Source organism: Zonotrichia leucophrys, chromosome 1A, assembly GCF_028769735.1.
Source record: "Zonotrichia leucophrys gambelii isolate GWCS_2022_RI chromosome 1A, RI_Zleu_2.0, whole genome shotgun sequence".
Classification (NCBI taxonomy): Eukaryota; Metazoa; Chordata; class Aves; order Passeriformes; family Passerellidae; genus Zonotrichia; species Zonotrichia leucophrys.
In genome coordinates, this window is record NC_088170.1 from 67,982,419 (window position 1) to 68,126,597 (window position 144,179).

A 144,179-nucleotide genomic window follows, 5' to 3' on the forward strand; every position below is an offset into this window, starting at 1 on the left:
GCACAGGTTGCCCAGAGAAGCTGTGGCTGCCCCCTGGAAGTGTTCAAGGTCAGGTTGGATGAGGCTTGAAGCACCCTGGGATAGTGGAGGTGTCCCTGCCCATGGCAGGGGGATTGGAATGAGATGATTTTTAAGGCCCCTTCCATCCCAAACCATTCTATGGTTCTGTGATCTTCCAAATAGCTAAATAGTTATCTTAAACACATCTGAATTGGAATCACTGTGACTTGGGTGCACAGGGCAAAACCATCCCATCTTGATGGCCCCCACAGAAGGGTACTTGTAGCCAAAATTTGCAGATGAGAGAAATCATTGACATAGAGAATCAAATGGAGCAGGATCTGCTTCTAAAGAACTTGGTAGGAAGATGTTTTTCCCAATTCTAATGGATACAAGGGTTTTGCAAAATAGATCCATGTGATCTGATTAACACAAGTAGATTAAGTCCTAATAAAGGTTAAGTGACTGCACAGCAATGGCTGCTTGAGCTTTGCCATGTTTGCTGTGGAACCTCCAGGTAGACTTAAAAACCACTCTAGACAGGATGGGCTTGTGGCACATGAAGTTTACATTCAGTAAATTTGGAAGACATTTCTCCACTGCAAGATTCAGCAAATTCAAGCATTTTCATCTGACCCTCTCACTGGCTCAGCTCAAGCCATTGGACAGGTCATGATTATATTCCCTAAACATCATCTCATGTATTAGAGAGCTATGACTCCTTCAGTGGAATCCTCAGCATGAAACCGATGAACATCCTTGCTTTGGGAAAGTTTTTTTTGGTTTTTTTCTTTTTTTTTTTGGTCAGAAATCCTGAAAACAAAAAATGCAGCATTTAGCCAGCCAAGACTGTGAGGGCTGGAGGGATGTGGTTCCTCCTGAGCTGTGGCACTGCAAATCCAGCAGATTTTAGAGAGTAGGTGGCACTGAGAGCCAGTGGTTGGGTCAGGTTATTAGATATCAAGGCAAAGTCCTGGATTTTGGGCTTGACTGAGCATCTGTCTTTGCAGAAAATATAGAGAACAACAGCATCACTTCATCCACAGCATCTTAATACGTGCCAGCTCCAAGCACCAATGCAGGCATTTCACAGCCCACAAGGCCCAGAGAAGGCAGCTATTGTACGAATTATGAGAGGCGTTTTTTGATGTCCCCAAAGTAATTTTAAGCAAGAAGCTGCTTCTCAGATAAACTCCACCAGATATCCCTGGAAGCAAAGAAGAACTAGTAGGAAAATAAGGTCTTAATGTGAGCTCAGCTCGGCTCCTTTAACAGAAAAGCTCAAAATCAGTGAAGGAAAAGAGAGTTGGTTTCATGTTGGAAAAGTTATTGGAAGAGGGTCAAGTAAAGCCTGCAAAGCCAAAGGATCTCTTTGGTTCTGGAGATGGTTTCCAGTTCCCAACTTCAATGAAAGCACGTTTTCAGCTGAGGAGCAGGTTCAAGGACAGTTCTGTCACTGGGGAAGCTCCCAATGGCTCTGTAGTTTTATCCAGCCCTTGTGAAGGGTGTTATTGTTATTTAAACCATGGGAAGGTCTGGGCTTCACAGGGCAGGAAACGTTATCCTCCTCCTGTGGATGGAAACTGGGACACGCTCTGATCCTGCACCTGAACACACCACAGCAGAGCTGAGAGCTGTGCCCAGCTTTCCTGGTAGCAAGACCAAGTTTTTCCCTTTGAATCCACGCAACGGTGACCATTTGGGCAAGAAAAACCCACAAGCAGAGGTGTATCCCTAAAAAGACAATTCTGACAGCATTTATCAAAAAGTGCTGTAAATGACAACTCAGTTAAAAATAAAACACTGCACACTATCTCCTGTCCCTATTTCCTAATAATTTATGTAAGAGGAAAAAAAATTATATTTTTTTTCTAAATCTGGATGCCAAATTTTAAAAAACCCATTGCAAACAGTGCCCAGTCCCACATCTGCAGAAGGATCACCTTGAAGGAAGGAGGATGAAGGTCACCTGTGCACAGTTAAGCAGCAGTGGCATTGGAGGCCCCAGGTGACACCAGGGCTGGTGACATGCCATCACACTTGTCATTAGTCCCACAGCAAGCAAATGACAGGCACTGCAAGATGCTGGCTTAGGGAGGAATTGACAGGAAAGACTTTGAAATTTGTAAACCAAATTCCTGCTCATGATAGGTGATGAAACCTAAATTTTTGTAAACATGTTCCAAGTCTACTTCTCTGTCATTCCCTTGTTTAGGCAATAAAATAATCAAGTTATTTTCTGTTTGGTTTTGTAAAGCTATTTTGTAGTCATTATGGGAGCATTCATATTGAAAACATAACAGGGAGTTGTGTTCACATGAAATTATTTTCTCATTGTGTTTTACAAATTGCATGGAAAATCTTCCACCTATCCCAGGTTTAGCTCATATTTTGTTTTCTGAAGGAAATTTGCCTTCTTGATCAAAGCTTGAGGCAGCAATCACTGAATAATAGAAAGGTTTGTGTTGGAAAGGATCATCTATTTAAAGATCACCTATTTCCAACCAATATTGCACCAAACCTCAACTATGACCATGTTTGGTGTCACCATTCTGGAATGGAGTCCCCACTTCTCAAGGCACCCAGTAGCTGCTGAGCTGTGTTGGCTTTGGCACCTGACACCTGAGTTAAGGGGCCAGGACTCTGGAGCAGACAAGGACTAGAAGGAAAATTTAAGGGGTGACTGCCAAGGGGGAACAGATGGTCTGGAAGCCCTCAGCTCTCCTCTGTCCATGTGAGGGGTATCACAGGATTTAAAGTCCTGGTGCAAAAGGTGACTCCATAAGCATCTTAGAATCATAGAACCCTATGGTCTATGGTTTAAGGTCCCTTCCAACCTATGGCTTAGATTGGAAGGGACCTTAAAAATCACCTCATTCCAACCCCTCTGCCATGTGCAGGGACACCTTCCAGTATACCAGGTTGCTCCAAGCCCTGTCCAACTTTGACATTCAAAGTTCCCAGGGATGGGGCATCTACCACCCCTCTGGGTAACCTGCTATAGTGTTTCACCACTATCACCATAAAAACTCTTTTCCTTGCACTTACTCTGAATGAACTTCCTTTTGTTTTGTCCTGCCACCACAGACCCTGTTAAATAAAACCTCTGACCCCCTCCTTCACCCACTGCAAACCTGGGAGAGGCTGAAGCAGCACCTTGGAGGGAAAGCACCCTTGGCTTGGCTGCCCCAGCTCACAGTTAATGGTTTCTGCTCACAAGAGCCAGATACAAGAGCTGTTTGCTGGCTGCAAATCTCCCGTTACAGCCTCCTCTGCCATCCAGCACACATGGATTAATAGCAGCTTTCTACTTTTGAGGTTACAGCTGATCCAAAAGTCCCCAGAAGAAAGGGCGAGTTTCCTAAGCGGCATGACTGACAAGATGGTGAAGAGGGAGTTTATTCAGAGCATTATCTAATTCATTCCCCAGTGAAGGAAACTCATCTACTTTTGAGACTTAAAACTTCTAAAGAAAACTGCTATGATCTAAAGAGATTGGCCATAAAACTATTTGTATTGAAAACTTAGCCAGCATGCCTTTAGTGAACTTCATTCATTAACATTCTTCCTGGCAAGGTTTCCATATCTCAGCGTTCATTTTATACTTTAATTTGGTTAGTAGGTCTTTGTTTAATCGTCCTATTGAAAGGAGAACAAAGAAGGTTTAGGTGATACAGTGAAGTAATACACTATATTTTATCTCTCTAAAGCCCAGACAAAGTCAGCAGGCTCTGATACCCTCCGATTTGGGTTTTTTTTTTAATTCCCTTTCTCTTCCAGGACATTTGGAATCACAAATCAGTTGCAGAGCATAAAGATCCTCACTGTACTTAGCTGTGGACACCTTTAGAAGAGAAACACCTTGTCAAGCAGAGAAATGATGCTCTGAGCACAACATACAGCACCAAAGGAAGATTATCTTGGGAAAAGGGCATTCCCATTACTATAGGGATGGATGCTCTGCTTTTATATCCATGTCCTCCAATAAAAATCAGCAGTCAAGATAGTTTCTTCCATTTCTGAATTTTGTGCTTACTGTCTCGATATCAGCTCTATGTTTTTTTCTGGATGCAAAACTCATTAACAAACTGCAATTTTGCCTAATGACTAACCTGCTTCACAGCCAGCACCCAGCATAGCAACCTACAGGCACTGGCTGCCCTGGATAAAAAAGATGAGAAGGATAAAAAGGATAAAAAGATGAAAAATCCTCCAAACAGAGCTGCTCCCCAGCCCCAACACCGGCCGTGCCAGTGGGCAGCTCCTGGGCTGCTGTAAACTGACACAGCTCCAACTGACTCCCAACTGACTCCAGATAAAAATCTGGCCCCAGAGTAACGGCAGGATTCAACAAGCTTTTCTCACGGAATAGTTTTTGTGCTCCTTTCTTGAATATTTACGACCCATCCTCACTGTCCTGCTTAAATCCACTACACACAGTGCATCTATAAAGGGGGAAAACTGTACCTGTCTACTCTTTAAGTGTAGCAGCTGGTGAGTTGTCTCCTCACTGAAAACTCTCTAATTCTTTACTTTCTAAACTTTACACCAGTTCTATTCCAACTCTCCACTGATGCTTCCCTTGATGAAGCTGCATTTCAAGGCAGGAAAACCATTCAGAGACGTGGATGTTCTTCCACGGCAAGCAAACCAACCTGCAGCCCACCCACTGTGCCCTCTTCTCACGGATGGTGGTGTCCAAAACACACCACCAAATCATAAAAGGACCCAAAATCCCAACCCCAAAATCAAGCAGTGACTCTAGGGAGCAGCCCCAACTGCTCCCTCATTTTCCATACACAAAGTTTATGGAGAAGACATCCAGCCTCTGAAGTTATCAGCAGCAAATACAAAAGTCTGGGGAAGGAGCTGGGCTTGCCCAGGGCTGGGTGGGACCAGGGGCTGTAAAGAAGGTCCAAGTCACACACACTGCTCAGGGATAACCATTTCTGAAATGATTATTCATTAATGCCACTGATTCCTGATCCACAGCAGCGTAAGTGAAAGGGAGGCAGGCTCAGCACCAAGCGTGGCTTCAAACTGATGACCCGGAGGTGAAGGGCCCCTTCTCCTGTTACTAATCCCCTCAGCCACACAAGCCTCCTGAAAATGATGCTTTGGTTTTATTGCCACAGGGGTCATTTATAAAATCATAAAAGCCAGGTTAAGAAACCAACCCAGCAGCAGCAAGGCCAAGCATGCAGAGAAAGAACTGAACAGCCATCCAACAGGGCAAGTTCAGCCCTCCCATGGCATCCTGAGTAATTCAGCTGATTACATGTGAGAAGTTCTGATTCATGAAGAGGAGGAGGAAATGCATAAACAACTTACCAAAAGCTAATTTCTTTATTATTGCAACCAGAAATGACCAAAGACAGCGTATTTTGTATGTCTGCACATTACATGTGGAAAAAACCAAAAATCAGCATTGCAACATCCAACAATTCAAAATAAAATAGAATAAAAAAAAATCAAATCCAAGAACTTTCTTGACTGGTAATTAACAGGGACGGAATAGAAACGAGATGGCATTGAACAAAGCAGGTAACAGTGCACTTTTAATAAACCAATTTCATCCATATCACCACTGATTTGCAATTTAACAGTTCTATCAGCAAAGCCTCATTTCCCTAACTAGACTGGTACTTTTAAAAACATGACTAATTCACTCTCATTAATATCAATTTGGATGCATTTAAAAAATAACTCTTAATATCTGCACAACAGGCTAAAGGGTCAAATTTCTCCAACATCAGACGTTCTCACTGCATTGGTTTAAAATACAAATATCCCCAAATTAACCAATGCAATCTAAAATTGATTAGAAAACAAAAGGCATGAATTGTTTTCAAGATTTATTCTTATTTAGCTCTGAGACCCATTGCACCACAATATCTAACACTGACTTTTATTTCACTTTCTCTGCACCTTCCCCTCACATTTTCAAGGGGGAATGTGTCTGGGATCCAGTTTACTGGTCTTTCCAAGGGGATACACAAAGCAGAGGAACACACCTGCATCTCCTCTACCTAAATACAATGCTTTTGGCAAACTCACTAACCACTTGTTTAAAAAAAAGGAGAAAAATGAAAAAAAAAAAAAAAAAGTCCATTCCAGCTACAGATTAACACGCTGTAGCTGCCACCAGAAGTGCAGAGCCCCCCTGGCCTAAGCTCCCAATTCAGAAGGCATTTAAGCACATGTATAACCAAGTGTGGGAACAGGCTGCTTGAAGGCAATAGGATTACTCACTTCTTAAGAAGTTACCACATGTTTAAGTATCTGAATCAAGGCCTAATTATGGTGCTGGCCACCTCCTCGTGCACACACAGCTGGGACAGAGCTCACCAATCCCTCACAGCCATGAGGACAGGCGTTTGTCACACGGGCTTTTAGTAGCTGCTAGGTTTGTATTCTCGGGCAAACGACAACAAAAATCCTCAAGCCCTAAAAAATAATTAAAAAAAATTATTTATAAATATCAGCTATTTACACGTGTGAAAATCTTTTAATGGGAAGTGTTTTTACACACTGATGAAATGTACAAGCAATGAAAAGTTACGTTGACAAAGACTTAAAAAAAAACCAAAAACAAAACAATAAACTAAAAATCAATGTATAAAATATATTACAGGTCCACCAAAAGAAATTCACACGGAAGAAACAAACTGACACAATAGAAACTTTTCTTTTTAAAAAATAGAAGATATATCACAAAAGCTTGAACATGTTTATTTTATGTTAGTACTAAAAATCAAGGAAAAAAGCTTCATATATTCTCATCACAAAAATATTTACCAGCCACTTTTTATTTCCACATTATGATTATCTGGCTCAGCAAGAGTCGAGGCTGAACTGTATCCAGACTACAGAAATCATTCCAGAAGGTTGTCTCAGTTTACAACTTACTGCAATTTACATTTTCTCCTCCTCTCAGCACCTTACTGCAAAGGTTTCAGAGGGATTAATAACAAATCGAGAAAGAATAGGACAGATATCTGTATTTACAACATTCATCTGCGTTGCTGCCGAGCCACAGGAGCGGAGCGGTCCCGGGAACCACCGAAGCCTTCACGGCGCTCTGTGCAAACTCCCCTTGCCAGGGGGAAGAAACAGCATCAGAATGTACCAAAATCCAATGCCCTGGGCTCGGACAGTCTGTGAAACCCAACAGCCCCTGAGCAAGGGCATCTCCTCGCCCCTGATTCACTGCAGGGACACAAACGACCCTGGCAGGGTGATCCCTCCTGCAGCCGAGTCGGGGCGGGAGGTGCCGCGGTGACCGCACGATTTCAGTCCCTGCCAAGCCTTCAGTGTGCCCTGTGCTTCCTCTTCTTGTGTTTTTTATCCTTCCTTTTGTTGGCACACTTGGAGCAGAACCACTGCATCTCTTCTGGGGGTGCAGCCGTAAGCCCAACGCAAGGCCTGTGAAGGACAGGAAAATATCACATCATCTCAGTGGGGTAACGTTGCTCTTGTGTCTTACTCCAAAAGATGCAACTTGCCAGTGGGAGACTGGATCTGGCTTCAAATTAATACAGCAATTATCTTAACAAACATAATGATCAAAACCTAAGAACTCTTGCTTTGAAACAAAAGCGAAGTATCAAAAGGATACTCAGATAAAAAGTGTTGTTTTAGTAGAAAATATAAGTGCACTTTCAGGTGTAATAGACTAGATTTAAAATAATTTCAAATGCCTCTTTAATGCATCTGCAAAAATCCCTTATGATTTTATGTAGCTTTTAAAAAAAATCGCCTAAAAAGTGATTAATTTCCCCTAACCTTTTTATAAGAGCTGACATTTATATTACTGTTCATACAATGCTTCATAATTTGAACTGTCTATCTGTATACACTGTGCTCATAATCCTGTAGTTCTCACAAAATTACCGGAATCAGCAATATTTCCCAGCAGTTTCAAAAACAACCGTTATCACCAATGCCCATTAATTAAAAAGTAACTCTCCTTCACAGCTTAAAATCTGCCTTTTCAAATTTCAGAGCAACAGAGATAAAAATATCTTCCAGATTATTAAATTGGACACAGTAAAGCTATTTAAATATTCCCAACGTCATGAACTATTAGAAAAAAAAAAAGGGTTTTTTAATAATATAGCCCCAATCTGCCAGGCACTGGCAGAGCAGGATGGATGAGAGGAACTTACCAGTGATACCAATCATCGCAGTCATCACAACCTATCATTGGACTGCCATCATCTGGCTTGTTACAGCCAGGACAGATCCAGATCTGGTTACCCCACTCGTCTCGGATCTGGTGCAAAGAAAAGCAAAGTTAGCTGGTTTTCAGGGCTAAGCAGGCAGGAAAATTGACATTAAAAAAAAAAAAAAAACCACCAAAAAAAATGTTTCTTGCTTATCTGGCTAAGCCATTCAGCAGCCCCTGTTGTTATGTGTGAATTCTCTGATCATGAGAGCTCAGTGTTACGTCTTAATTGATTTTCCTACACTGCTCATGACGACAAAATCATGTATTTTCCTGCATTGTCCTGTAAACCAGTAAAGCCAGTTACACCACCCAACCTAAGCACAGGCATTCACACACAGAGCCAGGGCTTAAGGACACAATTCCCTCTCTGTCTATACTTTTAAAATTCGACCCTGTTAATGGCAAGCAGGAGCCACGGCAGCCTCCTGCGTAAGATAACAGTTCTTATGTGCATGTAAAATATACAGCGCCGTGTGTATATATTGCTGCATTACTTATTAGCCAAAGTCTTCAACTCCAACGAGCTGATAAGATCAGGATATAAAAAAAGTTGTTACTGAGTAACTTTCCATTCCCCTTATGACATTTATGTCGCAGTACAATTTACTAAAGGGTAAATGAAACAAGAAAGGCAGATCATTTACAGTACTGGGCAGCTGCTCACCGGGTTCATCATATGCATTTTTTTTTAATGTTTATATCCTGGTCGACCCATTGTTTGTATTTTTAGATTTCCAGTGGTTCTTGAGCAGCTCTTTGCTAAAAACATACACGCAAAATGTCACAGAATCCACCTAAAGGAGTGCAATTAACAGCACAAAGTACAAAATGTCTGGGGCATTACCCTGACTCCATCACTCCTTTATGAAGATTTGCACATTATCGCTGAATCTCAAAAGCAGAAATTGTTTTGTTCTCAGCTTTTGTGCATTTACACATATCTCAGGCAATAACTTTGTGCTATCTGTACAGCTTACAAACACAATATTAAAAAGTAGCAGATGAAAAGCTCCAAATGTTCTTAGTAAAAAAAAAAAGCCACTACACGGTGGTCTGTACATCTTACACCACTTCCTGAAAAATCAATAGGAATGTACCAGAGCTGCAACCAACACATCACTCTTCCCTGATTCTTCTTAAAGCCTTGAATGTTTTTGTGGTTTAAAACTCAAAACTACAAGTCCCAGGAATACTAACCAGGGAACAATCCCCTTCCCAACAGAGATATGGAGTAGGCACCATCACAAAATTAACTCAATTTCCAAGCTGATTGATTGCAATAATCATTCCTATCTACCATCTAATCTCACATCTGCAAAGTCATTTTAAGTTGCTGGAGAAGCATCTGCTCCCCACATGAAGTGTCTGGCTCAGAGTGAAGAGCTGCAGAGGCATTTTGGTGGGATAACCCTGCTGGGAAGAGAGGGGATGCTGTGCCACAGCGCTGCAGAGAAGGGATGCTGTGGGATGTTGGGCTGAGGGCTACAAAACCTACCTGAACACCTGGCTGCACCCCCATCATCCCCCAGCACAGGCACCTCATTTCTGAGGCTGCCTGTTTTGGGTGTGGGCAGCACTGCCAGATGTTGCTCCATCAGAAAACAGACACCCTAACTTTTCCAAACTTAATTTTTCAGGTATTTTTTTTCCCCTGCAGGACGCCTGCCTCAGGCTCTCAGGGACTGGAGAGGGGCAGGGTGGTCTATAATCACAGAAACCTCTGCCTGTTTGTTAAACAAGAACTTGGGCTGCTGAATAAGGATATTAAAAATATTGCATAACTTCTCATTCCTTAATGAGCCAAGGGTCATGCAAGGAGGCACAGAGTGGGATTGCTGGTTGCTGTGTTAGTACAAACCACTGAGAGCTAATGAGCAGAGCACATGCACTGAGATGCTATCCAACAGGGAGATGTGTATCCTTTCTGGTTTGAACTATAAAATCACTCTCCTCTCCTCCCCTGCACAAGGGAGTTGGGCACCTCTGTCACACTGGCTCCACTCTTATCTCTAGAACAGCTTTCCCATGTGATCTGAGCAAAATGATTCTGTCTCCTGGATTTCCTTTATACAAGAGGCTAATAGTTATTAATCATTTTCTTCTTCCCCAACCTCTCTCTGAGCATTTTGATTTACAAATCTGTCACATCAGGTGTCTCCCTGCACGTGCCCATAGCTGGGTCCTAATGCAGTAAAGCCTCAGTTCCACCTATAATGTTGTAAAACATCATTTTTCACAAGGGCCTGGAGTGATTGGACAAGAGGGAATGGTCTTAAGTTGAAGGGAGGTAGGTTTAGATTGTGTATTAGGAAAAAAATATTTACAATAAGGGTGGTGAGGCACAGGTTGTCCAGAGAGGTGGTGGACTTCCTGTCCCTGAACTGTTCAAGGCCAGGCTGGATGGGGCTCTGAATGACCTGGTTGAGTGGAAGGTGTCCCTCCCTATGGCAGAGGGGTTGGGTCAAAATGGTCTTTAAGTCCTTCCAACCCAAACTATTCCGTGATGATCTATGGGTCTGTGAAAAGCAAAAATGACCTGGAGCCTCCATATCCTCTGAATTCTCCATAAAGGTGCTAAGTGTGTTACCACTGGAAGTACCCAGGCAAGTACTAGGTTTTTCTTTTTAAAACTAACATAATCTCTCAATTTCTTTTCACAATTACAGAAAAAAAATACTACATGGGATGTAGTTGAGCATTTAGGAAATGTTTTTCTCTTAAAGTAAATTTTGAAACCTTTGAGCACTACTGTAATAATATCAATGACAACAATACTAGTGACTGCAATAATAAGAGTGACTGTGGGCTTACACTGTGATACCAGAGGTGAGGCTGTGTCCTGCACCCTAAGGACATGCAGAGCCTGTGTGACGTTGTCCAGTGCTGTAACTAACTCAGGAGTGAAATGTAGCAGCTGTTTAAATAGAGAGCAGTAACATGATACAGCAGTTTAAGTCCAGCAGGGAAGCACCTTTCCATTAGAAATGCAGGGTGGATTTATATTAGAAATCAATATTAAATCAAGATTCATAAAAATAAAAAAAAAATCATGCATATGTTGCAATTCAAGCACGGCAAACTCTGTAATAAAAGTAAGCTTTAGGTGCTTTAAATGGTGAGATTTTTAAACTGCAGCTAAGCAAGGTGTCACCAATCAAGCTGGAATTCAGCCAGGACAGGGAGGATAACAACACTGCTACCCTTGTGCTGCTTTTCAAGCATCAGGAATGCTCGGGACTTCATTTCACACAGCACTTAAAGCAGAAATTCTCAGCAGCACAGCAAGCCTTGTCCTACCCAGACATATATCCACATTCTTTTAGGGAATGCAGTTCCTACACCATGTTACTCAAGAGACTTTTCTAAAAAAATGAAGAATGCTGCCAGACACAGGCCAAGCTCAGAGCACGTGTCAAACACACAAATGAAGTGCAGACTAATGAACAATCTACAGACTTCTGAGATGCACAAACATCTGCAATTTCTGTATGTCGAGGAAACCAGGAAAGAGATTAGTGGACTCTACACATTTCAAATGAGGGCTAAGTCAAGTTCTTGATGTTGTATGAGGGTTTTGTACTTTACCCGACTGACAGCAAAATCTATGGTGAGTCTGACATTTGAGGTTTCAATTCAGTACTTTTGAAAGCACTTATAAAAAACCTCTACCTCCAAAAAAAGTGCTCTAGCTCAGTTAGCAGAAAATATCATATGGGATATAGCTGGACTTGTTAGAAGAAACTTAAATTTGGAACTGGGAACCAATGAAAAATTCAGTCCAAGTTGTAGGGTTTCAATTAAATTGTAAAACCCTCAAAACATGTGTGTGGAAACAAGGGCTGGATAAACAGCAGTTTAACAGAGAGCAACATCAACTCTAGCTCAGTTAGCAGAAAATACCATATAGGATATTGTTGGTCTTGTTAGAAGGAACTTAAATTTGGAACTGGGAACCAACGAAAAATTCAGTCCAAGTTGTAGGGTTTCAATTAAATTATTAACCCCTCAAACGTGTGTGTGGAAACAAGGGCTGGATAAACAGCAGTTCAACAGAGAGCAACATCAGGACTCCAGTGTCATCAGTTTGAGACAATGAGCCACCCAGGAGCTCTCCAATTCCAGGGAGGAATGCCCCTGGCATGGGACAGAGCGTGGCATGTGTCACCTACCACGTAAGTACTGACGGTCTCGGTCACCACGCTCCGAACGGGAGCTTTGGAGCCCCCAGCTGCTGACACGGCCGGGGAGGGTGGTGGGATGAGGACAGGAGAGATGGTGGCCTGTGGAGGAGGAGGAGCTGGAGCTGGAGGAGGGGTGACATGAACAGGAGCTGGCACCGGTGACGGCACAGGCGGAGGCGTTTTGGGCCGTGCTGCCGGAGTGGAAGCTTTGGCCTCTGGAGCTGACACCACTTTGCTGATGACTCTGTAGGAGCAACACAGAGAATTGTTAGAGCTGAGGGGAGAGAAAGCAATGATCAATCACCCATTAGAGAGAAAGAAAATATAGAGCAGCTAATTCATGTCAGCCTGGAGTCACCAAAGAGGCTGTTTCAACCCCACACAAGCCCTGCTGTCATTGCTGCACCCATCCATTTACAGGATAAAGCACAGAGACATTACAGAGTGAATGCCAGGACACCCTGAGCCAGTCTGTACCTCACTGTCTTATAAATATTCTCTGTGCCTTTACTAAACCTTGTTTCGTTAAGTTTTATTGCATTCGCTCAATTTGTGGGAAATATTAGAAAGGAAAGTTAATCAGCTGTGAACAGCACTGATTTTAATCTTCAAACTGAGAGACCATATCATCCTGTTAAGGTCCTACATTAGGGGGTTCTGCAAATATTTGCTAGTTTGGTATTTCTTTGCCCAAATGTTTATGAAATCAGCAGTGGATCTAGTCAGGACAAATAAATGACGCACACTATACACTCAGCAGTTAAAATATTGCTACTTACTCGAGTAGCTGAAGTAGACAGGATGTAGCTCTAGTAAATACACTGTATAGAACAATCCTGCCCAGGAAGGGGGATACATAGAGGACCCAGCCTTTATTAATGACTGTTGATACACAGTGTTATTGATGTGCATGCAATTTCACAGACAAGCCAGAAAAAACTCTTACTACAAGGCTCTAGGTTAGAAACATAAAGAGAAGGAAAAGGATGTTTTAAAAAAAACAGAACAAAAACAACCCAAAAACCAACCAAAACCTCAAAGAAAACACAGGATAGGTTGATTTGTTTTACCACAGTTTGGTAAATGATTTAACTAATTTATTTATATTTGAATGGTAACTGTGGGAGTGTGATTGATTTGTGACAGGACTGTAAGAAGAGGGTGATTTAAAGAAAGGTTGGACATTCCAGGGACAAGGATCATTTAAGGAGGTAAAAAATTGAGACATCAGTAGAGAAACCATGACAAAAATCAAATTGCAGCGACTCCTGAGAACCAGGAATGTCTGGCTCCATTGTCAATGTGAATTCTGAGTTCAACTTTAGAGCTTATTACAACTCCAAAGGCAGTATCACTACGATTGGAGACATTGTCTGGATTTCAAGTCAATAAAATTCCAAGCCATAATTTGAGAAAGGCTTGGAATAATACAGTATGTAATGTCTGGCTGAGATAATGGTGTTTTTTCTCACAAGATATGACACTTGCACTACAAAATCAGAACTATGGTGAGTTACAGTAAAAACATACTTGGTAAAAGAAAAAAGAGCAATGAATTTGGTAGTCCTGCCTAACCCCCAGCTGCAGCATCACACCTTCTATGAGTGAACAGGAGAAGAAAATCAAAGAATGAAATCTAAAGGGTGATAGATGATTCTTCCATCAGCAACACTGAAGAAATTCACACTGCAAATGTCCCAGTGATTGCTTCAGGTACCCAGTGTGGGGCTCAGGCTCTGTATATGTGTCAGTGAGGTGCTAGACTGTGAGTCCAAGTACAAGAGTCTTGATTTATGTTGTGTGTGACTTGCAGAAGGAAGGAAATTCTACTATCAGGCCATCCTGGGAGCAACCTACGCATCAAAACCAGCCTCCTTCTCCTGTTGGTGGGGAACATCCAAAACCCCACTGTTATCTCTCACCAAGGAAGTTTTCTCTTTGGCTCATGATGTGTTTCTGGTTCAGTGAAAGTCTCCTGGGGCTCCTGCCAGACTTGCCATACCCAAGTCAAATGCTTCTTCTGTGTCTTCCCCATTCCAGAGACAGCCCTGGCTCCCAGTGCTGAATGCCTAAGACCGTGGTTGGTGCCAGTGCTCCCCTGGTTTCAAATTTATCCTCACAACTGGAGAGCCATCTCTCAATAAACAAACTCCTAGCTATAATAAAAGCGAGGATAGGGACTGAGAGAAAAATATTGGCACAGCAAAAGCCATTTGGATGATTTCAAACATCATTGCCCCTTCTTTCCATGCCTCCCTCTCCTACATCCTGCAAGTAAACAAAATCCTGCAAGGAGTTCTCCAGGGAGTCAACCCTCCCCAAGTCTAGACTAGGAGATGTATTAGCTAATAGGGCTTTAAACACAACTTTGCACACAGCGTAAACAGTTTGAAAGAAGTATTAGCTAATACAATTTGAATAAGAGTGACCATGCCCAGCTAACACATGAAATTAAATTACAGAGTTTCTTGGTCTAAAGCCAGGTTCTCCTCCTGCACAGGGTCTTCGAAGCCACTCTGCTCGGAACTGCAGAAGCAGCAAGGAACACCACATGTGAAAGCTTCCAAAAGTACAAATATTCATTAGCGAGCGACACACGCTCATGGATTGGCTGGCGTGCCTCAAGTGTGCAATTAGGACATGTTCAGTATATAGGGCAGCTTGTTTATCTTGATTTTAGAGCTCACTTATCAAAACAGGAGATCGGCATTTCGGAGCACGCTTGGGCCTACCACTCCCTTGGGCTAATGGAGTTCAGAGACTTTAGACTCCAGAGTGGAGAAATGAATGGTTTTGTGCTGCACCATCAGAGGTGATGGAGTAATCCCAGCGAGGGTGGTTTAGCCTGTCCTGAAGAAGGGGCTGCACACACGGAATATGGAGGTGGGGAGAAATCAAAGGGAAATAGCAGTCCCACGACTAATAATTACAGTTACTTCAGACTTGGAGAGAAACCTGATATCAAAACACTATGTAAATGATGGCAAGATTTATGAGCTCTGTTTTATAGACAGGAAAATTGAGGTACAGAGCTCACTGCAAGTAGGCGGCTCTCACTGCAGCAGAGCCTTGATCCTCTTGGTACCTGAGTCCTGCTGGGATTTAAAATTCAAACTCTTCCTTGGGACATCACCACACACATATTGTTACCTTCTTTCCCAAATGTGTTTTCATGTGTCAAAAATCATCACTTAGTCTGCAAGTACAATATTACATAAAACAAACTTTCATCTCCTTCTCCATACCAATCCAAGAACTCTAAAACTGAGGCTGAATGAGTATTTTTTGCAGAAATCAAACACAAATGAACATCAACCATCACCACCACAATCAGAGTTGTGAGACAAGAACTGAATTTCTCTGCAGACTGCTTGCCTATCAATGTACCACAAACAGATTCTACAGTGAAAGATAAAAGGTCACTTAAAAGTTGTTTTTGAATCAAAACAGTTCCTCCAGAATAAAGGTGTGAGAAAACCTTTGGAATAGATGTGGTTATAAGAGGCTTCATAAATTGTGACTACAGGTTACCACCCCCCTTGAAAAAAAAGCCAGAACTGTGTGTTTGGTTGTGTCCAACCTAAATTCACTTTGGATTTCTTTTTGAATGCCAGCAGGAGCTGTCCTGCTGACAGGACCTCAGTGTATTTATCATTGAACACATGCACTGATTTGTCACAGAGTGCCTGGTAGTAACCAAGAAAACATCTAAACGTAATGAAAAGGGGAAAAACCTAAGGGATGTGAAATTTAAAGTGGAAGGACAGAGAAATCCTCAAATACCATGATTGCCAATTATTTTTCCATGTTGTTTTTTTATAACCCCTTTGCTGAAAGAGCAGAGCATAAAGCTTCCTGACAAAGGCATTTTGAAGTTATTTTTCTTTCTCACAATCTCTTCCAGTGCAAACAGCATGTCAACCCAATATCAGAACTTAATGAGATCTTCCATTGTCATTTCTGCTCAACTACATCAAGGCTGTGTTAGGGCCAAGATAATAGTGTGTAATATCTGAATCTCAGCTGAGGAGCCAGATCTCATGGAATCAAAGGATGGACTGGCTTGGAAGGGACCTTAAAGGTCTTCCATTCCCAACCCCTGTGCCATGGGCAGGGATATCTTCCTCTAGACCAGGTTTTTCAGAGCCCCATCCAAGCTGATCTTGAACACTTCCAGGGATAGGGAGGCCACCACCTCCCTGGGCAGCCTGTGCCAGTGTCTCACCACCCTCACAGCAAAGAATCAATGCTTATCCACTGGTTTAAAACTGTGTCCAACACTGCTCCAAGGGGAAGGAAGAAAAGAAAACTTCAGTGTAGTTTTTCTGCTTCTCAGGAGGGTAGAGTGAATAAAAACCCTTTTTAATCATCACTCCAGGGCAATCATCCTGTTCACAGTTATAGTTCCAAACCCAAAGAGGATGAACACCAAGTGTCAGCTTGCAGGCAAAGGGCAAATCCTACCAAGATTTGAAGTGTTGCAACAGGTCAGTTGGTTTCTAATCAGCTCTAAGTGGCAGGAGCTGTAACATGCTACATCTGCAGCAAAATGAAGCTCCAAGGTGTGAAATGGTTTCCTATCTTTGGAAGTAATTTATTTGATTTAATTTTGATCCTTACGGCTGAAAGCCCCATTGACTGCTTCACCTAAACACAGGGGGAAGATGTGCACCAAAAGGAAATGGTTTTTCAAAAACAGGACATGGGCCACAGGGCAGAATGATTGCTACGGGCAATGAGCTCCAAAACATGCTGTATCAGAACTTTGAAAGGTCTAGTAAAAAAATCACAGTAATCTTTGTTTCTCAGAGGCAGAGCTCCCAAGAAGCTGTTTCTCTGCCCAGAGGGAAAAACTAACATTTGAAAAGTCCTAATTCTTTTCTGAACCCATGACCCATTTTTAAGCAAGGAGAAGGAGCTAAATGGGTCTCTGTGTCTAGGAAAATGACACAACTGCACTGACAAAACTGAAACTGGTGCAATTCACTTGGCTTATCAATCATCATATAATCTATTAGATTTGATATTCCCTTATTGATATAAATTCCTGGATGGTTTGATATTCCCTTATTGATATAAATTCCTTCATGTAACTATTTTGTTACTGAAAAATCTCACATCTGGAACTGAGATTGCTACACCAGAAAAAACCTAAACCCTCTAAGACCTATGGGTAAGAATGTAAAAAACACCTAAGGAAATCAGGAAATTTCCATATGGTTTAGATTCTTCAGAGATAAGAGGTGATTCTGAAAATTTTATTCCAGCCCTGGAGGAGAATCAGTGTGATTTAAGCTCTGTAATGTAGGCTAATTCCCATATTACTTTTACAAAGGGAAATTTATTTGCTGTTTCATGCCCTGCTGAATATTTTATTTTGTGCAAACAAGTCATATTGGCAAACAGAAGCTCCACAAGCACACGCTGTGACCAACCTGTGAGTTTGTGGAGTGCCAGAATGCACCAAACCTCCAAGGAAGCCCCAAGCAATTTTGCAAGTGAAAAGACCTCAGCACTTTAACATCACCTGCCATGTGGTATCCTTCTCTATCAAGGAAAATGAACTTTGAGCACTTTTTCAAGATAACATCCACTTTTTTTGGGTGCCTGCCTCTCCCAGGTAAAGTGTGTTGACCTTCAGTGGTGCATATGGAGATCAACAGCTCATTCTCGATTTCAATGGAGCTGGGGAAGGATTTGGAGCACCAGGAGCAGCTGAGGGAGCTGGGGATGCTCAGCCTGGAGAAAAGGAGGCTCAGGGGGGACTTTATTACCTTCTAGAACTCCCTGACAGGAGGTACAGCCAGGTGGGGGTTGGTCTTTTCTGCCAAGTAACAAGTGAAAGGACAAGAGGAAATGGCCTCTTGTTGAGCCAGAGGAGGTCCAGATTGGATATTAGGGAAAATGATTTCATGAAAAGGGTTGGGAAGGCTGGAACATGCTGCCCATGGCAGTGGTGGAGTCACCCATCCCTGGAGGGATTTAAAAGACGTAGAAGTGGCACTTGTCACACAGTTCAGTGATGGACTTTGCAGTGCTGGGTGCTTGATGATCTAAGATATCTTTTACAACCTGAATTATTCTATGATTCCACTATTCTAACATTGTGGCAAAGCCCCACAAACACCTGGACATTCAGTCCAGCTGACATTTCCAGCCAACTCCTTTGCTTTATGGACACATGCACTGTTGAAATTGAATTACAGGTTTTCTACTGTTTATTTTCCCATTACTTTAAGCGAAACAGATTTCTGCCCTTGGCCTTCAGCCTCTGTATCTGTTACACCCAGAGTATTTCTCCCAACAACCACAAGCACCTTTCAGTTGATGACTCCTAAATCTCCCTCCCATTTTCTCACCATTCTGACTTACACCTCTGGATGGTTCATTGCCAGTCTGACAAAACAAAACTGAGCTGGTAGCGTGGCGTCTTGGTATCTTTCATCTTATTTTTTCCCTTATCATCAATAACAAACATCTTCAATGTTAAAACCACCTGGCACCAAACCCTTCTGCTGAGTTCTCAAGAGCAAAACCAGAACCTGGTAAAACATGTTTGTGTCAATGAGCTCTTTGCAAACTTTCTCTTCTCTGTTCTCAGCAAACTGCTTTTATTGTCATTTGTTTTGGGAAATGTTATGGGATGCATGATCTAGGAGTTTGTCCATAAACCAGTCCTATATCCACCCTTTTTGGTGGGAACTGGTAAAGAACATGAATTACAACCCATACTGGTACAAGTACCAGAAAATTGTACCAGTATGGGTTTAGAAAATATTTAAAGCTGTAATTTTCAGCTTGTTATCAAGTTTGTTTTTGAAAGAAACAAGTAAGACAGATGGTCCTGGACTTGGAGACTCTGTACAGCAAAAGATCAACTGCTAACAGGACAACTTCACTAAATTCAGGTAGGACCACCTGTTCTTTTGTGGCTATTTCTTTATGGTCTTCTTGTCCACATCCAGGTCCCAGGAACCATCCCACAAATCGTTGGGTCTGTGGAGTTTCCTCATCTTTGTTTAAAAACCTCAATAAAAGAGTGAATAAAAAGAAGCAATTCTGTCAAATAACAAATCAGTACCTTTCTCTTGCAGTCATCCTCTGTGGAAAGTTTATTTTTGAAACAAATACCCATCTGCCTTTCTAATCTTTCACACATATTTGATCAGTTTCTGTTGTGCTTCATAAGGGCAGCTGCTCATGGCCATTTACACAAGCAATTCCCTCATGTGTCTAAACCTGCCTGAAGTATTTTTTTTAATTGTGGTATACAGTATACAAGTTATTGTTTTTTTATTTTTTTTATTTTTTTTTTTACTCTTGAGCAATAAGCAACAAAATCAAAGAATCTCACAGTAAGTTGTTTTGTTTTCTAATGACTCAAGCCTTTTTATGGATTCACTTTTGGAGTCATCACTCCATGTGGCCAGCAGCAAAATGAAAATAATTTGCCACAGACTACTGCATACCATAAACAGGATGAATAATTAGTTGGGGTGGCTTCAGTAATTAAATAAAATAGAAGGAAGAAAAAACCTAAGGACTACATCTGAAGTTGTAAATTTAATTCATGCTCAAGGAAGAAAAAGCTGTGCTAAATCACCTCTAGAAATATAAACAAAAATGATCATTTATTTGCTTTGGTAAAATGGTATTCTTCACTTTTTTTTTTTTTTTTCATGTAAAAGCTGCAATCCTGCAGCAAGAGAGAGGCTGGGGAACCTCCAGCAAAGTGAAAGAGCCTTTTGGATGGATACAGGACCACACATGGGGATTTTACAGCAGGATTTGGGCCAATATGTTACACTGAAAAAGAACAATTGGGAAAGGGATATGAATCATAGCTGAGACAGTATCTTCATTAAAATACATTCAGCATTTCAAAAGGCTCCAAAAATCAGTCCTCCAGCTCTTATAATTTAAAAGACCACAGAACAGAGAAATGTGGGTATGTCAGTAAATACACTCACAAAGATTGATGAAAGCTGTAAAGATCACTGGAATTCCTTCAGCACACCTTGGAGAGGAGCAAGATCATTTTTCATTACTCTGCCTCCTCACTTAGGTGGTCTATTGATCATATCAAAAATGATTTCACCATTACATGCTCTTTTACAGCACAAGTTGGATTGACACCCAGAGCAGCAGTTCTGTCAAAGCACAGTTAACACAGCCCTTCCCTGCTAAAATAACTGGGATGCCCATTAGCACAGCAATAAACACAGAATTTTACTGCTTGTGCTCTATTGTTTCATTTTCCCAAACAGTGGTTAGACCTTCTCCATTTTTCTCCCTTGTCACTGTCATATTTTCTGGAAAAATCTCCTTGCCCAGGACTCTTCTCCTGGGAAGCTGAGAAAAATGAAAACAATATTATCTCATTTGCTTCTCCTGTGTTTTACTGCCTTGGAATGTGGTTGGAGATTTTTTATCCAACAGGTGATTGTTTCATTGGTTTCATGTGAATTGTTTTTGACTCACTGGCCAATGGGGGCCAAGCTGTGTTGGAGAGAGTCACGAGATTCATGAGTATCTTTTTAGCCTTCTGTAAGTATCCTTTCTGTATTCTTTACTATAGTTTAGTATAGGTTAGTTTAGTATTCTTTAATATAATATAGATCATATAATAATAAATTAATAAATAATTAAAATAATATTCAGTAATATATTGATATTATTGTAAATATCCTTTCTCTATTATTTAGTACAGTTTAGTATAGGTTATTTTAGTATTCTTTAATATAATATAGAAAATAAATTAATAAATAATTAAAATAATATTCAATAATAATAATAAATATTAAACCAATACTGAATATTATTTTACATTAAATAAATTTAAAAATAAAAATTAAATTAAACATTAAATTAAATATTAAATTCATTAATAAAATAATAAATTAGCCTGAGAATGGAGTCAGATTCATCATTCCTTCCAACGACGGGGGTCTCAGAAAACACAACACTCCCTGAAGTATCATTTCTTTTTCCCCCTCTGCTCTTCAATTCCTCAATGAATTCTCCTCTGGAGCTCCCCCTTGGGTAAGCCATGTCTCACAGGGTAACCAACACCGCCCACAGCTGTGTCCCACCATGGCCCCACGCTGCTGCCACTCCGTCTGCGCGAGGCTTTGGTCACGGTGCCTGAGCTGCTGCAAACACTGCCCTCATTCATCCCAACGTGCACAGGGAGGGGCTTCCAGCAGGATTCCTTTACCTGTTTCCCCACCACAAAACAGTGCAATAAATGGAATGGGTCATGAGCTACTTGGCTGGTAATGCAAACCTAAGGCTTGACAAGTCAATAAAAAGCCAATCCTCGCCTTCCCAGCCACACGTAGGGAGCCAAGGCTGGAGGCAAACAATTTGGATATGCCTGCACAGGGAGCTTAATGAACCCCATTATTCAGCTTTTGTGGGCAAACAATATGAAGACAATAATGTAAATTATCAAAGTCTGACTAGCACACCACTAAATAGCACCCAAAGTTCAAAAGTTTCTTCACTGATTTATCTGTATGAGAACAACTCCATTAAAAACTGAAGCTCCTGAATATACATCAAAGATGATTCTGTAACAATCAGGTACATTCCTGGAAACGCTGAACTCAAACTAGCAGCAGTCTTGTATATCCAGCTTTATTTCCACAACTCACTTGGAGCTTGAACAGTTTTAAAAGAACAAATATCCATGTTACAGCAGCAACTCAGATTCCCAATGAGCTTTGGGGAGCACCAACACAGTCCTTGCCTAATTTCTTCAGCCAGGTCAATAAGAATCATATGGATGTATTTGTTAAAACCTTCTTCTTCCCTTTCTTGGTGCCATGACCTTTCAAAGTCTGATTGTGTATGTGTGTGTGTGCAGTTTTCCCAAGAAAATTCAATCTCTGGAGGGTTTGCAACTCAACTCTTTTGTAAATTAAGCTTGTAGTAGTAGATAGAAGATCCCTCATTATGGCATCTCTTTTTTGGTGAGCATACACTTGGTGGAACTCTGCATGCTACAGGTGACATTCTATAGCTTTGTGGGATTTCAAAAAGTATGAGTGAAGAACTAATTTACTAAAATTTCGTGTTGCACTTAAAATAACAAATTATTGAGCAAACAGAACTGAAAGAGGGTAGGGTTACATTGGACATTGGGAAAAAATTTTTCCTTGTGGGGGTTGTAGAAGTTCTTAGATGAATAATCTAATCAAGAAACTTGGTGTAATAAACTAGGTCCTGTCCTCCTAGTCCCAAAAATATTCTTCTGGGTCACTGATGTTAACCAGAGAGGTCACATCTATGATTACAGGGTAATTTCTCCATCTCGACCCTTGGTTTTGAGATTCTCTAGACAGGACATCAGCTGGTTCTGCTCATGGCTTTTGTCAGGGGGGTATCATGCAGCTGAATGAGCCCCCACAAAAAAATAAAATAACCTTGCACTGATAATATCCTACCAAGTAATAAAGATTTTTTTAGTGGGGCCAATTAAGTATCTGGGTAACAAAATTTTTTCATCCCTTAATCCTTTTAGGATTTTATCTTACAATCCACAGGTTATTTAATATACATTTTTATAAGCACACACACAAAGGTATCTGTGGATGTGTGTGATTTGTTTTTGGAGAAAGTCACGTATCTACTCACTTAAAAAATATAGAAGACAAGGGGCAATTTCATTAGAGCAGGAGGTCAGGTTTACCAGTTAAACATTGTTAAAATGCCTGTCTTTCTCCTCTTCCTGTCTGCTTTCCAGGTTCCCTGCTGATGGCAGAGTTATGATACGGGTCTGGAGCAAAAGTCTGAAATTTAAGGTAAATTTGGAGACCTAATTTCACAAAAAACATATATCCTGCTTCCAGGGCACAGAAACACTGGAACAGCACCCAGTGAGTAGTGCTGTGCTTTGTGGTCTGGCATTAGTGTCAGCAGCCATATGTTTTTTCTTAAAAGCTGTTTTTAAATGTAGCATAAATTTATCAGAAGTATCAAACATTACAGCATGTACTTTTGCTGAAGTTTATGTCAGCTGTAGCAGTAGCTGGAATGTCAACACTTTATCAATAGACAGAATTTAAAAAAACTTATGTGTATGAAAAATGATAGTGCTTAGGAAAAATAACAAGACAAAAAGAAGCCATGATGTAATTGAATAAAAGTATTAAACTCTACTCATTATTTGCAGTTAATTTAAAATTTAAAAGTCTGTGTTTTTTGTTTTGCTTGTTTTGTTTTGAAAAAAGATAGCATCACTGGTTCCTTCCTATACTAACTCAGTTAGCAATCTACCTTGATAACACTGGAATGGAAAAAAAAAAAAAGTGAAAAACCCTTCCAACATATCATTCAAATCATATCTAAAAAAGTGGTCATAAATATTTTAGAACCCAAGCAAACCAATAAGAGCAAGGCCCATTAAGGATAAGATCTTTTACAACAAATTAAATAAAACAATTTATTGAAGCCTGGACTTGAGATAAACTAGATTTACTAGCTGACCTTTTATTCATTTAAAGAACAAAATTAGCTCTAATTGCATTAGAATGGAATCCAGTAAATTTTTTCTAATGTGGCATCCATGCAAGTATTGCTGTAATTGTTTACAACTAAGATGGAAATGCTTTGATAATAATCTACTTTCTTCTTGTTTTACTGTGCAGTTAAAACACTTGCAAAAAAACTCTTAAGTGGGACAGTTTTTCCAATATTGGTCTGTCCATCCATCAGCAATAATGCATTTTCATGTCTATTAACCCAATGTTGTTAATAGGCACTTCTTTTGAGCTGATGAATGTTGTAAAAACATTTGCACTCCACACAAGCCTGAATGCAGGTATTACTTTGAACCTGGGAGAAATATGTACTTTTATTCACAAACACAAGAGAAAAGGCTTTCCTGCTGCTGCCATCACTGCTTTGTACATGGGTCCAAGCAGAGGAGTCAAGAAGTAAAATTATAAAATCATAGAATGATTTGGGTTGGAAAGGACCTTAAAGATCATCCAGATCCAACCCCTGCCATGGGCAGGGACATCTTCCACTATCCCTGGGTGCTCCAAGCCCTGTCCAACCTGGCCTTGGACACTTCCAGGGATCCAGGGCAGCCACAGCTTCTCTGGGCACCCTGTGCCAGGGCCTCACCACTCTCACAGAGAAGAATTTCTTCCTCACATCCCATCTAACCCTGCCCTCTGTCAGTTTGAAGCCATTCCCCACTATCCTGGCACTCCATGCCTTTGTACAAAGTCCCTCTGCAGTTTTTTGGAGCCCCTTAGGCACTGGAAGGGGCTCTGAGGTCTCTCCACAGCCTCCACTTCTCCAGGCTGAGGAGCCCCACTGCTCACTGCACTGCAAAGGCATTTTGCTCACTGCTGCTGTGTGACTCAGCCAGCTTGTGCTGAGTTTATGGTGTGATGTGTGTCTCCATTCCGTGCACCATCAATCTGACACTTTTGCTTCACACTCCTGAAAGCCCTGTGCCTCATGAAGATCTGTAGGTGCTTCTATTAAAGATGTTCTATATGACATTCCCCCAAACAAATTAACTTCCAATTGAACAGGTACTTGGGTACTTCCAAAAGCCTCCAAACATCTCTTCTCTCTAGCAGAGAATAGAAATAACCAATTTCTCCACCTAGTTTCTACTCATATCAAATTCTAGGAATCCCTCAAAGTTTTCCTTGCACCTTTCCATGGAGATTCATGGTATCCTTAAACAATCCCATGCCAGTTAACTCCAGAGACAGGTGAAGTGAAACACAACATTTTTATATGATAATTGCCAGATATTTAGAAGCTCATTACCAACACAGATGAAATATAAGTTTAATTCTCCCTTTCTAAAACACATCAAAAACCATTTCTTTCTGCCTGTTGTGAGATCCTCAGATGGGGGCAAAGGTGCCACTAAAGATGTAAAATGTAAAAATTTTACACTTTACATCTCTAGTGGCAAAATGTAAAATTGAATCTGGAAAAAAAGTGAGTTTCCCAAAAGCCCATGAAATGAGATGTCAGCATCTGAGACCCACTAAGGGCTGGCAGGGATGACAATGATGCACCCACATGACGTGTATCAAACAGATGGAGCCTGAAGTCCCCTCTCAAAATATGTGAGGGTATGAGAAACACTGTGGTGAGATAAGGTTGGAAGGTAACTGGTGCTAAAATATGGTGAACTTTAATTCAGAAGTTGAAAATATTAATTAATTTCCCCCATATAAAGACTCACAGTCCTTGGAAAAGCAGAATTTAAAAGTACCCATGTCTCCTCAAGGAGGAAAATGGATCTGTGGGCTTTCAAGGGACAGCATGTCCAGCCATGCACATTCAAATCATGCTCAGCAGGACAGACAAGTATTCTGAGAGAGCTGGAACTTTATACAGCAACCTGAGGCACAGAAATTTTAGATCACACTTAAATACTGTGAAAGGAAGAAAGCAAAAATGGTTAATAACTGGGGTGAGGGTGTCCCTTAGAAACCAAGGAATCACTGAAGTCCCTTAGCAGCTTCAAACCAGTAAAAGCCATGATTACCTACTGGGGAGAAGTAGGACAGCAGAGAAAAAGAAAATAATCATCAAAATCCCATTTAACTTCTAGAGCAGAAAAATCAGTGATTAGGAGGTTTGGTTCGTAATGGCTGTATAAGAGAAACAACTGCATTAGCAGTATTTAATGTGAGGAATGGAAATGAAAGATCTGTGTGTGCTCATGTTTACCATTGGACATGAAAGTGTGCTTTGTGCCACGAAATCAACACGAAAAACCTGATTAAAAGAAACCCTTCACATCCAAGGCAGGAGCAGCCTAAAAGCCCGGTGACGCATGGATTCCCCAGCCTCTCCAGCCTCCTGTTTGTGCTGCATGATCTCAGGATAGGGATCACCCTATTTATGCTCATCCAGTACAAAGTAACTATTATTTGTACAACAGCACCCAATAATTAGGGAGCTAATGAAGCAGCACTTGAAATGCGTTAGGCACACTCATGAATAATCATCAACAGTTATAATAAAACAGATGTGTATAAAGGAATTCCAACTGTTATGTTTTAAAGCATAAAACAACTGTTAGCTGGGGAGTGTTGTGAAACTTAGCTGTAGGTTACACTCAGGATAAGCATCCATTACAGAAACCTCACTAAATGGCACTGGAGGCAGCATGCCAGCCCAGATGGAGTCCTGTAATCCATGCCCTAGAAAGACATGGAATGGCACACACAGTAGGATGGATGGAAGGTGATGAGACTCACTTTGCTGTATAAATGTAATTTGCCATTAATTTTTAAGCTTTTCCCACTGAAAAGAAGAGCTCCCACAAGTGCCAGAGGTGAGCACACACCTCACAGATGGATTTATTTGTACTTACATCTTGTCTTGGCCTGCGCCCACTCTTAAAGTCAGCCGGGGAATAACCGGAGATGGAGCTGGAACAACTGGTTCCACCTTTATCTGTACAGGGGAACACAATCATCAATCAAAGACTGCAAGCAGACTCCCAAAATATATTAATTACATGAAAGCACTGATGAAGCTAACCAGAGCATATCAGCTTAATGAAACAAAACTATGACAGACTAATCACTGCTCTCTCACACTTTGTCCCATGGTGTGGATGGGTCTCAGTCTGCAGGGAGTCTCAGCTGCAGAAATTCATAAATACAAACTCTAAGCTAAAAAAAACCAACTTCAAATTTTGCTCCTATTGTACCTCCAATTTCTTAGCAAATCTTCCTGATTAAGTACTTTTCTAGAGACACGAAACTTCCCAGTTTGTTTCTAAACAATGACATGAAATGCTTTGATGTTAGTGCTCAAACTTGTCAGGCACCCATTAGTGTTTGCATGTTTTTCTGAGATTTAAATTCAATTATTTCCCAGGTTCATCACATAAATGTACCATGAGTCTCTTGAATCAAAAGGAGAGACAAAGGAAGCAAATAAACTCCAAGGTGAATTCACCAATACTGAATACTTTATGAAAGTTCTTATCCATACCAGGCATAGCAGCCACTGCATTTTACTGCAATTAGGCTGAGGTTTTTAATGACTATTTTTCAAGTGGCCTGGGATTCCAATCTTGGTATCTGGTGGAGTTTAGACCATTTGAATATGTCCTTGAACATGTCCTTGAACTTATGGAACCAGTATATGCCAAAATTACCAACTCCCATTGAGCTACTGGTTTGCAAAACCTGTCCAGAATGACCACAGATGCTACAGCTGACACTGTAATGATTCTCCAGGCATTCATTACTCAACTTATGTCCATATATGACAAGTATATATACATTATATATATATAGATAAACACATAAAAACAGAGATGGAGACTGATCTCATTTTGAGCATGTGTGTCACCATATTTAATAAAACAATCTCTTGGCTGAATCTGCTCCAGGGACTTAGACAAAACTAATATGCATACAACTAAATGGAAACCTGATCAAATTTCCAGTTTCACAAAGCTCTCACAGAAAAAGGGAGGGCAATCAATAAATACAAAGCACAGAATGCAGTGTGGGAGAGAGCAGGCCAGAGTGGGAGGGCTCAAGTAGGACTTATTTTGAGAAAGGTGATAACAAAATCTTGTGCATTTTGGCAAAAGAATTGGAGCTGCTCTCCAGGAGATGTCTAGGCCAGCGAGAGAAAGAGAGCAGCCTGAGTGGTGTTCCTGCTCTGACACAGTGAACTGTGCTTTGCAATGCAGCTCTCCATGGATATGGATTAGCTGATTTCACAGGCCCCTCTGCACTCTTTGTTTATGTAGAACCATTTTTTGTTACGTCATTCCCCTGGAGTGTTGCAAGAGCTTTTTTCCTCTGAAGCTTCAAATGCCTGCAACAATTTCACTGCCATCTTCCATAGGTGACAGGTGAGTCGTTTCTCTGTTTTCCCAGCATCTTAACCTGTAACATCACTCACTGCTTAGAGACTGAAACTGATGCCTGGGTACTGCAGGCTCAGGACTATGGCTTTGCACAGCCTATTTTGCCACTTTTCCTGCAGGTTTCTCCTCCTTCTTTAGTGCCTGTTTTGAATACAAAACATCTCAGGACAGGCATTGCTACTGCAGCTTCCAGCACACAGCACAGAGAGATGCCCACATCATCTATAAAGGTCCTTGGTCTGTTCTAAACAATGGTGGTGTGGGCTCACAGGGCAGGAGAAAAGCACACAAACCACTTCTTTATGCTCAGATACCAACATCACAGTCTGCTAGGAGAGGAAAACAGGGCTCCACCAGAATGAAATCTCATCCTTTGATACAAGAGGACAGGAAGCATCTTTCTACAACATGGGTGTGTGTGTAGGGTTTACATCATTAGACCAGGGAGAAAAGTAAGGAGCATTCACAGTTACATCCTGCAGAGCTTGGTCCTCCTCTACAGGATTTTGACACAGGAGCAAGGGCAGCTTACTTTGGGGCAGCTCAGGCAAGCCCTGATGCAAGGAGGGCTCCATTTCTCATGAAGCAGTTCCTCAACTACTTTAGTTTCCAGCTCAGCTTATTAAGGTTAGCTGAAAGTGGGTCAGCAGCTGCTCCCTGAGCTGCTCAGTCACTCCTACAGCACGCCTGGTAATCTCTGGAGTACAAATGGGGTGTAACTGCTCCAAGTGTTTGCTTTTAATTTGGTGGAGCTCACAAGGCAGTGCCCCAGTTCTCCTTTTTGGCTCTGAGGGCAGCACCCAACACCACTGCAGGGCACGGAGCTGCAGGCAAGCCCTGGGACAAAGCTTCTCCTCCTTGGTGCCACCACCAAACACGCCCGGCACGGAGCCTTCAGCTCCTGTTTTCTGCCATTTATGCAGTGCTCTGTTTGCTGCTCTGTACCTTGCAGCAGCCTGGGGCGAAATTCCAGGAAAAACTTGATAAAAAGCCTCAATCACTCAATGGGATGGGATGTGCACAAAGGTAATAACTACAACAAGGCTCAAAAATGGGAACATTACAGCTGAGTCAGTTTTTGTTTAACTACAGCAATATCAGAAATGGGACTCTGATATTTCCTCCTGTCCATCAGGAGCTGAAACTGCAGTGAGCCCACAAACTCATCTCCCAGGTTGTGCTTACACCTCCAGGGCGGATGCACTGTGGCAGATTAAATGTCCAAGCTGTAACTTGATCATTTGCTCCTGCAGCACAACTGCTGCCTAAATAAGTCATTGTGTGATCTAAAAGCTAAATTAAGGAAACATGTACTTTTAGGGGTTAAAACGAAAGAGCAGCATTCTGGAGTAATACTGGGAATTGGGGCCAGCAGAAGAGCATTTACAGTGGATTACTAAGCTTCCCAAATCACCAAAGAGGTAAAGTCCAGCAATATAAGACTCCTTTGTAGCTAACTAAAAATACATTGTCAGTGGATTTGTCCAGTTTTATGTATAAGCAATACTTCTTTCACCTGAACTAATACTAGTAGTCATATAAGCCCCTTATTGCCATGTGCTGCATTTTTTTTGCTAATCTTCAAGGATTTAGCTTCTTTGCCACATACCTCAGGGCACCAACTGATAAAGCTCTAACTCTCCATTTTTCCAGGACACCAGCAGTGCGGCCTTGCAAAAAATGAAAATCGCTCAAGAGATTTAAAGGGGAAATTTATTTTTAAAATCCTGACTTGCAGCAAAGAGGTGGATTTAAAAAAAGCTTATCTCTCAAGAATCAGTTTAAATTTTAATTCTATCTGGGGACTCTTTCATGCATTCTAGCTTTAAAGTTTATCTTTTGACAGGGACTTTTTGCCAAGGTAATGGGCAGCTTTGTCAATTTAATTTGTCCAAGTTTTTATTAGTGTTTAACTCCTTTTCCTAATATATATTTGGTGAGTCTATACAGAAGCTTTACCAGTTTGTATTTGTTTATGTGTCTTTTTATCACTCTAAAAGCAAACCTGACACAGACAACTGCAGAAGAAATGCAAAACTGAAAATGTGGAAAACAAGCAACTCATTGCCTCTATTTTACATACACCCATATTTAACTTAAAAAGAAATCTCAGCAGAAATTCTCAATGAAATCCTGCACAATATTTCATTGAGAATTTGATTGATTCACAGAAATCAGGCACAAGGGGCACACAGATAAAATGAGGAATCTGTGAAAATGTTGCTGCAGTCTAAAACCAGACATGAAATTATCATGGACAAATGAGCCACCACCCTGTTGATCATGAATTCATCCACAGCAGACAAACATTAGTTCTCCAGATTCTGCATGGAAAAGCCATTTGTAAACTTAAAAAATATATAAAGTTTTGAAATTAGCACTTTGTTGCAAGTCCAGCAGGTAATGTCAGAGTGGCAACAAAAGGACAGTGAGGAATGTCCCAAATTTGAGCTTGTACAAACCAAGTATTACACTCAAAGCAGGATGAAAAGAGCATCTTGGTAAAACTGGAACTCACACAGAGCTTCCTAAGGCTAAGGATGGAGATTTAGGAACTCTTGTATCCAAGGTTATCACACAGGAAGACAATCTTCTTTCTTTTCTTCTTTCTTTTCAATGTTAACAATTTAATGCGTATTATAAGGTGAAGTGACAAAAAAAATTAGAGCAAATCCTGAATTAGGGGAGCTGCTTCTAATGGGATTTCAAATCTGATAACATGCAAATATGCTGGTTTCATTTCTTAAATATTAAATATATTCTCAAGATTAGGTGATATTGGAAAGAAGAAATTATCTTTGCCTGATGTAAATCAGTAAGAGTTACAAGAATGGAAGCTCAAACCCCTTGAAAATTAGCTCTCCCCTTCTGTCTCTCAAGCATAAGACTCCAAAGAAAGGTGACATTTGAACACTTACACCATAATTTGAAAATAATTTTCTTACTTCAAACAAATTGGAGCAACAAGGGGGCAGATTTGCTAAGGGAAGATTCAGCAACTCTTTTCAGCATGTGAGATAACATTTATTTGAAGGCACTCTGCTTCTCATTTCTGTCCACCTGGGAATTTCCAGGCTGCTACAAACTTCAAAATAGAGGATTTTTAGAAACAAATTTAAAGTTTACATGAAAGGTATAGGGCTGCTGCCCTTCTAGTGGAAACCTACAGAACAAACTTCCTGCAGCACAACACTGCATCCCTTTGCTGTGTGTGCTGTTGTTGTGTCTGAGCCTCAGCTTTTCCATGTGAAAAGAAGGTTGAGAAAAGTCAGGGCAATCTCACATTTCAAATTCACAGAACTAGAATTCCACATTTTTCTTTTCCAGAGATGTGGGACAATCTCTGAAGCTCTTGGTGGACACCTTCCTTGGAGTTGTTATCATTAAGAAACACCAATCCTGTAACCACACTTCTCCTCAAAGCTCTTAGACAATGCTCAGCAGCAAACACAGGAATCCATGTGGATTCCTCAAGCAAGTGTGACATCTCACCTCATCCAACCAGCTTACCTTTTCATGTTTGTGTTTCTCCTTTTCCTTCTCTTTCTTTTCTCTTTCTTTCCTCTCCTTTTCCTTCTCCTTCTTTTCCTTTTCTTTGTCCTTCTCCCTTTCTTTCTTTTTCTTCTTCTCTTTTTTGTCCTTCTTCTTCTCTTTAGGTTTCTCTTTGTCCTCAAATAGTTTTTCAGGTAGCATGGGAGACAAGGAAGGTAACATGCTGGGAAGCCTCATGGCAGATGGTGTGCTGAACAAGGGCATAGACATTTCTTTGGGAGGTAACACAAGAGGTGCTGATGGCACCTTTATCTTATCTTCCTTACCCTTATCTTTGAGTTTCTCTTTGTCTTTTTTATCCTTGTCCTTTTTGCCTTTCTCTTTCTCTTTCTTTTTATCTTTATGTTTTTCTCTCTCTTTTTTGGTATTGCCATCTTTCAACTTTACTTTTGTGTCAGCATCCTCAAAGTCCTTTAGTTTGAATTTATACGGATCAGGATCCTCCTCTTTGAGCAGTTCCTTCCACTGAAACTTTGCTTCCTTGTTTCCTTCCTTGTCTTTATCTTTCTCCTTGTTCTTTTCCTTCTCCTTATTTTTCTCCTTGTTCTTCTCTTTATCTTTTTCCTTTTGTTTTTCTTTCTTCTTCATTTTAGTTTTCAGCTCTTTTTTCAATTTCTTTTTCACTTCTGTTGATGAAGCCAGCTTGGTTTTCTCCTCATAGACTTTGAGAAGAGGCTCTGGAGTTGGAGGTGAAGCAGAAGGAGAGGAGAAATAAGTGAAGTTGGTAGGTGGATTAGAAGGTGTCCCCATGTTTGCCTTCCGAATGACCTCATCAATTGAGTCATCCATTGTCCATGAAATGTCTGAACTTGAGGTCCCACCTGAGGCAGGTATTGGAGTTGCTCCTGCCTTATTTGCATTATTGGCAGGAACAGAAGGTTTAGGAGTTGTAGACTCTGAAATAGAAAGTCTTTTAGGGCTGGTAAAAATTTCCCCTTCTGATTCAGAGCCAGAGGAGAACTCGAAGGGGTCCGGCTCTCGCTCTGCACACGCCCGAGCGATCACGGCATCGATTGAATCATCGATGGTCTTGTCCATGACCGGCACTTTCTTCACCTGGTTGTCCAGATTTGGCTTGGGGGCAGGCTCGGGTGGTGTCTGTGCCTGTTTCACTTGGATGTTTTCCTTTCCTATCTTCTCACTCAAGGCAGCCAGAGGGGGTCTACTCAGTGGTTCAGGCTTCACAGGTGGTTGTGGAACGTGAGCAGGAACCTTTGGGCTTTTGGGACTTTTTGGGCTCTTGGCGCGACCCGGTGACTTCTTTTCTTTGGATCCAGGTTTTGGTGAACGAATGGGACTCCCAGCTACCACGGGTGAGGGTGTAGTTTTCGGTGATTTTGTCTTTTGTCCTGGAGAACTTGTTTTGGACTTTGTTTTGGGTACGAACGGCTTTGCCTCTAAAGGTTTGGGGGTGGGCACTTGGGGTTTTGCAATGGGAGCCAACATTGGTGGTTCCGGAGAAGGGGGGGCAAGGTCTGCACTGTCCTGAACGTGAACTGGAGAAAGCATTGGTGGGACTTTTTGTGTATTTATTGAGCTAAGAGGCTCACGTTGTTCCACAGTTCCATCCAAGGCATCCCCTTTGGAAACAGACAGTTTTGGCCTTTTCACAGGTGGGAATTCCTCAGGATCGGGACTTTCTAATGGTCTCTTGCTCAAGTAGTTCTCATCATTAATTGCCTCATCCTCTTCCATATCTCCTTCTTCTTCCAGTGGGACCTGCATGGCCTCTGCAGATGTACCTCCATCGGTAGGAACCTGCTCCTCTTCCTCCTCTGCAACAAAGAACATTTAGAAAAGCATTAGGATAATTGAAATGTGTTTTACAGAAACAAACAAGCACCACAACAAATCTCATGTGCAGCTCAGCCCAGAAGAGACAACTGGCCACCTTTCTTACTGGTTTGCTGGGAGGAACATGTGGCAGCTTGTGTGTCACATCAGCCACCACTGGAACTGGCAGGTGCCCTCACTGCAGTGTAACACTGAACCCATGAGCAAAGGAGAGGAGGGCAGAGTTCACCAATGGCAGAGCCTGCAGAGCAAGCTCAAAGTGTCAGTTCTACCCAAAACCACCCTAATAACTTCTTCATTTGTTTTTAAACTAAGTGAAAGAGGTTGAAGCATTTTTTGCTGTAACACCGTGTCAAAGAAAAGTGTCAAAGTAAAACTAATCAGAACTGTCTTTCTTGCCTATATCTCACCCAAGTTTGACTGCAGATTAACTACTAGTAAAACATCTTCCTAAATCTAGTTTATTCTTCCTGAAGCAGCACAGGCTGAAGGTTAAAGCAGAGGACTAAGCCCCATTCACCTGCCAGGTTCTGTCTCTGATACCATCTCAAGAGCTGCTGCAGGTGGACATTATCTGTTATGACTTTATGGGAACGCCCCAGCATTGTGTGTGTGTGTTGGTTCAATCAGGAACGTGCCTTTGAAATGCATTTTCCCATCATCTCCCTTACTGTTGTTTTGTTTGCATCGTGGGACAATCCTGGAGTGCATATGCCAGCTTCCTCCAGCAGTGAAACCAAAATGAAGGAGGAATTCACCTCGGACACTTCAGAGCAAGTGGGCATTCGGGCTGTGAGACCAAAACCCAGCTTTTGAAAACAAGATAAACCTGAAATCTACACAATGCAGACATCAGACATCAACTATTCCAAACCAGTGTGGATATCACCTGTGTGATTGCTCTGGTTTTTTGTTTAATAACAATTATTTTTTCTCCCTATATACAACACCATCTTCAGAGCCACACGTGACATTATGGTGCAGAGAAAGGAGAAAATCCACTTGAGATCTCCCAACAAATCCACAGTAGATTTAAAAAGAGAACCTCTGATCTCCACAACCACAGCCAAGCACTTTATCCTCTTTGATACACTTCCTCACTTTCAAAATGGAATTATCCGAGCAGGAAAAAGGATTCTTAGTCCTGAATAAGAATGTCTACACAGGCATTAACCTGACACATTTGTATTTGGAGTAATTACATCATTACACCTCTGCTGGTTAACATTCCTACACACACAAACTTTACCCCAAGTTTCTGTTTACTCACCTGCAAAAACCCAAGACATTTTGTCTATCAGGGTTTCTGAGGAAAGATATCCATAGCCCCAAGATTCTCACATGAAATATGGAGTAAAAAACATTTATGAGGACAGTGGCTAAAACCCAACTTCCTAATGAGCAGGTGGCTTTAATGAAAAAAGCACCAAGAAACTTGAAACATTCCACTAAACACTATTTAAAACTCAGCAAGACAGCATCTTTCTAAAATATCTCTTTTCAAGGAATTTATTTTCAGGTTTTCTGCGCTGGTGTTTCTCTACTGTAATGTGTCAATGCTCTGATTTAGGAGAGTTGAGTCAAGAGCCCTGGGCTGCAGCACAAATCTTGCCAGCATCACAAATTAAGTAAAATGAGCTAGCAAGTCTGGCTTTCGCCAGGGCCCAGAGGATTTACAGCAGCCAGCCCAGAGAGGAGACTTTGCCTGAGGATAAAGTCTTAGCCTTCCGTGAAAAACAGAAATGTTAGGGAGTTAGGTTTTGCCTGGCTGGGCACTGACATTGAATTTTTTAAACTGCAAAGTTAGAGTATAACTGAGAAATCACTCTGGACTGAGCCTGCACCTGCTATGGGGGAAAAAAATCTGCTTCCCCATCATGGAAGTAATTTCAATCTCTGTTTAAGCTGCTGCAGAAATCAGCTGCCTTCACCCGCTCAGGAGGTTTTGGGGATGAAGAATCAGCATTCATCAGATGTCACACAGCACTGGTTGCTACTGAGTAATTCCCTCCAAACCCCATTCCCCCTACTTCAGAAGTGAGAGTTTGTTTTCATTTAAAAGTAGGAGATAAAATTTAAAACAAACATCATACTTTAAAATTGGGATTTAGAGAAATTTTCTGCCTCAGCCACAAGATGAAAAGTGTAGCCAAATTAAAATATTAGGAAAGATAGGGTTTGATGATAGAGACTTTAGAACAGAATAGGAATATTAGAATAGAGATAGGAATATTAACCGTTTTAATACAAGAAACATGGGGATTAAAAAGTCAATAAAGTGGAAAATAAACTACTGCAACAGTAAAAATTTACACTTACTAGAAAATTTTATATTTATTAGAAAAAGATTTCTGCCCAGTGTCCATTTTAACAGCCCCTCTCCCACACTGTATCTCACAGAAGGGCACTGCAATATTTCATATTTTTATAACTCCTTCCCATCCCAAGGTGCTTCTCATGTTTTACCTACTCAGGATTGCAGAATACCAGCAGCTGCTGGATCAAAGGCAAAAAAACAATTTCAGAGGAGCTTTGGAGAACAGGGACCAGAGTTCTGTATAATAAAAAAAAGAGCAATGCTTATTTCTTTTTTAATAAGGCCAAGTAAAGTTTGCAGCGGGCCCACGAAGTTTCTGTGATCTTGTGTGGAGGTGCCAGGGAAGGGCAGAAAGGTTAAAGTGCAGTTTGTAGAGGTGAGACAAGAAATCGGGGTGTCTTGGCTCCAGCTTTCATGCACATTCCTGCAAGCCACAAAGACAACTTAGTAAGGAAGCAGAAGCATTACCATCCCTTTTATATGGACTTGGATTCCCCAAAACATCTGGAAAAAATTGCCTGGGTCAGTCCTGAACAATCCAGGGACTAAGGAAGTTCATGAGCACTTAACTACTGACACACATTCACCACTTTTCAGACATGCTCAGATGACAATCTGGAATCCTATCGTGGTCAAATGAAATCCAAATTTCTCTTGGAACGAGGCCACAGTCTGATCCTTAGCAAGGACTGGTTTTCTGCCAGGCAGCAGCTTTCAAACCTGAGCCACCACAGCTGTGGCAGAAAACAATGAAGCTTTTTTTTTTTTTTTTTTTTGGTGTTGGGGGGGTTTAGTTAATTAGAGAAAGTGAAATTTCTATCTTGAGTTCAAGACCTATGGCTCTTTTTCCTCCCAAAGGATTCACACCAGAGCAGGAACTAAATATGGAAAAACATCAGATTTTAAGTGTTTGCTGCCTGACTTGGTGATGAGCAGTTACAACCACGTGGCCACTTCCTCACCTTGTCCATCTCATTTGCCACCCTGCACTTCTGGATGCAGCATCCTTTGTGCACAAGATTGCTTTTAAACTCTCTTTACTGCCATTTCTCCCCATCTCCAGCCACCTTTATTAATGATCCAGCCCGAGTTAGCATCTATAGGTCAAATGGATATCACCTCAACCATCTGCCCTCATAACTCTCCCCTGTAATGAAAGGAGACTGGAGCTGTTTGGGAGGTTTCTCAAGATAACAGATACATTTTTTTTTTGGTCGTTAGAGAAGTCAGTGCTGGATCAATATTAATGCTCACATTACTAAAGCTATAGAGAGCAATTGTTTATTATGTCAGCAGGCCCCCTGTGCAGAGCCTGGCTTACAGGAGGGATGAGTTCTGCCATTGCAGCACTGAATTTGTCCATCACTGAAACAGAACAAGCTGAGAGCTGTCAGCATGCTGCCTATGAGAAATGTGGTTAGAAAGGCAACATTTCTTATTTGAGAATATTAGGCTGTGCCAGGGAAGTGGTGGAATCACCATCCCTGAAATTGTTCAAAAATCATGAGGATGTGTCACCTGGGGACATGGATTTAGTGGAGACTTGGCAGTGATGGGTTAATGGAATTGATGATCTCAGAGGGCTTTTCCAACCTAAATGATTCAGTGGGTAACAACATCACCTGGGTCTATGTCAGAAGGCAAATTCACTTTTATGAAAGGATGATTTTAAAGTTAGGGGAGGATTGAATCCACTCCTCTCTTGACACAGGTCTGCAGGGTGATTTCGGGCAGGTCACTCCACGTCCTGCTGCCTTCCCACCTGACAAATGATCATAATTCCATCTCACAGAGGTGCTGGAAAAGCTGAACTTGATAAATATGCAGCATCTGGACAGAAAGCATCAGAATCCCAAATGCAAACTGTGGGGATCTGTCACCACTTCAAATGTTGGAAAATTTCTTAAGCTGAACAGTTCAGGCAAGAAACTGAAATTTCTGTACGTTTTTAAGGAAAAACCACTAAAGAAGATCAAACTCTATTTCTTGGTACATCATGTCCCTGTAGCACAGCAAGGACCCCAGACCAAATGTTTATTGAATATAAATTAATTAATTTAGCACAGCTTAGTTTCAGGACAGCAATACCCAACACTTCAGTAATGAATCTCCAGGTTTATGAAAACTGACAGGAGGGTACAAAGGAACAGAAATTCTGCCTTTCTGCAGAAAAAGAAGTGCAATCACATGCACCACATTATCATGCTCACCTGGCTGCCTTGGCAGAGGATGCAGCACAACAGGTCAGATAAAAATGAAGGCAGGAAAAATAGATGCAAAACTCATCTGATTGAGTAAAAATGCACCTATGCATGGGCATTCTTCAAGCAAGAAAACCTATCATATATAAATACACCAATAAAATTAAAATAGTCATCCTCTTGGTCACCACCAGACTTTTTACTTGGTGGCTTCAGTGAGAAAAAAATAGCATTGACAGCAAAATGGGGTGTCCCAGAGCACATGGCACAGATTGGGACAGACAAAATCTCTGCTCAGCTCCTGACCCTGCCAAAAACCCACCCTGTCTGCTGGCTGGCATTTAATTTAAGTAAAGTTCCAGTCTCTCTTCTGAAAACTGGATTAACATTTCACTCTGTCACAGGGTGGTGACAGGATAAAACCATCTGGGTAAGACATGCAGATTTAAGAATAAATAAATATTTCTTATGTACAAGATGAAGCAGAGTCAGAAATGGTGGCTAAAGCAGGACACCACTTGCTGAAGAAAGAGTAACTTGATTTTAGTAACAGCAGCTCTTACCTCCAGTGCTACCTCCAATGTATGAATTGCACAAAGCTCTGGGAGGTAACAGTTCCTGTGGAAGCCAACTCTTGTTATTATAATAATGTAAGATTTAGGCATTTGGCATTTGATATTAACAGCAGTATGGCAGATAAACAGGATCAGCTATCAGAGCGAACCCATTAAGAATACAATTCTCAAAAAGCAGATGTTTCCATCCAACTCATACATGCCTATTTTCAACTATTAAATTTCTTCCATAATACTTTTCTTTTTAAACAGAACTTGAATATTTTCTTTTCTAAGAGAATGCAAAATGACCAAAGTAAGATCAGGAGATCACAAAATTCTTTCACACATAGTTCTGTTCAGATCAGCCTCTCTGCTTCTCTGCACTGCATGGTACCAAGTACCTGAGAATGGGAGTTGGAAGCATCAGGATTTTTAAGGAAAATTAGGATTTGGGAAAGGAACTGATCTGGCAGTGCCTGCACTGAAATCTTCAATCCATCTTCATTTCCAAGCATATCTTCCTTAGGACCACATGGATATCAAGGCTGATGGCTTTATACACAGCCAGCTCAGCCTCTCAAATGTAAGGAAGGAAGGGATTGTTCCCACCCAACATATGAAACATTTTAGTGAGGAAAAAAAAAATAGAAAAAATCTTCCTGCAGACTTCCAGAATAATTTTCCTATTGTCTAGTTAAAGCATGAGATGAAGCCAAAGATAAGTTTTTGGAAATTTTAAGTCATTAAGTCAAGAGCTTACATCCCTATCATATCCTAATAAGCAGGAGCTTTTGATTTCTGTTAAAATTGAAGTCTTTTTCTTGTGCCATGATATGTTTTATCTCTTTAACTTGTAATAACAATGGCCTTTTCCCAAAACAAACAGAAAGTGTGCTTGTAGTCCATAAAGGAAATTAATGGAAGAGGGACAAAATTCAATCCTGATATCCTACAGGCCAATATCCTGATACCTTAATGCAAAATGAACACACTGAGATACCTGTGACACATGTGGGGCTTAGAATACTGGATTTTATAGAGATACTTGTGCATATTTTACACATATATATATTTGTAACTGTATTTATAATTTCTCTGCTGTACGAACATACTGATCACTGATGTGACCTGTTTACCAACCAGACAATAAAACAACAGATTTCTCCTTTACTTTATAAAGATCAAGCAACCTATTACCAAACTCTGACATTTTCCAGCTGATACTTTCTATGGGATGACAGCTAGGAAGAGATCAGCACCAAGGATTTAATCATCCATGTGTCTCAGATTTTTCCACTGACATTGACAGCAAATTCATTGCAGTGCCTTTCTCAGTATGTTATCAAATGCAAAAACCACCAATACATCAAAAAAAAAAAAAAAAAAAGCTTTCAGGTATGGCAAGTGATTTGATTTTGCATATATAACTAAAACATTGTAAGGAAGACATGAAAGGTGCTTGAAGTTAAACATCTCAATTTGTTAATCACACTGGAAAATGCTGTCCCAAATGCTGGGTGGTGCCTTCAATCCTTGCTATTAGCCAGCACTGACCTTTGAGGTGTTCAGCAGGACTGAGACTTGGTGTATATATTTATCAATCTCCTTATTAACCTGCCCAAGAAGCTACAAGAGGTCAACAAAACAGCCCTCCACTCCTCAGGACATAATACATCCAACCATCTGGAAATATCTATGATGGCAATAATCAGGTTCTGGACTCAAAAGTTTCCAGATTGATTCAGTTCCTCTCCATCCTCCCCATCTTGGTGTGAAATCATTGGAGATGAATTATTGAGCACCACTATGAGAAAAGAGTATTGACAGTTTGCCAGAAACAAACCATAACTCCCAAACCTGTAGTTCTACATTTAATGGAAACTGTCCCATCCTTTCTTTTGTCCTGGTTCAAGCATTTGTGCAGGAGAATGAGGAACTAATTGAGGCTAAAATAAGGAAGATTATCTGCTAGTTTGGGTTAGAAGTGACCTAATGAGATAACTCAAATGGAAATATATCTGAGGGTGGAAGCAAAAAAAACCCAACAAAGATAAACTATTCTTATAAAAAACCCACCTCAGGATGCCACAGGCATAAAGGAGTGGAAAAAAAGCGGGAAAGTTCTGAGGAGCATCACTCTGGGCATCAGATCTTGGATATAATGTGAAATTTTGGCTTCCAATGCTGCTTTAGGATACCAGGTACAATGACAGTAACACTTCTAAGTAGTTACTAGTGGCTGCCCCTATTCAAATATTTTTTTAAAATATGGAATTTTTTGAAGCCAAATTATGCAGAATTCTTAAAATGACACAGCTAGTTCCCTGCTGAAGACAGAAAAACAGAGTTGGCAGATTGTTATCTGCTACACCCACAATCTCTGTCTGACCTGACAAAATATTAGTCCAGAATGTGCTGCTACAGCAAGCAAAAACATGTTTCTGTCTAAATACAATAAGGGAGACTTTATTTTTGCTTTGACTTTTAAGCAGCAGCTCAACATTTTTTGTAGCTCATGCACAAATACACGAACACACAGCAGTGATGGGCTGATGAGTCTCGAGACCAGAAACAACCCCAGCAGCATCTTTAGGAAGTGCTGGAATGAGAAATGTGTGAGATCCAGCCAGCTCCCTGTCAGCAGGGCAGCCTTGGCTCAGGCTCTTTGGTGTTGCTCTGAGTTACTTGGGATTGAGTCTCTCCCCTGAACTCTGCAGAGTGTAATGTGAAAACCACTGCAGTTAGATCAAAACATAGAGCCAGGGACAGAAAATCTCTACAACAAAATTTTGGCGTTGTCTCCATGATTTTTATTTCACTTTTTACTCCTTCTGAGATGTATGATCCTTAACAGAACCAAGAACTTGTCTCAAAGTATACATGCAGGCACAGAGGTTTTCTCTTTAAAGGAACATTTTGACTTCTAAAAAATAAAATTATTAGCAAAGACAAGGTAATTAGGCAATGACAATTCATAGAGTACAGCCAATCAATAACAGAGTACATTAGCAAGACTGACAGAGGTGTGAAGCTGATACATTATAAATGGCTCTATACTGACCTGTAAAAATGCAGCGTTTCCCTAACATTGGGCACAATAAAAAAACTAAAATGCTATATAAGCAAGCCAACCTGAAATGACACCTAGTATTATAAATGGCCTAATCTATATGTTAATACTGTTGTATCACATAACTGCAGCAAGACTAAGATAACAATATGACTTTGGGGTTTCTATGGCTACATCCTGGGCTAACGTGCCTGAAAGGGCTTGCTGCTGACACCACACAAGCTTTCTGAGTGCTTCTCTTTGGTTATTTATGATATGATTTATGATAACGACAACATCTCCTATTTTCTCCCCTCGTCAGATACAATAAATTGCCATCGTTAATCACCGTTCTTGCTTCAGCTATGATTACAATGGTATAATAGGGCCTGGCTATGGTAATACTGTGTATTAAGGTGATTTTTCCCCCCCTTTAAAGAAATATGCACAAGTAGATCTTTGTAGCTGATGTCAGTACCTGTAGTATTTTAATAATCTTCCCAGGAGTATTCCTGGATGAGAAATTCTGTTACAACTGAGATTCAGCACTGCTCCTCTTACAAAGATCAAATTTACCATCTAAAGACTCAAAATCCACATTGTATTATCTGTATCTAATAATTCTCAGATATAATAAGAGGGGTTTATATGTATTTTTTCCTTGAGAAAAGGAAAGCAGACCATCAGTCTTTTCACTTTGCACCTCTGTATCTAATCTTCCTGGCTGAGCTTTTCAAACCAGCTTTTCAAGTATCACAAATCTTACTAAAAACAAAAACACTGAACCTATATAAACATCTGGAAGGATTTTTACAGTGCTTTTCCTTTTCTATACTAAAGTCTTGTATAAGAAAATACACTGTTCTACCTTCAATAAAATCCTAGGTTGAAAATCCCTAGGCTTTTACAAATATTTTAGGAAGCAACTATTTGTACCTCCTGGCAAAGGAACAGACTGGGTATTTATTGCACTGGGGTACCTGTACTTCTTCCATATTAATAATTTTTACCTGGCACTGCAGAATTTTAGTCCTTCACGGATTTGCAACCTACATGGGTACTTGGATTCAGAGAGAAAATACTGTGATTATTTAATGTTTTATTTTGCAACGGAGCTAAAGAACTCCAGAAACAAGAAGGCGTAACTGTCCCATAGACATCACAAATTTCTTTTACTGCATTACTTCAGATCCCACTCTTTCTCCCCACAAGTTCAAAATTTCAAAAACCCCAAAGAGTTTGGGGTTTTTTGTGTAGTGCACCTGTGGAGCAGAAATGTGGTTTAAGGCACTTAAAATTGAAGAGTCACATTTCTCATCCTCAGGAGTTCCAGCGACAGCAAGTAAGAGGCAGACATGATGGCACAATGAGCTATTTTAGATTGTACTAACAAGCATATTTGTGCTTCTGTTGCTGCTAAAATTAGCTAAGGTGTCCTTCAGCCCAGAGTGACCCAATTGTTGCTGGTTTTGTGGCCAAGGTAGAGGAGATAGGAGGGGAGATCACAGCAATTCTGATCAGCACAGGGAAGATGTCTGGCATGGAAGAAATGGCAACATGAAGACAGTGGTCTCCTATTAAATCATGAGCTCATCTCCAAATTCACAGGATAAACAGACACTGCCAGGTGGGGCACAAAATCCACATGGAGAGAGAATTCCTCTGGCAGACAGCTACAATTACCTGTGTCTGCCTTTGACTCCTTTACTCCCTCAAAAGTAGACCTGGGCTATTTTGGGTCTTAATCTCTCATATGCTTATTCACATGAGGGAGCTTCTGCAAAAATGCATTCCCAAAAGGAAGTCTTGGCTCAACTCAGCTTAAAGACCATCCTCACAAATGCAATTTTGCTGTTGTAAAAAAAAGGCTCTGAGTGTTTAAATCACCTTCAAGTAACTTTTTAGTTCAACAACTCATTTGGCCATTAATTGCCTTGCCTCTCCTCCTCCTCTTGTGCATCACTTGCAATTGCAAGGGCATGTTTGAATCCCAGTGATAAGCTGCTCAGGGCAAGAACTGTATCTGTGTTTTCCAAAGTGCTTTGGTTACTTCTGGCACTATAAGAAAAACAAACAGAGCACGTATTTAAGAGACTCTTCCATCCATTTTTTTGTCTTCATTAGGTAAGAAAGGGAAAATCAGTATTTTCTCAACAATTCAAAAATATTTTCTAAAAAAGAGAAAGACTGGGGTAGGGAGAAGTTTATTTTCAATACATGAATTGAGAGGCATAGAAAAAGCTAGCCAGGGACTGTGCTCTAGAATAAATTGAAAAAGCTCTGTCTATCCTGTTAGGTGAAATCCTGATCTTTGGTATCGATCCATAGTGGCACGAATTAAGAGAAGTCACAGAAATTTAATTAAACATAAATTAAAAAGCTCTGCAATTGACTGGAAAACTCTCACTAATGTACACAGAATTACTTAAGAGTAAAAAAAAGACACATGTTCACCCTCTCCCTTAATAAATGTATGCACACCATGCCCCAAAGTGTTTATCAGATCTTCCAACTGTTGGGAATATTTCAGATGTTGGGATCCCATTTCTTTAATGATACCAGCAGCAATCATGAATGCTTTTGCCATGCAGAGCAATGAGTTTATACCCACAGTTGCTAACTCACAAACACAAGTGCAGTTACAGCTTCCAACTGTGTCTAAACAGCATCCACAGCCTTCAGCAGATGTACTGACCACACTAATCCTGGGACTTCAGTGCTCTGAACTGGCCCTGGTGTGTCCTGGTACATCTGTGAACCCCCCACTCCTTTGCTGGGATGAATTCTGAGCCACAATACGAATCCCATAACAAATACAATCTTCTTGATCTAGCAGAGAAGGAAATCACTGATGATAAGGTTTTAATAAAGCTTGACAAGCCTCAAAATTAAATTTGCTGGCAAGGGTTCACCCCCGAAACAGATACTTTCAAGCGGTCCTCACGAAAGAAGCCACGGAGACTTAAAGAGAGGAAAATGTTTACTTTAAGAGTTTTTTTTCTTACAGCTACAAATCCAATTAGTGACTCTCTATGTCTTCCAGCTTTATTCTGCAGGGAGCACATGTGTGTCCAGGCTCTCCCTGTTCCCCTGCCCTGCAGAAGGTGCCCATGGGCAGGGAGAACACTGATCAGGGCAGTGTGAGCACGCAGCCAGCAGCACTTCCCCGGCGACACGCACAGCCACGTGAAACCGGATCGGGCAGCACCGAGGGCTCAAACTGCTGCTGTCAGCACTGCTGGGAAACACTGCCCTGAGAGCACGGGGTGACTGTGCTGAGCAATAATTCTGTGGGCAGCTTCCCACTCCAGCAAGGAGCCCGATTCTGAGGGCTGTAGGAAAATTTAAACCACATCCAATTTAAAACCTCCGCTTTTTTTCCGGTGACCTTATAATTTTTCAGGGACAGCTGCTAAAATCTATTGCTTCTTTCCGTAGGACCTCATGGATCACTGCAACATCTTCAAATAAATCTCACTTTCGAGGGAACTCAGAGGCTGAAAACACAGCACAGGAGTCAGTTAGATGCTCTCACTCTACAACAGCTTTTTGGGGAGACAACTGGAAAGACCTCATGGGCTTCTACAAGGCTACAGCCACAAAATAATCCTGCACTTCTGAGGTTCTGCAAGACTTTGTGGGACAATTAAGCTAAGCAAAAAGCAGTGAAAAACATCAGAGTAAAGAAAAAAAGGGAGATTCAGAGGTATCAGAGTCCTGCATTTGCAGAAGTAGAGCTGGGCAAGGATGTGAAATGATTGTGATAAACTTCTCATGGTGTCACTTGCAAAGGACCCTTTTACAAGAGTACATAGTGATAGAACAAGGGGGAAAGACTTCAAACTGACAGAGAGCAGGTTTGGGTTGGATATTGGGTAGAAAATGTTTACTGTGAGGGTGGGGTGGCTCTGGCACAGGGTGCCCAGAGAAGCAACTGGAAGACAACTGGAAAGACCTCGTGGACTTTTACAAGGCCACAGCCACAAAACTATCCTGCACTTCTGAGGCTGCTGCAAGACTTTGTGGGACAATCAAGCTAAGCAAAAACCAGTGAAAAACATCAGAGTAAAGAAAAAACGGGAGATTCAGAGGTATCAGAGTCCTGCATTCGAAGAAGTAGAGCTGGGCAAGGATGTGAAATGATTGTGATACACTTATGGTGTCACTTGCAAAGGGCACAGTAAGAGAGGATACCCTTTTAAAAGAGTATGTAGTGATAGAACAAGGGGGAAAGACTTCAAACTGACTGAGAGTGGGCTTGGATTGGATATTAGGTAGAAAATGCGAGGGTGGGGTGGCTCTGGCACAGGGTGCCCAGAGAAGCTGTGGCTGCCCTTGGATCCCTGGAAGTGTCCAAGGCCAGGCTGGATGGGTCTTGGAGTAACCTGGGATAGTGGAAGGTGTCCCTGTTCATGGCAGGGGAGTGGCACAAGAACAGCTTCAGGATCCCTTCCAACCCAAATAATTCTCCGAGTCTGTGGCTTTTGTGGAAGCATTAAGCATGTTTTAGAATATTGCCTCTGTTTAGAAACATTCCAACCCATTTTTTAAAATAAAAACTCACAGCGCTGACAAGGACCTCAAGGCCCACATTGTGTGATGCTGCACTTTAGATTCAACTCCCTCTTTATGCTGCAGCCTTCATTTGGATGCAAGGGCAGCCCCTATGCTCCCAATGACCTTGGCAAAACTCTTAAAAACAAAACAAAAACAAAACAGAAAAAAAACCACACTAAAAAACCTTCAGGACCTCAGGCTCTAAAGCTATTTTAGAATTAGCTTTGAATAATTGTCCCACAATAGGAGTTTTCTTGATTAATTGCTTAAGATAAGGCCTCCTTTTCCTTGCTGGCCTCCAGTGACTCCCTCCACTTCCCATAATCACTTTTGTCTCAGTCTCCTGTTTACTGGGAACAGCTAAGAGAAAAATCAGAGATACACCAACTCCATTACCTGAGGATTAGCCAGAAGATAACCCTATGTATTCCATTACTGACCATTATTTGAGTAATTATTCAATCAAGTTTAGACCATGTGAAAGATGCACTAATTGCTTTGCAGAGCTTGCCCAAGCTGTTTATCTGAGGGATGCAACTTGTGTCCTTTAACAAAACAAAAATGATGTGCTGATTGCAAAGGAAAATGAGAAGTGGCTTTGTATTGAACTCTGTATCCTAATTAGGCTTAACCAGGAGTTAAGGATCTATTTTGATCAAGTTTCCACACGAGCTGGATTGGGTACATACTTGATTACAGAAATTCTGCAGGATATTGCTTTTCCATCTGAATTATTTAAAAAATGGTACATGGCCATTATTTTTCTAGTTTATGAGATAAGCATCCTGAATATAGGGAAAGCAGGGATAGTGGAGAAACAAACAAGCCAGTAACCAGCAGGCTTAATTTAAACAAGAAACTTGTGCACACATCAGTACTAGAGTCAGAAGGCTTGATACTCTGATTTAAACTGAATTAATGCCTTTTAGCTAAGTAATATTTTTCTTGGACACACGAAAGGAATGAAAAAAATCCAACAAAAACAAATTTAGTGAAGGAATTGGCTTCAGTAGGCAGTTTTACGTAACATTAACTTTCCACTCAGACATAAAAAAATACAACACCCCTTCATTTCAGAATTAGATTCCCATGTAACCTTCCCGTTCCGTGGACCCCAGGCTGGTTCACTACCAGGTGACTCCCTGCTGAGAGGGAGCTGCAATTCCCAGGGACACCAGCTGATGGTCCACAAAGACCCCAAAGAAGGCAGAGACTGAGGACAACTTCTTCACATCCAGATACAAAACTTCCCTTACTCGTGAAACCTGGCGAAAGCATTTGCAGCTGACGCAGTTCATCCGTAACTTTATTTGCTCTGCTGCTTGTTGCCACTCTTTGTAACCCCCTGCTCCATAAACTCACGCCTCTACCACCCCTGTTTTTGAGAGTTTTGGAGGGTGGAGGGGAGATTTATCTTCAGGAGTGAGTACAAACTGTTGGTATTGTTGGGAGTGAGGCAGAATGAAGCGCGCTCAGCCGTGGCAATGGAGCTCCTTCCGAGCCAGGATTAAAGGCAGTGGTGGGGGAGCTCGAGTTTTAATGGATAAATGGTTGCAGAACACAGCCAAACATCTCTGCTGATGAAGGGGGCTCAGAATTGGGTGGGGAGGGGATTATCATCCTCCTGTGCCATGTAATTTTTGAGAACACCCTTCTCTTAATTTAGTTATGTGCCGAAAACTGAGCAGCAGTTTGACCCAAATCCTATTAGCAGCAACAATCTGTCGTTCCCTCCTCTCCCCAAAACGGAATATGCTCTGGGTTGTGTTACACAGAAATAAATTGAAATGAGGGAGGTTTTCCCCATTCATTTCTCCCACTTCCCAATTCAAGTCGTAAGTTCATGGGACAGGGACCTGAATTAGATTTGTAAAGCAGGGACTTCACCCACGCTGCTGCCTGGACAAATCTGGAACAGAAAAACACTGAAGATTTTCTTTCACTTTTTTTACTTTTTGTTCTGATTTTCTGTTTTCTTTCATTGTTGTATTTTTCTCTTTTCCACCTCTTCATTGCAGGTGTTACAGAGGGTTAGAACTAGACAATCTTTAAATCCCTTCCAAACCATTCTAGGATTCAGTGATTTTACAATTTATTAACTGCTCCTTCCAAAACCCAGAAAATCACAGGTTTTCTGTATTAAAGAATTTTTCTGCTTTTTCCTCTCCCTCACTCAGAGCTTTCCTGAGCTTTCTCTTTGTGTAGCATTTAACAGGAAGAGAAAAGCTAGAAGAGGGAAGAACACATTTGCTGTTTGTGCCACTCAGGATATTTTCATGGAGGAGACTGATGGCCAAAGGCTAGACTGAAGCAAAAAGGCAAAGGACAAAACAGTCAAAAAGCCCATGAAATATGGAAGTATTAGAAGCAGTAAGAAGAGGAAGAGAAGGTAAAGAGGAGTTACACTAAATAAATATTTCCAGACCAAAATAAGGAAGGTGGGACAAGCAGGAATGTTGTGGACATGCTCAAAGTGGCTGTGGGACAAGCCAGGATATAAATGGGCAGCAATTGTTTGCTGGTTTGTTTTTTTCCATCACATGATGCTAAATGCTGCAAGTTTTGGTCCTCAGGGATTTCTTTAGGCAGGGTCTCTTCACTCCTGAGTTCCTCCATCTCACACCTGTCACTGTAGTTACTGGGCCTTCATTTCTTGTGCACATCCAGAAAAATAAAAAAATTGCTTGAGGATACTCCTAGATAAAAAACTGCTCATATGTGACATAGCTCAGCAATTTTTAAGAAGTAGAAGACTTATTCAGATCTCTGTCTTTGCACTATGGCAGAGGATTTTTTTTTCCATTTATTTCTCTTATATAGCATCTCTAACTCAGCAGAGATCACTCCTTAATTCACCTTCTAAATTTTTTCTTTTCCTCTCTTCAGGAGCTGGACTTTGATGATCATTATGGGTCCCTTCCCACTCAGAATATTCTATGACACAATGATGATTTTTACACTACATTATTCCCCAATAAAGTGGGAAATGGCAAACCCTTTCCTCTCTCCCCCACCACAAACTGCCACTGCTCCCAGTGGCAAGAAAGACACAGAGCTTCAGATGATGCCTAGAAATCTCTCTCAAATATGATATATCACTGAAATGTACAAAAAAAGACCTGCTACCACTTCTTCTGCAGGGAGCTAAAGGAATTTCAAATCCAGAAGCAGATCTGAATTTGTTTCAAGCTCTAAATAAGACTCTGCAGACATCAGATTCTTGTATTTTGGAGCTCCTCCCTCTCCTCCACCATTTCTGGGCTAGAGAAATATACCCAAAAGGTTGGTATGCTCTCTGTACACCCAGGAACTCATTAAATTTAACTAAAATGACCTCCAGAACCTGGGATGAAGCAACAAGAAAAATGAAGCATGAGGAATTTTAACATGGTAACAACTTGTTTCCTTTTGCCACAAACTGCTACCACAGAATAAATATCTTGTATTCTGGCTAATAAAGGTTTCCTACAAATATTTAAGATTTACAAAGATTTCCTACTTAAATCTAAGATTTTACTTATCTGCACAGAAAGCTGTTTAAAAAACCTAGATGCCTTACAGGAAGAAAGAAATATAACCATAACAAGCATAAACAATGACAGTGTCTTAATCCTCTAAGTAAGAAGGGTGTGCTGTCAGGACTTGCATCTGTGCCTTCTGCAAATAAAAATGAAAAAAAAAGTCAGTGATGGTCAAAAGAATAAGGAACTGGGAGGAGAAAAGATAAGTTACAATTTTAACCAGGATACCTGAGAAACTGTAAAGATATTATTTTCATTTTAAATATGCTACAGCACCACAAGAGAATATTACCTTTGACATATACCAGACATGTTGAATGACAGAGTGGCCAAAAATATAATTTATCATAATCAGTATGATTAACAAGCTCTCTGGCTGCTCAAGAATAGCAGGTATTTAGAGACACAAGATACCCAATTCAGAATAAAAGTTTAAATTCATTCTTACTCAGGAGTAAAATATTTGCCAAATCACTGTCTAGGGAATTTTCTATTACTGGGACCAGGTATTTCAGGACAATTTGCTCAGGGCATGGCCACATATTTTAACAGATGGGAAAGAATTTGCACAGGCAACCAAAATCATTGAATCAGAGATTGGTTTGGGTTGGAAGGGACCTTGAAAATTATCTTGTTCAAATCCCTCTGCCATGGGCAGGGACACCTTCCACTACACCACAGGTCTCATCTACAGAGGAAAAAACAAGCAGCTCAGAAATGATAAGCTATTGATGCATGGTCATTGTCACACAAAATACTGATGGCAAGGATGAAAATTCAAAGTCTAGGATGTTTGGAAATCAAATTCTGAACCTAGCAGCTCACCTTTTACTTTAGAAAAGGTGTAATCTGGCTAATCAGATATTTTCAATGTGGTCAGAAGAGGAAAGAGTCCATGTCTCTTGCTGCCTGGATTAGGGGAGACACCTTGTTCATCTGCATTATGATCCTGCATCTCTCCTTAGGAGGAGCTCCTCCTGCCACTGAATCTGTTGGTTTCTTCAGGCAAAAAGAGTAATTTAATTCCTCGTAATGCACTTAAGGCTGATTTGGTAATGACCATCACTTTCTGGCTGATGGCCATCCAGAAAAGGTATAATTTTAAATTTCAAAATAAATCACAAAATATTTAGACTGTGGGATTTTAACCTTTGGTTTTTGCACCACATCGTTCTCCTTGTCTCCATCCCCGCTCAGTGCGGATTAGGATGGGGAGAGGGATGAATTATCTCTGGAGAACTATAAAAGATAGAATTGATTTTTGGTAAGAACTCCAAGGAAGTTCTTAATACCTCCTTATCTTTGCGAGTAATACAGCAATGTTCCTCTGCTGAGTGAGCGCCTATCTTCGGAGCTATCCTTGCCAATGTTATCTCGACAGAAAAGCGGCTTTGAAGGACAGAAAATAATATGTGTTCCCTATTGGTTGCAAAGGAGTTGTGTCAAAACTTGCAATACACAGTTTAGGTTCTACACCAGGTATTTCCATAACTTAGGGGAATTCAACAAGTTTGCTGCTGTGAGGCCAGCATGAGGCAGAGATAAGATTTGCCCATCTCGCATTGTGGAATTTAATAACTGGGAAGCACTTCAGAGCACCTGCACAAACCGAACAAAGTGACACTGCCCAAACTCACTGTCTTGCACGTTAATATTTTTATTAGAGTGTGAATTTGTGAACCTTCTTTAAAGAAATTTTTAAAATCCATCGTATTTAAGTATTTCTTGAAGAAAGGCAGCAAATTCTAGGTTTATAAGGGGAAGCAATTTTCTCTTAGACTTGTAAGGAGGAAAAACCAGACATTATTTTGGATGCACAAACTATTTACCAGGACAGAGACTCATGTACTGCTGTTTTTTTCCTGACCAGAATAATTTGTGTAAGAGGAGATCCCACCCCCTCCTACAAACTGCCTGATCCTGGCTGCAAAATTAACAACATGTAATATTGGACTGTTCCAGCCCTGATAATTTTGGGTTGTCCCCTAAAACTTCTAAGCTTTTAGGTCAAATGGTTGATTTTCTGAGAAAGTAAAGCCTTTGATTGAAAAGCTCCTGTTTCTAAGAGAGATTCATTAAAATGTGCATGGATCTCTCTCCTGTTTCTTAGAGAGATTCATTTAAATGTGCATGGATCTCTGCACGTCACCTCCTCGTCAGACTGGGGTTATGCCTATGTATAATAATTTCCTTTTTATTTTCAGCCCTTGACAACCAGCAAGGAGAGCACATACAGAAAGTGTCTTGCAGCTCCTCTAAAAACAACCCTCTACTGCAGCTGAACAGCCTCTCCTGAGAGAAAGAAGAACTTTTTGGTCATCTAGGGAAGGCAGAAATTCTGTTCTTCGGACTCCCAGGATTTCTGCTATCTGATGGAATATTTAAGCAGAGACTTCATTCCCCCGGTGGAGCGCTGAGGGCTCAGCCACTCCACTCCGGTGTTCAATGAGCTCTTGTGTTCTATTACAGAATAAATGGGATTTTCTGCCCAGCTGGAAAATGATACTTCTTCCTAGTGCAGAGATTTGTACCCCACTCTAACCCGTCTAAATAGGTCACAGTCACATTTTCACAATACTACCAATATATCCCTTCAGAAAATGCAAAAGCTTGGTGCACCCAGGGCAAAGACTATCTAATGTTGTGTACTGCAGACTCTCTCCTTAGCAAAGAAAAATAAATCAAACTAAGGAATGTGTTACATCTCTCTATAAACCCTCTCCTTGACTCAGAGGGTTGGAGGAGCCCTCCCATATCTCTCCGTCTCATCAGCTTTCCTATTTCCAAGCAGATTTGAAGGCCCTGCTCTGCCAGTGACCAGCCTGGCAGTGCTTGACAAGACACAGCTCCATGTCTGACTCCCACCCTCTATCCAATGGGGATTATTGATATTTTCCCCAAGTGCCTTGAGCTCTCTGAGTGTACCAAGAAGCCTTATTTATTCATTTGCCTGCTCCAAATAAGACAAGCTCTGTCAATCCTACCAGCACTACCCTACATGGTGCAAATCTCCCAAAAAGATGGAGTCTGAGCTCTAGTGAGATGACTTGAGAAAGCAAGAAGTGTGATTTGCTGCTTAGTTTCTTCTTTAGCTGCCTCCTGTGCATGCTTTTCTTAGGCTGTTTTACCAGTTAAATGCCAGGGGGATGTGATGATCTTAAAGGCTTTTTCCAACCTTAGCAACTATATGATTCTATAAAGTAATTAAGCACTATGAATGTACCCTTCAGAATCACATGTTGTTTTCAGCCACTGTGGTATAACTCTGGAGTAAGCTCAAAAAAAGACAGGAGAGTTAAACCCTGCATGTGGGCAGACTGCAACTTCAGTGTCAAAATACATGTGCGGTAAAATGAATCAAAATGTGGAGAAAGGAGATGCTCAGAATTGATTTTTCCAACAAGGCATTTACAGGCACTCCAAACACGATCTCCACTTCAAACATAAAATAGTCATTGTGCTGATTTGTTACAGTACGACTTGCTCAAGTATTTGATTCCACATTATCTCAAACTCTGAGTTATCCAAGGTCTCATCTTCTTAATGGAAGGGAATGTACAAAAGCAGAGCACTCACTTGAACACACAATATATTATCTATACAAATTGGGACTCATTCAACAGACAAACTTAAAAACCAAATTATGTTTGACTATCAATTTGATACTCTGGAGGAGAAAGCACTACTTAGAGCCTGATGGTTTATAAAGCCTTTTAGCTACACATCTTGGCATCACAAAACATCAGATCTTGACCATGTCCTAGAACTTGCTAGAAAGCTCCCATGAGAACAAAATTTTTGCTAGTTGATTGTTGCAGCTGAGACCTTCCAAAATATGAAACAAATGCAGTGCTGTGGGCTAAGATATCAATATTCAAACAATGTTTCTTGGCAGAATACCCCACTGCTGATTCCTGCTGAAGCAACAGGCTGGGTATCCCAAAGGAAATTCCGGAAGCAAAAATCTCAGGAACCCTGCCTGAGACACTGATCCAGGAGACAGTGGATTTCAGCTTTTATCTTTGCTTCACTACAGCCACCTCTAAACTACGTCAGCTGCAAAATAAATTCAGATCCTTGCCTCAGTTTCCCTCATTTTAGAGGCTGGAGAAGCTACTTGAGAATGGTGAATTCAAAGTCAAACAAAGAAACATAATTTGCCAAATACACATGCAGAAATGCAAATTGCTTTTCCATTCCAAGTCAGGTGATAGAGATTCACTTTTTATTGAGATGTTTCTAAGTGGTAATAAATAATACATTCTAAAGCACAGGGAATTTTTGCCATCAGCACAAATATTTTTGAATTCATACTTTCATCAGCACTTCATAGGATCTTTAAAGTGACCTTAAAGATCACCCAGTTGCAATTCTCCTGCCATGGCCATGGACACCTTCCACTAGATCAGACTGCTCAAAGCCCCATCCAGCTGGCCTTGAACACTTGCAGGGATGATGAGATCCACAACCTCCCTGGGCAACCTGTGCCAGGGCCTGAGCACCCTCCCAGTAAGGAATTTCTTCCTCATAACCAATCTAAATCCACCCTCCTGCACTTACAGCCATTCCCCATCATTCCATGCCCCTGTGAGAAGTCCCCCTCCAGCTTTCTTGTAAGCCCCCTACATGTACATTTTGTGATATTTTAGAAAAAAGCCCAACAAACACCAGTAAATTAAGACTAAGTATCCCAACAATTTTCAGCAAAATTACTATTTTTTATGTTTTACTTAGAAAAAAACCCCTTAATTTGTCAACTCCTTTAATTAAAAATTATTATAAGCTCTAACTTGCAATCAGAATACTGTAACAAAAATAGTAAGTAACAAAAGTAACCCCCACATCTCATTCTGCAGCTTTTCATCAGGGTACAAGCCAGACTTCAGCTGTACAGCACCAGACACACTATGAACAACACAGCACAGTACAGTTCACCAAATAAAAATTCAAGTCCACAGTGCAGTGACAGATACTTGGATGCTACTGGGCAGTTCATGTTATAAACAGAGGCATTTCTCTTGAAAGTTCAATAAGGTTGAAAGCCAAAGCAGTGATACGGCATCAGGGATTTATCATCTAATAATAAAAGAGTGTTTGTTCCTCTGGATCTGCTTTGAACAAGTGGAGTCTCATGCTGAAAGAGCAGGTTCAGTAGGCATGCAGCTCTTCAATTGCACTCCTCATTGTATGCTTTATATTAAAGAAAGCAATTTAACTTTTGAGGACAAGAAAATTATCTTGAAACTGAAGTCCTGCCTAAGCTCAAGGCCAAGCTAGTAAAGAACATATAATATTATTAAAAGGTCTTCAATTATTAAGATAGCTGGAACACTTGCAACAGCTGTAATTCAGGGTGCCTTCACATTTTAATTATGTGCCCCAGTGTCAGCAGGTTATAGCTAAAATTTATCAGGCCTGGCCTGTCATAGCCTTTGGGGGGAAAAAAAACTTTAGGCCACATTGGTCACTCCTGCTCAAATCATGGGAAGGCAGAACAAAAGTGGAAGTAACTGCAGTTTTGCTGCCCCACTGGTGAATAAGCAGAGATAAAAACACTTGAGCATCCTCTCTCAATGGTGCTCTGGAGATTTTCGGTGAAAACTAGGTATGGTGTCACTGAATCCACTCATGCTATTTGATAAAGCATAAAATAATGTGAGAATTTACATGACTGTCAAAACAATGTGAAACAGAGAGACACCATCATCCAAGAAAGGTTTGGGTTGGAAGGGATGTTAAAGATCACTCATTCCACCCCCTGCCATGGGCAGGGACACCTTCCACTGGACCAGGCTGCTCAGAGCCCCATCCAGCCTGGCCTTGGCTGGAGCTGTGCTGTACCAGGCATAGATGTAAATTAATTGGCCCCACTTCCATAATTAAACAAGGTTTCCCACTTCAGAAAGTCAAGACTTTGGGATCTGTGCCTTGTTCCTTATAAAGCACAAGTGAACACAACACAACTCTGCAGAACTGATCTAGGGCAGCATTTTCTGGACCTCAAATTCCTACTCATGGACTTTGCTACAGTAGGAAATCCCTTCTCCACCCATGTAAGCGTTGATGCAAGGCTCAACTCTGGCCATGTACAGAAGAGACAATCTGCTGGTGTGCCGCTAAAATTAATTCTCTATATATATTTCTTTTAAACATCCAACAAATTTAAAGCTAAACCATCCCAAGACAGTGACAGGGATGTCTGCTAACTCTTGAAAGACTGGAGGAGCTTTGACAGTGGACGGGATCAACTGCTGATCTGCTGGTTCTGTATGTCTTGCCAGATCAGAAAAACCAATCATGGTTCCTTCACATGACATACACTGATTAAATGTTTACTGTTCTTCCAAAATGCTCCTCTGGACTGTAAAGAATAATGTAAGTATCCATGTAAGGTATAATATTAGAAGTGAGTAAAATTCAAGGAGACAAAAATCTCATATATGCACAAGTATCCACAAAACTACACCAAGGACTAAAGTAGATATTAGGACGTAAATACCAAGCAAAACTTTAGTTTTGTAGATCCAGGTTTGGCAAAGCAAGCTCCAGCAAATCACTGCTCTGAGTGCAGAACTTCATGCACCATCATTTCCTGTTTGCAGAGTTAGGGTAAGTCAAATATTAATGATACAGTGCACTAGAAAATATAAATTGTGATGGTAACACCATCATGCAATGACATGTGAGGATTCTATGTCCAGCCTCACCTGAACATTTTTGAGTTCAACAAGTGCAATCTCATATGTGTCAATGTTTAGAAGATGGATGTAACATAGTAGTATGACAGAATTTATGATTTTTTTTATTAAAGAGGCATCTTGGAAACTCCAGCTAACAACAGAACTCCGTTGTGGTAGATGCTGTCCAGACTTAACCTGAAAAGCCCTCAGTCAGAACAGTTTACAAATCAAATATGGAAGACATACCTAAGCTGAAGGACAGGAAATATTACTGTAATAATACTGATTTATGGAGGAACTGACCTAGCTAAGGTCACAAAGCAAGTGTGACCCCATGTCCCCAATCTCAGTCCATTAACTGCAAACTGCTCTTTGTCTTCCTCCTGAGGTGAGGAGTTGGCACAGCAAGGAAAGCACAGCTCCAACAGTCTGTGCAGGACCTCAAAGGACTTTCAAAATGAGGAACATTATCCTTCATGGTGGATTAAAAAGGTTTATTCTCACACAATACTTAAGAACACAACTGTAGTGTCCCTTCTACACTGTGTTCAAAAAAATTACCATCATCCTACTACCCAACAGCAAATTCTCTCTACATAATATTCTATTAATTTGCAGGATATACTGGTGTACTAGGTACATTTTTAAAGTATTACATCACATAGGCTGTTAAAGCACCCATTTCACAGGTGAACAAACTGAGATTAAATGATACAAGAAGCCTGTTTGCTGGATCAGCTGAAGGCTTGACACAAATTCAAGGAGCTCTTGAAGTAAGAATCTATTCACAATAATAATCTTGCAAGATGTGCAGAGAAACCTGCTTAAAATTCATTTAACAGGTTCCACACAACAGAAAACAGTCACTGCAAAACTAACTGTTCCAAGACCTTCAACTTACACTGGCTGAAGCTGATGAAGAACAGCACAAAAGACATCATTTCTAGGCTAGTGCAGAAGCAGCTGCCCCTTCAGTGGCTCTAAACTCTCCTGGATGCTGAGTAGAGTTTTTTAATGTTTTAAATATAACATTTGTATTTAAAATACACAATTCTGAGATACTCTAGGTCAGTCCTAGGAATTTAGGCAGAGGTTTAGCTATGGTTTCACTGGGATTGAAGCTGCTAGTGTAAATCATCATTATGGATGGTTAAACCATGAGCATCACAAAACCCTTTCAACAGACATTTGGAAAACATCCAGCTCACAGGTGTCCTTGTTCACTTATTTTTGTCTCAATCTCCCTTTAAAGAAAGCAAAAAGCTCCCATTTTGGGTTAGCACAGGACCAATTAAAAACCTATTTTAATTGAGTGGAAGTCAAGCTTTCCTCCAAGCTTTCCTCCAAGTCAAGGGCTATGGCCCTTGTATTCACTGACCAGAGGAATTTCTCCCTTGTGTGACTCTTCAGGAAAGTTTCCTTGTGTGTACACAGGAGCTGGAAAGGCTCAGATGTCAAACCTTAATTGCTGGGCCACGTTTGTCTTTAAAATGATTTTAGGTACCTTTAAACTTCTAATTTAAAGCACTAAAACCAAATAAAAGGTCAGCTCTTCAAACACAGCCCATGTTAAACAAGTGCATTTATAGGGTTACAACTAAGGAAACAAGTGCATTTATAAGGCTGCAAGAGAAAGGCAACTTGAGCTTCTGCTGGAGGGGAAAGGGCTGGGAGGGAAGGGAACATAAAGAAAGTTTCTGGCAGTTTTTGCCTGACCTGAGTATTTTGACTTCTGATTTTTCTGCCTATCAAATGGTTACACATACAGATTCAACAAGTAACTCTCGACAGGGACTGAAATCTCTGCAGAAAAAAGAGAGTCCTCAAAGTGCAGGTTTGTTATCCTGTGTTGGAGTAGCTTGAATAGAAGATGCTGATGGTGAGGGAGAAGGACAGACCACCAGGGCTAGGAACCCACAGCAGGTAATGCCTCAAGCTCCCCTTCAGCTGCAGCTGCTCTGCAAGCCCAGCACTTCCCGAAAGCAGGAAAGCACCAGGATATCCTTCCTGTTACCTGGAATAAACCCCATTTCATCCAGGGCTGTTACAGAACAAAACAAGGTAAAAAACACAAAAGCAGATGCATTGTTCCTGTAAAATCCACGAGGAGGAGGTTTTTTTTCCCCTCCTGTGCCTGCAGCCTGGCGCCAGGGAACAAAACCCAGGTCCCAAGGACGGATGCTGTCAGAGACGATCCCATTGACGACACACAGCCATGAATGCCTTCTCCTCTTACTGTAAGGAATGAGGGGTGGCTGGGTGGTGTTATTGTTCTCCCCCAACTCCATCCTCGAGCCTGTCATCGGGTACAGAAGCAGCCTTTATGCTGCAGTTGTACCGTCCCGTTTCCTGGCTTCTATCAAGCTTAACAAAACCCAAGTACTAAACACTTTTTATGCCTTGGAGTATCAAATGTTCTTTGCTATCAGTCGAAATGGAGCTCTGTTAATTTTCATTATTGCTTCATATGAAAATGTTAGCTCTATTCATATTCCATATTCAAGATGTTTAACCTGGGTTCACTGTATGAAAAGTCAATCATGTGTGCATAAATTCAATATATTTTCCCCATTTACTGCAGTACAATGAATATCTTACAGAGAGTGATGTTTGTGTCCTGATTCAAAAATATTATCTCTTTCTTTTGCCCAATTTATTTTGTATTTATTTGAGGTGATGCAGGTATACTTGGGTTAAATAAGCTTTATCATAGCTCAGGGTTTATTATGTTTAGCACAAGAAAGAAATGTGGTGTAAGAGAAGGAAATAAAAAATCCATCTCCGAAATCATGCCAGCAAGTGGGAAGAAACACTTTTGCTGATAAACAGGAAATCTTTTATTTCTAAAGTTAACATTCTTAAGTAAAAAAACAAACACTTCAGCTAAATTTGTGGGTTTTAAAACAAACTGTGGCAAACATTAAGGGAACTAAATAGAAACCATCTTTCAAGATGGTAAAACTAGGACAACTGCACACAGGAGGTATTAAACAAGCCACGACAACCAACACACACAACAGCCAATTTTAACACCAATTAAACATATCTGTGATCAAAACCTGGAAAAAACAAACTTAGAGAAATGCCAACCAAATTATTATGTAATAATATAAAGCCTTTACTATTACTTCTATTTCAGGAAGTTGCAGATGTTCCAAACAGTGTCCTGCATGCTCAATGTATCCCACAACCCAAAAAAGATAAATGAAGAGAACCCTTGCTCCAGAAAATGTGGGATACAGTCCATGACCACAGAAAGGGTGGAAGGGGGTAGAAGGGTGAAAGAATTAATTGAATCAATTAATTGATGCCGCTCATCTCAGAAAACCGGCCAATATTGACAACATTTTGGCAGGGTCCTCCTCCACCTCTGCAAAAGCACCAGTTTTGTGCAGCTCATGGGAATTTTTACATACATCTATAAATTAAAATGTAAAAGCAGAAAACATCAGGTTTTGACTTTCTCCCTCTTTCCCTTTCCTTGCTGGAAGTTTTCTCAATAATTTAAATGAGAGATCTAAAGGGAGTTTTGCATCTCTGTGCCCTGTGCTGAAAGTGAAAGTTGGATTTCAGACGCTTTAATAGCAGAACTGTAACGTTTCCTTCCAAAACGAAAAAGCAACTTTGAAGTATTTTTTTTGAACAAAAAAAAAAATCAACTACACACAGAGTTTCCTTTCATCAGTCAGTCTACTCTCTCAAGTTTTTTACCTGTTGGGAAAACAGACTGAGCCCAATTAGCAGATTAACACACAACATGCGGTGACAGCAAGGACTGCCCATACCAGGCACAGGTTTCTTATGGGCAAACATGTTTTTTTCTGCAGGTAAAAATAAGATTTTTATAGTTAGTGAAATATAACACGTGCTAGGGGATAATAAACACTGCTGACTAATGTCCATCAGGCTGCTGCCCACCTGTGCACCCACCCTGGGCACGCTGTACAGCAGTGAGTACTGGGCAGACTGGGACACTGGGGAGATCAGTTAATGCGTGAAAAGTGCTTTGAAGCTGAAATGCAAGAACTGCTAAGTATTATATCTTATTTCAGCAGCTGATCAAGCTTATGATAAATGCAATGTATCTCTACAAAAAAAGGCACACAGGTAAGGAAAATGTAGAAATTCAGCAGCAATATTTCTACCTGCAAAATACTCCACATGGTGACGCACATTGTAACCAACTCCTACTGCACAGAAGCAATACAAGCAAGCATAAAACTTTCCTTCAAAATACCAGGGTTGAGACAGCAGCTGTGTGTTTCACTTAAACATGGAGCATTTAGAGGAACTTAATATTCCTGCAAAGAGGTGACCTGGAGGAAGCCTTGCTCTAATTTCTCTCTTCTATTTAGATTCATAAACCAACGCCAAAACACCGACAAGAAAATCAACGCCAATATTGGGCTATCAAATTATTTACCTTTGGTGGGGGGAGATAAAGAGTTTTAACGGAGTGAAAGCAAGGAAGAAAAACTGGACTTCAAAGCAAAAACTAATTATGTGTTTTACTAATTACATTTTAGAAAGATACACAGGGCATTACCAACGAACCCTGCAAAACTGAAAACACAACTGTGTCTCAGGCTGCCTTGGCCTGGAAAAGAGCTCCTGAGAATTACCAAGGGATTCCTGCTTCCCGCAAACACAGCGCCACTAATATTCTCCAGATTTGCTGGCCCTGCTACGAACCATCTCAAGAAAATGTTTACATTAAAGTCGGGTTCAGCAAGGAGGTCAGCTAACTTTAAGGCTTTAAGAAATCAGCAGCCGTCTTGTCTCCTGAGCAGGGCAGGGGGATGGGGAAAGTTGGGTTTTTTTTAAAGAAAATCATTAACTTGCTACATGGACAAAACCTCAGTTTTTCAGGCTCTTTCATTTGCTGTCAGTGATGTGAAAGTTTTGGGGGTTTGTTTGGTTTTTTTCCCCTCCATCTTAGGTGTCCATCAATAAACTGCCAGACACACGGTGTGATTGTTGGGGCTGTCCCGTGCAGGGCCAGGAGTTGAACTCTTATGTTTCTTGTGGGTCCCTTCCAACTCAGGACTATGATTCTATGATTTCCAAAGTTTCTGTGTGCTCTGAAGCTGCTTTTAGCCCAAGCCACACCTCACATTTTAGACTCCTAATGAAAATAAGCGCTACTATCTCACGCAATTAGGCACAATTTTTATCAGGTTTCTGACTTTCAAACTGCACATGTACATCACGTAAACAAGATAAGGAATTTATGTTGTACGTATTCAGCTTTTATTCTTTAAATATTGCTTTGATGAGCACTGATTGGCTGTCAGATGATTTTCCATTTCATTCTCTACCACACAAGAATCAATACAATCTGGTTTTATTTGAGCCAGGCTCCTAAACTTACGTCTTATTTGCATCTCGCTACTGATAAATGATAGCAATAAAAGTGTGGCATTCCACAGGAAGAAAGTGAGATTACACTTCATCTAATTGTTTAAAGTAGGAGAAACAGTATTCTCACTCAGAAATAAATGCCTTAAAGGCTTCCACTGGTGTAATTGTACTGCAAGGGTCTAACAGCTCTAAGCTGAGCGAGAATGGCTGCAAATATAACAATAAAAAGTCAGTTTTTCCTGTTCTTTATTCTTTTACAGCTATGTATACATGTAAACACATCAGAAAAACACTGCCTGGGTTAGAGGTTCTTATAAATAATCAAAACCCCTCGATGGTGGTTCTGCATAAGAGACTTTGTGTGTGCTGTTAAATGAAATCAGCTGCGCCTCGGCCAAGCGCACGAAGGCACTGGTGATATTTGCTTCTCCCACAAAACATGTTTAGAGATCAGGGTTATACACAGAGTACAAAAATCCCAGAACCAGTTCCTAACAGGACACAAACACAGACAGGGAAGGTAAATATCCGTGCCATGTTCCGGTTCTGTCTCATTAACTTTAATTTATCTCTGTACTAAATGCAACTACTTTACCAAGTTGAAAAGCACAAGAATGCATGTGAGAGCTACACAGGGAAAAAGTGAGGTAGAAACAGAAAAGTAAAACCGAAATTGGAAATAATTGGTGTCAGAAATTATTTGATTAAGCTAAAAGTCTTAGTTTGCACTGGGAATGGATGCAGAAAACTTTCAGAAGGGAATTGCTGCTGTCCATTTTTAACTTGGGAAGCCAGCCTTTCTGCAGGGTCTGCCTCTTTCGAGCGACTCCTTTTCCTGCTCAGTGAATCCCAAAATGATTTGCAAAGCCTTCACTCATTTTGACACAAAGGATACAGGAGACTGTTTAGACTCCTAATAAGGCTGGAGCCGCTAAAGCTGCACAGTCCTGTTCAACACGGGATGGCGGCAGCCAAGAAAACAATTCCTTGGAGAGGAAAACAGCCAGCATGTGCCCTCATGTAAAAATCACATTCCAGAGGAAAAGAACTTCTTTGGGCTGGCGTGTGACGTGACTTTAAGATGCTTATTGTGCACGAAGGGGCTCCATTTCCCTGGAAAAGGGACATTTAGTTCACCCACCCAACCTGGCCATGGTCACCTGCTGAAGAGCTCAGTGCTTGGCAAGTGCTGGCATGGCTGTCATCTGGCAATTGGTAATAAATGTTAGGGATATATTAACATGGAATATTCTGAAAGTTAGGCAGGAAGTTCTTGAAATTCTAAGAGAAATGTTTCTTTTCTTTTTTTTCCCTCTTCTACCAGAAAATGCTGGATACCCCTTACGAGCTCCTCAGAGGTAAATATAAAAATGTAAAATTACACTCTTGTAAAGTCCAGCAATCTCAAACTATGCCATAACAAGGGAAAGAGCACAACTCAGTAATTAACACATCACCACATATTTCTTCCAATTCAGCAAATTTACAGCTGAAAACAATTCCACAGAACCCAATTTAATTACGTTAAAAATTATGCAACTTATTTTATTAAAAGGGGATTGATTGCTCTACAAAGAATTTAGATCCAACAATGACCTTCTGTGCTACTGTAAAAGGTGTTCAGAACCCAATGAACATACAATAAGGCTCTAAACCAGAAACTAATTAGCTCACACACAAAGTATTAAATCTGTTTCACAAATTATGTAAATCATATAAAAAATGAGGTATAATACCAATGGCAAACTTTATAGTGCCAAAATGGAATAAGCTGTATGTATACCTGCCTTCAAATTAACTAAAGCAATTATACTGTAAAATCATTAGCCCAAGACATAGTTTAAAGTCAAGCTTTAATAACTTAATGCTACATGTATTTTCTAACCACAGAAAAAGCATTACATACATTTACACTTCCCACTAAATTTAGAGGAGGTTATGCTGCATTAAACCAAGCAGGAAAAATAAAGTATTAAAAAAAGAGACAAAAAAAAGGGAACGCCAAAAATGTTTACTGCTGAAAATATGCACAAAATCAAACTGCAATTTCCTCTGGAGCTTTGTTTCCCCATATAAACAATATATTACTATGTTTTTTGTAATACTAGCGCATTCATTCTAACAAAAAAAAAGAATTCTTCTGAATGATGAGAAAATAAAGCACTATTTTACATGATCCTGGCAATACTTTCAAATGCCAATTATCTGCTTTCATGGTTCTGAATTTCCTATGGCCAAAAAAATCGCTTACTACTTCACTTCAGAGTAGGTGGAACAGCCACTCAGGGTCCCAGCACCTCTCTCTCCGCAATCCTAAGGACTGGGCTGAAATGTTTGATTTTTTTTGCTGCTGGGGAGTGCTCAGAGACCCTCGTGTGGAATCCTGATGGGATTTCCAAACTGCTTTTCACCCTCAAGATAACTGCCCTAGGGCTTGATGCATCTATGTGGGAGTGAAGGAACTGCAAATAAGACATAAATAAACAAGTTTTCTTATTCTGCTCAAAATATTGCCATTTTCACAGCACTGGGGTATATAAAAGAAAGTTGTTTGTGCCATTGTGCAGGAGGACAGGGTTTAGCAAAGGGCTGGGAATTATCTACCTGTTCCTTTCCATAGGGGTGGCTCTGCTGTTCCTACATGTAACCTCCCCGGGTGTGACTTTCCAGTGCTTTGGGACTCCCTCAGCACAAAACCAAGATTTTGCATGCATGATTTTGTCTGCAAATGCACACATAAAAACCACCTGTGTAACAATTCTCCTGACCTGATGTGAGATGGATGCAATTTCTTTTGTGAAATTAAAAGTTGAAGCAAAACTGAGATGCTGTGTGTGTGTTTAGAAATAAAGATTACACTTTAGTTTTAACAAATAAAGATTCAGACCATTTCAAATCTCTCCTAGCCGTTCACAGCCAAATGTCACTGTCAAACTTTTAACAGACAGAAACACTTTTTGCATTGCTACAATTTATTTATTTTTATGTTCATTTAAAGGAAAACAGGGGTTCTTTTGTGTATTAGCATTGTTTGATATAACATGAACTACACAAGCTCAAATTTGGTGCTTCATACCCCTTCCATATAATGCCCTGTCAGAATACACACAAATCCTGAACACTGCTCTAAGAATGAACATGATTTTGTTATGTCAGAGGAACTGCAGAAGATCTTTCAAAAATCAAGTGAGAAAGGTAAGAAATTTTCCTGTTTCCTGAATAATTAAAACTCAACTTTCTGAATTTGCTACAGAACTTTTAAATACTACAAATCCAATGGGAGACTGATCAGCAGCGAGGTCAAGTGGCCAGAGATGTACAACAACTATTTTTTATGTGTCTGCATATCTGCAATCACTAATCCCATGTAACCAATACACACAGATTCCACATTTACTAGGGGCTGCTATAATATTGTTTTAATATCACCTTCCTACACACGGTATGGGTGTATCCAGGGAAGAATTACTTGGGATGAAGGAGGGAATGGAAAGAATCACAGAGGGTAGAAACTGGGAAAATCTGGGCTGTATCTGAGCTAACCTGTGGTGAAAACCAGTAACATTAAAGCAGCCAAGTGAGAAAAGGAGAAGTGCAAGGCAGGATCGAGGACTGAATCTTCTAATAAAATGCATCTGAGTGGAAAAAGAATTTCCTTGCTTCAGAGTCGTATTCCCACGGTGATCACGCTTATGATAGAAATTGTCCCCTAAATATCAGCTGCCTCTTGATGCTTGTTGCATGACCACCTCCCTCCCCTCTCCCAGACAGAATGTAACCACTCTGGTAATTACAGTGACTGATGACATGTAAATATTTAATACACTTTAGGTTTTGTCTCTAAAATGCGTTTTCAAAAGCAAAGTCAATCGGTCTCCAGATCTGACTCCAGAACTTATTTGTGGAGAATAAGTATTGAAAGGGAGACAGCCAAGGCAAGTCAATTTGTCTGCCTGAGACTCTAAATTTGATGGAAAAAAATATTTGCTGCATTTCTAGTTTGTCAAAATAATTCAAAATTAGATCTCCATCATGAAAACAGATGCAACAAAGACAGGTCCCTGACAATTTTTCATCTTTGCCTTTCTGACTTACTGCTCGAATCCCCACATGTGCCAAACGCCACAGCACTTGTGAATCACTTAATCTGCTTCCTTTGAAACCCATCATCAAATGCTCATTTCTGCACAGTTAAAGGCAGGGTCTTTGCAACCTGTTTTCTTTTTTAAATGTAAATCCTGTGTCTTGGGAAGGTTGGGTTTTTTTGGTTCGGTTTGTTTGTGTTTTTTTTTTTTTTTTAACACAAACCTATGAAGTCTTGTTCCACGCTTTTAAACAGCAATGTTAAGTATAACAAGTTAAAGGGAAAAGATGTTATGGATTTGAAAATTCCTTAGAGTGTCGTATTACCTCTTTTACTCACCTGTAACATATTTTTAAATATTTTTAAAAGAACAAAATTATATTTCAGATATTTCTATCTGTTGTTTCAGCAGCACTAAACCCCTTTTTATCATCAGCTTTGAGAAATTTGTATTTTTAAGGAAAAACAGAGATAGAGAATGAAGGAATGAATAGGTCATGAAATATCCTAAAAACAAACAGCAAGAAAAACATCATTTCAACTGCATTACAGCTCCAATTACTACTTACACCCCACTTTCCTGGGTTAGACTGTATCTCGATCAATGATATCCCAGCTGGTTTTAGTTGAAAAAGTTTCCATTTCTATCTCTACTAATGGTGCCACTGATAAAGAGGGAGAAATCCATCGCGTCTGCCGCAGAACTGAAACTCCAGCGAGGGATATATATTCATTAACACATGCAGGAACTGAAACCGTCAGGGAACATATATATATTTATGAACCCTTGCCTGCCCACAGAACATTTCAGCAGTATAGAAATCCAAACAGGGAAGTGGAGTGCAAGAAGCATACTGGTATTAAAAAATATGCCAGGGAAAAGACGGCAGATCTGCCATCTCTGAACGCTGAATAAAAGATCAGAGGGAAGCAAAGTTGCATGAGAAACTCTCAGCTTTGCCCTATCACCTTGTACTACTATATTTAATTCCCACTTTTAATTTTATTAAGAGCACACTGTCTGCAGCTACAGATAGACCAGTCAGACCAAAAGAAAATAAAATATGCAAGGTTAAGCACCCTCAGAAGCTGCTGCTGTAGCTCAGCTGAACCTTGCACCACTCCTTCCCCTTGTTTTATTGCTCTTCCGATTTACGTGCAGGTTTAGAAATGCCCTCGGAAAGGTGGCAGGAGGATATTCTCACTCCCTGCTTCTGGAAAACTTCGGCAGAGAAAGAAGGCACAGCATGAAATGAAAATAATGAAAATCATGGCAGCCTCTTTTAAACAACCAGCTCCCTCTCCTACACGAGCTGAGAGCACAACTGAGCCAATTTCTGCTGTGCCAGGGACCTGCAGCCCGACCCCGTGAGTCCCATCCCCATCCAGGAGCCCACAGGGAGCTCAGCACAATTCCCCACAGGCTGCTCAGGCTGGAAATTAGCTACAATACTGTCACAGGAAAAAAAAAACAACTTTAATGAAAACTCATCCCAATCTTGCTCATTTTGCTTCCCTCTCTGCTTGTGTGGAAGGTTTTGTTCCCTTGTTTTGGGGAGAGGGCACAGGGGAAGGCTTGGAAATGGTACATAAACCACAAAAATATCCCAACACATGCACCAAGGCTGCAAACTTTTTGTTGCTCCTTCATGCTTAAAACAGAGGAGCATGAAGCAAAGCTTTGGCTAAAAAGTAAAGCTCAATTTCTTTGACAGGGTCCTTTTCAAATTCCCATTCATCTTCCAAGGAAAGCCAGTCTGGCATCAAGGATTCAACAAGTTATATCGCAACAGAGTCCTTGTGTGTTCTTAAAATAAACATTTCATCTCTTTGCGTGGAAATGGCATCTCCTTCAATTTACATCTCTGGAAACAAAAGGCCCTGGAAAAGTATACAGAAAAAGCTGGAAAAACCCCATCCTAGTTTGCAAAACCAAAGTAAGATATACAAAGGAAATGAACCTGTGATACTATTGCTGTAACACAAACACTTGCTGGCCACCACCACCATTTAATTCACATTACGTGCTTTTTTTTAATCCTGGGTTCTTCAATTTAGCAATGATGAGCCACATTAAAAAGGAAGACTTAAATAATTGCATTTCTGTAAACTGTGCAGTGTTTAAGGCCAAAACCATCTGCAAAACTAAGTAGGAAAAAGCTTCCTTTTTTTTTTTTTTAACTAATGGATTAGTATAAATGTCTGTTGGAAGAGCAGGGTGGAGAAGAAAAGAGGGGAGAACCCAAAGCATTTATATAATTTTTTTAGGTATACAGTTTAGATATCCAGCATTTTGAAACATCTTCCTTAAGGTGTCTGCCTGTCTGTTCAATGGATTTACAGGGATCTCTGATTCCTATTTGTAATGACTTGCAAACAACTTCAGTATCTGTGTTAGCCAGTGTAAATATTCCCATACATGTTTAAAGTATGTTTAAAACTTCTCCATTTTAATTCAATTTTTTAATATTTAGACATAAAAGTCAGAGCTTAAGTCTGCCTCCATGTTTAATTTTAAAAGTTTATAAGATTATAGCAAATAAACCATACCAAGGCCTGAAAATACACTTTGCAGCAGAAATTACTTTGTCCTGGGTTAGTTTTTAAGTACAATGTGAACTCTCCTGTACTGGCAGCACATCCCCATCTATCCATTCCCAATGTTTTGTGCTCTGTGTATGCCTCTTCCACAACCAAAACCAGATTTCCAGAGTCTGGTGTACCAAAATCCATATTCATGCTACAGCCAAAGCACACAATTTAACTTGTGGACATTTTATGAACTATGAAGCCAAATTAAAAGAGCTACCAAAAACTCAGACCTGATTTCCTGCCTTTTCTGTCTCTGTATTTCTATTGTAACATGTTAATAATCAATTTTCCCACTGGATTTCCTCCTGTCTAAGGAAGGGACTGACCTCTTACTGATCAGCTCTTCTGACATAATTTATTTGAATGGACAACGTGAAATAGAAATGGAGGCACAAGCTCTGTCTGAATGTCCTCACACACTGAAATAAACACAGATGAGGAAAATTTTGGTGTGCTGGGCACTCCAAAGCCAAGCTCTCTTCACACTGGAGGGGAAGATCTGGAAGGGCACATGAAAAGCTATTGCTTGGTGAGGAGGGAAATAGGCATGATGAGCAGACAGTATATACACAGAATTAGTGAAAAACTGGCTAAAAATTAGGAAAAGCCACTTTATAGAGCCAGAAAGAATAAACCACCCCAAGCCATCAAAATGTTCATGGACAGGAGACTTTGAGGTTAATAATAAGGAAGTGGATTCCAAGTTCTCCTTGGAAAAGTCTTGCTGTCTTAAAAATACATTGCAAAACAGGGTTCCTCCACCACAGTGACAGAGGAGGAAGCCAGACAAGCACAGGATAATGCAACAAAAAAATACCTCACTTGGAGTTATCCCTAACTCCAAACTTCTGAGAATTGATGGATGTTTTGTACTGCTATTGAACAAAAACCCAAACACACAGACATATACCTCTCACCATTCAAAGTACCATGAAAAGCCAATTTTATGGTGATATGTAGCTAAGATATTTTTCCCAACTCCATTCACAGGCAGGATGAAGCTCCAGCCTGGCTGGATGTGGATGTGGAGAGCAGGCCCACACCAGAGCCACTGGAGGGAAATCTGTGGCAGACCATTGCTATAGTAGCTGCCAATATCACAGAACACCAACAAAGTTGATTAATCTATTTTAACTTGGATTTTGCTTGTTTGGGCTAGAGGCTCTGACCAGATGAATGCCCAAATAAAAAAATACACAATTTTAATATTTTTTATTAAAGTCCCTAAGAAAACACCAATTATTGTGCTCTTTAAGGTCAGGTGAGAGGAAAGGAATGAATTCCACGCACAGAACGCAGGTGGGGAAGAGAAGGCACAGACCCAGTAATACCACAGCAGCATTTCCAAATGGAAACTCTTTCTCTTGTGAAAAGCTTTTGCTGTATCAATGTTTGGCAAACCCACAATTTCCTGGAAAAAGCCAATATAATTTCCTCCTGCTTCCCCTGCTCTCACCCCAGATGTTTTTAAACGTTTTAGGTTGCTGCTGCAAGTGGGACCAACAAGCACAGCTTCAGACAGGAGGCTGGAAAGCACTGAAGCAGCTAAAGCTCTCACCAGCAAGCCTGGAGGCAAAAATACCCTGGCATATATATTTTATTTCATTTTCTTCCTCTTCTGGGGTATGGGGAGAGGATAAAACAGCAAGGACCTTTTCTAGCTTTCAATAAACCTCACATGATGGTGATAGTTTAGCATTTCGCTTCCTTAGGAGTGATGAGAAAAAAACTCTAAGTGGTCTTTGCTATCTCTGCATTTTAAAGCCCAGAAAAGGTCAGAAAATGGTTTTATGCAAAACCTCTTCCCTGTAAGGAGAAAAAAAAAAGTTTTCTGGTCTACCACAAAAAGGTAGTTTTCTACAGAAAGGAAAAGCTGTTTCAAGGAAAGTATTAGTGCAATCGAGAACTTAATTTTCTGTTCAAGAACAGACTAAAACTCTTTAACCAGCTGTTACAGTTAAAACTGTTCAGAATTGGCCATTGGTTACAGCTCCCTGCATTATCAAATCCAACATCTGATGCCCCAAGACTGAGGCTTTCAGGGCAAAAACTGCCCCTTTCTGTGCACAAAGCAGCAAACACTGCTGGAGCACTAAGTTAGAGAACTAATGAAATTATGGAAATGATGAACTCTTTCAAGTGCTATTCTAATTTTTGTTTGCCATACAAAACATCTATTTATGTTCTAAAACTCTACCACCTATCATTCTAAACCAAAATACTAAACTGTTAACATTTTGTCTATAATACAAGTCAACTGCCCGTAATGAAAAATACACAGAATGGTCACATTTACAGTAACAGTCTTCAAATCCTCACTGAAAGCTTCACCCTCTGAAGAAACACCTTCTGAAATGCCAATACAGAATATTAGTTTCTATTTTACTGACATGCCACCAAAAATACCCAGACAGTTTAATCTGATGCATTATCACCTCAGAAGCTAAATGTGGTGTCAAGTTGACTGGGCCAGTTTCAATCTGCGGGAAACTGGAACTCTATTATCATTATTATTATTATTATTACTACTACTACTATTACTACTACTACTACTACTACTTCATTTTGGTGCCAGTTTTGAGCTCTGTGGTGTATTCAAGGTCCCTTCATAGAGATTAACAGCAAATCCTTTGGAAAGGAGACAATGGCAGAGAGAAGGTGGCATTTTGGTGGCTTTGATTCCCAGGATAAGCAAAGAGAAATGGTTTAAACCCAATGGAGTGCTGATTTCTTTGCTGAAACACCTTTGCTTCTCTCTTCCCACACCTCCTCTGAGACACATGGCTCCATCTGGCTACCACTGCTGTGGTCTGGGCAATTCAAGGGACATGCCAGCATGGAGAGAAATATGATTTCATAGTGGCAGCATTAACTTTACACCTGGATCTCCAAACATGGATAAAATTTACTGTCCAAGCTTTTCTCCCCCTGGCAAATCTTCCCTGTGCCTCTGAAGGGAGCAGAGCAGATGTCCATGCTTAGGTCACTCCTTCAAAAAGCTTCTTCTGTAAAATAAACAGTTTTCAAATGCAACTCCAACACATCTCAAGCTGAGAAAATAATTAGTTCATGCTACAATTGCTGCAAAAATGAAGAGGGAATAAATGACCGAACACAGCTCTGCACATGCACTGCTCCAACAACTGCAATCATGAAAAACATTCCTCACACTCCTTAGTGCAGCATTAACCAGCAGCAGAAGAGGTAAGATGACAAATACTTCAAGAAAATATATACACTGAGGAAATAAGCTTCACTTTCCAGTGCTGAGGTGTTCTTATATGAATTTGATGATGTCTCTTTTTATTTGGAGTATGGAACTCTGCTCCCACTGCCAGAGGATCATTTAAATGTCAAATGGAAACAAAACAGTCATGAGATGGTCTCATCTTGGTAACACAGGGATGTTACATGTGGTTATATATATATATATGTGTGTGTATTTCTGTAAGCACATGTTTTATTTTACCATAAAAGACTGGTTACACTGTCAGCCCATCTGGGGAAAGATCTAGTTCAAGTCACTCAAACTTCACATTTGGTATCTCAGCTCCCCTGCAAACACAGCAGGGCACAGCACTGTCTGCAGCCCTGGGCACTGCTCTGCTGTTGCTTTTTAGGAAAGTAAAACAACTGGAAAGTTGTTAATTCTCTTACAATTCATTTTTAAACACCCATGAGGCCAAAGGCTTCTAAACACTAATGCAAAATGCAAAATATACCAAAGCAAAACCAAGGGGAGTTTGACTCAGACTCTTCTGCAGGCTTTTGCTCAAGGAAACATCCAATGAGCAGTTTAGTCCTTGATGTGAGACTCCTGTGACCAGGAGTGGTTTTAGCAGCTCAGGATCAGAGGCTGCTTGGAAACTTAGCTGGAAAATGAGATAGTGAGTGGAATCCTGACTGCAGGTCCCAAACAGCAGAGCCGTGGCATCTCCCACCTGCACAGCTCCATTTCACCCAGCTGAGGAGGGAATACAGTGCTGCCCTACATGGTTCACTTTTTGGAGCTAAAAGGCCAAATCTTGACTCAAAACATAATTATGAAAGAGCAAGAGAATGAAGAATGCTGTGTATGGGTAAGGGGGGTGCAGGATTTGGTGTATTAGAGCAAACTCATGCACTCATGGTGCTGACATCATTCCCATGGTGCTGATGAGCCCTCTGCTCTCTGAAGCAGCCTGGTGTCATTTTCAGGCTCTGAGCAGGGACACAACACAAAGGTGGAAAGGACCAGGAAACTTAGCTGGAAAATGAGATACAGAGTGGAATCCTGACTGCAGGTCCCAACAGCAGAGCTGTGGCAGAGCAAGGAGCAGAACCCACCTGCACAGCTCCATTTCACCCAGCTGAGGAGGAAACACGGTGCTGCACTACATGCATCAGTTTTTTGGAGCTAAAAGGGCAAATCTTCACCCAAACATAATCATCAAAGAGAGGGAGAATGAAGAATGCTGTGTATGGGTAAGGGGGGTGCAGGATTCGGTGTATTTGAGCAAACTCATGCACTCAAGGCATGGTGCTGACGAGCTCCCTGCTCTCTGAAGCAGCCTGGTGTCGCTTTCAGGCTCGGAGCAGGGACACAACACAAAGGTGGAAAGGACCAGGAGGGGGGAGAGGAGCTTGAAGTCAGAGGAAATGAGCAAAAAATGAGAAAAAGGCAAAACACGTAAGGAGTAAACGACGGAGTCACTGAAGTGGCTTCAGTGGAAGGTGATCGCCACCTTCTCCCAGCAGCACCTTTAATCATCCCTGATGCAATTTCACTAAAGCAAATTCTATTTAATTTCATTGTGCCTGACCAAGCAGTGCAATTCCTACTAGCTGGACACTTTCTAGCCTTCATCAGGCTTTTGCAATAGCACTCATTCCCTTGAATTTATCAGTGCATTTATCACAGCGGTTCCAAAAGCGCCAGCTCCATGAGGCAGAACCTGGTGCTCAATACTTTATTTGTATTCAGCAGATCGACCTTTGCATTCTGTCCTGGTACTCTGATAATTTCCCCTGTTTCCAGGAGAACTCCTACTGCCCTGCCACACAATCACTCCCTCGTTTGACGAGCAGAGCACTTTCCTTCACATCAGCTTTGGCCCCTGCATATTTATACATCATTTAGCAGCTCAACCAAGTTTAACCCACAGATATTTAATTTTCTTCTGCTACAAGAACAACAAAACTCAGCTATTTAGTTTAATGCCAAATTTCACAATGTTAGTGATCCCTTTGAGAAACAAAAATAAATTCATGTACAGCAATCAAAGATCAATTTCAGAATCTTTACACACTGGATGCACTTGAAAAAATTAATATGTATATTTACCTTGTAGCAGATTTTTATTGCCAATCTAAAGAACATCACACACACAATAAAAATCCCAGAGAATCTTTTCCTTCCAATTGTTTCAGTACATAATCACTTGCTAGTAAAGCAGCAGGAGATTAATGATGAAAGGGGATTATAAATTACATCAATGTACACAGAAATAGGTAAAAGTTCTACAAAAACACAGCTATTCAAGTTCTTCTCATGCGTTATTCTTAAAATATATTCGTCATCATGTCAGCTCTTCCTCCAGAAGTCAACATTTCTTAAAGTTTGGGGTTTACATTTGCACTGTTGGATTTTTTAACAGTAGAAAATGTGATCTATGTGGCATAATTCATCTTTGGCTTGGACTGGATCCAGGTCAAAGAGCTCCATATTTTCAGCCCATTAGTCATGGGAATTACAAGTATTATACAGTTGCTTTTAATTGGTAGTTCATGCTCAACCACTGCGAACCAGTCTATGATTGCAAAACTAGCTAAATTATATTCTCAATAAAACATCATCCAGCCTGCAAAAAAAAAAAAAAAAAGGAACCAAACCAAAAACAACCCCCCTGTCCCAAAGCAAATTACATCTCATATGCATAAGTAAAACATAACTAGCTCCACACTCAACGATCATGGGAAAAATGTTGATGAGCAGCCCTGACTGGCCAGCAGAGCAGAGCTCCAGCCCAATGCCACGTTCCACCCCAGCTCCCTCTCAAAGGAAAGTCGTTCTCAATGCTCCACTGGTCAAACACAACATTAAGTAGCAAGCACTAAAAAGTTAATTGAATGTTTGCCAGGAGACGTATGTCCCATTTTTATACTGGATAATTAATTTCTTTGTTTTTATAAGAATTTTAAAGAGTGACCAACATGCACCCTGAGGGTAATGATCTTCATTCAAGGGAGACTTCTGACTTTTTGTGGCACAGGACTTATTTGTAACTGGAAACGCTCCAAGATTGTTCTCCTGTAGGTGCTCACTTTTAACATTACACAAACTCTTGCATCTATTCTGTCTTAAGCAGCTGGTATCTTTACACACCTCTCCTAAGAGATGATCATTTTAATTTCAGGATCTCAAAAATAAATAAGTTTAGAAGCAAGGTGAGAGAGGCACAGGTGAAGCATCTTGGGCTGGAGGCTCAGTGGAAGGAGCTATCTCTACTTCTAGTCATGTATTTTCAAATTACAAGACCTGTCCTTTCTCATCATGATAGTCTCTAAACCCTATTTCACACAGTAACAGGGCTTTGCTGTTGACAGTGTGAGCTACTCATTAAGATAAACTGCAGTTTTGGGGTTTAAAAATATTTTCCTTAAGTTACTATCAACCCTGTCAGGATTAATCGCTTTACAGTATACTTAAACTGTCAAAACAGTTCCATATTTAGAGCCAGAAAGGAAATATGGACTATTAGCATCTCACAACACAGGCCAAAGCTTCAACTTACCTACAGACTTCTGGTCTACTACTGTTTTGGAATAAAAATACAGAATTATCTTTGCCACAATTATGCTTTTGCTCTTTACAATGATAGCTGCTGTAAGTTAAAACTTTAATCATTCCCATGCTGTTGCCATCTGTAACTTACTGCTTCTGCAAACAAGGTCTTTAAACAGTCAGCCCCCTACACTAAAGAAAATACTGACAAGTAAACAAGCAATATTGTGCCTCTCTCTTCAAACCCTCCCTGTGATGACTGCAGGAACTACTGCTGATTATAGCTGTCAGAAAATGTACTGCCTACATATGTGGTATTTAAGTTCCTTAGGCCTTGCCATTAAACCTGACCAACTACAAGAATGACCACAGAAACACCAAATTCCTGAACAAGTGAACTCTAAAATCTCTTAAGTTTTCATCTATTTGTATGGTTTTTGGACTGTGATTTTTGACTGTCATTCCAACTGCTGTGTCATCTAAAATTATCTGAGTTAACATAAAGAGATGTTTTTTATCACCAATAGAAACAGAACTAGGACAGGAGTCTGAAATAGTGACAGGGCAATTACATGGTTTAGCTGCTCACCTGGCTGGCTCCTGCAGGTCTGAGCACGTTTCCACTCCAAAAGAATCAACAGGAGTTGCACAGCCACCTCCAAGTTCCACTATCACTACTATAAGATCTTTAAAGAAGTTTTTTTCACTACCTAAATATCTGTATAAGAGCAAATTTTAAGTTATCTGCACCATAAAAGATAACCTGGTGTAAAGGTGAAGCATCTTTCTACCACCACCTGGACTTCTTTGAACTCACATCTGAATTGTTGGCAACAGCAGAGTGCCAGGGAGACAAATTCTGCCATCCACCTCCCTTCAGTCTGCTCACTGAGCAGGTTACCCATGTGCTGGTGTGGGGTACAAACACACACTGTCATTCAATTTAATTTCAATTTGACTCCTGGACTGCAGTTTTCCTGCTTGAATGAAACTCTGAGAATCACAGAAGAATTTGGATTGGAAGGGACCTTAAAGAGCATCTACTTCAAACCCTGTTCTGTGGGCAGGGACACCTTCCAACAGACCAGGCTGTTCAGAGCCCCATCCAGCCTGGCCTTGGACACTTCCAGGGATGGGGCAGCCACAGCTTCTCTGGGCAACCTGTGCCAGGGCCTTGCCACTGTCACAGTAAAAAATTTCATCCTTGTATCCAATTACCCTCAACCTGGACACTGCTCCCAATAAGCTCCACTGGTGAGACTCAAGGGAAGGGCACAAAGGCTGGTGTGGATATTCCTATAAAGAAAACTTATCTTTGTGTCCTCCTTTGCATCTGGAAATGCAGCCCAGAGTTTTATGTGTTGAGAGTTTAGGGCTCCTGCCCAGTCAGCAAACTCATCTGAGGGGAATTTGTTTGTCCTCCAGGGAGAGCAGTGGGGAGGCACTGGGGCATCACCAGCACAGGGATTGCTGCCTGCAGCTCATGGACATGTCCACACATCCCAGCTGGATGAAAGCAGCACCTGCCCCTAAGCAGAGCAGCCCAGTGCAAGGCAAAAGCACCTACAGATCAGACCTGCAGGTCTCCTGCATATGGATGGCAGCACATTTCACTTCCAACCCAAGCAATGCAAACGAGAAGCAAAATCTCTTCTCTTCACACAACAAAATAACAGAGAAGATGTAAAGTGAGGGCTCCTTTTGCAGAGCAAGAAAAACCTGTACTCTGCACTCTTCCAGATGTTTGTTGACATGATGACAAATAAAAAAGAAAATCTACTGTTTCTTGTGTAAGTGAAAATATGTTTAACAGCGCTGTGCACACACAAATATTTAGGAGCAGACAAAGCTGTGGTGATAATGAGGGGCTTCCCATGCCCCAGCAGCAGCCCACAGCAGTAATTCACTTCACTGTAACAGATCAACTGGAAAGGCTGGAGAAGCTCTTAGGACCTGAGAGAATGGCATGGAGATGTCAGGGGAGATTCAGGTTGGATATTATGAAGAAGATTCTTTCCCCTGAGGGTGGTTGGGCACTTGAAGAAGCTCCCCAGGGAAGTGGTCAGAGAGCAAGCCTGACAGAGCACAAGAAGCCTTTGGACAATGGGATTCCTGGGGCTGTCCTGTGCAGGACCAGGAACTGGAGTCAATGATCCATGGGCTCCATGATCCCTCCCAACTCAGGATATTTTATGATTTTAAGCTAGTGGGCTGGTGATGTCTTCTGCCTGAGGTTGTAATAAGCTAGGTTTATATGCTCTCTTCTGTTCTAAAATAAAGCATGCACATTTATTGATCAAATATTAATTAAATGCAAATTATTTCACAGCTGTAGCCTTCCCAGACCATGTACCACCATGCTACAACAGTGCCACAGTCGAGTTAAAGCCAATATTCCACTCACACTGGCAATTTTCCACTAACAACAAACCCAAGTCTGGTAGATGCAACATTTCAAAATGCATGTAAACTATTTAGATGAATTCTTTTTATTGACAATCCCAGGGGAATGGAGAGAAAATGATTTGTTTTACCCTCAGAGCTCAAAGCTCTCTTGGGAGGTAATTCAATTGAAATTTCACATTCAGTCTAGCCAGGCAGTGATAAACAGATGCTTAAATTAGCTGCATTACACCATAATCAAATATCTTAAGACGGGGGAAAAGTTTCCAATAAACAATGGGGGTGGAGGGAGCTTCCCAGTATTTTTAGAAGGAATGTTTTTCATACCTCTCTAAAGCTCCTGCAGCAGCAGAGGCATCTGACAATGCAGGGAATAAACACACAAACACAAACCCAAACACAACTGGCATTGCTCTGAGATCTCTGACAGATTGCACCCCCAGCACTTCCTTCACCTATTACACTTAGAAATTTCTAGTCTGAAGTCCTGCTACACAGCACTACCCCTTCTCCAGCTTTACCAAACGCTGCTCTTGTTTTTATTTAAGCAAACTGTTGCATAAAAGACCCTCACACAGGGAGGCAGAAGAAGTAACCAGACTGGGGCTGGTGCTGAGCATTTTCAGCTTAGACCCAAACCCTCCCTATGGTTGGAACCACACTGAGCATTTCCTCCATCCCCTGCTCCCAACACCTGAGCTGCTTCCTCTCCCTCTCCTTCTTGGTCCTTCCCTACCCTGCTGAGCAAAAAGGCAGCAAGAAGCAGAGGATCTGTGTTTTGTTCCTGCTCCAATGGTTGGAAAGGAGAAATTTCTCCCAACATAACTTGTAGGAGGGTGGCTATTCCTGAGAAATCCCTGGAAGGGCATGAATGGTGGTGGAGTCACCATCCTTGGAGGTGTTTAAGTCTGGATGTGGCAGTCAGTAACAGGGTCAGTCTGACTGATCATATGTTGGACTTAATGGCCTCAGAGGTCTTTCCCAACCTAATTCATTCTCTGATTCTGTAAATGGTCTGTTAGAATATTACAAATACAAGTCATATACAGTTGTTCCAACCAAATTTCCTAATTCCAGAAATTAAGGGAAATAACAGATGGAAAGAAAAAAAGCATAGAAGCCACTTTCTACATTTTCCCACTTTTGTTTTTCTAAAATGGGGTACTTTGCATTTCTCTCTAGACTTTCTGTGCAGGTCTGTGACACTGAGTGATGCTGGCTGTCAGTGCACTTCCCAGTTCTCAGAGTTATCAATGTGATGTGCTTTAAGCATAACCAGAATTTCAAAAAGGACGATAAACATAATAATCAAGATATTCCCCAGTAATCAAGACTTAATCCCTGAGAAGTTTTCAGTTATTGGGTTTGGTGCTCGCTCAGTGTTGCTGCAGACCCACAGCCACCCCTTGGCATCCCAAACAAACAAAATGCCCTGAAACAGAGGGTCAGGTCAGCAGGGGTCAGGCTCCCAAACATTGTGTGTTTTAGGGGTTGATGTTTGGTTTCTTTTGAAGTTCACTGCCACTTTCCTCATCAGTAAGTGCTCCTCAGCCTGCCCTGCCAGGGAAAGCATTTGCCTGCTGCAAGAGCTTCACACAGGCAATACTAGAGAGGAAAACAAGATTTAAAATTCTAAACATCCTGGACTCCATACAAAGCAAGCTTATGAGAAAACTACAGCCTGTTATACTGAAGGTTGAAATAAATGCCATAATGATTTCTCTGGCTTAAAAAAACAACTCATAATACCAATTGCAGGTTCAGTCTGATTGAACCACCTTGTGCATTATCACAACTGCAAAATCCAAAGTGTAAATGCCTCCTTGAGTTTGCAATGCTCAAAAACCAAAGTTCAAATTTCACAAAATTTTTATTTTTTTATTGGTCTTCTTGTCTAATTTAAGTTTTAAGTAAACCTAAATATCAATACTGGGGGAAATTCTTAAAAAGACAATTTGTCTGTCCTCCAGGCCAGGTACCACCCAAGTTTTTCAAGTACCTTTTTGAAGCAAGGATGTGTTTAGTACATGGATGCTGTAAAAGAGCTATTCCTGCAAAGACTAGACTGTATTTTAAAGCAGTATGGAGCACCACAATCAGAAGAATGAGGGTAAAAGCAGATAGTTACTTAGAGAAAGCTGATTTGAACACTAAGTGAGCACCAAAAATGTGTTTTCTGGATCAAATAAAATGTGAAATGTTGCATCAAGTTTTTTATCTGTGATAAAACCAGACTACAATGTTATACACTAACAACTCCTATGGTAAGATAAACCTGGCATGCCTAAACATCTCTCTCTTTAAATGGCATTAATTCCATCACAACACCTCAGGAAAAGTTGTCAGTGGTGTGAAACAAGAAGGTAAAAGCTCCTTCTGCCCAGAGAAGGCAAATCCAGTGGGTGATGAGTTCCCCTCTTCTCTTCTGTGCCAAACACACCAGGAAGGAGCTGTTTGGAAAACTCAGCAGCAGCAGCAGCACAGAAGCCCCGGGCAGGAGCTTGGGGAGCAGCAGCTCACAGGAAAAGCTCGATGGGCTTCACCACAGCCCCAGGGCTGCAGTTCAAGTCTGCCTGACCCCCAGGTTACACCACACTGCAGGTGATGCTGGGGGCGTCTCTCGCTGAAACCCAAGGCATCAAAGTTGTTGGTTTTGGGTTTTTTTCCTTTTTAGGGGATAGCTGAGTTTCCAACTTGTTTTTACTTAGAGGGTTAAGAATGTACAGTAAGTGCAGCAGATTAAAAACCAGCAAGGAAAAGGTCTTGAGTGTGCCTTTCATGATTTACATCTTTGCTTTCATAAACTAGACAGACTCATCTCCTAAAAAAACCTAATAAAACATCCTAAACCCAGAGCTTTCAGGCACCCAGTGCTTTCTAGTTCTAATATTTCCAATGAGAATTCATGGCTTTAAAGGCTGTGTGAATGAGAATAATGCCATGAAATCAGTAATTTAAATAAAGTAATATTTTAATTGATTCTGACATTCAGAGACATTTCTTAGCATTTCCACCTCTTTCTGACCTTTCACCCCAAGTGGGTTTTGCTGCAATGATGGGGACCAGAGGTTTATTGTCATCTTTGAAGTTATAAATGCACAGTAGCAAGATCTGCCCCTGAAGGAATAAGGGGGACATTTCCTACTGATCTTACAGAAAACAAGATTTGACCATGACAAGTGTCATAAAAATTACTCAAAAATACTAAAGTAACATATCTAACACACCCAGGGAAAGGGCTGCAGAAGCAGAGGCCACTTCAATTACTGTGGTTTCTCCTTATAGGAGGGTCAGGAAAAAAAAAATAGGTGAGTGCTACATGACAGTAGAAAACAGGACAATAAAATAATAAAACAGGTTCTCTTACATGCTTACTTTAGAAGAAAAAAAAAAAGACAAAAGAAGAGCTGTATAGGTAGAAGTACAGAGAAGATAAAGCAAAATTAGGCATTTAATTCCCAAAGACAAAAATATAAAAATGCATCTTTAATTCCCCCATCCCAAAAGCATACTACTAAATGCAGGAAATGTATTGCCCAAACCTCTAAGGTTCATAAAAAACTTGAACACAATTTCAGATATTTAGTAAGATCAGCCAAAGCTCTAATAAAAAGAAAATTTCTAGGTCCTTATGATTCAGCAAGCCTTACAGAGGAAAACATTAGTATTTTGGGGGGTAGGATACTCTACAGTTGCCTTTCAAAGGACATTTCACACTGTTCTGTGATAAACCTGGAATTTACCCATCACACAGAGGGTAACACACCAAATCCTCTATGAGGATACAGACCCAACATTACAACACCTGGATTTCTGCATTCTTAAAAGTAATTACAGATTTCTGCCATTCCAGCTCCTGATGACTCCTATTTTCACTTATGTTAATTACCAAATTCTGAAGAAATTGTTGGCTTCTGACTCATCCTTCACATCCTACTCCTCCTCCTCCTCCAACCTTCATGCAACACACCTTCTTAATTCTGCTTAATGATTTATCATTTTTCTGATCAGCTCTCTGGAAAGCACAGAACTATCTATAATCATACACAGCAGTATGAGAATTTTCATTCAGTAGCCTGTATGTACAACATTTCAAGTGTTTCAGGTCATAACACAGTACCACCTTCAGGAGATTATTCCTAGAGCAAAATAACCTAACAGACAAATAATGCTCCCATGTTTTCCCAGAGTGAATGCATAAATATTTCCTGAGTGCAGTGCATTATTGGGAAATTGGACAACAGGGACAAGAATTCAAGCAACATGTATGAGAGTGTGAACAATGTGAAGGTCTGTCTGACAAAACCATGAAAGCACAAGAATATGTGAAATGTGAGAAGCTCCATGCAAAGCTTCACAATCGTCCTTTGCTCTCACTTAAAAATAAAAATTATTTTGAAAACTTTGGGTTTTTCGTACTATATGCTGTTTGTAGGATCGATTGTTTATTTAAGCAACAGCAAGTCATAATCCTAAATCATTTATCTGCAGCCATTAGAGTATTTTATAAACTTATTATTATTTACAGTCTTGGTTTTCTTAAACTTCATTTTCCAAAGCTTTACAACATACATTTTAAATCAAGCACACTTAGTGTCATGTCAATTGAACATAAGCAGTTCTGAAATGAATAGCTGAGCACAGAAACCCCTTTACTCCTACTACACTGTGACTGGTGAAACCACTGCTGAATGAAGAAGAAAGTTTCTCACCCCATCACATTTCTACCCTGTTTCTCCCTGCTTTTTAATTTTAAGAGTATCACAAGTTATCCTGTCTATTCAAGCAATACCAACACATTCATTTCCACAAATTTGTGACCCGAATACGCACTTGAACAATTCTACTTTAGATTTCTTTCACCTGAAACTGCTACCAGCTTTTGAAACACAGGATTAAAAAACAACCGTGAAAGAGAAAAAATTACAATGCAATTTATTTGTGTATCCCATCCACATGACAACGTACCTCCTTTGTCTAATCGACTCCCGGAGAAAAAAAAAGGAGGTCAGGAGGTGAGGTCTGAAGAGAGGATGGAGCTCAGTGGGACAGAGGAGAGCAGAAAGCTCCCCAGACCCAGGCAACACAAGTGAGATTCTGTGGAACCACAGGAAGGGGAAAAGGAGAGACTAGAGGTCAGATCCTGGTGGTTTTGCACATCAAACTCAGCCAAGGCTGGTATTTTGTGCTCCCAGTGTCAGGCTGCAATCCCAGGACACCGGAGGGGAGGCTGGGATTTGAGCAAGGCACGGGGCTGTGTTAGGGGAGCTGAGAATCTCAGGGGCTGCCCGAGTCTGGTCCTAAAGGAATCTGCAGCCAGGGCACAAAAAATCGACCAGAAATCAAACAAGGACGAGAATGGAGAAAATGAAACACAGGAGCAGTGTGGCTCTTGCTTTCTGGCCTCATAAATCCTTAGTTGCAGAAGAGAAGTCAGATGGAACAAAGCATAAATAAAGTAGGAGGTGAGTTTTAAGCATATTTCAGGGCAGGGAGAAGGAAAGCTAAATAGACTGCACCTCTCCACTCTCATTGAGATGCAAACCACACAAAGGCAAAAAACTCATCTTGATGCACTGGTAGTTACGCATGTAAATTCCAGCGCAGGGAGCAAGATAAGCCCAAAGAATGCAGTTTCTCTCACCAGAAAGATTCAGCTCTGTGTATAATGCTGTAGTCTAACTACTGGAACCATCAGGACAACTCTGTTTAATATCAATAAAGTGAGCAATGTGTTCACCTCATGCTAAACGAGCTGAAAACCCGGAGCAACCAATTCCCACAACCTAGAAACACCCATACGTGAAACGGCATCCAACTTTGCTTTGATACAAAAAAACCCTTCTTTCCACTTCAGGCTCTTCTTTCTTAACCAGAGCAGAGGCAGAGAGCAGCCTGAAATGAGAGCCCACCTGTGCAGCGCAACGTGAACCTCAGTCTCCTCTCCTAGTGGAAAATAAAGTTTTATTTTAATAAGACAGGTCTGTGACGTGCCCTTGGAGGAGCACTGTATGGTAGCACTGACAGTACGACTTGGCAACCTCCTTCTCTTTCCTCTGCTTCATTTCTGGCTAATTTTTTCTAAAATTTCAGTTATTTTTGCAGCGGCAGAACGCACAAATCTGCACACTGCAGAACACCAGTTTAGTTATCTAGATGCGAAAATTTATTTTTATTTTAATCATTAACAGCAATTATGAAGCGTTGCTTTTGAAAGGCCATAATTAGGGATGACAGACAAACAGTGGATGTGGCAGGAAAAGATAGTACCCGTTCTTTGATAGTACAAAGCAAACCACCAAGGCAGCGTGATAGTACTAGTTTCATTCCTTTTGGAGTTCATCAGTTGCGAGCGATTGAATTCTGCCTCGTGACTGATAAATGCATATTTTGATTTGTTTCCCCTTGAAAGCCAAGTACTCTTTTATTGGCAGGCTGATTAAAGTGGAATTAAAATGTTCTCTGAGGAAAGAGGTGAAAACTTGTCACCTTTTCTGCAGTGCTCTTTTTTCCCCCTTTAGTAGATAAGGGTTTTTCAGAGTCACAGACACCGGATACTTGGGGGTAAATTAACCAAACTAGTCATGTTTTAAAAGGACAATTGTTCTATTTTTAAAGCTGTCATTTTCTGAATATTTGATTAGGGCTGCTTTACAAAAGATAACTTTTGCAAACAGTCTGCTCTCCCCCAACCCCCCCCTTATTAATTTTACATTAGAGTTCCACTCTGTTCCAGCAAAGCCCGTGGTGACTCCCTGCTCTGTGGAGCCTTCCTTCCTACAGCGATCTCTGCAGGATTTCAGCACGGCAGAGTTCAGCTACATCAGCAAACACGCAGCCAGAAACCTCAGGCCCTGAGCTGAAGTGCAGCTAAGCTTGAAAGAAATACAAATATTTAAAGACAGTGCAGAGAACCAATAAAAAGAAGGAAAAAAAATAATTCTGCGAAGCATTTACACGACATAAAGCTACTAGACCAAAATAAATGTGACCCTGGTGAATTTGCTATACCAGAAGTTTATGCTTCCCTCAATTTAAAATTTTCAAATAAAGAGACTAAATACAAAGCCCTGGAGAGAAAAATAGTAGAAAGTAATACAGTTATGAGAGCAACAGCAGCCATTGCGAGTGATATTGTTATTCTCCATCAAGGAAGCAATAACTTTGATGAATAATCCCCTTAATGAACACCAAGATGGGGTTCTGCCTCCCTAATTAAATTAAATTAAAAGTGTCAGGTATCAAACCTCCGCGGTAAAGACGAGGAGAAGCTACACAGCAGCTCCCCAACACGGTATTATCAATCCTGATTCTGAATCTCAAAGTATTAACAATAAAAATAAGCAGTCTCTGGTGCTCTGGAGACAGGAGGGGTAGAAAACAAACCCATGAAAGATGACAGATTAATAAAAGACCCAAAAGGAGGTGGCTGCTATAAAGATGGAAACTTTCTCCTTAACTTAGCCCTCGCCATGGTTGTGTCGTGTGGCTTAAAAGATCAACTACAGAAAGCAGAGAAAGCAAAATGAGTTCAAGCAAGCCATGAAGTAAGTCTTATCAACAAATTATCTTTACCAGATAGAACGCAGATCTTCATTATTACTTTAGCAGGATTTTTTGTGGGTTAATTTTCTTACTCTCTATCTGATGCAACAGAAAAATACAAAGCCTGAAGGAAAATAATCCCTATAATTTGCATTTTTAAATGCCCCTACATAAAATACATATTTAAGCAGATGCATCATAATGGCTGGAATTATTAAGTTACATAAGTATTTAGAGAGATTATGAAATACTTATTGATTTAACTGCATAAATATGTGCCTTGGGAAATTTATATCACAAATGAAACTGGCCAAAGCCACTCAGTCAAAGCCAAAACAAAGACAATTATCTTGTCAATAAAAAATTGAAGGTAAAATTCAAAAAAACTCCATTAGTATGCTAAAAATAGAGCAATTTTATAATCATAACAAGTAAGTAGGGGACAAGCCTCATAAATCCCTATCCAGACATCCAAGTGAATGGAAAGTAAATACTTATTTTGATGGTGTCCTAAGAATCTGTTAAGATTTGGGGGAGGATGAGCATCAAGCTTTACCTTGTCAAAAATCATGAAGTTGTACAATATTTTATTTTCAAAAAGTATTTAACTGTATAATTATATAGACACTGTTATAAACAACCATTTAGGGCATCCTCACAACACTGACAGAGACTTCCAAGCTTTAAAAATTCATTAGGATCTTGGCAATAAATATTGCCAATGTATTTTACTGTAACTGTATCGATCCTAATGCACTTGACTTATCTATAGAGATAAAACTTATCTTGACCTTGTCGAATACAAACAGTCTGGACTAAAAACCTGCGATAGCCTCTCGTGGGGAAAACACACAGCAGATAACAGCTACAGGGATGATACAGGAGCAGAACATCAGTATTAATGCTTCAGACAAAACAGAAATTTGCCTGCATATTACCCTACTGAGCTCATGTAAGGAGACACTAATAGGAAACGATACGAAAGAAGGCTGTAAAAAACAAATATGTACATTTAATTAGAGTATTCTTGGGCACTGTATTTGTCCCCTTAGAAAATACACGACAGAAATGGTTACAACCCGCTGCATGGCAATTTTACTAAGCGTGCTTTATTTTTTTGGAGGCAACCACCTCTCTTTTTGAAAGTCCAAGCCAGTTGTCTTGCACTGCACTAAGAAGGAACCCAAGCAACTTTTGCCTTTGTTATTTAAAGTTGCTGTTTCCAGCTGCAATCCCAGCGGTGACTGCAGACAGCGGCATTGGCCTCGAGACATGAACCCCGCTGCAGGCAGGGACAGACCCTGCACTGCCATCCCTATGGACCCTACAGCACCAGCAAGGCACAGAGCCCGCAGCAGGATCAGGATCAGGATCAGCATCAGGATCAGCATCAGGATCAGGATCAGGATCAGGCTGCAGCCCCAGGATTTCCCCTGGAAGCCAAGAGCCGTACGGACCCACACCGAACGCTTTCATTTCCAACTCTTGGGTGCTCCTTCCCTTGCAATCCGCCTGCCTTCAGCTGCCGATAACTTAATTAACATTTTCAAGTCGGGGGGAAAAAAATATTCCCTTCTATTTCTAAGGCAACAGAGATTTATGGAGAAGATGTCTTCTGTGGTTGATTTTGAAATTAATGCAAGAGTGTCCTGCCAGTCGGCAGCAGAGCGTATCCCTCGATCTTTAACGCAAACTTCTCCAGGTTGTTCGTGTAACCCAACCAGTTACAAAGAGGCACTTTCTGAAAGAAATCTACAATGTGTTTTTTGCAGTTAATGCTCTATGTATCTGCCAATTCAAGAGCCAAACACATCAGACTTCCATCTTACAAATATCTCTCCTTTACAAGCAGTAAGAGAAGTCTAATGTAATGTCAGTGTAAAGTACTCTAGGACCTCAGAAAATTATTTCTTTCTGACACTATGTTTTGTAGCTGGTCTCATAAATTATAAAAAAATTAGGATGTTTACAGGAATTTGGACAAGAGAACTATTTCTAGGTCACAGCAATTACTTTGCATTTGCAATTAATGAAAAATAATTATGCTTGATCACTCTAATTAATATTTCAATATGCTAAACAGGACCAGTACAAGTTCTTGCAAAGATCCGAAGGAAAACAAACTAAGGAAGAAAACAAAATCTGCCAAATGAAATCAAGAGGTTTCATACAGAGTTAAATATTAAATGTTTCATATATATTTTTGACAAACTGCAAGTAGTGACAATTCAAAAATACTGCAACACACTTTCGGATACAAATGTAAAATTATTGTGGCGCATTAACTCTGCTCCTTCCCGGGCCATGAGCAGGAATTTTAAAGGTTTCCTATTTACTCTGAGCAACTAAATGAAAGTAACTCCATAGTTTTCTATTTCTACCTTTAAATATTGCTTAGCTTTGGGAGATAGCAATAAAACTTTCTACCTTTTGATAGGCAACAGTATTTTGCATTGACTGAGGGCAAATAGAGACAAAAATAATACTATCCACAGCAGTGGCACAAAGAATAAGGCTCCATTGCTAATTATACAGGGAACTGAATTTAATTACATGGAGAACATTAAACACTTTCCAAACAGGAAAAAAAAATCAAGAAAAGCTGGAGATGAGCCTTTCAAGTGCTTTTAATGCTCCAACAGTGCCCTCTGCCGAGGCTCCCAGATAGTGCTGGATTCGTGCTCCAAACACCACACACAACCAGGCATCGCTAGTTTGGGATCGTTTCTGCCTAAAATTCAGCACTTCACAAAACCCCATTCAGCCAAACTTCCTGCAGGATGGATATGTCACATTTGCAGTGCAGCACTGCAGTCATGGTGCACTTTGCAGTGAGATGGCAACGAATAATTTCAAAAATTGCTATGGTTGTTCAAAGACATCCAAAAAGCAACGTCTGAGGTCTGAATCGCTTCGGTCTCACAAGATCTGTCTAACACGGATATTCCCAAAGATGAATCTGTTTAGGATTTGGTATTAAAGCACTGCTATTCTTAAAATCCAATTTATTTGCTTCTGCATTGTGAGAGATACGACTTGGTGATAACAGAAACACCACTGGAAACAAATGGGTTCCAAAATAATCTAAGGCAAATAACAAAAATTCTGTTTCATTACTCGATACATCTTAGTAGGAATTTTTTTCAGAGGGTAACTATATCCCAAAATATTGCTGTCTGGCTCCTGAAAACAAAGCAGTGAACTAAACACCATCCTAGGCACCGAGGAAAGGCTGGATGATGTGTTTCAAAACTCCAGTTTCAGGTGGCCAAGTGAAAAAGGGAAAGAGGAAAGAAAACAGGAGGCAAAGGATCTTAGCACAACTGAAAAGTGTAGCACAGAAATTACTGACAGCTCCCTCACCCTTGCTTTTTTCTAAAGAAAACACAATTGTTTTTTTCTTAAGTCACACCTTGGCTTTCCTACCTTAACCTGGGAGAATAAAAACAGCAGAGTTATTTCTTTCCACTTTATTATGTTTTCTTTTTCTTTGACCAAATTTTTAAAATTTCCACTAATACAAATGAACCACACTTTTGAAAGTCTGAGCCTTGCCTTTTCCCCAAATTCACAAGTTATTCCATAGCTCTAATGATTAACTGGCAAATAGTTTATCACCTGAAAAAAAACTGCAGCCACAAGTGCCTAGATATTTCAGATTAGATTGTAGCCATAGAATTTAGATAATTTTATGGCTGCAGGAAGAAGACATGCCAAAATGGCCATGAATTGTATGAAGCTGTTTCATACCAGCAGCTCCCTGGAACTCGGCTCTGCTGAGCAGCAGACTCGGCGCTCTCCGGGTACTCAGAGAAGCAAGGGGCAAAGAGACTCAGTTAAAACTCACATCTTTCTACCTCAGTGACACCTTTTAGAAATCTGGGGGGTAATCTTCCTTTTGTTTTTAAATTAGAAATAAATTTTAAAAATTCCTAATATTGAGGAATCTTAAATTTATGTGGTTTAAAACAACAGGGAGCGTTCAGTGTAAAAACCAAACGCAGGCTGGCAGTCCTGATGTGAGGTTTTCTAGCACATCCTGCAGATTACAGCAACTTTTCCCACCACCTCCCAAGTCCCCTGGGAAGTGGCAAACTGTCAGAGCCTCACCCAGCTGGTGATGCTGGAGAAGGGGAGCGGGACGCTCGCTCAGCCGCTGACACAGACACCGATCTCCCCAACATTTACCGAGCACGGCGGCTGAAATCAGGCTGCTAAAACTGGCTGCAAACATCCAGGGCTGACAGTGCCTAAAGGGGCTGCTAGTTTCAAAGAAATATGTGAGTTCTTAGCAATCCCAACAGCCTTTTTATTTACTACACACTGTGACAAACCCCGGGCTTCCTCCATCCAGCTCTGCCTCTGTTTGGCCTCTGTTTTATGTCAGCAAAGCTGAAATATTTTGTTTAACTGTGCTGAAAAATTAGCTGCTTAAACACAGTAGTACAGAAAAGGCTGAGATCAAAAGTGAGTCTTTTTCAGTTGTCTGGCACCTCTCCTCACACACCACTTCAATTTCAATTCTGTGTTGTGAGCCTAATTTTTATAAATCTCTCTACCCCCCTCAAGAGAGATCACTGCACAGATGTTGCAGGTGAGCCTTCACTCACTTCATATATTTAAGTATATATAAGAATATATATATTTTTATATATACACTCACATATATCAGTATATATACTTTAGAGTAATACACGCCAAAGGTTACATGGAGGTGATAAAATTACTTCAAGCCACATCAGTGCAGTAACAACAATAAAAAAAACACATATTAATAAAGCAATATCAAGGATATGTAACATTACCCTAAGTTCAAGCTAGACAAAAACATTTAACAACTTGCTTACTCAAAATACAATGCAAATGATGGCAGATTTACTGCTGCTGTTGGATCCTAAAGATCCATTTTCTGCCTGTTTAAATCTATAGCCTTAAAGCAATATCCTGCTTGTAGGTGGCTTGGTTTTGGCTTTCTAAAAGGAATGTTAATTTTGCAGGACAGTTGTACAATCTAAAATCTCAATCCATTGCCTGCCAGTTGTTTTAGACAGGTAATGCCAGGAGTGATTAACTGCATTAAGTTATTCCTTTTCATTCCCCAAAGGGAGACTTTTAAATTCAGTATGTATTTCTAAGAAAACCCAACACACTGTGATTCACAGAAGTTCTCTGGCATAAACTCATCTCCTTGTCAACAAATCTTCAGAGATGACTGCATAATCTTCTGAATAATAACAATAATGAAGACAGTTCAGGGTGAAAAATACGCAGATGCAGCAGGCAATAAAGGCAAAAACCATTTTCTTCCACATGGGGTTAAATTAGGAATTTTTTAAGCAACATGGTAGCTAAAAGTGGGAAGCTTTACTCTCCTAAAAATGTGGGAAGCTTAAACTCTCTGTGGGGACTCTTTTGTCCCCACAGAGAGTTTAAGTAGGTTAGTGTAATCAAAAACAGCAAGCAAATAATCAATTTACTACAGATCTATCAGTTCACAAAACTGAAAATCCAGATTTTCAGGAATTTTCAATTCAGATGCCACAGAAGGACATTGCCTGAACTTTGAGATCCATCTCAGGAGACACCAGGCTCTCTCCCCTCCTCAATACAATAAGGAGAAAAGGAATTACGAGGCAGCAGAGGGAGGAAAGAGGAAGGAGAATGAGGCTGCAGTGCCTGGCATCCCCCAAATTATCAGTGTTACCCAAATAAACCCAAAGCTATCTGCAAATTCAAGTCATTTCTTGAACAAGAGAGCCCATTTCAGAAACAATATTTTCTCTTTTCCCCCCAACAAACACAACCTCTTTTTTTATTTCATCAGGGGAAAAAAAATGAAATCATATTTTACTCAGAAACACTCTGTCCACAGATTCCTGCGAAAAGGCAGAGAGGATGCACAGATGTCAAAGCCAGCTAAAATTGGGGTGTACAAATCCACCTTCCCCTGAGTGCCCCACAAACTCTGCTGCACCTACACAGATTTCACAGCACACAAAAGCACTTTGCAAAGAAGTTTTCTCCCTGTCTCAAAAATCCTGGCCTCTGCCCTAAAAGTGTTTTTTTAGCATTTAATCAGGATATTTAGCTCTCTGATCAATAAAAATGAGAGAATGTCTTAATTTCTGTGTGTAATGTATCACAATAAACAACCAGTTGACAACAGCTGGGATGTACATGGTAGCTTTTGTGATTAATATTTACTGGGATGAAAAATTCAGGCTAAAAAATGAAAATCAGGGTTTTTTCCACAAGTAAATTTAGGTTTTTACCAGAGACTCATGCATTGCCTCAAACTAATTTTTAGTTGCATTTTCTATAACATGGAAATTGATATTAGAGTTGATTTTCAAGAAAGAATTTTGCACATTCAGTAAAGGAATATAAGAAACTTGTCCCAAAATGGTGTATCACTAACAAGCACTAAAAGGAGAACTTTTTACCCACAGACTGCTCCTGTAAAGGTAATGGAGTCAGCAGATTTAAACTTTGGTCAGTGAGGGAAACAAAGTTTTCTCTATGTATGTAATTTTAGCCCAAAAGATGCTTTAAGTTGGGTGATTTAAAAATTATTGAAATGCACTGAAATTTCACCTCTCCAAAAAACCCGGCCTAAAACAGGACACCAAATAAAAAGCAACTAGAACAGCTTACTATTTTCAAATAAAATCATTAGCCAGATTCAGAAAATAATATAACTCCAAAAATGCTCATTTCAGAGTATAAATAACTTGCATATATATGTAGAAGACTCTTGCCAAATAGTGATGGCTATCAAACAGATCCAAATTGCATCATTCTTCTATGCAAGATTTCTACAAGATTCAGAAAAAAATCTGCAAGTTGAGAAAACAGAGAAGAATCATCACAAATATAAAAAAGTAACTGGAAGAGAGAAAATTAATTGTCTGTGAGAACTTTCAGAGGCACTTACTATGAACATTTTGCCTTTTCGGTACCTTAATATTATTTCTGTCCTCATAGATTTCCACACAGCAGTAACAAATGCTGTTAACAAGAGTCTGTTCATCAAAGCAAACCCCTCTCAGCACTGCAGATGCAGTGAGAACAGCAAGAAAAGATGCTCAGGGAACATCCTCAGCACCAGGAGAGAAATCAAGCTTTGCAGGACACATCCAGCTTTTTGCATTCTTACTACCCAAGCCTCAGAAAGCTCCTCTAGGACCTGATAAGGTGATTAAATACGCTGCTCCACTGGCAAAGTCGTCACATTTTTCTTTCCTTCTACCCATCTGCACAAAAGTTCTTGATAAAAATTAAGCCAGATGTTCATTAAAAAAGCCCAATCAAAAACAAAACAACAAGAAAACAACAAAACCATCTGCTGCTGTAACATTTTAGTTCCAGTAAAAATGACATTTCAGCATTTTCAGCTATTCTTCCTTGTTAGTTTTGTTCCTTGTATCCTCAGTATCTCACATCAGGCTTTACTAAGGAAACTGATGAATCTTACTGAAAGGATAAGGAGTATGTAAGCCAAGATAAGCACATTTAATAGCAGAAAATAATAGGATATAATAGTAAATCTGTTGTTTGATTTTTTAAAAATGCAGTTAGCACTGATGCAACAGTGTCAACATCCATGTCAAAACTTTTTTCATGTTAAGGAAACATTAACAGTCAAACTTCTCAGACTTGAGCCACAGCAGCCATCGAGTTTGGGTGTAAAACCAGACAGAAAAACTAACAGCCAAAGACTCCTGCACTGTCCAGCTCTGCAAGGAAAACTCTTTTGCCATTTCAGACAAACACAAACGAGGGAAATAAAATTAAATTCTAATGAAAATAGACTGAAAATTATTTTCTTTTTATTCTTTAACAAGAACTTCAGAGAAAAATATTTCCATGTAAGGGCAGCCATGGGTTACAGCCACACACAGCTGGTCCCAAGTACAAATCCAGGCAAGCTTCCCCAGCAGCAAACAGGGATGGAAATACAAACTGCAAACACTTGAAGCCTCCTTCTTTCTCTGCACCTTGTGCTGACTTTTCAGAACTTCTTGAACAGTTTCCCTTTTCAGGAGAAAACTGCTTCTGCTCACTTATTAATACCTTTACAGTTCTGTAATAAAACTTGTAGAGAAGAAAAGCCTTTTCAGTGATATAAAACCAACATATTTTATTTTTGTTTCACCTTTTATTCAGTCTCAGTAGCTGGAGATTTTAACCACTGCTACCAAATTTAAGAATTATGAACAGCCAGTTGGTAACACGTGTGTATCCCAAACCCAAGAAATATGTACAGAGCCTGAAACATTCCTTTAATACTGAAACAAAGAGCATCTGGTTCATTTTGTCTTTCTGTTTGAGACAATTAATGTCTCAAACTATTGTGCTGTCTCTATCAGGAGCTCACTAATTACTAAAGCTACTTGTTATTACATGTATCTAATTACTACTATCAGTAAGTCCAGAATATAGTCACACTTCAAAAGAATGACCCTAACAACTACCACTTCTACCCACAACAGATTAGGATGTATTAAGAAAAAAAACCCACTACAAGATTAGACAAAAAAAAAAACCCCAAACTTGATCAATTTTCAGATTGTTCTGAAAGAACTAAAAAAAAATAATAGATAACTGGAAACCATAATAGAAGCTTTAAAGTTCAACATCTGACAGTATCACAAAATCTTACTTGAAAAGTCTTGGACAAAAAATTAAACATGCTGAAAGAAAGCAGGCAAGTGGTAATGAACAAGTGGGGAGAGCTAGGAAGGAACTGAAAGACTCATTTAGGCATTGTTTTATTGTGGCATATTCCAAAAACAAGGGTGATCCCACTGAATGGAACTTGTCAGAAAGTGTCACACTGCAAACGTGGCACAAACGTTCACAGAAAATGACAGCTCTGAGAAACAGACGTATAAATAAAATACCATGCTTAGAACAGTGTAAGCTGATCTTGGCATGCAGGACAAAGATATTTAGTGTAGTTCAAGAAATTTGTTTATTAGGAATAGAATCATGGAATACTTAGGAGTGAGAAGTGTACTGGTAAAAGGCTCTGGCAGAAAAAAGGCAGAGCACATTTGACCATAGCATTTAGGTCAGTCAGTATTAGAATATCCACAACAAAGCATGGAAACAGCATAGAACTGTTTGTCAAAACCAGGTTCCACTTCCAAATGGGAAAATGGCACACAAACTGGAAGAAGTTTAGGAAAATAAAAATTTCAAAATGATGGAAAGACTGGACTTTAAGGGAGAAAAAAAAAAGCCCCTAAACATCCCAGTTGCACAAGTAATCCATGAAACAGGGTAAAGAACACATGAAGTTTACAAAAACATAATAGAGAAACCAAAACTCACTGAGCACCAACAGTATTTAGTCTCTTTAGTCCATTTCATTAATATCACAGGCACATATAGAGTGCTGTCTTTGCATTAGGAGTAAAGCACATTTAAACAGAAAGGCTGTGAGATCCTATCTGACAGCTCCACTGAATCTATTTCATCTCCCTGAATGGTTTAACTCTACCAAATTACACAGTGTCACAACAGTGAAGGCTCTGATGCTATTCCCACTTTAAATCATGCCTCAAACATTTGTATTTCTCAGACGAAAAAACCCAAAGACAACTGTATCTATTAGAAATACAACATCTTATGCCTGGAATCCATTTAGAAGCTGAATTTCTGGGAGAAAATTACCACAAAACTTACGCTATTCGAGTTCACAAAATATTTCCCCCACATTCTTTTTTTTATTACCTAAATGCAGCTAAAATAGAAAAAAATGTTTTAAATCAAGGTTTATTGAATATGTCATTGTGCATAATAACCAGGCCTTTTGTTGTATGTGAAGAAGGGTTTAAAAATAGCAGAACTTGCAGCTGTCTGAAAATTCCATGTCCAATAGCCTAAAGTCATGAACTTCTCTCAACTTGAGGCTTGGAACGATGCTGCAAAATTTTTGCACGTGTGGTATCTGAAGGGAGAAGAATGATAGAGACCTTTTGGGCTTTTACACCTTGGGATTTTCTAGCTCATAAAAAGCTCACCACACTTTCAAGTTGGAAATTCCTCTGAAAATAAGAGTGCAACCTTACACCTTTCTGCAGTGATTTGTACAATATTACTGTTAAAACACTGATGCTAAAACTCAGGGTATAAGAATGAACAAATATGATCACTGAATTTGCATTAAGCAGCAAATCAGATATAACAACTAGGGTGAAAAAAACCACAGCTGTGTTTTTGGAAAACACCTAACCTCATGTGATTGAGTTTTAAGAGGGAAGAGGAAAACATCTAATTTTCCAGCATATCTGAAAGATCAATGAGAGAAAAAACAGTGGAACAGAGATTATCTGTGCAAATGGCTCATTAACAGACTCTAACACTGACCAAATCCCTTGTTTTGCAGGGAGAAAGGACATCAGCAAACCCATTTAAACTGAGTGTTGTCCCAGTATCCTAAATTCTTGCTCAGCTAGCAGCCCTTTCGCATGACATTCCACCTGGACTGATGTATTCTGCTTCTCAGCAGATTCCTGCTCTTCCTTAGGTGATCCAGAAAGGAAAATGAGCAATAAATGTGGATGCAGCCTCTGAATAACGAGGTCCAAGCAGCCATCCTGACATGCACGACTGTAACAAGTCTGTGGGAAGAGCTTGGCTCTCCAAGGCTCTCTCATCTCCTGTCACCCAGCACCACCACGTCCTTGGCACCCCAAACTGATCAGGGTGCAGCTGGGGACAGATGTGCTGCTGTGCCCTTCCCAGAGCTGCAATAAGGGCACTGACACTGCCCTGATGCTCTGGTTCAACTCCACACGGTGGATTAGTGCTTCAGTTATTTTCCTTTTCCCCAAACTCTAGCACCTGCTAAAGCCCCTCTGTGGCTCCACTCTGGTGTCTCTCTTGTTTTTGTCTCCCAGGAGCAAACCCCTGGACCTTGTGCTCCAAACTGTGCCACATTTATCACACACCAAGCTCTTGTTCTTCAGCAGAGATCACTGCAGAGGAACTGCTAATAGCACCTCCAAGGAGATACACCACGAGTGCAGTTACCTGATCTCCACTGCTCAGACTGTCCTGAAACATTTAATTTTCCTTGCATGTGCTCATCTGGCTCCTCTCGGCTTCCCTCCTGAAGTTTCCATTCTGACAGCAAGTAATCCCTCCCTCTGGATAGATGTTCCTTTGTTTTCTTTTTGAGTGACAGTAAGCAATTTCAAGTAAACTTAGAAATTATCACACTAAATTAGTTTTAATTAAAATGAATTAAACATTACTAATATTTTAGTGCTCCTAAATTTTCAAAAATGGTTAATAATGTATTAATTGTATATATATAATAATTTAAAATATTCCACATGCGCAGTGCAATTTATACCACATAACATATAGCAATATATGATGCTACATGGACTCAGACTAGGCAAAGCCTAGATTTTCATCTGTATTATTTCCTCTGCCATATGTAACTAGATTATGCTGTTGTTATTTAAAGAACACATATTTTGTTGTAAATGAGACATGAACATAAAAGGCGAAATAAAAACTGGAGAGGAATTACTGGGGTTTTGCAGAATAAAAGTTGCAGCTTTGATACAGCACAGTGAAAGTAGGGAGGTGGCTCAATACAGAGACCATTAAAGAAATATAAATTCTTGATAAGTATATCAATAATATCCTCTCTAATAGAAGTATGAGGGAAAAAAATCTTGAAAATCTCCACTTATATCTCTAACTTTCCTTAAATTACATCAAAAGGTGTGATGACAGGAGAGCTCAGGTGCCTCACTCTGCAGCAGGAGGCAATGAGGCTGAATATTGCTCTGGATTTTTGCCAAATGTCATTCTTTGTCAGCTCTGTGGTAATTAGGAATCTGTCTCTCTGCATGAGGAAGCAAGTCTCCTCACAGACTTTCTTACAGAGACTGAACTGCCTTAGATATGTTCATGTACCATGTACCCCTGACCAGGAAAGGTTCCAGGTTTAACAAAGCTTTGGCTCATTAAAATGACAAGGTTACAGCTCCTTTCTAATTAAACAGAAAGGAATGACCTACCCTTCACAGAGAGAATGGCACCAATGCAGCTGCTCAAAAAGCAACCCTGACCTCTGCAGGATGCTGGGACAACAAATGCAGGGAAGGAAACAAAGCCATCTAATTCTGGAGAATAGTGTTTAGGTGTTACCTGATCACTGTCCTCTTCTCCCCCTGTTAAATTGATACTAAGTGGACACAACTTATTGCTGGGATCTCTCCCTCTGGAGCTCGCTTGTCCTTTCAGAAAAGATTATCTGGGAAAGCCAAACTTCCACCAATTAAGGCAGCACAGAAACTGCAAAACTGGACATGGAGAGGCTGCAGTAACTCCAAGGAGTCTGAGCTGCAGCCAGCTTGAGACAAGCAAAAAAGCAAGCAGGTTTTTAATCCACATCTAAGCTTTTCCTCAGAAAACCAGTATCTAGAGTCTTCCCCTTGAGACACTACCAGTATATTTCATCTCTTCCAAATGACATGAAAAGGTAATAACAGCTTAATGCAAAGATGTGCTGCAGTGAGAAACAGATCTAAGACAATGAGACTGGAGCAGAAAGCTCCTCTGCCGCTTAACAATAGAGAGTGAGAATACTTTCATTTATTTCCACTTAAAAAGGAAGTCAGAGTCCTGTGACTGCATTGATAGGAACGATGTACACACACTTCTTTGCCTTGAACTAAGGAAAAAGGAGCTGGTTCTTTCAGATGGAGTGGCAGTGCACAGAAGTCTTCAGCTCTGCCTCCCTTTGCTCCCGATAAAAGCTTGGAGCAATGAACTCTCAGGAGATTAGCACACACACACGCCAGCTCCAAAAACTTTAGGCAGCATACATGTTCCTTTGAGTCTTGTACATGTGTTGTGCATAATGTGCTCTTTTTGATATTAAAAAGTTGCTAAGTTGTTCTCAAGCTGGAAAGGGTTTTCCATTTAGATAAGGCCAAAGCTACTGCACAGCACAAGCCCATGTGTAACACTGGAGTCTGAGAGCAGCACAAGCCTTGGCCGTTCCACCAGGGGCTGATAAGAACAATTCCATTTTATAAAAATCCTACTGGGAGTTATTTAACCCCAACATGCATTCTTCTGGTGGCTCTCAGCATCACCTTCCCACATCCCACACCTTTCTTTCACAGCAGATTGTAACCAGTTATCCTGTCCCTCTGCTTGGCTCTTTGCATTTAATTATTCTATGAATCCACACCTTTTCTATACACTGGCTGCTAAAAACACCACATGGACATTACTCTCTATATTATGCACAGAATCAGCACTTATATATATGAGAAAAGAAAGAGAAGAAAGAGAGAGAAGAAAGAGAAGAAAAAGAAAGAGAGAGAAAGAGAAAAAGAGAAAGACAGAAAGAGAAAGAGAAGAAAGAGAAGAGAAGAAAGAGAAGAAAAAGAAAGAGAGAGAAAGAGAAAAAGAGAAAGACAGAAAGAGAAAGAAAGAGAGAGAGAGAAAGAAAGAGAGAGAGAGAGAGAAAGACAGAAAGAGAAAAAGAGAAAGACAGAAAGAGAAAGAAAGAGAGAGAGAGAGAGAAAGAAAGAAAGAAAATTATTGAGATTAAAAAATAAACATTTCTATTTGCCTCAGTTTCTTCACTGTCATGGCAGCACCTTTGGATCAAACATGGTTTTTTCTTCTGCAAACACACATTTGACACCAGGATGGGCTCTACTCCCTGTTGTTAAATAACCTTGCACTTATTTATCATCATTCACATACACAGGTCTAACACCAAATTAGAAAACACATATGCAGTGCTGGATTTACCCTGAAAAAAATAAATAGAGGCTTGCTGGATGTTTTCAGTGAATGGGACTGCCTTTAGCACAGCATCCCTTCAATTGCTGCTGAAACTCAGGAATTGTGGTGGGAGGATGTGGCGGCTACTTGGCGGCACAGAACAGCACTGAGCTGTTTCTGCTCCACGAATTTGAAACTGCTTGGGGCATTTAGGTTGGCAGAACTCTATAACCCAACTGGATCCATGCCAGCAGGGTTCACATGCTGCTCTTGAAAAGTGAGCCACCGAGGCTTTAATCACCACAAGTGGCAAGGACTTAATTTTTCATCTCATTTGAAATATGCCAGGCTCGGCAGCAGACCGAGCCTCTTATAGACTGCCATCTATTAATCAACAGCTTCCTGCTTCTCTGGATTGCCTTGGATGCCTCCTGTTAGGAGTCCTGCAGCAGCCCTGCTTGGCTTAGCCTGTGACCTAGGAAAATCTTAGCCCACAACAGCAGGGCACAGGAGACATCCCACACACACGGTGTATGGATCATCAATACTGCAAAATTCAACCTCCAGTTTCATCTGGCATTCTTCACTTTCCACACCAGTGGGAACAATTTGCCTTTGGCCAGCCAGCTGGGCTAGATTTTAGGACCACAGCTGTACCCAGGCATCCCATCCATGTGACATTCCACCAGGAGATGTAGGAGATGTGATGGGAGACATCCAAACATACGTGCAAGGAGCTCAGCTTGGTGAGCTCACGTCAGCAGCAATATCTGTGTGAAGGAAATTCTCCCTAAATAGATGTGCTGCTCCTAAAACTGAGGTTTTGTGGAAACTCAGTTTTTCAGCCTGAATCACTGGAAATTTTTAACAGATACTAAGCAGAAACTGTTCTCTGTGAAAATCAGCTCATCTGAGGGAAGTTTGTTGTTTGCAATATCAGCATTAAGATACTTATCACTTTTTAATTCACGCAAAGGTTACTTTCCCAAGAGTCCTAAAAACATCCTGAATTGTGTCAATACATGCAATATTGTGACAAACCCTTCACATGCTGGAGTTTGTAAGTGTAACTGAACTATACAGCAACATCAGGATAATAAAATTCCACTTTATTTTTCAGCTCATCACAACCAGTTTGATTTAATATCATGGTTTTAAGGACTTTGGAAAGAAAAGTTAAGGTCTGATGCTACAGGAGGATAAACAAATGGCTAAATCTCACCAAAATTCAAAAATATTTTTCCCTTGTAATTTTAAAGCTTCTTAAAATCCGCCCCAAAATATCCCTACTCAAGATCCGTGCCCAAAGATATTCTATTTAACTGTACCTTTTATATTAAAAGACCCCAAAGAACATATGTACATGTTTTGATCACATCAAAAATATTTGTAGAATATTTTATACACACCCCAATAAAAAGTAACTGAATGTAAACTTTGCTTTTCTGAACATGGTAAAGCCTGTAATAGAGAAAACTAAAACTCTACGGTAAAAAATCATCGATTTTCTTTAAAACAGCAAAAGAAACAAGTTATTTCTGAAAGATTACAAATAAGCTATCACCTCCAGCAGTACTGTGATTCAAAATACTCAGAGCAGAGAGAAAGCCTCATGAGTGACTGTGCTAAAAAGTTTCCCATGCAAAACCCAATGCATCCTTGTTTCATATTTAATTTGCAATAGGATCCCCAGCAGCTGAGCTGTGAGAGCTCTCCTGGCTGCTGCCTGCTGAGCCGGCTCCACACGAAGGGAGCACACGATTGAAGCCTAAATCCTCAGAGCTGCACCTCAGCTCCCTTTAAAGTTAATCTGAACACACTGGACTCCAAAGGAAATGAGAAGTGAGTTTCTCTCCCTTCCTATGGCACCAGGACTTCCTGTGTTTTAGTGATTGGTCAAGAACTATTATTTCCTCCTTGCTATTCCCAGTTGTGACTGTCAGACGTAATTAGCATTGTACACACACCAGTGTAAAATATGTGTTTAAATAAGCCTGGAACCCAAGTCCCACATGCACAGAAACCCAGAGAAACGTGGAGAAACTCTGAGAATATTAAGATTCAAATATGCTGTGCCTGAACCAACATGCTGCTCTAAATATTTAGAAATGCAAAGTTCGTTTGCTGAGATGAATATCCATAAAAATCTATGCAAGATAAGGGGTATTAAAATTATTCACTCTCCAGTTCAGGATGGATTATTTGGCCAATCTGTTAAGCTGCACTGCTCAGACACCCAGAATCTGTACCATCCTCCTCCCCTCAGGGAAAAGAGCTCATAACGTTTGAAGAAAAATATGCTCCATCCCAACTGTAGGAATACACATGAAACACAGAGCCTTCCTTTAACACAACCCTTTGGAATGGGAAAGCAGCAGACATCAACAGTCAGAATGCAGAGGGCAAACAAGTTCACCAAAGAAAATAAATTAAGCAGAATATTGCAGATTGAAAAGTGGCCAGAAGAAAGGCCATTTAAGTTGTTATCGACCTCTTTCAAACACACACACACACAGAGCTGAAATTCAGTTTATCTCTCCATACAAAACACCACCCCTGGCAGCGTGGCGTCATCGCTTATAACCATCACCAAAAAATTAATCTCAAACCAAGTCAGAGAAATTTGTGACTTACTGTGTTACCACCTGAAGACCCACTGTTTTCCAGCCTTGGGCTAAGTACAAGCCAGATCCAGCCCTGCTCAAGTTTAACAGTGCTCCTCAAAAACACAGGTATGCCATGGTAGGCTTTGCTTAACCCACCCAAACAATGCACATTTATACACAACATGCACACAGGGTTACATTTTACCCAGTCATGCTGTTCAAAGAAACAGAATCCAAACTAGAGAAATACAGAGAAATACTGTCTTGTCAAGTCATCAGAATACCATTAATGTTTCTAATGAGTGCAATTACGAAAATGAAAGATTCTGAAAAAACACAGCTAAGATGAACTTTAATTATCCAAACATCTGGCTGCATGAACCAGGGTCATGTCTCCAAATGCCTCTGCATTTGAACTCTCCCTATTATCCATCCAACTTTGCATTTCTCCAAGTCTTCCAGAATTAACTGGAATTGCCTAGACACAAAAATGAGTTATCCCTTCCTAATGACTTACCCAGTCACTAGCATTCTCTTTAGCTGAGAGCTGCAGAAAACAGGAGCATGTACCAAAGGTGAAGACTGGAAGAAGATGATCTCTAAGGTCCCTTCCAACCCTAATTCTAAGAAGACACTGAAGTCAAGAGCTGTATGGTGAAGTTAAAGTGCTTATCTGTGTGTGGCAAAAGACAAATAATTCAAATGAGCTTTCTTAGTCATAATTTGAAAAATTAGGAGGGAGAATTCCTTAGACTTAACCTGGACTGTACCACATGCAGAAGCTTATAATGAGTCATTCTCCTGATTAATGCAAGAGAGATAGAGGGTCCTGTAATCCACTCATGATCTTTGTCTAGACAATGTTTTTTCTGATGCTGAGATCAAGGTTAGGCTCAGCTATGCTTGAAAATGTGCACAGAACACCAAGCAGTATCTGCTCCCAAACAGCTCCAAGAATGGATATTTTTCACAGGAGGTAAGAAACATTTTAGTCACTTCAGAAATGTTAAACTGAGAAACGTTACTGTGCAAGCAACAGTTCTTGGGCAGTTGTGTTATTCAGAATAACAGCTCCTGAATTCCAGGTGTGAACCATTCCCTGTGTCCATGTAAAAGCCACCATGGCTTAAATAAGCAGCAGGAGGATGCTGGCATTGCTTAAGGCCACATGTCTCAAAATCAGACACACGTAGGAGGTCTCAACCAATATGTTCTACTTCTACATCCTTGTACAAAATTAAGGCTTGCTTGGGCTGAGATGATTCTCCAGAAGTTTGGCACAAATTCCCACACAGGGAGGTAAAGATCAAATTTGTGGCTTTGCTCCCAGCAGCTAAATTGATTTTTATTTGTTTTTAAAGTGCCAGGAATTGTTAGCAATCACTAACATGTTCATTAAGTTAAAGCATCCTTGGTGGCAGAAGACAGAGAAAGAAAAAAAAGCATTTGATTAAAGAAAAATAGGAAACATTCCTGCATGAACTGAAAACACTGAAAAATAATAAAGTTACGTGGTCAGCCCTTAAAATAGGCCAGTTGTGCTTCTCTTTTATCCTGCTTAAAGAATCAGGCAGACTTTCCATTTCCTACTCTCTTCCCTCAAGTCCCCAAAAACACTCAGAGCAGTTAGGGGAAGTCTGAAAGGCCCAAGAACAGTAAAACCCAGCTATCAGATGATAACCTAATTTGAAACTTATGCTTCCAAAGGCACAAAGGTGTCTGATGATCCAGCTGAAATAAAATCCTCGAGCATAGCTGCAGTAGACAGTGCAGGAAGCAACACAGGCACTAAACAAAGTCACACATTGTCAGAAAAGGGAAAAAACTGATCTGACGTGACGAGTCAAGACAAGTGACAAAAGTTTTGCTGAAAAAGGATCAGTAGGAAATTAAAATCATGACAGCATTTCTGTTCAAAATACACAAGACAATAGAATCCTTTTATCACAAAGTCCCATTTTCTCCTCCAGTTTTATTCGAACCAAAATTGCAATTTGCACATCACAATGCAGTGAAAGGATCCATGACTTTCATTCCCATTCCATGTAAATAATTTACTGCAAAAGGCTGCCTTTTATCGGGCAACTTCTGTGTTTTTCAGTTTTTATTTCTGAATCCTTAAGAATCACTAACTTGTAAGTTATCTAAACAGGTCTGAAAAACAGAAAAATCTTTGTGAGAAGGTTTTAAAAGGATGATATCCCCTTGAAGTCACATTAGCTTCATTTCAATTGCTATATGCAGCAAATAAAACTAGATAGCTTAAGAAACTAAACAAATAAATTTTCACAATGCTGAATTTTTTTAGTTAGTTTTACTAACTCCTTGCCATTACTTGTAAAACAATGGAGGCAGCATCTTTATAAAATTTATTTTCTGATTTGTTTCTTCATGTATAACCAGGTTCCACCTGGTTTATTTATTTTGAAGGATAAAGCACTTAAAAGACCCCAACAAACAAAAACATGAAAATTCATCACAAGCCTCTCCTACAATTAAAAAAAAAAACATTTTTAATCCATGTCCTCCATTCCCCACTTCCAGCTGCCATTAAGTTTCTTAAAAAATAGCAGGAGTTTTGGGCCTTTTTTGCAAAGACATGAATTATTACAAGTTAGGTACCAGTCTCCTAGACCATATAAAATAGTGCAAGTGTCTGTCTCCACAGTCTACAGATCCCAGCTATGTGAGTTAGTTCCTGCCACAGAAAAAGTTTTACTGTGGCACTTATTACATTGTGGATTTTTTTTTCTCCAAGTGCTGCAAATTAAAGAAGCTCTCCTGTAAAAATCTACTTAACTCCACATTTTAAAAAAAAACAAACTTCATTAAATCCTTTTTTGCAGGATTTCACTGGAAATTCTGCTTTCAATTATGATACAACTTCTTAAGAAAAGGCAGAGATACAGTTGTGCTCCCAACTACAGCTTTATCAGCACGCCTTGCAGAAAAATTATTTTTCTGTCTAATGGCAAGATTTAAACCAGGCACATTTTCTGCACACTTTTTTTTTGTTCCTGTCTCGTATTTTCCTTTTTTCCTTTGAAACCTGCCTCTCCTATTGGCTCCTTCCCAATGCCTTTCTTCTGGCTGCATCTCAAGCTCGGCTGCTTTTCTCATTTTGTCTTTTTCTCCTGTTGCTCCTTCCTTGCTGGGCTGCTGCAGACGTGAGGATCTCTCCTCACAAAAGCAATCAGAGTCTGACTCACTGCACACACAGGTAAAGGATGCCTGTGAGTATCAGCAACCAGGAGCAAAATCTTCACCCTCTGGTAGCGCTTTAACTTTTCAGAGTGCTTGAAAAGTTAAATTTTGTTGAGGAGTGGTGGTTTGCTAACCAACTATACTGGAAAAGCTCTGTTGAAAAGATCATTGCTGCTTTAGAATCACTGGTGCAGCTGCTAGAATGAGGGTGAGTGGGGTTAAACTAGAGCTGGGGAAAGGCAGAAAGGTCAAAAAATGACACCAGCAAGACCTGTGCTACCAAAATGGCAAAGTGGATACCACAGGATCCCTTTAAAAGCCCATCACATTCTGATTTACAAAGAGGGATTGACTTTGTTTAACCCTTGGAGAAACCAGAGACTGAAATCACCCCGGTGTGAGATCCATGGTTTGCTACATTCCCTTCTGGCCCACGGCCACAGAAAGCACTGCCAGCCTGAAGGGACAGTGACAGTTTTTAAGTTCTGATCTATTTCCCACTGGAGCTTAACACTAATGCTTTCTGTCACCCTGATACTTAATGCTTTATACAATTCTAGCACTGGTAGAACCTAAATACAAAAATGTGTTCTTTTGTTTAGCACCTTGCTTCGCCAGCACCCCCAATTCTCATCAATTCCAATGAGATTTGCAGATTGCTAATCTCAATGTCTTTGAGATTAGCTACCATGGCATGAAAAAAACAAACTAGAGATGTGCTGAGATGAGCTGCAATTTGACAGCTGGGTTTCCATGCTTCCAGGTGGCTGGAAGCATCAGGTTTTGGTAGGTAACAGGTCCTAACATCACATCAGCAGCAAAGAAGGGGAAAAGGCAGGACTGTAAGAAGATCAGCAATTTTAGGCTTTGATCTGACAGGCAAATAAAATGCTCTGACAGAAAAGGCTACAAATAAATCTGAATTTGTAAACTGTGCCAAGAACTTGTCCTGACTCAATGATCAGAAATACAATGCCACTCTTGAGCACACATTACCAGGAATGAAAGACAACAAAATTTAATGCCTGGTAAAAATTACATTTGTTCCCAGATCGTTTTCAAGGGAAAGGAGCTGAACCTTGAGGAGTGGGAGTGAAGTGGGAAGAAGCAGAGGACAGAAAAAAAATGCAGCTGGAACTGCAGAGAAAATCTGACTCTCTAAAAACTACACTTCTCCCCATAAAATATCTGAACTAGTGGAAGAGCCTGTCCTGTCTTCTCCCTCATATCCTGCTCACATGCACCAGCACAACTGGAGTGTAAGAGAGGAATGAGGGTGTAATGCAAATACCACAGACTGTGAACAGCACTGCACACACAATGTGTTTTCTACAGTTCTCCAACAGAGAAGCAGGGATGGACTGCCTGTGACTTCAAAAAGTCACAAAAAAAAAGGTGACATAAAGTGATTATTTAAAAAAAAATAAATTATTATTATGTTTTTAAAATGAAGTGATAACAAGAGGCAGCAAGCACAGGTAGAGATTAATTCCAGGATGATTGAAAATAAGGATCCTGTGGTAGATGCAGGATTCACACCTCACTTTTCTTTGTTTTAATCATGGAGAATGGTACATGTTCTTACAATATCAGGACTCAGGCCTCTCAACATTATCACAAAATGTAACAGTAATTATTATTAGCTGTGGAGAAGTATCTGGGCTTTCTCAGCTGGCCTAGTTTCAGCACATACTGTTTTGCTTCAAATGCAATCAACAAATTCTATGAAGTTGATTTATTATTGCAAAATGTATGTTCTCTTGCATTAAAGCACAAGAAATAAAGCATGACCATCATGTTTTGTAACTAATTTATTTTTTTCTCCTTTTTTAATCTGTCTTACAAGTTTACCATGACATTTTAGTGACAACAGTGCTAAACTAACTCACAAACAAAAAGGAGACTAATTAAAAATAGGCAGACAGCAAACATCATGATACATTGGCAGAAAATTATCCCTTCAGTGTCCTTTGTAAAAATACTGCTAAAAACCCAACATTTTCCATGGCAATACTGAGTCAGATTGTTTTATAATATATAGAATTATATATGCAGATCCTCACAGCTCAAGCATTTGGTTAGGGCTTGCACTCCATATTTAAGGCAAGAAAACATTTTCTGCTTTCTTGGAACAAAACCTGTAATCACTGAACTGAACTTCTGACCTACACAAATTATGGATATTGAAAACTTATTTGCCTTTCTCCCCTTCCCACACAAGTTCAGGAATCACTGAGAGTTCTATCAGAATTCCTTACTGCTAAACACAATGAAGGAGATGGCTCCTCTCAGGCTGGAAGGGCTTTCTGCTCCTATGGATTCTCTGGCAATGAGAACTAAGACATCTCGGCACAGCCTGAACCACCACCAGCTCTGGAGTCAGTGGAAATAAGAAGTTGGTTACATGTGCAGAGCTGAAGGACTTTTGGGAAGGAGGGCAGCAACACCTACTGGTCGTGGTGCAGACTGAACATTGCTTTGGTTTGGTTTTTAAATTAACAGTACTGAAAATAGAGCTTTTTCTTACTAAAAGTCATGGCTACATTATTGCTAAAATATATCAGCACTCATAATTTCTAAACCCTAATAATAAATAAATACTCATAACTGAGCTGAGCTCTAGGCTTTGATATAAAACAGGATATAAGGAGTCCTGCTGATGATTCCTTAAAGTCACTGAAAGATTTACATCACACACTTTAATGTGCACAAAGCCTTCTTCCATCTCTAATTATTGCCTATTCAAAGCAACTCAAATATTTTGGACTGAACAATCTGAGCAGCCTCAGGTTTTTTTTGTACACTATAAAATATTGCAAAGTATTTAAACGGCTTCTGCAATTCTTCAGTATTTTTACCACGCATTCCTTTAATGTCCAAAAGTAAGTTTTCTCCCAAATTTTACTTGGAATAATATAGAACAAAACATATAAAGAAGTTTTATGATCCACCTCATCCCTTTCAAAAATAAACCACAGAGTACAAACTCCATTTTCAGAAAACACTTAATTCAAAATTAAAATGTTCTCAACTGTAAATATTTAAATCAACTATAACAAATCTGCATTCAGGAACTGTATTTAATGCTTCCTTTAAATTTCCATTAAAAATATATTTTATTCATTTTTTCAAGTTGTGTGTGTCTATAGGTCCTCTGATACACTACCCTTAGGCATCAGAAGTTTTCCTGGTTCTCATCCAACTTTGGAAATAATATCTTCTTGCTTCAGGTGTTAAAAGGATTCATACATTATTTATAAGGACTGCTAAAATCTAACTCCTGGATCTAACTTGCAAGAGAAAGAGTATAAAAAGTTACATACAGAAAAAAAAGAAAAAGCCCAACTGTCCCCATTTCAATTTTTAGCCTCTCTTTGTACGTTGTGCATTGCCAGGCTGAGTCTGTAACTCTCCTCCCTCCCTCCCCAAGCTCAGATATTTGTCTGCAGCTGCTTTGAGCCTTGCTGGATTTGACTTTTCTTGCATATTTTAAAGTATGATTTTCCCAGGGAAAAAAAACCAAAACAACTACAACACTGCTGGGCAACTTATTACACTTCAAAGATTCAGGATTTCTCTGACAGAATGGTGTTTGTTTACCTCCTGAAGAACCAGGCTAAAGCAAGCAGCCAGAACAGGGCAGCTAAAATCCTCATTCACCTCTCAAAGTCTTCTTCCTCAGTACTTTTCTTTTATATATGCTGTCTACACATATAATATTTACATTTTGTTTGCCTCCTCCTGGTTTGAGAGAGTGCATTGTTAGATTTTTAAAACAACCCTTTTAACAAACTTCACAAGGGTGAGAATTTAGTATCTCCTTACCAATTTAAGAAAGTATTTCTGTTTTGAACAGCAGTTTAATTTCCTGGCTTGTATTAAAGCAAGAAACATTGAAATGCTATTGATCTATAAAAAACAACTAAAGGAAACAGAAAATTAAAAGTCCATCAAGCCTCAGAAATACTCACCAGGATGAAAAAGTCCTCACCTTGGAATGAGCATATTTGTTCAGAACACACCAAACCCAGCACCTGCTCCTCAGATCCCTGTTCCTGACCACAATTTCACTTGCTCTGACTGCAGCACACAGCAACTGCATCTTCAGCTGAACATGATGCAAGAAAACCTGAACATTCACTTCCTACAGCTTGCCAAATCACTGGGATACTGCCCCTGGCCACACTTGTAGCACAGCAATGGATTTCTTTGCCCAACAAGGTGATTTTTCTAATGTTCATCCTCACATGGGCAGAGTTTTTACACCTATTTCACCAAGCAGAATTTGAACCCTTAGCTCTTAAAAAAGAGCAATATGCACAATAGAGCATGATATCCCTTCTGTCCCCAAAAAATTTTAAATTAAGTATCTAGTGCAGGTTGCACCTGCTCATTACACTCTTCTGGAAAAATCAAGTTTGTCTGTCTGGAACTTTTATACCCATAGTCTTACATATATTTATTCCCACACAAAGTACATTTGTGTGCTGTTCACTATTCAAAGGGCAAGTCAGACTAGGTCGTGTTTCTTAAAGGTTTATCTTATTAGCAATCAAGTCTCATCTAGCTGAAAAATAGAGAAAACAAGTATGCTTTTTCCACTGCCACAGTTAAAATTTTCAGGTCAACTGCATCTCATAGCACTTGTATAGCTGGTTTCACTGTTTCCTCAACCTTTCCCTCTGTGGGACAAGAAAGGGAAGGAGCAGCTGGAACAGTGATGATGAAATCCTAATCAACATTAGCAAAGAGACTTAAAAGGCAGTGCAATGCCTCTAAAATACTCTTATTAACATATCTTAAAGGTGAATTCATTTTATTTGGAAAATTAGGTCTTTCTGTTTGGTTGGGTTTGGGTTTTTTGGTGAAATTTGTTACAAGTAAGGAGAAACAGCTATCAGGAGCAGGAAATGCTGTGCCAGTCTCACCAGCCTTCCTTCTTCTATCTTTACCAAATTACAGAAGCCCTTGAAGGATGCATAAAGGGGAAAGTAATATATAAAAAGTAATGCTAAGCATTTATTCCTATTGTCATCTGAAAACTTAATATTTAGAATGCACTATTGAAACATGACAAATTTTTGGCACGAGTTAATCTGGAAGGAAAGTAAAAACAGTGAACAAACCTGTCACAGCACTGCTACCTGTTTGGCAACCCTGCTTTGGTGAAACCCCACAAGCCACAAGCTGGAGCTGCTGGGGGATGCCCACAAACACCCAAACACACCAGAAGTGAAAGCAAAGGATTTCCCACCTTCCTGAGAGGAGACAATAGGTGGCAGGTAATCAGGGATGTACTCCTTCCTCTCCTCTGCATCCTTACTTCCCAGCTGGGGGAACTGGAGGACATTGTTCTTGCTGACAGGGAACGAAGGGATTTGATGTGCAAAAGTGACAGGTTCAATATTGTGGATGTAATCTTCCAGCTCATGCAGGTTAACCCCCATAAGCTTGAAGGCATCGCCTACGTCATCCAAAATCGGATCTGTGCGGCCATCTGGAACAAAAAAAACAACAAAAGAACAATATTTTCACAGAAATCCAGGTTAAAAAATTCAATATGAAGATTCTTTGAGGTTACAGTCCCCCAGCTCACCAGCAGTAAGAGAAATGGATTTACTGCCCCACAGTTCTATCAAGTTTACTTTCAGAAAAGTTTTGTTTTGAGCCATCCTTTGTTTCATATCATTGAAAAACTGCACTCCAAGAAGCAAATCAAGCTCAAACAAGGGAGCAACAACAGGCAGCTTTATCTGGCAACAGTCAATTAACACCACACAACCCCATATGTAGAAAGTGCTCTTTATCAGTTGGAACAGATCAAATATTATTTCTCAACCTAGAAAGGGAATGATTTCATTTTTTTGAACTGACTGTAGTTTACAGAGAGAAAAGAAAAAAAATATTTAAAAAAACCTTTACAAAGTATCTTTCCACCAGATGAAATCTACAGGTTTCATAAACTATGAGCCACTTCACCTACTGGTTAGCTACACCTCCTGAAAAAGGGAGAAATATTAAGCAGTGGTCTGATGAGGAGAGAATATTTTATACTATACTTCAGGGTTGATTTCCTGGGGGGCAACTTAAGTTTGATTCTCCAGCAAAAATCTTACTTTCTTCAGAAAAAGCACAATGAAATCTCACTGGCCAGGTAGTCAGGATCTTTATTTAATAGGATTTTCAAGAAAACAGTCCAACAGAGGATGCAGTTTGTGCTATACAATTAATTTGGCTCAAAGCTTTAAATTACACTTGCAGAAGTCCAAGTACCTCAGTTTCCCTGACCTGACAGAGGAAAATCCCTCGAAAGGCCTCCAGAGGGAGAACTGGGCACCTGGCTTTGGCAGCCAAGGCACCACTTGGAGTCTAACCTGACTTTTCATAACAACAATAACCCGAACACAATGCTGTAAACCCCAAACATGATTTTTAATTCAATAAAATCTGAATTATTACAATTCTGTAGAATTGGCTTATGAAGATATTACATCCCTATATGATGATAAGCTGTGATTTCCTTTAAAAAGTAATTATGAAAAAGCAGCCAGTGCTTATTGAAGGAACACAATGGCTATTGTGGAGCTCTGGCTCCAGAGAATGGGGGGATGCTCTTTTGTTTGTCCTTTAACCTAATCTCTTCTTGGTTTATCTTGAAGCCAAGGCAGCTGGTTCTCACATCACTGCCTGAATTCCACCCCCCAGCCAACTCACGCCTGCAGGTACGTTTAGAAAATGAGAATTTTGTTCTAGAATTTCCCTTCTTAAGTCTTGTGGTGAAGATAAGGATAATACTCAGATTATGGGGTTGATTCTCAGCCCTCCAACACTGGCCTCTTGTGTGACTCCAGGCAAGTCTTCCTTGTGTTTTAATTCTTTCCACAGCTAAAAGGGAGAGCAGACCAAGTTACTGCCAGTTTTACCCTCCTGTATCTGGAATGTGAACTCTGCAGGGTGAGAAGCACCTCACAGTTTGTGTTTGTGCAACACCTGAGTGTTTGTACAACTGCAATACCAGTCTGCTCTGCAAACTCCAGGCTTGCATGCACATAATTACATGAGGATATCACCACTCCAGAGATGCTTATACTAATTAGGGGGGAAAAAAGTGTGCTTTATGCTTAAAAAATTAAATTCAGGCAATTGACACCATTAAGAAATTTTGTGTTGTTGCTTTTAGTTGCTCTGCAGGCTATGAAGGTGCCTGTGAACTCACTGAAGCATTTTCTAAGGTTTCAAGATTTAACAGGTACAAGTTTGACAGACAGCAGAAAAGAAAAACTTGAGGAAAATTTTTCAAAGGTCTTTTCCTAGATCTGCACATGATCTTTTTAACCTCCAGAAAAGTGTGCTGACATGATCAGCAAGTGATAAATGCTAAAAAGGAATTTTCTACAAGTGCTTTTTAAGAACACGTGGCAGAGAAGCAGCTACTATGTGTAACTGAAGCATGGAAATATTTAACAACTGTATCATGAAACAATTATGTGTATTAGAAAGTGGGTTCAAAAGGTGACCAAAAAACCCCAAAGAAAATTCAATTTTCTCACAGCTTTGACATTTGCCTCCAAAGAGACAATGCCAAGTTTAAAGTTTGATTGAAAGCTAAAAATAATGTTTAAACCTGCAACTGTCAGAGGGATGAAAGGATGCAGCAGTTAACCCTTCTTTTCAAGGGAGTGTCCTCAGTGATAAAAGTGTTTGAAAAAACTTTCAGGTCTGTATTCTGTAAATAGTCTTTAAATATCTGTATTTAAAATCAAACCAGTTATCAACTGGAAATTATGACAGCACAAAAATGCATTAAGTGTATTTTAAGGTTATTCACCAAATAAAGGCTTTATACTTTTATTTCAACAGTCTAGCATTTCTCTGGCTTAATAAAAAAATCAGTAAAATAGCAGAAGCGAGACACACAAAAGGGAATGCTGACAAACATGCAATACACTCTCTCCTGGTGTTTCATGTAGTCTTAGGCTTTTTTCTGTGAGCAGATGATGCCAAGAAAAGAAGTTTAATCTCTGCATACTGAACTTATCTCAATATTCTCTAAATATCTGTGCTATCCTCAGTTTAAAAATTCAGGTGCTGAAGCCTCTCAGTGAAATAATTAATCTAATGTCACCCAGCAAGTCAGTGCCAGATCACAGAAACTTCAGAGCTCTGGTTTCCAGTCTCTTGTTCTTTATACCACAACACTTTAAATACTATCATTGTTCAGGGAATGAGACAGAAGGAGGTGGGAATAGTTTATCCAGCAACTCACAACTCTCCTCCTTATGCCCCATGAACAGTGAACTAGGAAAATACCTTTCTCACAAGATTTTAAGCTGCACTATCTCCAAAAGTGGTAAAGCTGTGGCAGCAGCAGAGCTAAATTAAGACCATTTGGTCAGAAAACAGCTCACCAGAAACCCAGGGAATGGCTGAAGATACTCTCAGCTTCCTTGGGCATGAGAATGAGCACCAGGTGAGGAATCTGCACATGGAATTGCATCCCAAAAAAGTGCTGGACTGAAGTGATGGGCAAAGAGAATCCAGGCAGAGCAGAATATTTGTGTGGAAAGTTATCCAGCACTCAGCCCCACTGCTCAGCATCACCTGATCCACAAGGAAAACCAAATCAAACAGAATGAGGATGGAGCACTAAACTCCCCTACAAACAAGGGTTTGGTTGTGGGGAAAAGGAAGTTTTAGAAGCTCCTAAAGCTGAGTTATTTTTGCAAAAGTCACAAGAATTCCTCCATCAAAGCTGGCCAGTGCTCATGTCATCCAAAGGCACCGTGAGGGGCTCTGTGGGAGTTGGGGAATTGTGTTACTTGCCTTAAAGTCAGTCTCAGGAATAGCTGATTTCCTTTTGTCAAACTCACCCCCTCCAGCTCCTCCTTCCTGGCCCAAAGTTTGTATGAATGAATGAAAATTGAACAGGCAAGTAAGCACAGAACAGAAGAGCTTTTAGTTTCATACCAAGTTTCTTAAAGGAAACAACTACAGCTCTGTAATAAATATACTGAGAAAAATTAATGAGTCACCACCCATGCAACATGTACATGTGTTAGAAATAGCTCAGCATTCCCCCTCATGGCTGCTATAAAAGAGATTTTTTTTTTAGGTTTTATTTTAACCAGCAAATTATTAGGTATAGCTCCTTGGTATTTTAATTACAGGCTCTCTGACAGATTCCTGTGCTTGTCACACAAAGTTACTCCAGGATAACTGTTTCAAGGAGACAACACAGCTTCTATCCAGCTAAGTCATAAGCATGCACAATAGGTTATTTAATAAGTTTAGATGCCTTACTTAAATGCACTTAAGTGGGGAAAAAAGGGTCCTATTAATGTAGTTAGCAGTCAGGGCAAAAGCATCTTCTTGCTATTGGTGCTCAGAGTCTGCTCCTTTTCCCAGTAACTTCGGAAACATCAAGCAAAAAACCACATTGTCTTTCTTTTTATTAGTTGCCAGTAAGTTAATTAGCTTAAAAGCATCAATATTTAAGGTAATCAGGACATAAAATACACACTTATAATCAATGTTAGAGGCCCAGGACAGATCCCTGTTACAAAGTCATTCAAGGACCAGCAGAGAGAATCAGCTCATTTAAGCTGATCACCAACAATCTAATCCTTTGATAGAGATTATTACTGTATAGTGGTAAGAATGAAGTAACTAAAAAAAGAACAAAATCAAAGAAAACATACGAGGTAAATTTGACATTATAAAGAAATAAAAAATTGGCTGATGCCAGGTGAATTCTCTCCTCTATGGTAATTATCAATAAAAATATTGGTAATTATGCTGTTTGCATTCTCTCTTTGCTATAATGAAGTTTACAGGAGAGACTGTGCAGACACTGGAGCAGTTTTGGAGCCAGTTCTGCCTTGGAAAACATTTTGCAATATCAGCAATTTTTCCTTCCAGTTATAATATGTGCTCACCTGATTAAACCTGCCTTTCAACAAAAATGCAGTTGCATTAATAATACCATTTACAATATAGCCATTGATATTTTTATGTGTATATATAATTAATATATAGTCCTGCAAGGATAGGAACTTGGATTCAAATGATCCACTGAGGGATCACTGGGATCAAGGAATGGGTCTCCAACTTGAGATATTCTATAATTCTATGTGTGCATAAAAATAATCTTCAAGAAAGTAGTGAAACAATATGAAACTAAAGACCAACTTTTAAACTTTATTTCCTAACTGTTAGCAAATTTCAGGAGAAAAAAAAATCTCAGTATATCCAATCATAAGATCAACCCTGAAAATTGAAGGAAAGCAGAGGCAAATCCACCTCTGAACTCAAAAAGTTCATTATCCAGCATATTACACTGCAAGTTGTAGCAGCAGGTAATCTAAATTTGTCCTGTTGAAATATGCCCAGGTGCCCTCAAGTGATAGAAGTTAAGTAGCTTCTATCTGAGTGGTTTTCAGAGCAATGTAGAAAAGAAAGAGAAAAAAAGAGACTTCAGGGGGTGTGACCAACAGCTCCCCTCCTCATCCCTCCCATGAACTGCACCACTCACATAAATAAACTGGGAACTGAACTCCCTCACTGGATGTGTTAAGAGGTAAAACATGATATATTGTGCATGTCTATAACCCACTACCAAGCTGCATTAGCTAAATTCATGGCAAACAAAGCAGATTCTGATCTCTCCTCATGGGCAGCTCCCCAGTATACAAACCCCAACCTACACACCCCAGAGCAGGTAACTCCAAGCACCAGCTCTGCCACCCCTCTATCAAACCACGTGGAACAGGAGTGCAAAACAAAGTGGCACCTAACATGGAGCCTTTCCCTTTCCACCTCTGCTTAAAACCAACACCAACACAGAACTCTGCTCTCAGAAACCACTCTACATCAGTTTGTTTTGTAGCCTGATACCTTAATTACATACTCCAACACTGGCTTTCAAATATTTAATTTAACTTTTAGGATAAAACAGCTCGCAGCATATTGAATAGTGATCCTTTGACAAGCTTTCCACAAATTTGAGCAGCATAATGTGGTGTACTTTAGGAGGAAAACCCTGATTTTCTCCCTGTAAGTTCAGCCTCTCCTCCAGCCCCCAACACAGCATTCAGAAGCATTTCACGGCATCAAACACATCTCAAACCCTCTTTGCAAATCCTTTTGCCTTCTCTTTGCAGCCACAGAAGCTCCCATCAACTACAGCTACAGCAAATGCAAAGAAACAACAGCAGAAAAGTAATGAAAATCTTGAATGTAGCTCTCCTAATGGGATGTAACAGCTGGAACAAAGATCTAACCCAGCTGGGAGAGGCATCATTTTCCTGCGCAAGTGAGGGAACACGTGAGCAGCGATGACAGGCTTTTCACAGCCATCCCATGGTGTCTCAACTCTGCCAGAGTAAATCCATTCAGTTTGGAACACAAAGATTATGTCCCTCAGCTGACAGCCCTGCTAACTCAAACCCCACTGGTCTGACTCTGAGATAACGCCCTGACAATGAAGATGCTACAATTGGAATTTAATTAATTCTACTTATGCAAAACCATGGCAGAATTAAGCTCATTCATCCAGAGCTGGGTTTGTACAGTAACTTATTTCAGGAGCAAAAGGAAACAATTCTGAAATTGCAGGGAGATGTCAGCTCAGTATTAAGATGTCCTTTTACAAACCTTTTTAAAGAAAGAAATACAGGGATCGTTTTAAGAGATGTTGTACAAAAACCAGCACATCACTGGCACAAACACAGCAATTCCCCTTCTCCTCAAAGAAAACAAAAAGCAAAAAAAACAAAAAGATTGTGATACTTGTGGTACTTGCTTCACCATTCATAGAGGGGAAAAATGCCTTTCTTCATTTTTCAGTAAGCAAACCCAAAGGAAGAGAGACATACCTGAGATCTACAAACTCCAATCCTCAGCACCAAAAAATTTATTTGCATCATCTCTATGTCTTTTCATCCCAGTCTTAGAAACACTGCAGCACCAGCATCTTCCCCAGAAATTGTAACAACCCTATGAAAGGGCAGCTCTGGCCAAACCTGGGTGAGCTTCTTTTTCACCTCATAACTCCATCCTCCTAAACCCTCTCTGTTGTCTCCTTTAATTGCTTCAAAGATAATTTCTGTGTGGATTGGGATACAAACTTCAGAGCTGCACCTGTGCTGCTGGGATATATGGGTTAATATTGCACAGTCCCATTTCTAGACTGACTTGCTCTCAAATTTGGGGAAAGTTGTACAAATAACTTTCTCTATTCAACCTGAGAATGGATTTCTCTATTCAACCTGAGCAATCTAGTTTGCAGAACACAGCTGTTCCAAAGCTTGGTTACACTGTCAGACTTGATCTCAATTATTGCTGAAATGATGAAGCAGAGCCAGGACCAGGTACAGTCACTTTGCTTCTTGAGGGATCCCTGCAGCAGTGAGAATTTCTCTTCCCGTCTTCAGAGAAGGGACACAACCTCCAGCAGCAGCACTTCCAGGCTGTGGTTACTCCTCCCCTGACCAAGCCACTCACAGGGCACTTCTCAGCCCTGCACACTCTCCAAATTCACCCAAATCCAACACACCCAGCCCTCAAAGTCCCTTGGATCTTGCTGCAGTATCCAATCCACCACCAGCTGACAGCAACATGCCTCTGGTGTTCCTCTCACCTGTGGCTGACACCTCATTAGAACAGTTCCCACAGCTTGGACAGAGACACTGGCAAACACTCCCAGTGCTGCATTTCAGGGTTCCCATCCCTGTTACCTCTCCAGCCACTTCCTGTAGGTCCCAGCACAATCTCTGAACTTGTGGTGGCCACAGCAGCCCCTAAATCCACCACCAGTGAGTCACCTTCCCTACCCAGCACTTCAGGCAACCAATGATCCACCCCAGCTCCAGCCCTGCCAGACCCAACTGCTCTGACCTCTGCCCCAGGGGCCCTCCAAGACTTTCCTCTCCACATGGAGCAGCAGCTGCCCCCAAAGCCACAGCTCCCCTGCATGCCAGAGTAAAGGAGAACATGTCCCTCCTGGCACAGGAGGCACAAGCAGCCCTGGTTTCCCAGGCACACAGTTTACATTCACCTCTCCAGGGTACCCCTGCTCCTCCAAGCCCCTCCACTATGGAGATTGCCCTTCATTTCCTTCCTGTTACCCACAGATGCATCAGGAGCACTGCCAGCCCCATCTCTGCCATCAGAGACAAATCTCTGCACACAAATCTCTGCCACATGAGACCCCCCAGCCCCATGTAGGGCAGTAAAGGCCCCCACACACAGACCCAGGACCCTCTAACCACACCCACAGCCTGAGCCCTTCTCCTCATTGCCCACATTTCCTGTGTTTACAGCTGGCACTGACCCTGACAGCCTCCCTCACCCTGCAGGCAGATTGTCACCTCCCCACCCCTTCCTGACCCATCAGCACCTTTTCCTGACATTCCCAGACCCAGCACACCCGTTAGCACCCTCTCAGCTCCTCTGGCAGCATTACTGACCAAGCAAGCAAGTGGACATGCCACCCTCCAATCCCCATGTTCTGCAGGCACCAGCAGGACATCCACCCCCTCAGTAGCTCCACTGCAGGCTCTGCAGGGACACTCACGACCCCAAGGGACACACAACTGCATCCCCTGCTGCAGGCCCAGAGCCAGCAGTGGTGCTCCCTTCCCAATCCCATCAACACCCACATCCCACAATCCTGGGCACTGATTCCCAGGCCTCTCCTCTTTCTCTTCTCCCACTTGCTTAAACTCAGCCTTTCCATGCTCCCACCCCACACCACCTCACCCCAAATCTGCTGGGGCCCTGGGCATCACTGCCAGCTCATTCTGTACCATCTCCACCTGGCAGTGCTGGCTAATTCCAGTCCCCCACATACCCCGCCAAACCTCCTCCTCTGCATCCACACAAGGACACCCATACCTCACGCCATGTGCATTAAATCATCCCCAGCCCACCCCTCCTGCACTCCACAATTCCCATGTGCAGCCCTGCCACACTCCCACACCCTGTGCACTACAGCTCCACTTCCCCCAAAACACATTTAGTGCATCCCTGCCTTCCCACACTCCCCATACACATGTTCCCAGTCCCAAGTCCCACTGCCTCCCCCCTGCACACAAACATTCCCAGAGCACCCCAACAACAGGGCTTCCAGGCACACCACTCCCTCCCCAGGCAGGAGGGAGCCCAAGCCTGCACCCTCCATCCTCAGCATCTCTCCTTGTGCCAGAACAGGGAATCCCCCACACACATCCCCACCTGCAGTGTGCCCCCACACCCCCCTCAGCACTGGCACCCAAAGATGAGCCATGAAAACACAACACCACCCTCTCACGGACACATCCCACCAGGAGGGAAAAGAGGCTGGCTGCCCCTTCTCCCGCCAGTTCATGCCCTCCCAGACTCAGAACATCCCAGCAATGGGGCCAACAGTCCCCTCTCCCCCTCCTGTATTCATGTCTCCCCCTCCCCAGCACCCTGCAGCCAGAGAGACTGGGACAGCACCCCCATGTCCCCAGACCCACTGCCTTAGAGCCTTCTTTTTTCCAACTCCATCCCCACAGTCCCAGCTCCTCACCCATACACAGACCCACTGCCACCAGGACCCTCTTGCCCCAGCACTGCCCCATGGCTTCCCTCCCCATCCTCCCAGTCCTGTGCCCTGCTCCACAGCCCAGCTCCCCTTCCCCACAGCCCCCAGCCCACGGGCTGATCTTCCCAAAGCCACACCTGGCACTCAGTGACCAAAGATCCCAGCACTGCCCAAATGCCGCCTCCCTGCACCCTCCTACCCTGCCCAAATGGCCACATCTCCACGACCCTCCCTTGCCGAGCATCCCCAGCTCCTGGCACTGCCCGACAAGCAGCAGCTTCCAGCTGCCCTCCCCACACCTCCACAATGCTACCCCACAGCCCCCTACCCAGGGCCCCAGTGCTGCACAAACCCACCTCCCTGTGCCTTCCTGCCCTGTCCCTCAAACCCCTGCCCTGTCCAAATCCACCTCTCTGTGCTCTCCTGCCCTGTCCCCCAGACCCCTGCCCAAATTCATTTCCCTGTGCCCTCCTGTCCTGTTCCCCAGACCCCAGTCCTGCCCAAATCCACTTCCCTGTGCCCGCCTCCCTGTGCCCTCCTGCCCTGTCCCCCACAACCCTGCCCAAATCCACTTCCCTGTCCCCCAGATCCCTGCCCAAACCAACCCCTCTGTGTCCCCCAGACCCCTGCCCAAACCCACTTCCCTATGTCCTCCTGCCCTATTCCTCAGACCCTTGCTCTCCCCAAATCACACCTCCCTATTCCCCACACCTCTCCTGCCCTGTCCCCCAGCACTACCAAATCCCACCTCTCCGTGCCCTCCTGCCCTGGCCCCCAGCTCCAGCAGTGCCCAAACCCCTCCCTGTGCCCTCCTGCCCTGGCCCCCAGCCCCAGCAGTGCCCAAACCCCTTCCTGTGCCCTCCTGCCCTGGCCCCCGGCCCCAGCAGTGCCCAAACCCCTCCCTGTGCCCTCCTGCCCTGGCCCCCAGCCCCAGCAGTGCCCAAACCCCTCCCTGTGCCCTCCTGCCGTGCCCAACTCCCCCCTCCCGTGCTCCTGCCCTGCCCCAGCAGTGCCCAGCGCTGCTTCCTTGGCGGGATGGCCGAGACCGGCAGGGCTCACGGAGCTCGCTCAGCCCGGACTCTGCTCAAGCAGGGCCCCTCACAGAGCCCTCCGAGGGCCGTGTCCAGCCGCATCCCCCCGGCCCAGCCCCAGCCCGCACTCACAGAGCTCGCAGTAGCGGTGGCAACCCCGGCCCAGCCCCTGCAGGTACCGCTGCAGCACGTCGGTGAGCAGGTCGCAGGCCGAGACCTGCACGGAGTCCCAGCCGAGGGCCTGGCAGATCTGCGCCACCGACACCCGCAGCAGCCAGCGGGAATAGGTCTCGCACATCCCGCCGGGGCCGGGCGCCGCGGGAGCTCTCACGCACCGCCCGCCACCGCCGCCATCGCCGCCGCCATCTTGGCGCCGCCCCGCCCCCGCCAGGCAGCGCCGCTCCAGCGCCGAGCGCATCGAGCGGGGCGGAGCGCGGGATGCGCGCCCGGGGCGCTCCAGGGCCGCGTCCCCGCTGCTGAGGGGACAGGCGGGAAAAGGTAAAAATATCAATATTGGTACTGGCTGGGGCCGGGAGAAGGTAAATATATCAATATCGGCACCTCCTTGGGGCGGGAGGAGGTAAATGGATAAATATCGGTACTTCAGCACCGCTAAATGTCCCCCAGTGCCCCAAGGGATCTCACAGGAAGGATGCGACAAGGCTCTTTCCAAGGGCAGGGAGTGACCGGACAGAGGAATGCCTTCAAGCTGAGTTTGGGATGGGATGTGGGGAGGAAATTCTGCACTGTGGGGGTGATGAAACACTGATAGAGGGTGCTCAGGGGATTGTCCCAGTTGTGGCGGTATTCAAAGTCAGGGTAACAGGGCTCTGAGCAACCCGGGATAGCGCAAAGTGTCCCTGCCCATCGCAGCGTGAAATACAAAGCTGTGCTTCATGTCAGGTACATACAGGCAATGTGTGTATTTGTGATTGCCATATGTGTGGAGACCGACAGTGGGACAGTTGCAAATTCTAATAATAACTGAGGAAAGTAAAGCATGGAAGAAGGCCTTTGAACTTATCTTTTGTTTGCAATTAACCTTAGTTGATTTAGGAGCATTGGAATTAAAGCATTAAGGATGTTGCTCTTTGCTTGTAGTTAAGCCTTAAAGAGTTCTGCAATAACTTTTCGAAGTATAATTTTAGAATATTGCTTGTATCCTTGAAACTATAGCTTTAGAATATATATAAAGGAAATATGCTTATCTCACACCTTAATAAAGCAGAGAAAAACAGCTTGAGAAAGGAAGATGAACATCAACTCAAGGATTTATAGTTTTGACCAAGGGAAGCTGGACATCACTAAGATTTATAGTCCTTGCAATTAAAAGGTGGACACACATCTGGGAGCTGGACTTCACCAGATGGGATACGTCTTTCTTCTTTCAGAAACCTGACCACCACTGTCTGGGATACTCCTTTCTGGGATTTATCCTGAGGAAAACTAAATCACAATAGTGTATAGAATTGTGATGTAAAAATTGGGAATAGAAACTGCTGATGAGTAAAAATTGGAATAGAAACTGCTGAGAAAGCTGATGATTACCCCTATAAATACCTGTAAGCCTCAACTCTAGGTGTGCAGTTGGAGGGAAAACTTCCCCTACTGTACCCAGCGCTGTACTGCTCATACTTTACCATATTCATTAATAAATTGATTGCTGCTTGAATATTGGCCTAGTCAAGCTTCTTATTTATAACAGCAGCAAGGTGCCATAAGATCATCTTTAAGGGGCCCTCTAACCCAAACCATCCCGTGATTCTATGATCTCTAGAAATAATCTCAGTATCTCTAAAGAAATATCTCAATTAATCTATTTAATTAATATCTCTTAATCTATTAATCTAATTAATATCTCTCAAGAAATATCTCAGAGACAGCTGTCAAGAGGATGGTGCCAGACTCTTCTAAGTGATGTCCAGTGACAGGATGAGGAGCAATGACCATGAACAAAACATCACAAGGAGTTTCACCTCATCAAGAGGAAGAACTTCCTTACACAGAGGGTGCAGAACACTGAACAGGCTGCCCAGGAAGGTTATTTTTCTTTTTTTTTTTTTTTTCTTTCCAGCTGGATAGAACACCAAATTGACAGCAACGAGGAAAAAGTGTTTCTGAGTGAGTTAATTGGGAAAAAAAAAAAAAACAAACAAGTAGGAAAAGAATGGAACTCCAGTGGCAGAAAGGATCTAGAAAGAAAATTTACAGTAACTGAGTGGTGTAGGAGGTGCAAGGAGGAGCAGCAGAGCTCTTACAGTGGTGGCTGTGCAGGTACACAAGAACTAAACTAAGAAACTAGCTGTGTGTAACTAATCAGAGCATGGAGGACAGAACTGTAAATAACAAAACTCCAGTATGAAAACCTAATTAGTTCATCAATTAGCACTTTGCTTTATGAGTAGTCTGTTGTATCAGTCACATTCACATCTCCCATCTGCAGCCTGAAGAGCAGGACCTGGACCCCAAAGAAAGTCCTGAAGCTCCTGGTTTGGTTAACATCCACCAAAGTGTGAGCTTCTCTGGGCACCCTGTGCCAGGGCCTCACCCTCTCACAGTAAAGAATTTATTCCCAATATCCAATCCATCCCTGCCCTCCATCAGTTTAAAGCCATTGCCCCTTGTCCTGTTGTTCCATGCCCTGATCCAGAGTCTCTCCCCAGCTCCCCTGGATCCCCTTCAGATGCTGAAAGGTCTCCCTGGGACCTTCCCTTCTCCAACTCTCAGGGTGTCTCCAAGCAGAGGTGCCCCAGCTCTCTGACATTTACATTTCTCTCTGCACACACTGACCATGCTATAAACTGTGCATTCTAAATAACCTCTGTAGTGACTCACATAATCACATCAGTTAATGTTAAAAATTCAACATCTGCAAACAGCAGCAATACAAAATGAAAAGAAGAGAGATCAGTGTTCCAGCTGTGTGATGCAGAGGTTATTCCAGTCCCCTCCTGCAGCCCACAATGCAATGTACCTCCCAAAATAGGTCACTTCATCTTCCAAACCAGGGTGAAGTCAGAAAATCTCTTCCACTCTTCAAAAGAAACATCCACTTAAATGTTTCATGTGGCAAATAAATTAAAAGTGTAGAGCACAGACTTAAAAAATAAGGTTTCAAAGCACACCCAAGCCCAACCCAGATACTTAGACTAAGAGCATTTGCTCCACAGACAAGCAAAAGAATCTCTTTCATGGAGGTGGTTTATTTTAAGAATTTACAGATTTCTGGGGCTTTTCCACTTCTTCACAAGATAACAGAGCAGTCTTGTCAACACAGACACAGGCAGGCTAAACCACATATGCTCAGAAGAGCTCCTCTTCACCTGTAAGGAAAATTGAAACAAATTAAAACCCTTTCATCTATTTATGTATTTATTTTAAACTCCTATCTTCCCCAATTTGAATACTTCACTAATATTCCTTACCAACCCCCAACTATTCATCGAATCTTTTTTTTCTTATATTTTAAATTTCAAAATTTTCCTTACATTTTAGATTTTGAATATGTTCATTTTAGTACAGAAACCTCTTTAAGTATGTCTTTATATACAGACATTTTTAAGCAATTGCATTAAGTCAGGCCACTATGCAAAAATTCAAACAGTAATTGCAAATTAATATCCAATAATAGAAAACAAACAAACAAAAAAAACCCCACAGAAAATTATAATTCATCTGGGATTATGTCCCCATGGACATATTTTCCTTAAAATTACTGAAAATTAAGAACTCTTTGTCTGGACAAATTCAAACTAAAAATGTCCAATTTCACAGCTGTTCAGGAAGAAAAGTTTCTGTCTGACCAAGACCATTTAATTCTGACTTCTTGATCTGATTTCATATTTTCTGTGCTAATTAATTTTAAAACACAATCCAGTTTCTGTGACACAACTTTACCTCGTGGGTTTGGCTGAACCGCTTTTTCCGATTAATCCCTGGTTACGGTATTATGAGAGAAAACAAAACAAGCAGGTTAGGAAGCAACTCATGCAAATTCAGGCAAAACTCTGCACGGATTTATGACCACAAATGTATTGTGAGGAGCACAATACAGCACCAAAATAATATAAAGTACAGATTCCAGGCATTCAGTCAATACACAGGATATGAACACATGTATTTCCATACAGAGCACAAATTTTAACTGTTACAGTAATACACATGAGCTACATGCAGTTACAAATTGTGGTCTAAGCCCACACATTTGTAACCTGCAGCACACACCTGCACAAAACCTCATCCTCAGGCAAACAAGCAAAATGCTGAATTTCAAGTAAAATACATATTCCATATGAAAATATAAAATATTGTGGAAATTCCCTCCTTGCAAACCCAGCCCCAAACTCTCAGCTTCTGAACACCTGATTTATCCAAAAGCATTTCAGTCACACCATTTGCTCTCCCTCACTCAACATTACTGGGCTATTTGACCAGGCAAAGTAGGAAATGTCCAGGTAAAAGGGAGGAGAGGGGAAATCCACCAAAGGCCAGGAGGAAAACCCTCACCTCTCCAGCAAAGATGCATGGTGAGGCTGAAGATCTATTTCACCAGCTTTTAAACTGCATTTGATCAGAAAAAACTGCCAAACTTCTCTCTGGTTAGTAGAGCTGCACAAGCTGAAAAGCTTGGGAGCCATGCCAGGTTTTAGGGAATCCCAAAATCTGCCTGTTCCCCTGGCACACAAGCAGCACATGACTGCAAGAGCTCTGAGGGCACCTGCACACAAATACTCACAGAGCAGCAGCACCAGAGATGATCTCAATGAGCTCCTTGGTGATGACGGCCTGGCGGGTGCGGTTGAAGGTCAAGGTCAGCTTGTCAATCATCTCAGCTGCAATAAGGTTGGAGTTTAAACACAAAATCAGTGTAGAAATGTCTATAAATGCACATACAGAGAGGCTGGATGGGCACAATACCCAAGTGGCTTGTAAACTACTGCAATACCAAGTACCAATACAAGGCTTAGTGCCTCTTGGTATTTGCAAGTGTCAAATAGTGCCAAATACCAGAGTGCTCCTGACATTTTTTCCCTACAGGTAATATTACCTGCAAACAATCTAAAAACCTGAGAATTCAGCTTGTCACTTAAACATCTGGCAGACTTGTAAATACCAGGCATGACACAGCTTATTGTAACATAAGACAAGCAGGCATCATTAGCTTTGAAATTAGATTTCACTGTCAATAACTGCATTGTTCTTTCCTTCAAGTTGTGGCAAATGGAGACAGATTTTTCTCAATATTTCTTCTCAATTATTTCTAAGCACAGCAGTATCACCTCTTTCTCTCAAGTTAGTCATCAGAGCCATGCCTGCCATTGCAGGCAACCCACATCACATCAGCTTCACATAATCACCTGTATCCTTCCAAAAAATACTTACATATTCTCTACTTGCTCCATGACAGATGGTATTTAACTATTAAGTTTCCCCACCTTTGAATTGCACTGCACTAATTATATTTGCTGAATGAGTAAGTACAGATTTATAAAAATTCAGGAAATCCTCAGAACAGCCACATGAAAGGAGCATAGAGAATATTTAGCCATTACAAGATTAGTTTAGTGTTTCATACACTTTTTAAATAACCTGTTATTGCATTTCCAGTCCTAGGCCTGTTTCTTGGCAGCAATCCCTCTTTCTAAGGACTAAATACAGTTTGAAACAAAATCTGTTGAACTGGCTCAAAAAAACAACTCAAAATGGAATTAAGATAGGAAACAGCTGATTTTTGAAGTGAATATCACACAAAGGGAGGTCAGCACTTTCCTGCTGAACAACTGAAGTCCTGAAAAGCCAGGGAGGAGCTTACAGGCATTCTTGCTGGCGTTGTCCATGGCAGTCATCCTGGCGCTCTGCTCGCTGGTGGTGGATTCCTTCAGGGAGTAGTACAGAATGTTTGCTAGCGTGAACTCCTGGTAGTTCCTCAGCACATCAGCATCAATGTCATCATAGATACTCAGGCTTTCTGCAAAACATGCAGCAGCAGGCTTAGACACAGCCAAGATTTACTATTTCCAGCAAAATGCAATGGCATGGAGAAGTTTCCTTGGCTGGGCTGTTTCAGTACTTAAGGCAGCACAGAGGGATTTCCTGAACATGTTATGTGTACCTTCAGAATCTCTATGCTAGTTATAATTCTTTTAGCTATTTCAATTTAGTATTAGAAAGTCAGACCAAAGCAAAATACACTATTGCCATATTATGTTTAACCTTCCCATACAGTGCTGCAGAAACATTTGGGGGTATTTTTAGTGAGCAGTGAAAAGTCACTCACTACTCAGACTATTCAGTGCTGAAAATTTTGGAACTGACAGAATTTACATATGCATAATTCTTGCTTGAGACAGAATCTCAAACCAGAATTAGCATCACTTTTCCTTTTAACCTCCTTGCCCCACAGCACCTTTGTGAGCCAGCCTTGGACTGATTTAGACCAAGACAAAACCATCTGTTAAACCATGATATAAGCACCATAATAAGATGCTTTAATATCATATTCCCATTTTCAGAGTGCTTTTCTTGTGACTTATCACTGCATGTAACTGGTGGTTTCTAGCTCCCTACTTACCAGAGCCAGCCACAGTTTCAAAGGAGAAGATTGGTTTTTCATCAGTCTTGTAAGAGATGACAGACCTGCATAAAAAGAGCAAAACAGGCTCTTCAGTTCAACTGAACCGACTCTAAACTGAATGGTTCAAATCAAATTAGAATCAATTTCTGGCTTTCCAATGCCACAAAGTTTTGTGATAACCCTGATGAAAAGATTTTGGATACTATGTGGATATAATAATGTGTTGACTGTAAATATAACAGCTATACACAAGTTAAAATGGAGTTCCAACCACAGAAAAAACAGCCCAGTTCTTGACACACAACAAAATCAAGAAGTAAAGTGAATATGCCAAATCACAGTCAGTTTTCATACAACTTTATTAGGCCAATATGCTCTCTGAAGCATTCTGCCCAGTATTTTCCCAGTTAAGTTTCAGTTCAACCTTACCTGAAGCGATTGTAGATGACAGAGCCTTCATCAAACTCATACCCAGAGTTTAACAGCTCCAAAGCAATGGCTGAAGCGTCCCCAAAGCTCGGAGGTCTCCGTCCCACCTCTTTGAATGTCAGCAGGAAATAGTTGCCATGTGTCCTGCAGCAACAACAAACCTGTGTTAGAGCCAAGTGGATGCTCTGAAGTACAAGAGCAGCAAGACTTACTAGAGGTAACTGTAACTCAGGGTGTTTAGAATGAAACATTTTACTGAATTTGAGTCTGAAAGAAACTTTGCCTTTAGTTAAATTACCACAGCTTCACAATACACACATGTAACAGCACCAGTTGCCAGCTTTCAGACTTTTATTTCAAGAATATAACAGTGCTGTGCAGCAGTTTCCCAAATTATGAGATTATCAAAACCACTTTTTGGGTATTTGCAGATTTTTTTTTACAGGAACTTGAATTTAACACAGTTCCCTTAAATGCAATTTCCTGCCAGTCTTGAAATTTCTACCACAGAAAACAAAACTCCAAACTGAACTTTTGGGCCCCATCCTTTTTACCTTTGAAGCAGGCCTCTGATCTTGTCACCTACTCCAACCACCATAACCTCTTTCCCTGCATTTGAGAGGTTGGTAATCTCATTCTTCAGGGTTTTAGCAATGGATGTGTGGATAGCACCACACAGGCCTCGGTCAGAGGACACACCAATGAGGAGATGCTTCTTCTTGTCCTCAGGTGCCTTTATTTCTGCTTTCTCATAAAGAGCTGAAAAAAAAAAATTACATTTTTCAAGGGTGGCAAAAAAAAGCAAGTAAGTAATAAAAAATGCCCTGAATTATTCTAACTAAAACCAATATGAAAGGGGCTCCAGATCTCAGCTAGATTAATTTTATTTTCTTTGCAATTGTTCCAAGCTTGCACAGACCAGATGTGAGGAAGAAACATTTCAAAGCCAGTCACAGCTCTGATCAGATCATTGAAGTTCACTGTGCAAATTCTTTTGGAAATAGACTACTGGAAGGTTAAAAAGCCTTGGCATTTTGTCACCAGTATGAAAACCTCCTCCTCTGCTCCCCCAACATTAAGTGCAAGATGATTCTCTCACACAGAGCTCCTGTTCCATAGACCCTGGCAGGCTTCAGCTCCCTCTCAGCTCTTGCATATTTGGCTGCAGACACCATCTTCATGGACTTGGTGATCTTCTGGATGTTCTTGATGGACTTCAAACGCCTGGTGACTGCAAGGTTAAGGGTTCAAGGTCACAGACTGTACTGGACATAACAACTCAAACCCAAACAACAAAATGCCAGCAAGAGCCATCCAAAAAGATTTTGCCACGTCCCTCAAAGAAGAAGAAATAAATAAACAAATAGTGCACAAATAAACCTCATAAGAGACCTGGGTATTTGCAGTAAGAACATAGCTAACACTAATTAATCTTTACAATAGAGATGTTATTTCTTTCAGACATAACATTCATTTAATATTTATCCCAACATGAAGTCTATTTACTATTCTCTTTGCTTCCAAATCTACCTGTTTCACAAATGTATTATTTGAGGTATAATGTCATCTTTCACAGATGACAAGCAGAGAAAATAAACAAAAAGTCCCCACAGTATGAAGACAGAATAAATTTCCTCCTCTGTTTAGACTGTGGTAAAATGACATTTATACAAACACTAATGGAAAAAGAAACCAAAACAGGTATCCCATTGACAAGAACAATTCCAAGGCAATATCCCTGTATAAAAACTATGAGGGATGGCTTAAGGAAGCATTATCACACTAAAATCATTCAGTCAATCCCTTTTCCCCCAAAATGCTTCATAAAAGCACAAGGAAAGAAACATAAGAGAAACTAAAGTAACTCTTATAGGTGAGCAGAAATCTGGTTTAGCACATATGATAAAAATATTTTTTTAAATCTATTTGAGTAAAACTATAAAAAGACATCTAAATTTCTACTAAAACCACTTCTGAAGGACACTTGTTTAATGTAATTAGCAGTGCAGGCCTGTATATCATTATGTATCACAATCATTTTACCCAACAGAGAATAAACAGAATTATATTTTAACATATGGTTTTTGTGCAACATTTTCCCCTCTCAAGAGCAGACAAAACCTTTACTTACTGTCTTTTAGCGTTGCCATATTCCTTACTTGGCCCCTGAAAAGGAATGCAGGAGAAATTAGGATAATTCATTAGCTCTCCACAAACCAACACCTCCCAAGGGCAAGTCCCTTTCAGAGTGATGGAAATTCAAAGATTTGCTGCTTCTTAAAAAAGATCTGTGGCTTGCATGCACACCTTCATCCATCCCTAGCTGTATAATTTCACAGAATCAATGAGGTTGGAAAAGACCTCTGAGATCATCAAGTCCAACCTATGACCGAACACCCCCTTATCAACTAAACCACCGACTGCCACATCCAGTCTTCCTCCAGACACCTCCAGGGACAGTGACTCCTCAACCTTCCTGGGCAGCCCATTCCAACGCCCAATTACACTTTCTATGAAGAAATTGCTCCTAATGTACAACCTAGACCTGTGTTAATCATGTCCTGCCGCTGGCTGCCTGGCAGAAGAGGCCAACTCCCACCTGACTGCACTTTGCTGTCAGGGAGTTGTAGAGTGATAAGGTCACCCCGAGCCTTCTTTTCTCCAGGCTGAGCTCCCCCAGCTGCTCTCTAGAGGACCTGGGCCCCTTCCCCAGTGCCACTGCCCCCTTCTCCAGCCCTTTCCCCAGTGCCACCGTCCTTCTCCAGCCCGTTCCCCAGTCCCACTGCCCTTCTCCAGCCCCTTCCCCAGTCCCACCGTCCTTCTCCAGCCCCTTCTCCAGCCCCTCTGCCTTTCTCCGGACTCGCTCCAGCACCTCAATGTCCTCCCTGAGCTGAGGGGCCAGAACTGGCCCAGGACACAGAAAGGTTTAACGCGTTACCCACCGCCTTGGTTAATGACACGGGGCAAACGAGGGCATTAGAAGGGCAAATCAGAAATAAAATAATAATTTTAAACAAAGCTTCGTGCAGTGCAATTCATTTCTAAACTCTATTAAAATGAAGCATAGGAAGCCGCACCATTTCCTGGCCAGAGCAGGGTCTCCTGCCAAATCTGTCCTTTAACCCTTGCCTGTCCCATTCACCCACCCCGACCAAGGACGGACGCTCCATCCCTGCGGGTCCCCGCTGCCCTCATCTCCCGGTACCGGCTCCGCCACCACCTCTCAGAGCCCGCAGCCCCTCACGGGCCGCCCGCAGCCACGACCCCGCCGCCCGCAGGCGCCGCACGGCCGAGGGAAGCCATCCCCCCCTCACCCCGCGGAGCCGCCCCGGCCATCGGGACGCGCTCCCCCGTGCCCACAGCGCCCGTCCCAGCCCGTGGCGGTACCATTGCGGCTGGACCAGCACGACCGCGGCGCCCCGGGCGAACATGGCGGCGCCTCCACCACAGCCCCGCTGAAGGTCAGCGCGCCCGCACCGCGCCTGCGCCGCCCCGCCGGGATCCGCTTCCAGGGCGCCGCCGCCATTTCCGGAGGGGGCGGGATCGGGACCGGGAGCGGCGCCGGCTCGGGAGCGGGATCAGGATCGGGACGGGTCCGGCATCATGGGCAAGTCGGATTTCCTCAGCCCCAAGGCCATCGCCAACCGCATCAAGTCCAAGGGGCTGCAGAAGCTGCGCTGGTACTGCCAGATGTGCCAGAAGCAGTGCCGCGATGAGGTAAACGGGGGCGCGCTGGGGTCCCCGGTCCTGCGGGCGGCTCCGGGCTCCATTTCGGACGCCCAGTCCCGGTTCTCCCGGGGTCCCCTTGGTTGGGGTCACCTCGTGTGACAGCTGCGATCTCATGGGATCACAGGATGGTTTGGGTTGGGAGGATCTTAAAGATCATCTGCTGCCAACCCCCTACCATGGGCGGGGACACCTCCCCACCTTCCACTGTCCCAGGTTCCTCCAAGCCTGTCCAGCTTGGCCTTGGACACTTCCAGGGATCCAAGGACAGCCACAGCTTCTCTGGGCAACCTGAGAAGCCTCAGGGCCTCCCCACCCTCACAGAGAATTACTTCTTCCCAATATCTTATTTAACTCTGCTCTCTATCACTTTAAAGCCATTGTCCCTTGTCCCACCAATTTCTTTCCCAGTATTATTGAAGGGAACAAAGTGGGAGCTGCGATCACACCTGTAGGAGTTTATTTGTAGGATTTTAGCACTCCATTCTATGAGTGTTGCAAATTGAGACAAAGACGAGCCAATATTTATTTCTGCTGTATAGAATGGCTTCAAGTGTCACTGCATGTCTGAGTCCCACCAGAGGCAGTTGCTGCTGGCTTCTGAAAATCCTCAGCAATTCATGGATTATTTCTCTGAGTAAGTTTTCTGTATATTTTTACCCATTTTATTTACCATTACTTGTATTACTCTTACCTATTTTTCATGCCTGTATCAGGTTTGCACAGCCACACCCCTAAGGCCCAATAATGTCGCATTGAAGACACTTTGTTGTGATACATGTTAGTGTCACCGTTTCTTGTAATTGAAAGTTTAGGCAATGCCACCTTTAAACCTTAGGTAGGAGATTTCAAGAAGCCATGATTTTAGTAAAATTTGACGTTTTTTTCTTGTGTTTTAATCCTGTTTAAAGGATTTTGCTGTTTTGCTGTTCCTCTGTGTTACAAATATATCACCTTTCTGTTCCCACTGAGTGCCTGCCACACACACGAGCTAAAAAGGCCATAACAGAGAGAGAACAAGTCAGGGGAGGGACTGACATCTCCCAGCTTCTCCCAGGCCTTTGTCCAGCTGACCTGCATGACAGCTGGGATGACTGGAGCTGTCCTCAGCACGAGTTTGAAGTGAGGCTTTATGCTGCAGCCCTGGAATTAGCAGGGAGATGAGTGATCCATCTGCCCCATCCACTCCTCTGCCCTTTGTCCTGCCCTGTGCTCTGTGTCAGTCAGCCTGGGAAGACACCTGGTAACCAAATGCCAGCAATTAGTGGGAAGTGTTGAGATTCCTCTGCTCCATTTTATCCCTTTGAGAGGCTGTTACTCTCTTGGATATTTAAGGTGTGTGCATGTATCATGTTGTGTTTCATCCTGTATTTAATCCTCCTGGTCTACTGAAAAAGGGAAATGTGTCTGAATATCATCATGCTCAGCTCAAAAGAATAATCAGATTTATACTCCAGATGTTTATTTGTTAATGACAACAGAAAATTGCTTCTTAGTTGTTAAAATTTTACTAAAAATACCTTTTTTTAATTTCCTAAGGGAATTCCGAAATGATTTCCTAGAATTGCTCAGGAGGAGATTTGGTAAATATTTTTCTGTTTGTTTGTTTGTTTGTTTTAGTGTCTTGTTGGTTCAGTGCCAGCCACATAATAATAATAGTATAATAATAATAATATTACAATACAATAAATATTGTAGTTGTAAAATTTAAAAATATTGTATTGTAATATATTACAATACAATAAAATACAATAATAATTTGTATTTTAGGAACAAAGAGAGTGCACAATAATATTGTGTACAATGAATACATCAGCCATCGAGAGCACATCCACATGAATGCCACACAGTGGGAGACACTGACTGATTTTACAAAATGGCTGGGGAGAGAAGGTGAGTGCACCTGCTCAGGGTTGGGAAGTCTTAAAATTATTGGGTAATTAAATTCCTGATAATTGATCAGTAAATATTTATGTTAATTCTTTTTCTTTCTTCCCCTCCCCTCCTGTGTATACATGAAGAGATTTCCAAACATATTTCTGTGCTAACCATTAGGAGTTTGCTTGTGGAAAATGTCAGAAGTCTGGGATAAGTACATCAGTTGTGAGCCTTTCCTTGTTCCATCTGCTGGTCTGTATTTACTGGATACATTGCTAAATTCTAAATCAGCTTCTAACAGTTGCCATTTAAAAGTTAGAGATTCTTTCCACATCTGACAAGAGGCAAGCAGTTATTTTCATTCCTGGCCTAGTGGAAGGGTTAAAGCTGGAGATCTGCAGTTCTGTGTTTGGTGGGAGGAAGAGACATTAAGTGGCACTGTGGTGTGACAGAAAGTTGACTTTGGCCCTGTTCTGCAGGATACATCCAGCAGTTACAGAGTGTTTGGAAAGTCACTCTAGCCAGGCTCAGTAATAATAGCACAGTGCTGCAATATTTCCTTTGGTATGATACTGTGACTGTGTATCATTTATACATGTTAGATTTCTGTCTTCTTCCTTGTTAAAACAGTGGGAAGGAAACATTTTCTTCAATAAGGAAAGGGTTGTAAAACACTTCATGCACTTTGTGATGTACACTGGCATGTGTCCAAACGTATCTGAGGGCAGAAATACATGGTATCAAAGTCAGTTTTAGTAGCCCAGTAAGGGGTGTGTTGTCTCTGGTGAAGTATCTACATTGCTATTGAACAAATTAATACACAGTTTTATTTGTCCTTACTTTCTACATCTCATATCACTCTTCTGCTGACAAATCTCATGGCTACCTCTTAGCTCTAATTGCAGTTCTGCTGTTCCTAAGGCCTGCCTTTTGCACCTTTCCCAAAACCCTCTGATTTTAAGGATTCCCACAAACATGGACTGAAAATGATCTTGATATTGTTGACACTAATCTGACTTTGTTTTGCCTTGACTTTTTAGGTCTTTGCAAGGTTGATGAGACCCCCAAGGGCTGGTACATTCAGTACATCGACAGAGACCCAGAGACCATTCGCAGGCAGCAAGAGCAAGAGAGGAAAAAGAAACAGGACCTCGATGATGAGGAAAAAACTGCCAAATTCATTGAGCAGCAAGTTAGAAGAGGTTTGGAGGGGAAAGAACTGGTGAGAAAAATTGCACTGTGTGTGAACCTTCAGCTCAAAGCTCCATGTGGTTAAGTCAGTGGGGAATTTGATGCTGCTGGAATCCTTGCACTGGTATTTCCTTTGCTTCCTAACTTGGAGTTACATTGTATCCAGCTTGCAGGAAGTAATAATTACAGCTCTTCCAGTGATTAATGATTTAAAAATCACTCTTGAGTTTAGGAAAGGGCAGCAAACAATCCATTAAGCTGCATGATGTCTTCATTTATGGTGTTTCACAGCTCATAGGGCTGCAGATAACAAGTACCTGGTGCATGGAGAAGGCTGAGATAAATAACCAGGGGGATCTGGCATAATCAAGTTCACAAAGTGAAAAGTTCTATTTTAGTGGTGCTGGTGTGGTTATTTGGGATCTGTTTATTTGGCATCAAGCCATGACCCCCATACATGTGGCCTGGGGCTAAAATCTCCCATTTGATCCTGGGTATTGATGAGTACATTTAAATCCTGTTGTAAACAATTACCTGCTTCTTAATTTAAAACTAATTGAAATTTTAATGGCCTGAGCCTTTGGTGCTGAAAAATTGGAAAGATACCAGAATTTCCTTCTTTGAGTTATCAGTCTGTCCAGAAACCAGTCAGATCATGCTGGTTTAGGTAGAGAAAGCTGCTGCAGCAAGGCCACTTGCCTTTTGTGCTGGAATTGAGCAAGTTTAGGCAGCATCTCTCTTAACTGGAGACTTTTGCACAGGAGCCTGTAATGAGATGATGTTTTCAAGTTTAATCTTTTATAAATCAAGCCAGATTGAATATTATAGTTACTGTCTGTAAAACTGAGCTAATCAATGATTATGATATCTTGACTCAGTTTTCTGTTTGATTCTTTAAATGTGCTTTGTGTTTTTTGGCAGGAAATGCCAGTCTATACTGAACTGAACAGAGAAAACGAAGAAGAAAAAGGTAACTAGATTTTGATGGATGTAATTTTCTAGAGCCTGCTGGAGCTGATTCTGTGAAATCAGTGAAAATCAGAAAATTTTGTGAAATTTTGGAACTGATTCAAATGAAATGAGCATTGAAGCCTGCTTGGTGCTTCATAAAGTGCTTTGAGATCAGTTCTAAAGAGCACTGGAATGTGGAAATGCAGAGTATTCTGTATTACAAAATTTAATTTACTTTAAAAGCTAAACCAAAATATAGATTAGTAAATATTTTCAAATTTGTTATTCTTATCTAGTTGCAGATTTAAAAAATTGTTAACATCCTTCAATGCAGTTATTTTTAAAGATAGAAATAGAGTAATGTCTCTTTATTTTTTAGTTACATTTAATTTAAACAAAGGAGCAAGTACTTCAGTCGCAGCATCTTCTAAAACAAGGTGAGAAAAGAATTTAAGGCCAACCTTTATTGATACAAAGAACTTCTATGACAGTGGTATTTGTGTGAACAGGAAGGTTTGTCTTGTCCTGAAATATTTGGAGTCTAATCTGTCACCCTCTGTTGGTATTCAGAAGGGTGACTCGGTGACTTCTTGGTTGGTTTTATATTTAAAATGATGAGTGGGTGTATCTTAAATGGGAGCTGTGAGGAGCCTTCTTGAATTCAGATGCCCATAAAATAATAGTTAGTTACAGTTTCCTCCATGGAGGGTGGGAAAGGGATCCAACCAAAGCATTTGCAGTGATGCCATCCAGCCCAGCTGCCTTCTATGAATGGATAGTCCTGACTGGTTAATTTTGGTTCCTAAAAGGTTTCATTGCCTTGTCTAATTGGAGACAATACTTTCTTTGGTCATCGCTTAAGCAGCTAAATCTGCCTGAAATAAATCTTCCCAGAGCTCTGGAATTTAATTGTCACTGTGTAACCACAAGCAATGCAGGACAAAAGGGATCAATAATGCAAATAATACTGACTTACAGCAGCCTGGGGAACTGTTTGATGAGCAGTACATCTTCTCATGTAAGGCAATATTGTAATTAAATGTATTCCAGGTAAAAAGAAAGCTTTTCCCTCATCTCACTCAGCTCTTAGATAAGGTATCTGATGGGATATATGCCAGGCAGAAAATGAGACAGCAAAGCAGCTCTTTGCAATAATAGAGACAGATTGCAGGCTTTAAGGAAAACTTGTAAATTATCCCTAAGCATTGAGTTGTGCTTAAGATGATTCTGAAACTTAATCCAGACTCTCATTTGAATAGGTTCAGTGAGGAACACTTCAGGTCCTTGCTAAAATTTGGCCAAATGTGAAATCATATATCAAGTAGTCTAATTTCTTCACAGCATATACAAAATACTTAGCTGTAAAGTTTGAAATGATATGTAGTAAGTTCACAACTAGATATGTTTATCTCCTTAAATATGGACACTGCAGTTATGTTTTAATTATATATTGCCATTTATGAGGTTTTTTTAAGTACTTGCTATTTGATTTGTGATTTAATGTGCAATTTTGATTATTCAGATTTCCTCTGAAATAGTTTTTCTTTTAAAGTTGCTTCTACTGCAGTTCCTGTCTCTTCATTTCTGTGAGAGTATACCCAACATCCTCACCACAGGCAGAACATGCAATTTGTCCTAAGGCCATATTAATTATTGTATCACTGTTCACCTCAGAGCAGCTCCTCCCTGCACCTTTTGGGTTGAAACAATACCTAAATTTTTTTACTGTGTTCAAATGCCTGTTATAAAAGTGGCAGTTCTCACTTTACCTAGATGTTCCCTGATCCCTGAGATGTAGCTTTTTCTGATGATTGCTCTTTATTTTCCACAGTTAGGCTGTTTGCCTGTTTTGAATATGGTTGTGAAGGTGAAATTTGCTTGCTGAGTGTGGAGCTCTTTTCTACAGATTCCAGGGTGTTTTCTCCCATTGCCAGAGAGGCTCAATATCTCTGTCAGGAAGGAATTCTAGATATCTGCCCTGAGAGTTTCTCTATCCAGATGGCTTCTCTAAAGTTTGTGCTTTCAAATTTGAAAACCTTATTTGCAGACCAGCTTTTGTCTTCTTTACTGAACTCAAGACCTTGATCAACTTTTTGTTTGTGCAGTGGTGACCTGGTCCTGGGGCTGTGTCCATTCTGCTGCAGTGCCAGCAGTGACCCTCAGTGGACATGGGGTTTGCACCCCAAGGAGACCAGTTCTAGAGGAGGAGCTGTGTAGGCTCTGCAAGGGGACTGGGACCACTGAAATCAAGCAGAGCAGCACAACCAGCTCTTCAAATGCATCTTGGGAGAGGGGAAAAAACGTTAGATCTGCTGTGAAAACACCATCTTACTTTTCCAGCAGTGTCCTTGGACAGAATGCACTGAAGATGGTGGAGGGGGCAGTTAAAAGAAAAGAAGTAGCCCATAGCTCTGGTCAGTCCAAAGAGAAAAAGAAGAAATCTGCACTGGATGAGATTATGGAGGTAATAATCATGCAGGATCTGTTTCTGTGTGCCCCTGTGACAATGTCCACTTCACCTCTGAAGTGACCTCAGACCTTCAGTTCACATGGAATTCCAACTTTCACATCTTACCAGGCAAAATAATTTCATTTCCCCATAAAACTGGTTACATTTCTTCATAAAACTGGCTGCTCAACTCTGCCTATTCCCCAGATGAACGAGGTGTTGGCAAGTAAAGGAATACAGATTTTACAACAGAAGATAATACCTAGAAACACTTGCCAAAAACAAAATACAAATCACCATCATTTTGTCATGAGTTCCTGGAGTCATCCAATGGATTTATGAGGCAAGACTATACTGACTTACCCTAATTTAGGGTTTGGGGATTGTTTTTTGTTCTCCACATGACATGGGGCTGGAGAATTGTTTCAAAGCTGTTCAAAGGCATGGGAGAGCTGCAGTGGAAGGCAGAAGTAAATGGTGATTATTTGTTGTTCTTTAGCTTGAAGAGGAGAAGAAAAGAACATCTCGAAGAGACTACTGGTTACAGCCTGTAAGTGACTTAAAAATTAGTATTATACCAAATCCAGCCAATTCTGCATTTCTAAAGTCATTTTTGATTAGTGTAAAGATCCAAAAGCAGATTGCAAACTAAATTCAGTTATTTTCCCTTTCCTGCTCGTGACCCATTGAGGGCTGTCACATTAGATTGTGAATTCAAGTGTAACTGTATTTGTCAAAGAAACCCAAAAAAGTCTTGAGGGATGCTACTTTGAGCTAGTAATGAGACAATATACACGAATTCCTGAAAGCCACTTCTTCACTATTGTTGCTTTTTGCACTCTGCTGTACTGTTAATTTAGATTGTAGAATTGTTTGCATGTTTTGGCACTTTATTTTATTTTTTCTCTCCTTTCAAATCTCCCAGGAAATTATTGTAAAAATTGTAACAAAAAAGCTTGGAGAGAAATACCACAAGAAGAAGGCAGTTGTTAAGGTAAGGTGGGCCATGGGGAACATTGCTTTGGCTTTTCTGGAATTAGATGATTTAGGAAGATTTGTTTCTTTGTGCTGATTGTTCAGCCTTAAGACAACACTGTTGAAGACTAAAATGTCACCTCACCTATTCTGGACAGGCTGTGAGCCTCTGAATTGATTTAAGGGCATCTATTCAGTGATCTTTTCTTAAGCACAGTTTTGTCCTGTGTAGTTTGTCCCTATTAACACATCCATAATAATAATCCCTGTATCCATGGGATATGACAACAGCAGTGCAGTTGGATTTTAACCCAAGACTAGTCAGTTCTGCACTGATATTTTAAGCTGCAGGATCTCATTTGCACATAAAATCTCCAGGCTGGAGCCCTTGCATTTTGCTGGTTTTGAAAATGCAGAATTGCAGAGTCACAATGCCAAAGTTTGTTAACTTTGAAATTTAAATTTTAGAGAAAAATGTTTGGTATTTCTGATTGACCTCTGCCTTTCAAAACAGGAAGTGATTGACAAATACACAGCAGTTGTGAAGGTGATTGACTCTGGGGACAAACTGAAGCTTGATCAGACACATCTAGAAACTGTAATACCAGCACCAGGTACAGCTGTTTCCTTCTGTTTTCAGTTTCTGCCACTGCAAAACTTATATTTAATTTCTTTTGTACTATAGTTCATCCACTTGAAGGTACCATAACCTCTCCTGAGAAGACAGGCTGAGAGAGCTGGGGTTGTTCAGCCTGTGAGGAATTTAAAGCACCTTCACATACTTAAAGGGGGTTTATAAGAAAGATGGGGAAAAACTTTTCAGCAGAAGGTTCCAAACTTTTGTTGTGTAACTTTTCCTATTTCTATTTCAGGCAAGAAAGTGATGGTATTAAATGGTGGGTACAGGGGAAATGAAGGCATTTTGGAATCCATCAATGAGAAGAGGTTTTCAGTGACAATAACAATTGACTCAGTAAGTATCAAACATTGCAAGCTCTTGTTTGCAGAGAGTTTTCCATCTGTACATGGAGAGCTTTCAAAAGGAACCATGTTATCCTTAATCCTGCCTTACAGGTGGGATCTGTGGTGTGCAGAGTTCTGTGGACACCCCTCACCTATCAACAGCCACATATTCCCACCTGTCACAGGCTTATTCTTTGCTGATTGCAGAGAATCTTCAAAAAGATGATAGGGTGCTGAATTTAGCAAGTTTTGAACTTGCAAGAGATTTGGAAAATATTTTGTGTGTTTATTTTGAACATGGCTGTTGTGGTACTGTTTTATGGGAAAGTAAAAAATGCAAAATACGCAAGGATATGAATTTACTCCTGCCTTTTCCAGATTGATGTGGGGCTTTATGTGCTCATTTGTTGTCTTGTTTATGGTTAACAGTTATGGTTAACAATCAGTCCATGCCACCATGTCTCTGTGGCTCTTTCTTTATTCTGCTCTGCAAAACCAGTCTTTAAACTGATTGATAAAGCAGAGGTGACACTGGCTCAATGTCAAACTTCTTAAACACAGCTTGCAATTCAAAGAAGGGCTGCACAAACTCAGCCCAGGTTGGATTCTGCAGGATTTGGGAAGAGACTGTGCAGATGCCCTGATGAAAGGAGGAACTTTGGCACTAAAAGCAAACTGAAAGTGAAAGAGTTTCTAGGGTGGTGTTGAGGCCTGGTCACATTCTGTGGTCAGGCTGAAAATTATTAATCAAAGAACATTGTATTATGAACAAATCCCCTTTACCTCTCCTACTGTAATCTCCCTGTTGGGAATTCAAGAAACAATTTTATGTTATGATGTTTGTTGTTTTTTTTTTTTGTCATTCTCCAGGGACCTTTAAAAGGGCGCAGAGTTGAAGATATCCAATATGAAGATGTTTCCAAACTTGCCTGAGGTGCTAAATCATACATCAGAGAAGATTTTGGTTCTCAAAAGCTTCTTTGTGACATCTTTCAGGCAGACACAAGACTCTACCATGTCAGGGTTTTAATTGTGTGTGTATGTATTTATAATGTATATAGACATTAAAAAACAGCAAACTTGATTTATTTAAAGATAGCTATTGATTTTTTGTTACATAAAATGTTTATGGAAATACTATCAGTGGAAATTTTTAATCTGATTTTATATCAAAGTTATAATATTTGCTTCCATTTCCTTTTGTAAAATGTAGCAGAGAGCTGCAAACTGGAGTATGTGGGCAGGTCCTGAAGAGAGAATTACCTACAGGGAGGCAGAGTGTGTTGGAGCCAGAGGAGTTAAACAGCACACTTTGCAATTTAAAGCCAAAATGGACTTCTGGGTGCATGAACAAGGCATGGGATTGAGGGGATAGCAGGAAGATCCACTGCTGCAAGGGGTTATTTCCTGGATGCTGTAAGAATGCTCTAGTTTATTATGTGCAGTCACCAGTTTATTTTTGATCAGCACAGCAGTGACAGTAGAATGCAAGTTATTACTCCTCCAGCTGGTTTGTCAGGGCTCCTGAAAATACTGATATGGAATTTATCTTCATATGGACTCCATATGGAGCTGCTCATGGATGTTACTTGTGGAGTGTCTTGGGATGCCAGCTGAAGCTTGGCCAGATATGAATTGGGGGTTGCTTCTTTGGTTTTCCAAAGCCTTTTCCTTTCTTCCATTGTTGCTCTGCTACATGAGTAATGTTACTTGTGCTAAATGATGTAGCATTACTTATTTTATTTTTTTAAAAATGTCCCATTTTGTACAATGTTTAATTTCTAAGGCACTTCAGGAATAAACAGAAACCTTTCTTAAGCCAGTGTGTTTCTTACCAACCTTTCCAATGCTGTTGATTTGAGTCCACCAAAGAGCACAGTGAAGTGCTGGGCTGGTGCACCACATTGTTTGGGTAGAAAAAAACCCAAATGGGTGGTCCTGGGCAAACTAAACCCAACTGAAGGTTGTGTGTCTCTGGAATCTATTTCCTTTCATTGCCTCAGAAGGTTGATTTGTGGTTTCCAGGGGAAACCTGCACAGAACTGGAGGTCTGCAGAGGTTTAATGAAACAGCTGCTGTCTGAGGTAGCCTGGAGCAACCTCATACAAGATATCAGTTGTCTCCTCAAGCATAAAAAGTGGAGAAACTTATGAGAACTGGAGGCACAGAACACTTGTCTGTAAATTCAGGCTCTTGTGCAGCCTGGGCTGTGTTAACAGCACTGCCCTCTCCCAGAGAACAGGCAGTGAGAGAGAGGTGGTTTGTGGGGGGTAATGAGGGCAAGTGACAGAACAGAGCAGCTTCTGTATCACTGAAAATAATTGACACATAATAAACACTTGACATTCTGCAACCTGATGAATTAGAGTAAATATAGTAGACAACTTGTATAGTCTTGTAGTATAGTTGTATAAGTTATACAACTATACAACTTATAAGTTGTATAGTCTATAATATAGAAGACCAGAGAATGGTGTCTCACTGAAGTGGCTGTTGCAGGATGTTGTGCAGGCCAGAACTGCTGGGTGAGTTGAAAGAAACCATAAATGATTTGTAGGAAGTTGCTGACACTTCCAAGAGGAACATTGAAGAGACATTTCAAAACCACATTGATCCTGACACAGCTGCAAGAAAGATCCTGTACCAGCTTTTAGTGCCTAAGTGAAGGAAAGCAAAGTTGGGAAGGGCAAGGAGACTGGTTCAGTTCCTTTCCTAAATTAGGGCTGCTGAAAAGGATGAGGCCAATGTGTTTTAATAAGGTGTTCAAAAAGCAGAGTTTTAAATCCAGCTTCTGGTACACGGGTATACTTGTTTCATTGCTGAATGCTCCTGAAAAGTAAGAGATTTTTTGGGAGCTAAGCTCTCTGGAAGACAAACTTTTAATACTGATTATTTCTATATAGTGTCAATGTTTCCCACTTTCAAAGATTTGTATCTGTGTGAAGTCCCATTCTGATGTTGAATTTTCACAAAAGGGCTAGAGGCTGTCTGAGACTCATCTACCCAATTCGTGGCTAATACAGCAGCAACAATTATTTCAAGGACCCTCCTCACCACTGGTTAATCCATCTTTAAATACTGGAGACTGCTCATGACATCCATTCCAGACCCACGCTCCTTCTCTGTTAAATTTCCTATACTTAATGCACATCTTTCTTTTGACCCAGTCCAACATTGTATGAACTTAGATTTTCTCCAGAGTGTGAAAAAAAAAAAAAAAAATTTTCGCAAAGTCAAAGCCATGCAAAGGCATGGCATGCCATCAAGTGCAGGGACATGCACCAAAGATTCCCCTCTTGGTCCCCATTGAAATCGCAAGATTCCGTTTCCCTTCCCAAAAGGAAATGAAATTTCATTTCCTTTCGGGAAGGGAAACGGAATCTTGCGACCCCAAAAAGAAAGCCTTACAAACACTCTGGAAAGGAGATAGGATCAAATGAATTGGATTTCAAAAAAACACCCAAAATCGGCAGATTTACTGTTGTCAAAAAATGGTCTGTGAGGAAGTGAGTTGCAGTGCAAAGGACCAAAACATGCCCAAATGAAGCTCACAGAAGTTGCAAAATCAGGGGAAAAAGTTGAGGAGGAAGACACAACTTGTAGGGAAAGATATCAGGGACATGGCATGGATACTTATATTAAAAAAAAAAATTTCCCAAAGTGAAGCCCACAAAAATACAGGCCATATGCCATCAAGTGCAGGCACATGCACCAAAGCTTGCCCAAATTGATCCCCGCTGAAGGCCAAAACAGAAAAGAAGGACTTACTAACGCTCTGCAAGGGAGATACCATCACAGGATCTTGAATTGGAGGAGAAAAAAAAAAAAATTTGGGAAATTTTGTGACTACAAGGAAATGGACCGGGATTCTATCCAGCGCAGTGCAAAGGACCAAAACAGGCCAAAACTAAGTTCGCAGATGCTGCAAAAGCAGGGGGAAAAGTCAACGAGGAAGACTCAGCTTGGAGGGAAATTATTCCCATAAGTCTGGGAATGAGTACAGTGGTCTACAAATACATGTGGGAGGCAAATGCAAAAGAGAGAATATAAACCACAAGGTTATAATGAATAAGGATGACATAAAATGTCCATTTGCACATTTAGCCTGAAAATAAGGATATGATCATATGTTTTAGCAAGTGACTGACCTATATAAAGCAGGATTCACCATCCAATACCATGTGTCTGTGATACAGGCTGTGCAATCTCCTTAGCTATTCATGTCTCATTATACATGACACATCCTTCTTGATTCACATTAGCCACAGAATGCTGCTTTTTGCTGACTGCATCTTTCTCTTAAAAGACATTAAAAGAGGGTGAGGGGAGTGAGAAGAAAACCCTTAACTGTGAAAGCAGGAAAAGAGAAAAAGAAGCTTAGTGCAGTGTGTGCATGTGTGTACTTATTTGCAGATGTCCTTTACACTATAAATGCAGTTTAAAACATATAGCTAGAAATGTATTAAGATCTCTGTCTGGAACTGAATTTATTTTATTTTTTGTTTTATTTTTTCTTATCTCAGTTCTTAGCGGATTTGAGATTTTTTAGCTTATAAATTATCTCAGAAAATTCAGTGAACACTGAGATAAAACCTA

General features: G+C 40.9%; 3 protein-coding genes across 6 annotated transcripts; 1 reads left to right on the forward strand and 2 right to left on the reverse strand.

Annotated features, from left to right (window-relative positions):
* Positions 1–6,684: 6,684 nt before the first annotated feature.
* Positions 6,685–120,811, reverse strand: TAF3 (TATA-box binding protein associated factor 3). Its single transcript, XM_064703056.1, has 7 exons — positions 120,580–120,811; positions 110,105–110,347; positions 31,805–33,621; positions 26,774–26,856; positions 12,400–12,655; positions 8,169–8,275; positions 6,685–7,425 (listed from the first exon to the last, which is right to left on the reverse strand). The coding sequence occupies exons 1-7, from the start codon at positions 120,743–120,745 to the stop codon at positions 7,311–7,313; spliced, it is 2,787 nt and encodes a 928-aa protein (XP_064559126.1). The 5' UTR covers positions 120,746–120,811; the 3' UTR covers positions 6,685–7,310.
* Positions 120,812–123,630: 2,819 nt separating this feature from the next.
* On the reverse strand, positions 123,631–130,978 carry ATP5F1C (ATP synthase F1 subunit gamma). 2 transcript variants are annotated; one of them, XM_064703060.1, is made up of 10 exons: positions 130,838–130,978; positions 129,582–129,616; positions 128,550–128,681; positions 128,005–128,209; positions 127,451–127,594; positions 127,019–127,083; positions 126,260–126,415; positions 125,183–125,279; positions 124,345–124,382; positions 123,631–123,770 (listed from the first exon to the last, which is right to left on the reverse strand). In XM_064703060.1, the coding sequence occupies exons 1-9, from the start codon at positions 130,879–130,881 to the stop codon at positions 124,376–124,378; spliced, it is 885 nt and encodes a 294-aa protein (XP_064559130.1). In that variant the 5' UTR covers positions 130,882–130,978; the 3' UTR covers positions 123,631–123,770; positions 124,345–124,375. The 2 variants fall into 2 exon arrangements, with proteins under 2 accessions (XP_064559130.1, XP_064559131.1); XM_064703061.1 differs by lacking the exons at positions 123,631–123,770; positions 124,345–124,382 and having other exon boundaries at positions 125,179–125,279.
* Positions 130,979–130,981: 3 nt separating this feature from the next.
* On the forward strand, positions 130,982–141,401 carry KIN (Kin17 DNA and RNA binding protein). 3 transcript variants are annotated; one of them, XM_064703058.1, is made up of 14 exons: positions 130,996–131,167; positions 131,719–131,813; positions 132,716–132,759; positions 132,947–133,069; positions 134,095–134,276; positions 135,167–135,215; positions 135,576–135,633; positions 137,537–137,660; positions 138,145–138,195; positions 138,571–138,639; positions 139,135–139,234; positions 139,493–139,593; positions 140,454–140,547; positions 140,580–140,618. In XM_064703058.1, the coding sequence occupies exons 1-13, from the start codon at positions 131,054–131,056 to the stop codon at positions 140,514–140,516; spliced, it is 1,173 nt and encodes a 390-aa protein (XP_064559128.1). In that variant the 5' UTR covers positions 130,996–131,053; the 3' UTR covers positions 140,517–140,547; positions 140,580–140,618. The 3 variants fall into 3 exon arrangements, with proteins under 3 accessions (XP_064559127.1, XP_064559128.1, XP_064559129.1); XM_064703057.1 differs by having other exon boundaries at positions 130,982–131,167; positions 140,454–141,401; XM_064703059.1 differs by having other exon boundaries at positions 137,540–137,660; positions 140,454–140,656.
* The last annotated feature ends 2,778 nt before the right edge of the window (positions 141,402–144,179 follow it).

Coding starts and splice junctions, on each gene's coding strand:
- KIN (XM_064703057.1), top strand. CDS start 131,054: ATGGGCAAGTCGGATTTCCTCAGCCCCAAGGCCATCGCCAACCGCATC. Junction 134,277..135,166: donor GTTTGGAGGGGAAAGAACTG/GTGAGAAAAATT, acceptor GTTTTTTGGCAG/GAAATGCCAGTCTATACTGA. Junction 139,594..140,453: donor TGACAATAACAATTGACTCA/GTAAGTATCAAA, acceptor GTCATTCTCCAG/GGACCTTTAAAAGGGCGCAG.
- TAF3 (XM_064703056.1), bottom strand. CDS start 120,745: ATGTGCGAGACCTATTCCCGCTGGCTGCTGCGGGTGTCGGTGGCGCAG. Junction 33,622..110,104: donor TATTGTCTCCTCTCAGGAAG/GTGGGAAATCCT, acceptor TCTTTGTTGCAG/AGGAGGAAGAGGAGCAGGTT. Junction 8,276..12,399: donor AGACCGTCAGTACTTACGTG/GTAGGTGACACA, acceptor TCTTTGCACCAG/ATCCGAGACGAGTGGGGTAA.
- ATP5F1C (XM_064703060.1), bottom strand. CDS start 130,881: ATGTTCGCCCGGGGCGCCGCGGTCGTGCTGGTCCAGCCGCAATG. Junction 127,595..128,004: donor ATCAGAGGCCTGCTTCAAAG/GTAAAAAGGATG, acceptor TTGTTGCTGCAG/GACACATGGCAACTATTTCC. Junction 126,416..127,018: donor TGAAACTGTGGCTGGCTCTG/GTAAGTAGGGAG, acceptor CATGTTTTGCAG/AAAGCCTGAGTATCTATGAT.